Genomic DNA, 113,213 nt, shown 5'->3' with positions numbered 1-113,213 from the left:
TTTTTTTTTATTTTTTATTTTATTAAATGTGTGATATATCGATAATGAGTAGAAGAATTTAATAAGTTTAAGAAGAATAAAATTTTCAAAAAATTTTAAAAAATAAAAAAATGTTGTGTAGTGTATAATAAGTAGGAAGCTCATATACATATACATGTCTACAAGAGTGTCTATATATAATATATTAGTTATGACTTTCACAGCTGTATTATATTCATGATTGATCTCAAGAGTTACAATTACGAGGCTACAAGAAGAATAAAGATTTGAAGTTAGGGTTGTAAAATGATTTTTTTTTTTTTAAGAGAAATGCTTTCTTCGTTGAAGAAAATGAGAAAGCTTTAATTAAAAATTGTATTTACTATATAAAAATGTACATTTTATTTGCAAAATTAGAAAAGAAATCGTTGGTATTTATTAAAATTGAGAAAATCATGTTATCCATACTTTAAAATGCCTAATAATTTTTCTTGAAGTATGAGAAATTAACATGTTTGGCTAATGAGAGTACCTCAAATACTCTCAAACACTCTCATTATTACTATTTATTACTTTTCACATACTTTTTACTACTATTCAATATTTTATTATTACTTTTTCACTACTATTCACAAATATTCGCAAACACTTTCACTATCCAAACATTGCTATTTGGTTGGCACTTTGGGGGACATGTAAAGCTCTCTGGTTTTTGAATTGGTTGAGATATTGTCTATAGTCCTCTATGATGGTTTGGATTGGCTAGTCTACATCTTCAGTATAACCACTGATTGCTTTGTGGACTAGCAGTGAATCACCTTCAAGATAAATAGAATGAATATTGAGTGCCAGAGTCTTTTTAATGGAAAAATATAATTGTAAGCGATTCTGCGCACTAATACATGCACCCATTCAATATGATTAGTCAGAAAGTAGATTTTATTGAAAACTGTGCTAATTTGAATTTAAAATATGAAGTCAACAACATTAGTACGCAGATTGATATGCAAACATGCTTGTACATAGCAAAACTCCTTTTTAATTGCTAGTAACGTTGTTTGTGCTTCTCTATAGAGTGGGGTAGATGCTTGAATTCTTATCACCCATGACTTGAGAGTATCACCTCTAGAGTTACTGATAAACTTGCAATGATGGTGAAGTTTTTCGAAATGGGTAATAAAATTGCAATGATGTCGTAATTTGTTTTCATGGAACCAATGAGAGGGGTTGTCCAGTTGGCCACATGGGAGTTATTGGTTTTTGTTGCAAAGTTAGGGAATGTTCTTTGAAAAGGTGATTGACCCAGCTTTGAAATTGCTATGGAGGAGGGGATGGTTTGCCCATGGTTGGCTTTATTTCGAAACATCCATATTTGATTCATAGCTACTGATGCAAAAATTTGGAATGGATGTATTGAATCAAGTGAGAGGTTTAGAGTGGGGTTGGGGGAGATTATAATGTTGATCCAGTTTTGGATGGCTTGAACGGAGAAGGTTTCAATATTGAGTTGCTAAGGGGATTGGTGCCGAATAATATGAGATGGATGGCATCCAAGGAAGGTATGTTCTAATGTTTCAGGGGATGATTGGCAAAGATGGCATGAAATATCCGTTGTGGATGGAAGGTGGACTTGGGAGGAATTATGCTTTTTGTTAGGAGAGAGTTACCGGGTGATTTTCCAGAGTAAGAGTTTGAGGCGAGTTTGGAGTTTGAGTTTACAAAGTTTTTTCCATTGGGTTGTGAGGTGGTCTGAGTTTTGAGAGGGAGAGGAATGTTTGGAGATGAGGTTGTATCCAAATTTGATGGAGAACTTGCCAGAGGGGGATGGGGCCCAGATGAGTTCGTCATTATTGTCATGTTGAGGAAGGTGGATGTTGAGGATTGAGTTGGCAATGTTGGGTTCAAAGGATGAGTAAATTTTATGTCTATCCCACTGTTTTGGGTTGGTGTTAGGGATAATTGAGGGGTGGTGGGGGATCCAATTATTAGTTAAAGCTTTGATGGATTGCCCATTCTTAACAATGAAAAAAGCTCATTGAGAGATGATAGATTTTGTTTTGCATAGTCCTTTCCAAAACCTAGAATCCCAAGGTTTCACTTTAGAGTTTGGAAATGGGGCATTTCTGATGTATTTGGATTTAATGTTGGTGGCCCAGAGTTTGTTGGAAACTACAGAAAGTTGTCAACTGAGTTTGGAGAGGAGAGTAAGGTTCAAGTCGTGCATCTTTTGGATGCCAAGACCTCCAAAAGGCTTTGATTAGCATATTGAGTCCCTGCTTTTCAAGAAGAGGTGCTTCTCATTATCCAGTTTGAATCTCCACCAAAAAATTTCATGAGCATGGTGTCCAAAGTATTACAAAAGCTTTTCGAGAGAAGAAAAAAGGACATACTGTAGGAAGGAATAGTTGAAGCCACTGAAGTGATGAGTGTGGTTTTGGGGGCTTTGGAGAGAAGTTTTGCTTGCCAACTTTCTAGTTTTGTGGTAATTCGGTTTTTATGGCTTTAAAGGCTTCAATTTTATTTTTTGGAATGATGAGGGGTAGTCCGAGGTGTTTAGTTTTGGTGGGTAATCTTTCTAGGTGCAAGGTGTTAAGAAGCGATAAGGTTGTCTAAGGGGGCGTATTCTTGAGGATGAAGGCAATGGATTTACTATGGTTGATGTTTTGTCTTGACCTTGCCATGTAAGTAGTGAGTGTGGATTGGATTGTGTGTGCTTTTTGTAGGTCAGCTTTTATAAAGAGGATGAGGTTGTCAGCAAAGAGGAGATGAGTGATTGGAGGGCAATAGGGTGTTATTTTGATTCTATGTAGGAGGTTTGAGTTTTCAGCTTTGTTGAGCGAACGAGACTTCGGTTCCCAAGATAAAAAGTAAGGGAGATAACGAGTCTCCTTACTGAAGACCTCACGTGGGGGAGAAGAAACCAAAAATGGGAACCATTGAGGAGAATTGAGTATTTCAGAGTGGTGATGCATTCTTTGACCAGTTGTATCCATTTTTGAGTAAAACCAAGGCAATTTTTGACATAGAGAATGAGATCCCATTACATTCTATCGAAAGCTGTCTCCATGTCCACTTTCATAGCCATGCTGCCATTTTTTCCTTGTTTTTGGCGAATCTTGTGAAAGAATTCGTGAGAAATAATGAAGTTTTCGTGAATAATTCTCCTTGGAACAAAGGTAGCTTGCAGAGGAGAAATTATTTTGTGAAGCACTGTTTTGAGTCTACCAACAAGGATTTTTTAAACAATTTTGTTAGTGATGTTGCATAAGCTAATGGGTCTGTAGTTACAATGATTGGAGCTTCATTCTTGGAGATGTATTGTAACGCTCCAATGGAAGGCCCAAACCACATGACCATACTCCAAAAGAACTAGTCAATAATGCAATAGGAATCCCATTGAAACCTTATAAAGAGTAAGAACTTCTCTTTCCCAAGCAATGTGGGATCTCATACACCACTTACCCTTATCCATATAAGTATCCTGTTGTGGGAAACTGCCACAAGATGCAATACCAACTACAAGACTCCGAGAATCATGGACTTCCATATGAGTTTCTTCACTGAGAGGAGATGGAACAGGAACCCTAGGATGCTTCTGTGTTGGGCCAGACACAAATTTCTCAGACAAAGGTGGATCCTTATAATGAGACACCAATATTCTACCAGAACAGCCACTCACTCTACCAGTAATTGTTTGCTGAAATTCAATCTTCTCTATAGAGGAGTTAACTACAACATTATCAGCCAACTGATCACTAGACACTGCAAATTGGTTCTCTTCGAAGCCCTTCAAAATGGTTGAAGTTCCAGCCACCACAGAGGGACCTTGACTGGAAGCCCTTATCCATACCCATACTGATTCTTGGAACCAACACTATGTAAAATAGTTGTAGTGGTAATCTTACAACTACAACACTTTCTTGCATGATAAATAAGTCCATAGTGAAAGTAGATTTGTGGTTGCTATTCATATTGAAAGGGAATCCATACGGAATTTCCTTGTATGGTCACAATTCTGCCTTGAGATAAAGGTTGGGTTACAATTAAAAGAACTTTAACACGTAGATACTTACCCCAGCCAGTACTACTTTCATCGACATCAACCTGTTGAACAATCCCAACCATAGAACCAATTTGTTTCCCAACAGTTTGATTAATACAACCCGAGGTGAATTGTGAAGTTGAATCCAAAAAGAAACCAAGTTAAAGTCAACATCTTTCAGAGAAGAAAGACCTTTAAAAGCGTGAATACTGAATAAAATTCTGTCAAACGGCCATGGACAACCTAGTAAAACCTTATCATGGTCAGTAACCTTAGAAAATTCAATAAGGAAGAGATTGGATCCAACAAGAGTAAAAGATATATCATCTGAGAGTCGCAACTCTTTGCACATAGTGGTCTGGATGATATTCTTATGCATAATTTTATCAGTGAATTATTTACCAAGCAGACAGTAGTGACTTTTATACAAAGTATCTGCAATCGCCTCTTCATGAATAACTAGGCAATTTCGTTCCTCCTTCGTCAAAGACAAATTGCCACACAAGTAGGATAAATCATCAGCCATTACAAGAATAATTTTAGTTTACCCAAACATAATCCAGAAAAATACTTGCCCAAAAGCGTAAAATAACCCTCACAACAGCAAGAAAGAGAGATCCAAAAGAGACGGTTTCCAAGAGAATTGCTGAAGCAAAGAAAGTTGTAGTGAACAAGACATATTATATCAATATCTCAATCAGCTTATGCTAAGTTTAAGCAAAAAGAAGTTTTTTTGTTTTGTTTTAAATTTAGATCTTCTAAAGTTTTGATTATGACGTAGAAATGAGAGAGATGGATACATAAAGTGGATTTAACAATATTTATTGAGTAGTTAATATTGTCTGAGAATTTCACTAAGACAACCATAATGCTCTCATTTTAGATCCTATAGTTCTAGTAGAAATTTTAAGCAATCTAAATTCGTTTTAGACGGAATAATTGTGAGAATGAATATGCATATCAAAGCCCCAAATCAATAGTTGGGGGTGAAGAATCAAGGATTAAATAATAAAAATATTACTATTAAGATCCATGAGATTTGATTCTTTTCAAACAAAAAAAAAAACTATGTCCAATCATAGAAACATGAATAATAATTTTTCAATCCCGTAGGCCAAACAACAACAAACATTCAATCCAGAAATTTCGACCACCACAACACGACAACAGATCAACACAAGAAAGCGCAGCCATGCAGCCTCTAAACCAACGTAGCTACACAACCCTTGTATATATAGACGAGATTATATACAACACAAAACAAATGTATAAATATGAACTATGTGTGATTGAAATATAAGGCCTCCTTTTATACTACTCGACAACACTTTTACAAACATCTGACGCAAGTTGTGATCATCTGCATCAAGATGAGGCCCTCATTGATTCAAGCTTTCCCAAAACATCTGACCCAAGTTCTGGTCGGTTTTTTTGGTTCCTATCACAACACGACAATGCCAATTCAGCCAAGCTTTGTGCAACCACAATTGGCCAATCCCCAGCAGATGGATCCAAGACAGCTTGCAAACTCACGGTACCTAAGGCATATTTCACTTCATTTGCTATGGAGATGGCGGAACGATTAGTCAACAATTGTAGTAATATGATTCCAAACGAATAAACATCTGACTTCATAGTAAGCTTTCCTGTTTCAAGGAACTCAGGATCTACATAACCTAGGGTGCCCTTTGGGACTGTTATACGACATAGTGTTGTGTTGTTGTTTGAACATTGATTATGGCATAACACACGGCAAATCCCAAAGTCGCTAAGTTTTGAAACAAAGCTGGCATCAAGGAGGATATTGGAGGGCTTTAGATCACCATGTACGATGCTGTGAGGTTTACTGGAATGGAGATACACAAGGACAGAGCACAACTCTGCAGCAATACAAATACGTGTTTTCCATAACAATGGAGGACTCTTGTCCCTACATTTGAGTCGATCTTCAAGGCTTCCATTGGGCAGATACTCATATATGAGTGCAAATTCTTCTGGGCAAGATCCAATAAGTCTCACAAGATTCGGATGACTTAGCCGACTCAATACACGAACCTAATCGTACACAAAGAAGTGATAAGATCAATAGAATGCAAAACTTTGACTCTTTCTAATAACTTAACACCACTATTGTTTTCTAATAACTTATGCAAACTTTCTAATGCGCTAATCTAGAAAAGCAACCAATCTTTCCCTACCATTGGCATTTTATTCAAATGCTTTTAAAAGAATTACATACCTCCATTTGGAACTCTGAGGGGCCTTGCCCGCGATTAGAATGTAAGTTCTGAGAATGTAGCCTCTTTATAGCAACCTCGATTTGGTGCAAATACCCTTTGTATATGTTTCCATATCCTCCTCCTCCAATTTTCAGGGATTCATGAAAGTTTTGAGTTGCTTTCTTAATCTCTGAGAGTGAGAACTCAGCGAAGTACTGAGCATTATTCCAACTTGAGCATTCTCCTTGTTTATGTCTCAGCTCTTCAGCTTCTTTCACTGCGTTATCCCGTTCCACCTGCAATTCTACAATTTGATTCTTTAATGATGTTTCACGTTCTTGGAAAATCTGGAACTTTTCCATGAGTTGGTCTATCTGATTTTTCATCGTTTCAATTTCTCTCTCTTTTGCTTTCCCTTCCTCAATTTCTCTTCTGAGTATCAACTCTTCTTGGGCCTGTGATGGATTTTAGGCAATTTGCAGCTGATTTTAGAACTTTAGAAGTTATATAGATATATAGAAGTTTTAAGAATTATTGTGACGATCAAGATGTGATAAATAACCAATTAAAGCTTTACCTACCTTGCTCATAGCCTCACCAAGCTCTCTTGCTACTTTTTGCTGCAAGAGTGTCAATTTTTCCGCATATACCATCACTTGTTGTAGTTTCTCATAATGTGGATTATCTAAACTCTTGTCCTGCTAGGATCAATTCAGATGAATATTAACATGGTTTGTAGAAAAACTCATTTGATCTTTTATAAAGTTATAAAGACTTATAACTCTTTTAGTTTTTAATATTTTAAAATTTTAACTAATTTTAATGTTTAAAAAGTTACCTTATATTATTATTTTCGAATAGGATAGCTATTGGAATTTAACTATGCCGTGTGTCAATATGACAATCGACCTCCTTTTAAAAAGTTGTAAACTTGATTTTTTTTTAAATAGTATAAATTCTGCACGAGACTTGCATATATACCCCACCCTATATCTGTAAAAATCATTCTACTATATATAACCACATTATAAATGATTTTTATTATGTTTTTGCACATACCGCAACACTTCGAGCTTCGTTAGAAGATGCAACGTCCACAACAGGAGAGCTGCCTGGTGAGAATGGAGTACTCATGAACTCGAACCCCTCCCACATTGGAGTACTTGGTTTCAGTACTAATGGACCTAGAGTTAAATCAAGAACTCCTTTAGGAGAGTATGTTGAAGGACTTGAACCTGAAGGACTCCTTAATGATAACACATCCGATTCATGATCAGAAGTAGTACTATTGTGTTCTACCTCAGACCTGCTCTTCGGGGATATTGAAGGCTCTTTGGTGCCTCTTTGGAACATAGCATTGAAGACACTCTTTACAATATTTCTATACTCCCTTATATGATTTTGTGCAACAGATTGTGATCTGAACATGTTTGAGATTCCAGTTTGAGCCACATTCATATTGTTCCCAGAAGGAACTGATCGTGATCTTAACATCATGAGGCTTGATTCTCCATTTTCTGTGTCTGTACGTGGTTTCCTGTATCGAATATAGTACTTGAATTAAACAATATTTAATTTCAAGCATTTCAAGCAATGTTAGTGTCCATAAATACATTTAGGAGAACTTATATTGTTTTTGGAGTTTTGTAGGAAAAATCAAGCACTCTTGATCATCTACTCTCAAATTTTATGGGAAAAATATACTTTCCACCCCCTTTAACTAATAAACGTTTCACATTTTACACCCTAAACACGGCTAATTTAATACTAAATGAGCCTTTGAGCCACATGTTTTTTTGGCATTGCAATTTGTGGATAGATAAATATTAATTGTATCCACTTTAATTAGCTGTGTTATCATTAATATTATTACGATATCATTGTATTAATACTTGCCTCTAAGTAGAAAGGTAATTTCTTTTTCTTTTTTAAAATGACATTTCACTTTCCTCTCTCCCATCTTTAAATTTTGTGATTTGGGTCTTTTTCTTTTTTATTTTTTCAATTTTTTTAAAAAAATTAAAGACAAAAAATATATTTTAAAAGCCTTATTTAAATGACAAATAACATTTTCATTCAAATCTTTGCAATAATGATGGATAGAATAAGTAAAAATAATTATCTAATACAATCTTGACTAATATTAAATCTCTTTAAATTTTGGATATTAAAATGTTTTGAAAGTTAATTTTTAAGTGTATTACTTACACTACCCTTATCATGAAAGGAAAATATTCTAGCTATAAAGAAATTATATAAAAGTAAATTTATAAATTCATATAGTTTAATTTGATATAGTTCGTTAGATGGTAAAGTTATTTTTATTGTAAAGTTGATCGAATCTGACAGATCATATATATGAAGTCACATCAATTTGTGAGATTATTTTTTGTATAACCATTTTGTGACTGTAGTAAAATTGGAGTGTCAAGTGTTTGCTAATTGGAGGGTCAAGTGTAAAACTGTTCCCAAAAAGCAATCAGTGAAGGAGTTAATCAAGCTAATTAACCTGGCATGGATAAGATGCCCTTTGCAGATAAACTGTATGAAACAGTACACAGGTGCTCGTTCGCACACATATTTTGCTTTTCTAGACTTGAGGTCCATCATGTTTCTGCAATGTCAACCATTACAAAATCAATTATTTCAAAGGTGATTGACTTTAACTAATTAATTTTAACTAATTCCATTCCATTTAAAAATTAATAATATTAATCCAAAGCCAGAAAAAACATCATGTGAAATTGGCAGCTTGTAGTCAAATAATTAATTAGCCACTCTCTCTCTCTCTCTCTCTCTAAAGGAGTTGACAATAAAGGTGAATGATTTCTTACCAAAAAGGGTCCATCTATTTGTAATTTAGTTCTAGATTAGTGTTTAAACTATGTAGAAGACACAGTGCAAGAATACCATATTCTTAGCTAGTCCTTTTACAGTACTGTTTTACTTGAGAAAATCATGTTTTCTCTACTTGATGATGTGTGTCTCACGCAAGTCTAGCGAACTCAAAGTCTCAAGTTTCACCTAACTAATGTATAGCGAACTTGTTCAAAGTTTGGCTATATTGTGAGGGTCTCACAGCTTCTATCTCCGGAGTATCTAGCAAAATGAGGGTCTAGTAGTGAATTTACAAGTTTTGTTTCATCATGTCTTGAAGTCGTACTAGAGTACTGATGATCTAGTACCCAACTTTATAACAAGTCAATTGGATAATGTTTTGAGATTGAATATGCATGCCAACATAATATTTTTTAATTTAACAATTTATGTATTTACTTATTTGTTAGTTTTTTTAGAAAAATTACTACCGAAGTTGTGAAAACGTACGAGAAAAAAGACATGTAAATGAATCACAATTAATTGTGGGCATCATCATACACCATCACCATCAGATCATATCTATCCACAGTGCATATAATATATATATATATATATATATATATATGTATGTATCTACACGTGACATACACCGCCAAGAAAATGAACATGAGGCCGGATGATATTGAAAAATTTATTATGCAAGTTGTACGTACCTATTGTAGTGCCTTTTGGCAGCTGCTCCCATGACAAGCCTCCTGACTCCATGCTGAGTGATGAGTTTCACAATCCCCTCTTCAATAGTACTTTCCGTTTCAGTTTGTAGTCTTTCAGCCCGTACCTACATTTAAAAACCGCAATGCCAATTGTATTTGAAAAACTAATTAGCCAATTTTTCCGAATACAAGATCTCAAAATGAATTCTTTGGATTAATTAGTTGGCAAAAACATTCAAATTTGAGTTTTCATGACTTCAAACAGCTTGTTAATTCCTCACTTCTTCATGTCGATCGACTCTATCTAGTGAGCGTGTGGTATGCGTAAAAAGTGAAGATCTTGCTTTGCAGTTGTGAGTTTCATTCCACGTACAGTTGGAATGTGAAAAGAATGTACGTAGTGAATTAAAGAGATAGATTGAAGAAGGATTTGTACGTACACCCATTTTGCCACAAAAATGATCATATTTATGGAGGATCTCTTGCATATTTACTCTCTCTTTGTCCTGGGATTCTCTTACCAATGCTTCATTCACATACTCTGCTGGAGTTTTCGCAGGACCCACTGCAAAGGCAATACAAAAAATATCACAACACACACACATATTTCACCCCCCCCCCCCCCTCCCCCCAAAAAAAAGAAAAAAAAAAGGAGTTTACTCAAGTGCCGACAATATATTTTCTCAAATTTCCAAGTTTCTTTTCAGTGGGATCATCAACAGCGAATGATCTATATATGGAAATCAAAGTGCAATCCGTATATATATAGTAACCATAATTAAAACACAGAATAATTAATAATCAACACTCCATACATTCATCACGAAGACATGCATATATGGGAGTTGGGATTGTTTCATATCATCATTTTTTGCAAGTACGTACGCCTATCATGTATGTGCGTACATATTATATATAGATGCACATTAATTCATTCGTGAATAGTTGGCTTACGAGGATGTCGGATCAGATTTGGAGGGTGATGAACGTGAAGGATACAAATCTTCCTTCCTCCAGAGTTATGGAAAGCCCACAAAAGAATCGATTTGCCCTCCTCCACATCTTTTCCCACTGCTGCGCATATCGTATTCTCACTGATCAATACGTGTGCCGGCACCGAATCCTCCAAAGCCTTCTCAGGTCTGCTGCTTCCCATGCTTCCGGCCCGGAAACCTAGAAAGTAGTAGTACTAGAAGCTAGCTAGAAGCCAAGACAGGAAGAGGTACGTATGGGAAAAGTCTGTCCTAACGAAAGCAAAAGGGAAAAACCCTATTCCGAGGCATTACTAGTAGAATTGCTCCGGCCCCTTGTGTACGTTGTAGAAACTGTTTGATCTGAACTTCCGATGATCCACAACCTCTCGTTGTTGATCATCTTTCTTAATCTACATGTACTTATTCGCCAATTAGTAAACAATATCATCTGATCTCACTTTCTGAGAGGAACAGAATATCTCTAAGAATCTTTGAAAAAATGGAGAAGTTCTTGGTAAGAATGGTTCTGGGAAGTTTCTGATTTCTTTTTTGTTTGATTATGTGAATTAAAGGGATTGCTTGGCATTGACCAGCTGGCAGACCATGGGTTCCTTGTATATAGCTGATAAAGTTGAAAATTAATTTGATATATGTTTAGGAAATGATGGTACTGTACATTAATTACATATCTTTTTTTACATTTTTTTAATGTTCTTTTAAATAGAGTGTAGTTTTATATAAATTTAAAATCAAATAATAAAAAGAATGAACCGTTTTAAACCATGCAAAATAATTAATTTATAACCACAGATCTTTAATTCCGTCGATACATGAAAAATCCATAAAAAATTTATCATACAACTGAATATTAATTAATTTGGAAGCCTTCCATACACAAACATAAGCCAATATAAAATCCACTCTATTTAACCACACGTGTAGTATTCTTAACCACACGTACAATGCAGATTTTGTCGTTGATCGAGAGCTGGATCAACTTGTATAAAATACTCATAAAATAATTATATAAAATAATTTTATTTATTTCGTTAAATTTATTCTAAAATAAAAATAATTTTATAATCTAACAAATTATATCAAATTACATTAATTTATAAAATTATTTTTATAAAATTATTTTATAATATATCTTATAAATTTGTGAAAAAGTTGATTTATAGAGTTTACTAACTTCTACCATTGACGTGACACCTCCAATAAAAATATTTGGAATGTACGTAGTATTCTCTGTTTTTCCCTTTTGGAACTCTCCCACGCTCCAAATACTTAAATTAATTTTCTTGTCACGATCACACATGGGTACAATATCATCATGTGTAGATCTAGTAAGTATTCTACATATTTTAAATGAAAGAACATCCATTGAATGAGGTCCTATGAGTACCATACAAATTAATAAGGTTAATTATAAATAAAATAATAATCATTTCACAACCATGAGGTCTCTACTCGTACGTACAAGGCCTGCAGAATTTTTCAGTTGAAAAATTTTGGAGATCAGGAGAAGCCACCGCCACAAGTTCATAACGTAATTAGGGGATTAAATTAACCGTTCAATTCCAAAGATTAATTAACAAAAACAGACCGAATATATTCCTACGACCACGTGGTACGTAATAATCATTAATATATTCATCAATATCGATGCATGACCGACTTTTTAAGCGTACTGTAAGATTTGAATCCTCTGTTTTATATATCACAAGAAGTTTTCGTATCGGGATTTGTTGGCAATTGCCATTAATGGAAATTTATCTGCATGTTGCCACTCGATAAATAAAAGTCTAGCTCAATATTACAGTTGTTGTTGATGTGGTATTTTGCACCTCGAGTACTACCATAATCAAGCTCCACGCCACTTGCAACTAAGAGAATGAAGAGGCTCCAATAACGTCTGAGATCATTCCAATATCAAACTAAATAAGTAATTTTCTAGTGATGAGAAAGCTTAGAAGCTTAAGGAAATTAGTAAATGATTTTTAAGAGAGGCCTCCCGTGAAATGAATGACTGCTATTTATATCTGATACAGGCTCCACTATCAAGGGAGATCGTGGCATGTCAGGTCATACCTGAGTTAGTCTTGCAAGCACTCACTTTGTACTTATGCGGCTGAGAGAGATCGTGACGTGTCAGATCGTGCTAGGTCAAACCTACTGCAACCTTTGTGCCAGGGTTGAGTGCAGGTCATGGCCGAGCCATCCTGCATGCTCTGGGGCCACATCGTTGCATGTTGGGACTTCTGACATGTACATTGAATGCGACTTGCCTTGAGTCTAACGAGACCACGATCGGGCACGTCCAGTCGTCTGCTTTCAGTAAGGTGTCCAGCTTGGTGCCATACGGTAGGGCTCGATAGGTTGTCGAGTCCCGAGACGTTCTCTTGGCATGTTCGAGCTTTGTGTAGAAAGGCCTTCACAGGTTGGTTTGCGCTTGATACCTGGTCCTCTGGCCTGGGCTCTCAGCCCACGACTAGCTTCCCTCTTTGGGCCTGGGGTTCCATAGCTTAACCTCCTTGGGCCCGGGCCCTTCTGGGATGGACCCTCCCTCAACAATACCCCGCGAATTCCTATCACGGGTACGTGGTGGGAATTCATAACACTCATAATCATGGAGTAGCCCATTCAGCTTCTGTCACTTCAAGTTCGGTTTCTACTGATTCTCCACGCTTTGGGATCTCATTGGTCTGTGCCGCCCACTCTTCTGACTCAATAGTTGCCATGCGTGCCGTCGTTTCGATTTCTGGTGCCACGTGGCATTTGCTGACGTCATTTCCATCAGTACCGCTTCGTTTCCCACGTTTCCTCCTGCCTTCCTCTCCTATATAAGGTGCTCCCCTCCTTTTTCTTCCTCCATTTCTTCCTTCAACAGTTCTTCGTGCCTCAGTCGTTCCAATCTGTTTCTCCTCCAGCCACCTTGTTTCTTCTCTAGCCATCGTGTTCCTACCATTTCTCCCGTACTCGCTCTAGCCGTTGTGCTTCTCTCTCCTTTGTTTTTCCAACCATCGTGTTCCAAGTCGTCGTGCTTATCTTCTCCTTTTCTTATTGCACCCTTTTTACTGTCATGGCACCCAAGGCTGACCTCATTCCTCTGTTTTTCTGCTGGAAATGCTGGGTTTCCTCTGTCTCTGGTGGTGACCTCAGGGCATTCCGCTCCAAGCACAGCATTCCTCCTTCTGTTGTTTTGGAGATTCCTTGGGGGGTGGGGGGGTGGGGAGGGGGGGAGCATGAGGTGAGTTTTGATGGTACCGCGACGAGGGTGGCTCTCTTCCAGTTAATAATCGCCAATGGTCTCTGCCTCACGTTCTGCCGTCCGATTCATGAGTTTCTAAATTATCTTGGGCTAGTCCGGGTGCAGCTCCATTCCAATGCGTGGCAGCTCCTGATATCCAGCTGTATCATCTTTTGGATGGTACTTAGAAAAAATCCTGAAGAATATCCCGATCTGATGGCTCGGGAGTTCTTATACATATATCGCCTCAACTACCGGTTGGGAAGCATCAGCAGTTTCCAAGCTTGGTCTCTTGGTCGGAGGATCGCCTCGCTCGAGTAGCGCCACTCAAGTATAAATGAGTGGTCTCGAAAATTTTTCTTTGTGTTGGGCTCGGACTGGGAGTTCCCTGAGGGGGAGGCCACCCACAAGGAGTATCCCATCCAGGCGTGTTGGGGATTCCCCCCTTCCGTGAAAAGCTTAGAACTTACCCTTAATCGGAGGGAAGAGGCTAGCTTGGAGTTGGTGGTAGCTTGAGTGTGTGCCCACCCTAACGAGTCGTAGACCGATCTGGTCCTCTTGGATGAGAATATCCACAATTACCTGTCCGCGCCCAATCGCTCGTATGCTATCGGGAGAAATTTCTTGGGTAGTATCCCCTCTTCCGGGGCCCGAAAGCACCCTTCGAGTTCTTCCACTCGTCGGGCAAAACGACCAAAAGTACGTCATGACTCGCCTTAGCAAAGTGGTGGGGCTGGGGGTTCTTCGCTTCTCCGCGGTCGCGCCAGGGAACCGAGAAGCCATTCCCAAGTGCCTCGCGATCATGAGTTTGCATGTGTGGACATTCCAGTTCCTTCAATGTGGGGGAACAACACATCATTTCATAACGGTTTAAACTCTGCTACCGAACCCTCTACCTCGATGAGCCCTCGGCCAGCTCATGCTGAACCTTTTCCAGACCCATTGCTTCCTTCCGCGAAAGAATTGGATGCCTACGACCTTCAAATGACCTTTTCTGACTCTCTAGCGCACCCCCTAGATGGCCTGCGAGGTCCCACGGGCAGGCTCGGCATCCGGGCCCTGGGACACAGAGCAAACCCCTTCCCGAGACATAAGCCATGGAGACACTGAGGGTGATGAAGACGAGACGACCCCGAGGCCTGGGCCATGGGAGGCAGAGCCAAACCCTTGCCGATCCATAAGCCAAGAAGGGATGGGGGCATAATTTGTCTTCCAAGATGAGGGAGAAGAAGATGGAGAAGAAAGAGATGGAAAAGGTGGAGAAGAAGGGCTGAGACTTGAAGCTCCTCCTGTTGCAGCTTGGAACTCGGAGGAGGCCTGCAGCCCTGCCTCTCCAGTCATGGGGGTTGTTCCCCCGTTTGTCTACCGGGCCAAGCGAGACTGACGACGACCCAGATTCTCAAGACCCTCCCATCGTCATAGATCTAAGTGACGATGATGAATCTAAAGCTTTATCTCTTGTGGCGCTCGGGCCATGCGACGAGACCTGGGGGTCCCTTCCGGATTTTTCTTGGCAGCTAACGGTTGCTGACCCCTCATCTTCCTCTGGGGCAGAGCGGATGTAGGCCCCAACCTCGACCCTGGATAAGGCTCGTGTTGATGCCACCGAGCGTGTGGGCCAGATGTTGTGACCCCTTTTTTCCTAGGTATGCTCTTCCTTTGTTTGGTGTATTCTGCCAAGCCCCTTACCAGTCCCTCGCCTCTTACTTGTATTATTATTTTTGCAAGCTGCAGACCAGTTAGCCATGACGATCGGGGAGTAGTTGTGAGAGTTGGAGGAGACTCGAAGAATAAAGGACCTCAAGACCGAGCAAAAGGAGCTGATCAACGAGGTGGTGTATGTAAAGGAACAAAACCAGCACTTGGAGATGGTCGCCGCGAGGCGTAAAGAGAATAAGAAGGCTCTCAAGGGTCTATTGTGATGCCGACTTGGATGTCCTTTGGTTGACGTTGGCGAAGAAGCGACTCGAAGAGGCTCGCATTGATTCTGAACTGAGTTTGGTCACTCGGAAAGAGGAGTTGGAGGCCGCTCGGGAGTAGTTGTAGTCGATTCAGACGGAACTGTGGGAGTCTAGGGAGGAGACAGAGTCTGCCTAAAGGGAGCTGGAGGAATCCCGATGGGGTCGGGCTCTAGCTGTCGGATAGAGTTTGCGGTTGTTGTTCGGGTATTTTAAGCACTTTCAGGAGGCCCAATACTTAAGAGAACAACTGCGGCAGGCGATGGTGCGCATTGGTGAGCTTTTGTAGTCGAGAATCCAAAAGAACATTGACCTCCTATCCCGCAACATGGAGATTGCCAACCTAAGGTCTCGTCTGGATGACATTGCCAAATATTCCGAGGAGATCTGATCTCGAATTGTGAATGCCAATGCTGTTCGAGATGCGGCCTAGTCTTACAGCTATCGAGATGGCCTCAAGCAGATGCACCAACACTTGTTGCAGAACCCCGACCTTGTCCTCCCTTCCTCCGAATTCCGTGGCACAAGCGTTTGTTAAAAACTTCAGGAAGCCAGGGTATCCTCCGTTCCCCCTGGGTGCTCCTTTGCCTCCTTCATCCCAGTGATGGGTTCCCCCCCCACCCCTTTTTTGTGGTGCTTTGTATAGCACTCCTTGGGTTTTTCTTGTAACCATGTATGTTTTGATGAATCAAACGAAGACTTATTTCTCGTAATTGTTTTGTTCTTTTGTTTTCCTTTTGCTCTCCTTCATCTCTCTCTCTCTCTCTCTCTCTCTCTCTCTCTCTCTCTCTCGGTTCTGACAAGGGCTTAGCTTATTTGGGCGGGGGACCCATCTTTTTGCGAGTGTGAGGACTCGGCTTATTGAGTCAAGCGACCCGTCTTCTTGACAGTGTGAGGACTCGACTTATCGAACCAAAAGACCTGTCTTTTTGTGGGTGTAAGGACTCGGCTTAGTTGGATCGGGGGTCGGTGCCATGTTCGGGGACTTGGGACCTTACCCCGCATCTAGTCAATAGACCCATCTTCTTGCGAGTGCGAGAACTCGGCTTATCGAGTCAAATGACACGTCTTCTTGCGAGTATAAGTACTCGGCTTTGTTGAACGGGGTGTTGAGACCAAATCTTGAGACTTGGGGCCTTATCCTGTAGCGAGTCAAAAGACCCTTCTTCTTACGAGTGTAAGAACTCAACTTCATTAGACGACAGTACTAGTAGAATTGCTCACCCTTGTGTTGTAGAAACTGTTTGATCTGAACTTCCAATCCACAACCTCTCGTTGTTGATCATCTTTCTTAATCTACATGTACTTATTCGCCAATTAGTAAACAATATCATCTGATCTCACACTCTGAGAGGATCAGAATATCTCTAAGAATCTTTGAAAAAATGGAGAAGTTCTTGGTAAGAATGGTTCTGGGAAGTTTCTGATTTCTTTTTTGTTTGATTCTGTGAATTAAAGGGATTGCTTGGCATTGACCAGCTGGCAGGTACCATGGGTTCCTTGTGTATAGCTGATAAAGTTGAAAATTAATTTGATATATGTTTAGGAAAAGATGGTGCACATTAATTATATATATTTTTTTACATTTTTTTAATGTTCTTTTAAATAGAGTGTAGTTATATATAAATTTAAAATCAAATAATAAAAAGAATAAACTGTTTTAAACCATGCAAAATAATTAATTTATAACCACAGATCTTTAATTCCGTCGACACATGAAAAATCCATAAAACATTTATCATACAGCTGCATAACGTTGTGATTTGGCTTTGAATTTGAGGAAAGCAAATTCATCAAGTTAATTAATTTGGAAGCCTTCCATACACCAACATAAGCCAATATAAAATGCACTCTATTTAATTCCCAACAGTGAACACCAACTGTATATTAATCCGGCGGGCAGCTTCCTGTTCCTTTCTTGGCAGATTATTATAATAGATACGGGTCTACCTTTCCAAGATAGTTATCTAGCTTCTCATGTGTAGTATTCTTAGCCACACGTACAATGCAGATTCCGTCGAGAGCTTGATCAACTTGTATATATAGTACTACTGCTAGCTGCTTATAAATTTGTGAAGAAGCTGATTGATTTATGGAGTATTCTAACTTCTAGCACTGACGTGACACTACAAGAAAAATATTTGGAATGTAGTATTCTCTGATTTTCTCATTTGGACCCCTCCCAACATCCAACTACTTGTATTAATTTTCTTGTCTCTGTGATTAATTTTCTTGTCTCAGGTACAGTATTATCATGTGTAGAGTAAGTATTCTACATATTTTAAACGAAAGAACATCCATTGAACGAGGTCCCATGAGTATCATACAAATTATAACTTTTTCATAAGTATAGGGATATTTTTTATAAAGTCATGTGTGAATGTTTTTTATAAGGTGAGGTTTGAAGTGGTGAATAGTAAATTAGTAATTGATAAAAAGAATCTTTCATAAATAAAATAATAAGCATTTCACAGCCATGAGGTCTCTACTCGTACGTACTACTGCTGTTTATAAATTTGTGAAGAAGTTGATTTATGGAGTAAACTTCTAGCATTGACGTGACACTCCTATGGGAGAAGCTACAGGCAGGTCGGGTGCCTATCCCATTTTTACACCTGCCAATGACACGCTGCCATGTAAGAGGTGCAGGAAACTCCATTTTACACCTGCATGCATGAGAAAAAAAATTCAAAACATCTTCCCCTCTTTATCGCCCTCCCTCTCCCCACCTTGACGCCTACTCTCCCCCCCCTCTTTCTTGTTGTTGGAAGGTGACACTATTGATCGGATATGTGGTTGTCATGTCCTCAACAACAGATCTAATAGATGTTCGAAGCCCATTGACGGTTTTACAATTTCAAGCTTGAGATCGCAAACTGGAGGAAACAAGATTTCTCTCAATTTTTCGTGAATAATAATATTCTTTCTACAGCGGACAACCAATTTCAATTCATTGGAGTGCTTGTGCTTTTTAAGAAATTGTCTCAATCTATCAAACCATAAAGGATAGCTACGAATTACCCATCTCTATCAATAGATTTTGAACCCATTTAGGCAAATTTCAAAATTTGTTATGGGTTGTCGTTTTAGCTCCCATGCCCATGTGCTTTTTTTTTCTATTCACAAGTGGAAGACATCATGATAAAACCAAAGAGAATCAAGCCCATGTTTTAATATTTTCTGGCTATCATATATCATGGGAGCTAAAACGCTCTATCCTTTTTGCCTAGGCTACAAATCGATAGTCTAATTTTTTGAAATGAATTCCTTGGACAAAAGGTGAAGCAAGACCTTTGAAAAAGAGTGAGAGAGATGATCAACTGGTCGAAACTACAATAAAAATTCATTTTTAGAATGATTTTTGTTTGAGACGAAATAAAAATCGTCCAAAAAAATGAGATGTAGGAACGTAAAAAATTATGGAAGGTGTTTATCGTTCGAACAATACATGTAATTTCGTCCCTAATAAAATAACAGTTTGAACATCAACAAAAAACGTTGGAACAAAATAAAATAAACATTTGAACGGATATTATATATGGTCGTACGAGAATTTAAAGTGTTCAGTAACAAAATTTAGCGGGACATTGACTTACCGTTTGAAAAACATATAACAACGTTTGAACGTCAACGTTTGGACGTTAAAGTTAATCAATGTTCGAACATTTATTATATATGATCGAATGAGAAATTGACAAGTTAAGTTAATAAATTTAGCAGGACATTAACTTACCAATCAAATAGATCATGATACCATTCCAACGAATACGTTAATTAATAATGTTCGAACGAAAATTTATTGTAGAAATCTCTAAAGGGAATGGAGAAACGTTCGAACATGATATATTCGGTTTGAATGGTTATAGAATTTTTACAATTATTGATGGCAATAAAATAACCTATTTAATTATGGATAAATATTTAATTTATATAAAAATTAGTAATGAAATAATAGGAATAATAGAAATCAATAATTGATTTAGAAAAGATAAAAAAAAGTAATTCAAAATTAAATTAAATTTACAAAACAACAAATATTGTCCATACCAAAAACAAAAAAAATATATATATATAAATAAAAGATAAAAACTACTAAGATCCCAACTCTCTGCACACCTCATTGACTGTAGCTAGGCGTGTCTCTAGCTGTGTCAGTCGAGGACTGATCGTGAGCTGAGTCATAGACATGGCATCAATCTTTGTACGTAAGTCAGAGATGTTATCATTAATCTCTATACGTAAGTCAGACATGGCAGTACGGATCTCTGTACGCACTACATCGATCACCGCTGATATCTACATGCACTATATCTGCCATCTCCTCAAGAGTAGCTGTGCGCGATGCCTCGGCTTGTGTGAATGTCTCACCAATCGATACTCCACGATCTCTCGGGTGTGCATCTCTTTGAGTATCGATCGGGTCTGGAATAGGATCACGAAGATGAAGTCTCGAGTGTCCCATGCTTTGTGATAGAGTGGAGGAGTTGATCGGCTCCATCGTCTCCTGGATACGCTCAGCAATATCTGGCAGGACCCCGACATGTAGCAGAAATCATGTGATTAGATCCAGAATGGAAATATATCCGTCATAATGTATCGGGCCTCTAATAGAATGTTATTGAATATATAACCCACTAGCTCGATAGGAATGCCACAAGTGACGCATATCATAAACTTCGCCTGATCCATGCCAACATCTATCTTGTGCTACCGAGGATCAATGTTGTTGGCGATGATCAAGTTCATGATCTTGAAGAAGCCAGATAGATCTGCCTGTTTGATACTTTTCGTCCCATCATAGTGAGGAGCATTTGGACCTACAACCAACTGCCTCACCTCATGATCAAAGAAGCCATCAAGTTCATCTGCATAAGATCCCTTGTCCTCAGTCGTCTCCCCATCACCTGAAATTGGAGACTCTCTGGGCAACACGTTTGGATATGCAGTGCGCAATCGAGGAATACCAATAAAATTAGCAAATATGTCCGCTAAAAATATAACTAAAGCTCCTCGGATAGAGATCGTGTATGCCCCAATGTCATCTGGGCTGGCACCACCGAGCTCTTTATAGAACTTAGAGACGATGTCAATATAAGAAAAGAGGTCCCATACTTCATCTTTCTAGTTGAGGATTGATGTCCAACCACGATCAATGAATACTTATGTCAAGGAATGACCCAACCAGATAAGAGTTAGAAAGTCAAAAATATTCACCTGACACTTAATAAAATAGTTGTCTCTCGAACAGTTTCGATGGAAGGTTGCCCTGGTATACCACGCTTACGTTTGCTATAAGACATTATCAACCTGAAATTTAAAAAATAAAATATATATGCAACATTAATTATAAAATATAATACATGAATATTCACAAAATTGTATACTAATTAAAATAATGAGAAACTATTTTCTATTATATCGTTCAATCGAATCCCTAACTGTTCGAACGTTATAATTTTTACATCTTCATTCGAATGTGAAACATGTATGTTCGAATGCTAAAATTAAATTCAGTTTGAACGTATGGTGAATCGATCAACCGTTCGACGTTTGAGTTCCTACAGTAACGTTCTAACGCGGTCATGGTTGAGTCAACTCAGGGGCCATGAAAATGAAAGGAATTCACTGATTCCTTTCATTCTTCCACAAATAACAAGTACACAACAGTTGGTAAATAGCCTATGGTGGATTCATGGCCATCGATGAAAAAACCAAGTTTTCCTATTTTTTACAAATAATCTAACCAAACCTATATAAATCAACCATTATTTGAATGTAAGGATTGTACATCTTGAAAGAAATGAGTCTTTGAAGGTGGCGGTGACAACAATAGTGATGACGGTGTTCAATTGAGTTGGGTTACGTTTGAAATTTTGAATGGTTGTTATGAGGGCGGCGATGGCATTCAAAAGCCACCCCCGATACCTTATATGTAGAGATCCATTCGAACGATATGTTATATGTTCAAATAGTTCTGAGACTATCTTACCGTTCGAACAATAGTATATACCCTTCGAACTTTGTTTATTTAAATTTAGTAGATTAATTAATTTTTTATATTTAATATATTATAGAATATATGATATTATATGTATTATATATCATATAGTGATTTCATATATAAATACTATAATGTATAGTATTAGTATTAGTATATGCTAATTTTAATATCAAATAGTACTATATTATCATATAGTATATACTAATCATATATAAAAATATCATATAATATATGAGTATATGCTATATGATAATATACTATATTATATAGTATTATAATATCATATATCATATAATATCATATAATATATACCTTATTATAATATATCATATATCACTATCATATAGTTTTTGCATAAAAATATATCTTCAAGTGCACATAATCATAACAAGTAGTAAAATGTTTTAAAGAAAACGATTTTCGAACCCACATGGAATAATTTCGCTATTGAGTATTGAAATTGACTAAATTAATTACTATTTGGAAACCCAAAATTTAAAAAATAGTTTATCTAAATTAAACTGAAGAAAATAACATTAAAATGAAGATTTTAAAAATAATAATAATAGATCTAGACCATTTGATTTCACCTAACAAATCCCACACAATTTATTCTTCATTGTTATAGAATTCCAGTTATCCCAAGTTGATGATAGGAGTTCAATAGCACTGTCCCTTCGATTTTTTTTTTCGCTGTTGTGCTGAAACTCTCTCTCAAAACCCAGCATCTTTCAGACCGGCTAGAGGGGGGGGGAGCTTCGGCTCCTTCCCCCTTCACTCCTTCCCTCTCCCTTTCTGGTTTTCCTTTGTATTTTTGTTTTGTTTTTTTTCAATTTTTTTTTTCAGGCCAAATAAAGGGAGAATCGCCGTTCGTGATCTTCGGAGTCCCTATAGCAAACACGCGCCCCACCGGGAGGTTGCCCAGCCGCCGATCTACAGGTCCACTGAACACGGCTCCAACCGGAGTGGAGCGTAGCCTGCATGCGCGGGACGAAAATTTCGGAGCTCGTCTGCGCGTGGCCCTCCTGAACTGGCGACTCTGGATCTTCCAAGACCGACCGTCGGTTTTCCCTTCTGAGGCGTTTGTGCACTATTTTTCTCTTTTTACAGTGTTTTTAATGTAATTTATTTTTGCATTATCTTTATTTTCAAGAAAACAAAAAACCCAAAAATATTTGTCCCTTCGGACTTAGGTCCAAAGGGTGTTGTCCCCCCTCCGCTTAGTCGGTGATGTTTGGGGTTTGGTTTCTCCATACCTCGTCCAGTTGGGTATGGAGTTTTGTGTTTGGTTACTGCAAACTCTGTCAGAAACAGAGTTGTGCTATCTCTTAGACTTCGATTTTTAGAGATAAGTCGTCTGGACTAGACCATGTCAGTCACAATGGTGTACTGGGATTCTACTAACGTTTGTAATTGACTTGTTGTTTAAAGTCAAATTTGTATGTCCTCTTTAAATGAATGGAATGAGATCCGTTTTATCAAAAAAAAAAATTTGATGATAAAAATTCCTTAACTATTCAATATTTTCTCTCAAACAATATCAAAAATATATCCAACTAATAACTCCATATCTTTATGTGAATATAAAAAATTGGAGACTGATTAAGTGCTTTAGATTTTTCTTGAAAATCACACTAATCATGGAAAAGTATCTATATTTTCGTTCAACTAATGGTGTTTAATCCTAGAGCTTTAATCACAAATCACCTCTCAGTCTCATTACAACCCAAAAGATCGAACAGTAGTTAGCTAGAAAATTGTAAGCATTAAGAATAAGGAATAAACACTCAATCATGAAAATATTGAAAATAAAATAACTTGGAATATAAAATGTGTGTTCAATGCTAGGTTACGTCAAAACTCTAGAAAATAGAATTAGTTAATAATGAAACTGGAAAGAAAAATAATAAAATTAGTATTCTTCGTTGGAGTCAGTTGATGAAACATACAGCTCATGCTTCTGCTTCCCCAGATCTGCCTCATCAAAATAAAATTAAAGAAATAATCTATGGAATAATATTCAACTCTAAAACTCTGCCTTCCCTCTCTGACTCAGCCTCCACTCTCTTTATAGAAGAAATTCTTTTGCGTCCTTGTTGGCCCCTTTCTTTCTTATATTTGTTTTTCTCTTTTCTAGCCGAAAACACGGTTCCAGATTCCTGCTAAGTGATTCCACCAGGCAACTTTTTTTCCCCTTCAATTCTTTCTTTTCTTATTTTCTTGCATGCCTTTTTCATCCAACTTCTCTAAAATGGAAGATTCAGTGACATGCGGCTTGATTTACAGAGTTCGGGATTTGGTGGTCTACAGTAGATTGATCCCAGTTGTGAGGAATTATCCCATCGGGTAGATGCCATGTGCGCTGAATAAAACTGGTCTTCTCGCCTACCGAGTAAACAGACTCCCGATCGGGATTATAGAACCCTCTCGCCGACCTACCGAGCGGTAAAACTGCTCGCCTTTTGTCTCATTGTTGCCCATGATGTCGTTTAGATTGGTCGGTTAGACTAGTCTCCCAATCTAAACGCTTAGAGCCTTGTCACCAAGTCTTCCCGCCTTCTGGTCGCGAGTTTCCTCCCATACAGAGAAGTATGTCTTCTCGCCTTTGGGTGAGAGAAATCTCTTTGCTGCCCACGGGACAAGGCTCCTTACCCAAATCTCATCGGCTCTCTTTAGATCTCGCTGCTTTCATCAGTCTGGATCCGTTGTTTATTATTTTGTACCAAAATACTCTCATTTCGCACTAAATCTTCTCATTCCTTTAAATCCAAGAACATAAAAGAAAATTATCTAGAAATAAAATAAAATAACATAATTGAAGGAAAACTGACACTTTCATAATTAAAAGAGTAATAAAATCACATAAAAATCAAACTTATCAAATAGCCCCAAACTTAAGTTTTGCTTGCCCTCGAGCAAAGAAGAAAATAAAAGACAATTAAAACAAGCATTGGTTTGATTCATAAAATTTATTGCCTCAAAGATTGTCTAAAGTCTATAATTCAAGATCAATCAAGTCCAAAAGTGAATTCAAAACTCAATTCCACTGCATTATCCATCCCCACATTCATGCATACCCATCATTCTCATTTCATCATTAGCTCCCCAGATAGTTTTATGCAAACAAGTAAATAAATAATGGATCTCTAAAAACTGCATAGACTTGCTTTTCAAATCAATCTCCCCTAATGTAGAACAAAAACTATTACCAGGGATCAATATGTCTTTATTAAACTTGTAATATAAGGCTAAGATGAGGGCTACAAAGAAAATGTAGGATTCAAACAAAGCAAGAGAACTTAAGTTTGAACATAAATAGAGCATTCTCACTTCTAACACAAACATCTCTTCTCAAATTTTGTAAATCTCTCAACATACCTCTCTTTATTGCACTTTAAAGTATCTATCTATTTACCCCTCTATTCAGCAGATCAGATTTATTTTTGAAATATTCCATTCCTTTTCGATTGCCTATGTGGATGACTCTCATCAGCCTTTTCTTGTTAGCCACACAGTAGACGAGTTGACTTTTTACACCCCCAAACTTATGATGTTGATAATATTACTAGAATTATTTTACTTGTACACCTTCTACCTCTCTTGCCTTTCATGCTCTTATAAGTCTGTAACTTCGTGTAAACTTAGTTCTCTTGAAAGGTAAGGATATCAGTGCTTAAGCTCAAATAGGGTAGGGAATATGAGGTTTACAAGAAAGAAAAATATAAGGTCAAAATATATTTCAATAAAACTCAAAGGGGTGACTAGAGATAAAGAGAATAAACATGTAAGCTTGAAAGGCTCAATCGGTCCAAAGAATGCTTGGATCATTTTTCCAGTAATATTTTGTCTAGGATTTCGTCTCGAGTGTATTCAAACAAGTTCTAGAGTAAGTTGAGACCATAAAAATTCACAAAATTCACAAAAAATTTCTCTAGGTACTCGAAACAATTAATGATCTTAAGAGACATTTATTAAATATAGGAAATATCAAATCAATTAAGATCAAGTAAATAATAATTAACTAGACCCAATCAATGAGAATTTTTCCTAAACATTATAATCAATTTCAATCATATTGTTAACATAGGCCTTTTTTTTATTCATCAAACCATATTATTTTTATCATCATTTTTTTTAAAGAAATAATATCATTTCTCCCCAAAATTAAATATCACATTGTCCTCAATGAGAAAAAGGAAGAAAAATTAAAGCAAAGAATGGGAGAATGTAAGAGATGCTCCCTTGATTTTTTTTTCTTTGGTCTTCTAATTGATTATTTTACAGGAATGTGCAGCCGTGTAATCCTTGGAGATCTCCCAGGCCTCTTCGTTCCTTAAATTTGATGGAAGCAGTTTGAGTTCAAGTTTGAGTGGTTCCTTATATGGTGGCTTTGAGAATTTAGCTCCAAAAGTCTCGTCGGCCATTACCACGTCTCGGTCATTTATTTGAAAATAAGAATGTACCTCGGAAGGGAATTCCAAATATTTAAATACGTCATAAGTGACCTGCTCATCGCCGACCCTTAAAATGAGTTTTCCTTTCTGGACATCAATTAAGGTTTTCCCTGTCGCAAGGAAAGGTCGGCCTAGTATCAAAGGGATCTCCTCATACTCCTCCATATCGAGTACAATGAAGTCGATCGGGAAGATGAACTTATCAACTTTCACCAGTATGTCCTCAATGAGTCCTCTTGGGTATTTAATGGATCTGTCCGCCAACTGTAGAAAGATGATGGTCGACTTTGCTTCTCCAAGACCTAGTTCCTTAGGCGGCAACTTCTTTTGTATAATTGCACTACTCTCCTTGGCTGCCAACTATAGAGAGAACTGATTATTAATCTTGTTTTTTCTTAATCTCTGCGGAAAATGAATTGGTGGATCATAAATTGAAAGATAATAAACTCCCTTGATTTCTTGGGTTTTGTAGCCCCTTTATTCTCCTTAGTCTTCTTAGCTTGCTGGTCGGTTGCATTGTGATCGGTTTTCACCTCGTCCATGGTTTCCTTCTTCTCAGACTCCACATTTTTGGTAGCTTGTTCATCTCGCTCGATATTTACCGACTAGTCATATGTCCACCCACTTCTCAATGTTATGGCTTTGACATGTTCCTTTGGATTGGTCACAGTGTTGCTCGGTAAAGTCCATGCTGTCCTCTCAGTAAGCATGTTTAAGAGCTGACCGATTTGTGCCTCAAGATTGCGAATTGAAGTCAAGTTGTTTTGATTCACCATATCTGTCTTTTGCATGTACTTCATGATCATATCTTCAAGTGTCGGCTTCTTCTCTTGCTGTGGAAACTATTGAGGTGGTCTAGCTGACACTTGATTATTATTCCATGAAACATTAGGGTGATTTCTCCATCTAGGATTGACCGTATTTGAATAAGCATTATTTTGACGTTGGAAATTTGACACGTAATGGGCTTGTTCATAACTCGGTTGGGCAAAATGATTCCCACTTGTCAATCTACACTTGAATAATTTCCTGCGCAATGATCACAAACAACAATAGTTTGAATAGCATTAAAGTTCAGCTTACCTATTTGCTATGATAGATTTGCCACCTGAGCCGTCAATGTGGTAATAGCATAATTTTTGAATGCTTTGTACTCCTTGTCAACCATTTTAAATTTAGATGCGATGATCTATTTATTTTTCTCTTTATTGATTCGACGTAAGGTTCTTTCAATCATGGCGACCTCTTTCTTCTTCTCTTTATTGTATGCATTGTTCTCTCTTTTTTTTTTTAAATAAAATAAAATAAAATCCAAAGTCGTAAAAATGTAGCTGGTTTGCATAAAAATATATTTGCAATTGCACATAATCGTAACAAGTAGTAAAGTGTTTTAAACGGTTATCGAACCCACAGGGAATAATTATGCTATTAAGTATCGAAATTGACTAAATTAATTACTATTTGGAAAACCAAAATTTGAAAAATGGTTTATCTAAATTAAATTGAAGAAAATAACATTAAAATGAAGATTTTAAAAATAATAAGAATAGATCTAGACCATTTGACTTAACCTAGCAAATCCCATACAATTTATTTTTCTTTGTTATAGAATCCCAATTATCCCAAGTTGATGATAAAAATCCATTAACTATTCAATATTTTCTCTCGAATAATACCAAAAATATATCCAACTAATAACTCCATATCTCTATGAGAATTTAACTAATTGGAGACACATTTAGTTCTTTGAATTTTTCTTGAAAATCATACTAGTCGCGAATATCTCTACTTTCGCTCAACTAATAGTGTTTAATCCTAGAGCTTTAATCACAAATCACCTCTCGATTTCATTGCAATCCAAAAGATCGTACAATAGTTAGTTAGAAAATTGTAAGCATTAAGAACAAGGAATAAATACTTAATCATGAAAATATTGAAAATAAAATAACTTGGAATATAAAATGTGTGTTCAATACTAAGCTACATCAAAGTTCTAGAAAATAGAATTAGTTCATAATGAAACTGAAAAGAGAAAGGATAAAACTAGTATTTTTTATTGGAGTCAGTTGATGATGCATGCAGCTCACACCTCTGCTTCCCCAGATCTACCTTCTTGAAAGAACTTAAAAGAAATAATCTTTGGAGTAATATTCGACTCTAAAACTCTACCTTCTCTCTTCACTCAGACTCCAATCTCTTCATAAAAGAAATTCTTCTGCGTCTTCGCTGGCCCCTAGCTTTCTTATATTTGTTTTTCTCTTTTCCAGTCGAAAACATAGTTCCGGATTCCCGCGTGAGTGATTCCACCAGCCGACTTTTTGTCCCATTCAATTCTTTCTTTTCCTATTTTCCTGCATGTCTTTTTCGTCCAGCTTCTCTAAAATGGAAGATTTTGTGATATTCGGCTTGATTTACAGAGTTTGGGATTTGGTGATCATCAACATATTGATCCCGGTTGGGAGGAATTGTCACATCGGGTAGATTCCGTGTGTGCTGAATAAAACTGGTCTTCTCGCCTACCCAGTAAACAGACTTCTGATCAGGATTAGAGAACCCTCTCGCAACCTACTAAGTAGTAAAGCTGCTCGCCTTTTGTCTCGTTGTTGCCCATGATGTCGTTTAGGTTCGTTTTTTAAGTTGGTCGGTTAAACTAGTCGCCCAATCTAACCGCCTAGAGTCTTGTCGCCAAGTCTTCCTGCCTTCTAGTTGTGAGTTTCCTCGCCTACAGAGAAATAAGTCTTTTTGTCTTTGGGCAAGAGAAATCTCTTTGCTGCCCACAGAACAAGACTCTTTGTCCAAATCTCGTCGGCTCTCTTCAGACCCTCTGTCTCTCATTGGTCTGGATCTGTAGTCTCTTATTTTGTACCGAAATGCTCTCATTTCGCACTAAATCTTCTTATTCCTTTAAATCCAAGAAAATAAAGAAAATAATATAGAAATAAAATAAAATCAATAGAATTGAAGGAAAACTGACACTTTTCATAATTAAAAGAGTAATAAAAGTCACACTTATCGTATAAAATTATATATATATTATATTATAGTACTATAGAGTATGTGTTATATTCTCTATATTATATAGTCATATAGCAAGTTATATACAAGTTATATCACTAGATCACTTGTTATATACTAAAGAGATATAACACGTGATGTATGTTATGTTATATCACCATATCACTATACTATAGTATCATTGATATATTAACAAGTTATACTATACCTTAACTAATATACCATACTAAACTATAATACCCTATACTATACTAAATAATACTATCATATAATAATATACTTTTATTTTTTATTTATTATAATAACAGACCAAATTTCATTCATTAAAAGAGGACATACAAAGTTGACTTAAAAACAAACCAGTTACAAACCTTAATAGCTTCCCAACACACTTTTGTAGTTGACATGTTCTAGTCCAGACGACAGATCTCTAAAGGCCTAAGTCTAAAGATAGCATAACTCTGTCCACGACAGAGTTAACAACAACTGGGTGACAAAACCGCATACCCCGACTAAGCCGAGTAGGGTGCACCAACCCCACCATAAGAACCACCTAAGCGGATGGGGGGACCACTCCATTTGGACTACGGTCCGAAGGCACTATTTTTTTAGATTTTTATTTTTCAAAAAAGTAAAGACAGGAAGCGAAATAAAATACAATGGGAAAATACTGCGAAAACTGGAAAAATAGTGCTCCAAGAGGCTGCTGTGGTGCGTGCAGTACAAGCGCCACTTTGGGAGGAAAACCGACGGTCAATCTTGGAAGTCTCAAACTCACAAACCTAGAAGCACCGTGCGTGGCATCGACAAAGGGCTTCCCGGTGGTGCTTGAGAGCCACGCTCCGAACGTCTTCGAGAACTTCAACTAGCGCGTGCGGGCTACTCACCGCTCTGTTTGGAGCCGCATTTGGTGGTCCTGAAGATTGATAACTAGGCAACACCATGAAGGGGCGCGTGTTGGTCTGTGATTCTCCCTTATTTGGCCTGAAAAAGTACAAAAACACAAAACATAGCAGTACACAAAGGGGGAGAGAGGGGGGAGAGAGGGAGGGAGGGGGAAGGGAGCCGAAGTTCCCACCTCCTCTAGCCGGATTTGTAGTGAAAGTTTAGAGAGAAGGGAGAGTGTTTTGGTCTAGAGAGAATAGAGGCTCTGGAAAGCCATATAATAATATACTAAACTATACTATACTACTATAACTTCTTAATACTATAACTTATAATACTATAACTTGTTAATATACTATACTGTAAATTATAATTCTATACTATAACCTGTTAATACTATAACTTATAATACTACAACTTGTTAATATTCTATACCTTAATTAATATACTATACTATATTATATTATACTAAACTCTTTAATACTATCATATAATAATATACTAAACTATATTAAACTAATACTTTTTTTTTATGACAAATATGCTAAACTAATACTAATACTATACTATACTAGACTACACTATAGTATAGTACACTACACTATACTAGAAACTATACTATACTATACTATACTAATAATAATACTATATACTATAATACTATAGATAAATAAGTTAATAACCATAAAAATTACTATAACTATATAATATTTTTAGAATATATAAACTAATACTAATACTCTTCTAATACTGTACTATATAGTATGATAGTATATATCATAGTTTAGTATATCATAGTATATATATTATAAAATATATATGATAGTATAGTATATATATTATAATATATATATATATGATAGTATATATACTATAATATATACTATCATATATATTATAGTATTATACTATACTATTATTAATATAGTATTTATAATATATACTTATAAAATCTATCATGAGTATATAATATATATGTTATGATGTACCATAGCTCGAATGGTAGTACCTTACGTCCGAACATGATAGGAACATTTGAACGGGTTTTCTAGTGCCGAGTCACGTTCGAACGGTGGCTAGGGTTTTTGGTGGCTACTGAAATGAGGAATTTCTTCCGCCAATCCTTGAGCATCAGATTAAAGTCGAACGGTTCTTTATTACCGTTTGAACAATGTCACAAAAATCTTGTCAGCGAAAAGAATTGCACGCTGAAATTTATTTTTATGTTCGAACGTATATGTAAGGTGTATGAATGTTATAGATTTAAAAAAGGTGCAAAGGTGACAAATTTTTTCGCTATAATAAATGTTATTTTAATTGGAACGATGTCGTTTCAATTCAATGAACTTGTTACAAAGACATTTTGTCATCGTCATAAGCTAAAAAATAATAGGTCTGGGTTAAATACCACATATCACTTCAAGCACCACACACTTTTCATTTCAGATTTCTTCTTCGAATTCCATATAGTGTTGAGGTATTTGAGTGGCTTTTGTCTTCAAAAACTTAGAGAGAGAGAGAGAGAGAGAGGTGCTCACACTTGGATTTAGAGAGAGAGAAAGAGAGAGAGATAGGGATAGAGATAGGGAGAGTTTTAAGAAAGGGTTGCACATGAATTTTTCTAAGAGTTCAGCTTTGGTAAATATCTATACACCTTAACTCATGTTCTTCATTGTAAATGTTAGATGTTTACTAATTTTATTGTATCCCCTAAATGTTGTAAGGATAAAGCGCTTACCACTAGGCCAAAAGCAATTACTATTAGCAGAGGTGCAACTTTATTTTCTTATATATTTTGGCAGTGTAGAGCCTCACATCTATACGTGATGTGGGCGAGCATGAGGAGCTTCGTAGTGCACACAAGGTGCACCTGCGAGTTGGGCTGTCAAGCACTGATAGACTCCCCTAAGTCCAGCGAGTCCCTAAGGGAGATTGCTGAATCCCATAATCCAACAATCTCCCCCCCAGTGACACCCTGGACCTCACTCTGATATCACTTGTTAGAATCAAACGCTTACCATTAGACCAAAAGCAATTGTTGTTAGCAGACGTACAATTTTATTTCCTTATACACTTTGACAGCGCAGAGCCCCACATCTATACGTGCTGCGGGTGAGCATGAGGGGCTTTGCAGTGCGCACAAGGTGCATCGGCAGATTAGGCTGTCAAGTACCGATAGACTCCCCTAAGTCTAACGAGTCCCTAAGGCTCATCGCTGAATCCCATAATCCGACATTGGTGGAGGTCTTTTGTGTTTATTGGATTGTTTGGAGTTGCATTGAAGGTAAAATCTTTGATTTCTACTTATTATAATATATATCTATATTTTTCCATGATACATGATTTGTGTTTGTGAGTAATCACTAGGTTGATTTGTGTTTGGTCGTCTATATATATTTGTTGATGTTATTTTTCTTTCGAGTCTAAAAATTGGGTTGAAACTGTTCGAACAGTATCTGTTACCATTCGAACAGTATCTGTTACAGCAAAACAGTATCTGTTACATGCAAACAATATATGTTTCATTCAAACAATCATTCTTGAATTTCCATTATAGATTGCATAGAACTATAATTAAGTTACTAATTAAACTCCAAAAATTTATTTTAAATTATCACACAATAGATCTTCATAATAATAAACATAATGAGAGTATAATTAATACTTGAAAATAATAGACAATAGGAGCTTAAATAACAAAACAGAACAAAATGGGAGGATAAATAACACAATAGAACACAATAACACAAGGATCAATTGCAGAAACATATATTGATGATGAGTGACGTACATTCTGTTCCAAATACTTCCACGGAATTGACACATGGTTTGATCGACTGGAAAGAAACTTTGATGTTGACCATGTAAGACAACAAAATGGGCTTTATGTGTTTTCCCAACAAGTACGTCCACTTGGTGTAGCGCGTGGTTATGATTTGTGTAGAAGAGAGTTCGAGAAAGTTTAGTGGTACATGCTGAACAATTGCCCTGACATAGAGAGCCACTTAAAGTAAGTTTTCATTATTTATTATAATATTGTGATTTACTTAAAAAATTATAAGCATATAAATTATTTGGTAATCTTCAATTTAAGTAATTATATTAACGTGCTCAAAGAACCGAGAGTAAATGATATAAACTAGAAACATGAAGATGAGTTCCCGAAATAGTTTGAACAATAGGTAATGACATTACATATGTGAGTTTGAATTACCAAAAAAATATATTGATTGTTTTTTTTATGAATGTTTATGTTTTATTCAATATGTAAGTTTTACAAATGCATGCGAGTAATCCAAAAAATATATCGGACGAACTGTATACATTGGGGTGGCCCTTTAAGATGCGCTGCTCGATATTCTACATGTATTTCTCGATAAAGTAGGTATCAAATAATGGATTGAGAATTCTATAGGAAAATATAAAATAGTAGTGTCTTAGTTGAAAGAAGTCATGACGGATAAAACATTTATTTCTATGGAGTTATTGTCGATATAATTGGAATGAGATATTTGAGGGAGCTTGTGGTGTATCTGTTTAAGTGTGATTAGTGGGATTTAAGCAATCCTATAGGGGGAGTCTGCGATGATGAAATTTTTTTGAGTATTAATACATAAAAAAAAATGGTATGAAGACGATGCTTTTATTTTGACTTCCCAAGCATCTCAAGTATTCTACTTAGATGATCTCGAGTTAGGAAATCAATGGCGAGTAGTACAAAAGTTTTCTACAAGAAATATATATGATGTTATCTCTGAGGCGGAACGACAAGATGAAGAAGAAGAGAGTCAACCTATCTTTAACTTGTTTGTGGATTTGAGCCAGTATGAGATGATTCCATTACATAGGGAAGATATTGAGATTGAAATTGTTGATGCGACAGTGGAACAAAATGTTGAGTCATCTAAAGTATCTATAGATCATGAGGGTGAATAGTCAAATGAAACTAATGCAGATGATTGACCAATTTTGTATTCACATTACATTTTATGAAAAATCTTTTATGTAATGAATATATTAGTATTTCAAAATTATGCCACCAAAGGGAAGGAAATTTTTATCCCATCTCCACCTGTTCGTAGCTCTCCGTTTGACTCACCACTAGAGATTGACTCTACAAAACGAGGTAAAATTCTAATAATCATTTTGTTTTAATTAAGGTCATAAAATAGACATATTACATGTTTCTAACCATAATTTACTTCATTTCTATAACGAATATTATATTTAATAAAGTTACCAGTACTATCCCGTCCAGGTCGAGATACTACTAGAGGCATGATATTGGAAAATATCATAAAGTGTATAAGATTAATGTTAACATTACGAACATACCAGAGGCGAATGACAACCATCAGCTTGACTTGCATTGCATGTGGGTGCTCTTATACGAACTTATACACTTTTGGCTAAGAGTTCATGGCAGAAAATCCCCCAAGATGTGGAAGAGCTTACCAAGAAGCATTATTTGGTAATGTTTAAATGATTGATTTTATTAATATTATTTAATATGTATGCAAAATCTACAATATTCTGGGTGATAATATCTTTGTGTATATATTTTTTTAAGGACGAGTTTAAACTAAATTTTAGTCTAAGTGAGGAGCGGAAGACTGTCAATGAGCTTATATGTAATGCATTATGCAAGTATAAGGTAAGGTGTCATGAACATTATAATAAGTTAGAAAACAGGGCATACGCCAACATCCTTTTCAGGATGTCCGACCTTCCGATTGGAAAACATTTTGTGACATATTTGAGGATCTATCATATAAGGTAAATCAAATAAATCTTTATGTGTCCTATTTGTAATTTTCATTTCTTAATATAGATCTAGTTACCAATTGTGATCTGATAAAATTATATGCTGCATCACATACTGATCTTAATGGAAAGTGGACTCATCTCGATGCTTGTGAAAATTATGTAAATATTATAATCCATTTTAATTAAATATATTGGAATATTTGTGATGATATTAATTCTTTCTCTTGTGTGTAGGATAAAATGGCTGCCCTAAGTGCTGAATTTGCGTCAAATCAAAATTCATCAACAAGTGATGTTGAAATTTTTACACAAGTTCTGGGTCAATGTTCAGGATATTTGAGGGGTTTGGGTTGCTGTGTAAAGCCTTTTAGGTCTTCCTCATTGTCCGAGTTTGCCTCTAACACCTTTAAACTGTTAGAGAAAGCCAAATTTCAAGATCAAAGAATTGACTATAAGAGCACTGGCATTGGACTCATCAAATGAGTCCAATGTCCATAATTTGAAGAATTTCACTCAAAATACCCGGCATTGGATTCACCTTTTTCTTAAATATCAAGCTTTTAGCTACAGTGAACTCTCCTTTATCGCCAAACTTGGCGACCTACTATTCAACATCTATCCGGTTATTTTATTACGAAAAAATTATTTCGCACGCAAAGTCGTTCTCTCTTCCCTCTCTATTATGCTTTCTTCCTCTACCCCGAAATCCCCAAATCCCCAATCCCTTTCGATTCCTCTCCTTTCTTTCTTCCTCTCCTCTCCTTTTCTTTCTTCCCGAATTGACACATCTCCAGTTCTTTCTTCCCCCTCTTCTCTTCCTTCTTCCTCTACCCCAGAATCCCGAAATCCTCAAATCCATTTCCGATTCTTCCTCTCCCTTTCTTTCTTCCTCTCCTCTCCCTTTCTTTCTTCCCGAATCTGGCAAACCATTCGGTCTTCCCTCTCTTCTCTGTTTTCTTCTCCACCCCGAAACCCCCAAATCTTGACTTCCCGTTTCGATTCTTCCTCTCCCTTTCTTTCTTCCGCTCCCTTTCTTCCTCTCCGTTTCTTCCTTCCGTTTCCTCCTGTTTTTCCCAAAGCTTGTATCATAAACTTTGCCGAGAAAGTGACCCGTTCATCTTCGTGAAGCAGATGTTGAAGTTCGTACGAGGTGTTTCAGGTGAAACAGGACCTCCATCACCTCCATAGGCACACCGTTGCCGATCCTTTCTCCCTTTGCTCCGAACGTTCTCCCTCTCCGTGAGTTCACTCTCTCATATATATATATATATATTAATCATATATGCATGTATGAAAAATTTTGCATGATCATTTATATGATTTTATATGACCTTTTTCTTGGGGATGAATTGATTTTGTATGAATTTATATGATCTTTATGTCGTCAAAGATGGTGGAGGAGGGGATTCGGCCCCATTTCTAGGGGGCTGTCAATGTTCTCTTCTTGCCCAGTTTTACTGATAAAAGGGCTGGTGATGAACCTGCCGTCCATGCCTAATATTCAAGATATATGCTGGATATAGAGCTCTCTGTATTTTACGTTTTGGTACTAGTACTGCCGAAGGTTATGAACAAACAAGTTTGCAACTTTAATGATTTTTTGGATAAACCTCAAGTTTTATTAGTCTTTAGGAAATCAAATTGCATGAAGTTTTGATTGTGTATATTAAGCCTAGACTGATTGTGTTGGATAAAATTAGGGGCTGTAACTTTGGCTGATTGTGCTGGATAAAATGTAAATATGAACAAGAATTTGGGCAGCCTGTCATGTGACTTTATTTTACAAGGAGTTTGTGATGCCCTGGATTGTGAAGGTGTTGTGTTAAATCCTTATATTGGGTGGGGCTGAATTGTAGAACTTTTGTATGAATGTTGATATGACTAGAACTTTTGTAGTATAGTGTAGATATGACTAGTCCTTTCTAAATTGTGACAGCTGTAGGAATTGTTTTATACATATTGTATTTTGGCAATGGAAGGTGGAAGATCATACCCATAATAAGTTGATGTTATGAACTAGAGTATTCTATATTGGTGACTCCATTGGGTTGTGGCTGTTATGAGATTTTTTTTTTTTTTTTGGTTGGTTTGGTAGAGTTGTATAATTGAAACCACTTTTTATGAAGGAATGGTATCATAAAATTTCCTATGGTTAGGGGTACCATTGTAACAAACCAATAAATACTTTCATACAAATAAAGTGCATCTTGTAATGTGAGGTCCGTGTGCCTATACTCGTGGAGTTGTGTATTTGAGTTGTATTTAGTGGCTGGGCAGCCACTATCTCTAATTCTGAACTTGCTGTTGTGTATTTGAGTTGTGTATTTGAGTTGTATTTAGTGGCTGGGCAGCCACTATCTCTAATTTTGAACTTGCATTCCAGTATTTGAGTTGTATTTAGTGGCTGGGTAGCAGTCAAGCATTTATGTTTGTTAAGAATTGTGACTAGGCAGCAGTCAAGAATTGTGACTCTTTTGTTGAGCTGTGTATTTGATGTATTCATTCAAGCATAAACTCATTCTCTCTTCATGATCTGGGCAGCCTATATGAACTTGCTGTGTATGAACTGCTAATTGTAATGATGTGTATGAACTTAACAGTTTAATCAAAATTAAACTTGGAAAACCAACATGCAACATGGTTTGATATTTTTTTAAAATGTGCTTCCACTGCTCTATTTTCTTGTGCTGCCTAGTATCTATTTTATTGTACTGCCTTGTATCTAATTTTTTGTGCTTATTGTGCTGCCTTGTATCTATTGTTTGATTCTTAAAGGATGGGCAGTCCATCTGAGGAGGATCCCTTCTTCACCACTCTCTTACAAAATGGAGGAGAAGGTTGCACTCCAACATATGAGCAATATTCTAATGTTATGATCCAAACAACTCCTCTTCATGGTGAAAAGAGGCCTCCTCCAAAAAAATTTCAGAGAGGTGCATCTTTCACTGTTGAGGAGGATAACTTACTTGTCTCCGGTTGGCTCAACATTAGCATTGATGCCATACGGGGTACCGATAAAAAATCCACTCAAATGTGGGACAGAATTTCTGAGTTTTATCACGAGTATAAAAAACCAAATATTGCAAATCGTTCGATAGGGTCATTGATCAATCGTTGGTCCATGATCCAAAAATGCACAAACAAGTTTTGTGCATTTCTAGCGCAAGTAGAATCATTGCACCCAAGTGGTGCAACCGAGCAAGACAAGGTATGTACCATTTTCCGTTAAATAATGTATTTTTTTTATCTATTATTTATTTTTTTGACAATATTCCTTCAATTTTTCAGATTGAAAAAGCTAAAATAATGTACAAAGAGATAGAGAAGGGGAATTTCACAGTGGAGTATTGTTGGTGTCAATTGAGACACGAACCCAAATGGCAGCAACACATGAACAATCTGAATACAAGGAGAAAACCACCCGATAAACGTCCAGCCAATGAGCAGTCTCTTGAAGTTCCCGATGACGTTCTGGAGGAGAATGTTGAGAGGCCTCCAGGCAAAAAACTTGAGAAAGATAACTTGGGGAAGCGGAAGGCCCAGGAATCATGTGATGCTAACTTCAACGGTGCGTTAGAAAAAATGACCGCTGATAGGCGACTGTTCATGGGAGAGAGGAGAGCATGGGTGACGAAGGCTGATGAAGTGAGAGGTGCACAACTAGAACTTGATAAGAGGAAGTTCGAGGCGGAGATCATGAGTAAGGATCTTTCTAATATGACCGTCATGCAAAAGCCTATTTCCTGAATATTCAGAAGAAAATTTATGAGGACTCTTTGAATAATTCCGAAGGTACATTCGACACATCTCCATCCATACCTCATGGAGGTGTGTAACTGTTGGTTCATTTACAACCCAAAATTCCAGTATTTAGTGGCTGGGCAGCCACATGTATATCCAAAACATGTGGTTGGGCAGCCACTAGTACTACTGAATGTTAGTTTTGTTTTAAATAGATGACTGGGCTTAGTTAATGATTAGAGACTTTATTTTGCCAGCCACTTGTTGGCTCATGTTAGTTGATGTTGTGGATTTTAGAGACTTTATTTTGTTGAGGCTGGATAGCCAGCAGTCTCTTGGCTCATGTTAGTTTATTTTGTTGATTTTAGAGACTTTATTTTGTTGATATGGACAGCCAGCAGTCTCTTGAATGTTGTTAGTTTATTTTGTTGATTTTAAAGACTTTATTTTGTTGATATGGACAGCCAGCAAACTCTTGAATGTTAGTTGATGTTGTTGATTTTAGAGACTTTATTTTGTTGATATGGATAGCCAGCAGTCTCTTGAATGTTAGTTGATGTTGTGGATTTTAGAGACTTTATTTTGTTAAGGCTGGACAGCCAGCAGTCTCTTGGCTCATGTTAGTTTATTTTGTTGTGGACTTCGTTCTCTTCTTCCCTCAGTTTGTTGCTAATCTGAATACTTAGAAACCTGGTACATTTTGTCACATTTTGACTATTCAATGATAAAAGTATATAGGACAAAACAGGATAGGATAAAATAAACCGAAGGAATGTGCATTCATATGTATCATACTTTGGCATATTAGCCAAATGAATGTGCATTGTCTTTTATATATTTTCTTAAAATGATAAAATAAACAATGCAACAATGATAAAATTAAAAATAAACAATGCAACCACAGAATGTGCATTGTCTGTTATATATTTTTTTTAAGCATCAATATGAATTTGCAATATTTCAAATGACATTCATATTCCAAAAAGCTTTAAAACAATATTCCAATAAAAAGCTTTAAAACAATAAACAACGACACATCATAACTAATAAACTTATTTAATAGTCATAAACAACAACAGTGAACTCCATGCATATTCCACGGGTACTCGACAATAAACAACGGCAATAAACTTCATAACTCGTAAATTATGAGCGGCCATGAAAATTCCATAAATGCTCGATAAGGTCAGCTTGGAGTTGAGAATGAGTGCCTCTATCTCTAATTCGATGATGTTGCGCAATGAACTCCATGAATTCAGGTATATTATCGCGTGAAATTGGCTCATGTGGAGTATCATCATTGGATTCGTAAATAAACTGGTCAGTCCCCGAGATATTGATGACGCTCATCTTCAACGATCATATTGTGCAAGATAATGCATGTGTACATAATGTCTTTTAGAACTCGGGGCTGAAAATACCTAGCAGGTCCACGCACAATTGCAAATCTAGCTTGGAGTACTCCGAAGGCTCGCTCCACATCTTTCCTTGCAGACTCCTGACAAGCAGCAAAATGTTTTTTCTTTTTTCCATGTGGAGCAGGAATTGTCTTCACTAATGTTGTCCATGAAGGATATATACCATCAGCAAGATAATATCCCATTGTGTATTCGTGACCATTGATTGTGTAGTTGCACGGAGGAGCATGACCTTCGGCCAACGTAGCAAAAACAGAAGATCGATCGAGTACATTGATGTCATTATGAGACCCAGGCAAACCAAAAAAAGCATGCCATATCCAAAGATCATAAGATGCAACAGCCTCCAAAATAATAGTTGGTTCATTTACGTGACCAGAGTACATACCTTTCCAAGCACTAAGACAGTTCTTCCATTTTCAGTGCATGCAATCAATGCTACCCAACATTCCTGGAAACCCACGGTTTTGTCCGACTTCTAGTAACCTCGCTATATCACTATTGGTTGGAGACCTCAAGTACTCACCCCCAAAAATTGACACGATCGCCTTTACAAATTTCTTCATACTCAACCGTGCGGTGCTTTCTCTAATTCTTACATACTCGTCTGTAAGATCTGCCGTAACCCCATATGCAAGCATCCTAATTACTGCAGTTATCTTTTGAAGGGAGGACAATCCAAGTCTCCCACTGGCGTCTCTTTTTTGGACAAAATAATCATCGTGAGCTTCAACTGCAGAATGTATGCGTAAAAAAAGATTACGATGCATTCGAAACCTCCTCCTAAATACGTTTGGCGGATATATTGACGGCTCAGCAAAGTAATCATTCCAAAGGCGCTCATGACCTTCCAATGGATTATGTCGGATGAACATGCGAGGTTGAGAATTACGACGACGTGAAGCAGATGCTCCCTCGGCTACATGTTGCTGTCTATGTAGGGCCATTGCTTGTATCATATACTCCTCGTGATCAAAATAATCTTCATCTTCCATATGATCAATACTCTTAAAGGGATCCATAGGGCATTGGGAGAATTGTGTATTTGATGGAATGAAAGAAGAAAGATTGGTTTTTGATGAGTGGGAAGTAATGAGAGGATGGATCTATTTATAGAGCTTAATCCGAGACTATTAGTTGTAACTAAAAAAATTGGTAAAAGAAGAATGGTTGGCACCATCTACTTGTTGGTTTCAAGAATTATAGATATGAATGCTTGATATTGTGCATGGTGGAATGAATGTGCTTGTTAGCTTTTAGAATTGTAGATGTGAGGTAGAGAAGAAGGGTTTGTGGAAGTGTTTGTTGATTTCAAAAATTTTAGATATGACAATTGGGTAGAAGAAATATTGGTAATATGTTTGTTGGATGAAAGAATTGTAAATGTGTTGATAAATTCTATATATGATTGTTGGGTAGAAGAATGGTTGTCAAAATGTGTTTGTTGGATAATTAGGTTGAGAAAAAAATTAATTCAAAAATAATAATTTAAGTATCAAATTAAATTATTAATTAACATATATTAGTGTAATTGTAAAATATATTATAAAAAATAAAAAATAATATTATTAAAAAAATAATATTATATTATTATTTTGATGAATCCAATGGCTAATCCAATGTGGAGTTATGGATAAGGAGGTTTTAGATATATGGAAAACATGTACTTTTCATCAAATTTTGAAGATGAATTTGATGAATCCAATACCAGTGCTCTAAGGCAGCATGAGTTAAAGACTCAATCGGCGAAATAAGAAGACATGGAGATACACATGAAATAACACGAACAACAACAAGATGAGTCCAGGAGAGAGGTGCAACACAAAATACAGATGCTTATGCAATAGTTCAAGCCTCCAACCAACTGATTTACATTATACCCACAGTTTTTGGGATCTATTTTTATATGAAGATGCTAGTACTACTATTTTATTTATTTAATTCACACTTATTAGACTACTTTTATGGGTATTGAACAAATTGTAATGTACTTTTTTAAAATACTATGTATGTCTATTTGGTTTTTCATTATTGGGTAAAATAAAATAGTTACTGTTCGAACGACCAAAAACCGTTCGAACAAAATAAATAAATCCATTTGAATATTGATACAAAACATTCGAATGTAATCGGTTTTACAATTTGTTTGTTCGAACAAACCTTTTCGAACAATGGTTTTAAGTATTGTTTGAACGTTCAAAGTGTACTTAAAACCATTCAAACAAAATCATCGAACATGAAATAAACGTTCGAACTTCATCTAATAACAAATCGTTCGATCCTATTATGGTCCGATCAAACGTCTTACTCAATATATTTAAACATATTTTATTGTTCGACCATCAAATTGTTTGTTCGAACGTTTCCTCATGCCTATTTGGTCGAATGGATTGGTATCGTTTGACCACTTACGAAAAATGCATTCGAACATATTTGGTGTTCGAACATCAAGTTTGTTTGTACCATTTGAACGTAATTCTAGGATGAAATTCTATCGTTACAAAAAAAATATTCTATTCGAACGTGATCTAACGGCTTTGGTCAAGTTCGTCCTAAAAGATGTTTTTTGGTAAAATATCTTTTGGGACACCGTTATTGGAACGACCTTGGGACTATTTTTTTTCGTCCCAAGAGATATTTTGGGATGAAATCACAGTTTTTTTTTTTATGAATTTTTTCTTCCTAAAAAACCACTTCTATTATAGTGCGAGCGCGTGTCGAGTAAACTTTTTGTCTGGAGTTTGCTCGATTCATTGTTATGCGTATGCCAAGCTTGTTATTCATCCATTGTTTTTTTTTTTTTTTTCGAGTTTTCTTAAACCAATCATCACTCAACAAGTTACCACACAATTTAACTGAGTATGTCACTTGAATACGCCAATACACTCATTTTACATTAACAATCTCCCCCTTTGACATTTTTGTGACAAAAACCTCTAACCTATATATGTAATGGACCTAATCCTATCAAACCCTCAACACAAAATACCGAAGTACAGGTGCAGTCTCTGAACAAGCTTCATGTGTTAAGGAACATTTCTGCAATCACTTAAAAAACAGGTAAACACACCAAATGCATAGAGATAAAACAAATATTCATACTTGTTCAACCAATGCCAGGTAACAAATCAGGAATCAAAGACTTCAAGCATAAACATAACATGCACATTTTGCATCAAAGATCATCATCATTAAAAAATAGTAAACACATCAGAGATTGTGTTTAATCAAGAAATAGAAAAAAATTTGTTTTCTAAAAGAAATTGTATTCTTCCTATTTATAACCAGCTTCCCTTAAGTATATCCTACTCCCCTACATATATACCACTCCCCCTACGAATATGCTACTCCCCCTTTTTGTCATGGAAGGAAAAAATCAATCAATGCCAAGATCATCATCAGCTGCTCCAATTGCTGGATGTGGGGACTAAATACTTTGATGGAGTTCATCTAGACATTGTGTCACCATCTTTTCAAGGCTATTGACACGAGTATCCAGGCAATCAAAGTGAGCATCTAGGAGGATCAAGGACCATCTCCAGGGTTGGCTAAGTGGAAGCTGGCACAGTTGAGGTGGATGGTGCATAAGTGGATGGTTAACTGTATGGTGCAGTAAGAGGTTCATTGTCCAAAACCGGACCAAACCAGACCTGTTACACCCTTAATATGCTATTGTTTGATTTCCATGATTGAAATTCGTGAGCTGGGTTTTGGAGATGAATCAGAGCTTCAAGGCTCAGGAATCACAAATGCCATCTGCGATGAGGCAGAGGCAGCAGCAGTTGGCTCTGAGGGCTTCAATGATGAGGAAGAACTTGCTCTTAATTTAGAAAAAAATTAAAAAAACAAAGTTATTAAACTAATAGATGGATAATCCAATGTGGAAATAAGTTTTAAGTGGAATAGCCAAATATAAAATGATGTGATATTATGCAAATCTTACATTTGTATTTTCATAATCCAATGATGATGCTCTTAGTACTTGTGTAAGAAGGATGAGTGTGCAACAAGGCAAGACCAGGCCTTTCTTACAAAGGTCTTATAGATTTTTTTAACTCCATACCCTACTCTTTGCAACCTTGTAACTCTCTTACCAGCCCTCTCCTTGGTTTGAAATCTAAACCCCAAAACTTGACTCATACACACATGCCCATTCCCATCGGTTTTGCCCCTCCATTCACACTTGAGTTGACCCATTTTTCAAGCAACGAAGACATGCTCTTTGTACCACCTCTTACACATACCCTGCCCTTCCACTTATACCGTTGTACTAGTCAGCATAGTCCCACCCTCAATTGCACTCACTTCACCTGCTCAACACATCACACACATAATTGGTTGCATGTTTCACATATACACAAATCTAAACTTGCAAGCAACCTATCCAAGACCCAAACCCCCTCATGCTACACATTGGCCTGCACAAAAGGAACTGCTCTCCCTCTCTTTTCAGTCCCCTCATGTCCCAGACACTTGCTTAAGTCAATCCTAACACACAAAGATAAACCAACAACTTTTGGTGAGGAACTGAGTGAAGGCAAGGGTGCAATGAAGTTTTTCTCTCCCTAGCCCTTTCCCACACCCACATACCCTCCCATTTCTTTTCGTTTTTCCTCTCTCTCTCTCTCTCTCTCTCTCTCTCTCACATACACACACACACACTTACTTTAGCACTTGTTCACACAAGAGGAAAAGAGCGTAATTCATTTTTGAGTCACAAACTGAGATGGTACAAGTGTGTGTTGAAATTGAGAGTTCTCTACCTTAGCCGAAAGCTTCATCTTTTGGTAAGCCTCATTTCCTTTTCTTTATCCTCTTCTATTTTGTGTAACTCTAACTTGAGAACATGTTAGCATGGAAGATAGAATGTTCTTCGTAAGTTTAATGATTGGTTCTTGGCAAAGATAGAATATGTTAAATTCGACTAGTGCAACAGAATTGATAAACAACACATGCTAGTTTCGAGATGTGGAGTTCGATGTTGTGGTTGTGTTAGTTAATTCATATGATAAAAATATGGCCATGAGGAATGTGAATATAGTGACTTAACATGATACTAAGCTCGGGATTAAGATGTGATTAAGTTCTAAACTTGGTTAAGTGTCCATTGGTTTGGAAATGGGCCTAAAATCACACTTAGTGAAACTTGGAGATTTTGAGTGTTTCGGCCATAGAGGGTGTCATGTAGTGGATACATGATTTCTTGATTTATAAGTCCAAAAATAGAATTATAATAGGAAATACATGAGGTTTGTAAAGTTTGGTTAAGTTTGGGGCCAAATTGCAATTATTGAAACTTTAGGGGCTTGTTTGCAAATTCTGAATAGTTAAGGGACAAATTTGCAAATAAGTGCTCTTAGAGTGTAGATTCTGATATTTTCCATATTAATGAGATTTCCTAGCTTTAGTATTTCTCTTGTTTCAGCCTGTGTCACTTTATTAAAGCACGAACTTTGTAACTTAGCTTCAAACTTACTTTGGATATATGCTAGTATGCTAGATAATATATGGCATGCAATGTGATACATTTTCTTTTTTATTTACATTCTCCTTAATATTTGATATATATATATATATATATATATATGCTATACCATGTTTTCATATATCATAAGCATGAATATCTATCATGAAGCATGCAATTCTGTCAAGAATTTCGAGTCGAGTATTAAAATTAAAACGATAAGATGGAGGATTATCCTAGTAGAACTTCCATGTCCAATCTAGAGTGAATAAAATGGAGTGAAATCTCTTGGGTTGACAATGAACCGCCAATAGGTTTTGAATAGGATTGAAAAGTTTCAGAGAGAAATTAAAAGACATCTAATGCTGGTGGGTATCGCTAATGACTCATGGTAACGGTAAATCCAAACTACCATGAGGTAAGACTCTATACTCACAGCTGGTGGACGAACCTATTATATCATTCAGTAACCAGCATGAACACACAGTTTATGGGGAACCATGGAGCATCCACCCTATGTAATAACAAGAATATGAATGAACAAAATTATTTTTGTGAAACAAGCATGTTATGAAGTACAAAAACTCTGATGTCGTTGAAGTTATGTTTTGCAAAAGCAAGCCCATGTCAATCATGCATACACGTCATGCTTTATAAATTGATGGTAGCTTAGTTGTATAACTTGTTGATATTAAAAATTCTCCCTGTGACAGTCCTAACTACCATTTCCACTCGAAATAGTAGAAGCTATGTTAGGTCAACATGGAGTAGAACATCCCTGCCTGGATGAGGTTGAATAGAGAGGGTTTAGACTTGGAGGAGCTCATGGAGATCAGACTCCAGTTTTTGAATGTCATCTTGGCACTGATCGTTGAGTTGGGCAAGCGACTTGATGTGTAGTTAAGAAACTACATAGGAGTCTATAATTAAGGAGTTCATACTACAGTACTATGTCTAAGTAAAGTCATGTTTGTATAGATGATAAACTTATCTACATGTTAATGTTATGAGTGATATTTTGGGATTTAGTCTATTCTGGTGCAACTTATATTTGAATAAAAACAATTTCATTGTAATTATTGCATATTGCTAGAAGTATGCTAGGTGCATTGCATGTTATTTATAATGAATGAAGGTATGTAATCTTCTGTTACATCTCTCGACGCTTTAATCTTCGTAAAATCCCAAGCAAATGTTGGAGAAGTCACAAAAAACCTTATGGACTATATTAATATCCAACCATTTCAAAATATATAAACATGATACCATCCGAAGTTGTAGGCAGCTTGGTTTACTTCAACACCCCACCCCAAAACATATATGGGGCAACTATTCTACGCTTAATTAGATGATTGATTTACTAAGCAGTCCAAGGAGCCTCACAAAACTTTATTAGGCCAACAATGCAGCCTTGTGTTAACATAAAAAATAGAATAGATACTCATTTGATAATATCTTCTATAAATTAAAGCTCCAAAGCGGAACCACGAAGTAGGGCGGACTTTCAATATGTGACCACCCAACGTCTAGAAAAAGTTTCTTCAAGTTCTTGTCTCAACTTAAGAATTTGAAGCGAGAAAAAAATAGACATGTGAAGTAATCTCTATGATATTTATTGAGTATTTAATCGTGTCACAAAAATCGATGCTGGGGTAATGCTATGGATCGAGCCCACATTTTATACCGATAATCGACCGATTGCACACGTGACAATTTAAAATAATAATAAAAAAAAGAGAAAATAATTAGAAATATAAAACGAGGGAAAATCATTTTAGGTCTAATAGCGCTCTATTCCCATCCTCCCTTTATTGATACCAATCCCTCCCTCTTCCTCCCTCCATCTTGTACAAAATCAATGAGTTGGCATCAGGAAAAACCCATTTCAGATCTGAATGCCTCCATTCCCATCCCTCCCTTATCCTCTCTCCATCTTGTACGGAATCAGTGAGTTCGGTTGACGCCATTAGAACTTTACTTTCTTGATAGTTCTTCTCAACGAACAAATAAGTGGCCATGAAAGAAAAAAAATTAGAAGAAAAAAAATCCAGACAGACATGGATATCTATTTTCCTAAGTAAAGCGAGTTGTATATTTAAAAAAATCCATGTCTAGCATCTATACGAAAAAATTATAGCATTTTCCTTTATTGTTTTTAGAGAATCTGCTATAATGGAAAATGCTAGACATGGATTTCTATTTTCCTAAGTAAAGCAAGTCGGCTTTATTTCCACATACCCACAAACAAAACAACTGGCCACGGATTTACCCAGGTTCAAGGGATTAAATAGAAATCCATACAGATTTACTGCAGTTTCAGCCGAACCGATGGCATCGGTTGAATTTTCGGTTTCAACTATCAGGTCGTCTAGCATTTTCCTAATAATAATCAATATTTCTTGTTCTTGTTTGAAAGCTGATCTTGGTGCTGGGAATTGCCTCAACAACAACAAAAATTTTCTAATTATTTAAAAGGACAATAATAATGCTACTTCTATTTTAGATGAGGATGATATTAATGTCTAATTTAATTAGCACCCCATTATGATCTAAAGAGGTAAAAATAGTGTGGTTTTCAAGGCAGTTCCACAATTTAATAGTTTAATAAACAACACAAAATAATGTATAGATCTAACCCATGTGTAATTGAATAAATGTCAATGTGAAAGAAAATATTCGATCTTGTTTGTTTCTCTGCATTTGGGCATTATCATGAAGTCCTAAAGCCAACAATCTACAATTACTCTTCTCTTATAGAATGCATAGATCAAACATTCAACTGAGTTCTTAACCCAATGGGAAATACAAGTTTGTTTGATGCACGTTGACACTTACACAACAATTCATTTGAGAAAGCACTTGGATCGTCAAAGAAAGAGTATAGATGGATTGAATAGAAAATAGCAAAAAAAAAGTGGAGGGTGTTGAATGGTGGTCACAGGTATCTGTGATGTTCAGGAAACAAGCAAAATGAAGTATAAACTACAGAGATGGTTGGTACCATCAACCTTTAGGACCCATCTGGGTTGAGGATGAGGCTACGGATGATGCCATGATTGATTCAAGTACCTCCCAGACATCTGATCCAAGTTCTGGTCGGTTCTTTCGGTTCCTGTCACAACATGGCAATGCCAATTCAGCCAAGGTCTGAGCAACCACAATTGGCCAATCTCCAGCTGAAGGATCCAAGAGAGCTTTCAAATTTCCATCACCTAAGGCAGACTTCACGTCATTTGCTATGGAGATGGCAGGTCGATTAGTCAACAATTGTAGCAATATGATTCCAAACGAGTAAACATCAGCCTTCATAGTAAGCACTCCTGTTTCAACGAAATCAGGATCTACATAAGCCAGGGTGCCCTTTGGGATAGTTATACGACATAGTGTTGTGTTGTTGTTTGAACATTGATCATGGCATAACACTCGACAAATTCCAAAGTCGCTAAGTTTCGAAACAAAGTTGGCATCAAGGAGGATATTGGAGGGTTTTAGATCACCATGTACGATACTATGAGGTTTACTGGAATGGAGATATACAAGGACAGAACACAACTCCGTAGCAATACAGATTCGAGTTTGCCAGGACAATGGAGGAGTCTTGTCCCTACATCTGAGTCGATCTTCAAGGCTTCCATTAGATAGATACTCGTATATAAGTGCAAATTCTTCTGGGCAAGATCCAACAAGCCTCACAAGATTCGGATGCCTCAACTGACTTAATACACGAACCTAATCATCATACACAAAACAAATTAGAGTAGAATGTAAAACTTCTAGTGCAAATTTGTGTTGTTGAATTTTTATTTTTCAATAGTTTGGTCTTCAATTTGAATTGTGTCATTTTTAATGCGTTCCAACACACAAACAACCGTACATTGGTACTCTATATCTATGAAAAAATTAATTATATGATATTGCAAAGAAAGAAGTCACAAAAAATGCAGCATATTCATGTAAGCAAGTCACAATGCTAAAACTGTATTGGTCCATATAGATGAATGATTACATTGTCTTACAATGAAGAACACACATGCATCTATGGGACTCTAAAGGCCGATTGGAGCAACAATCTTTCTATTTTTCAAGTTTGTGTGGAGGACACACCCTCCTCGGTGCAGATATACATTATAGGGGTTGATCTGCAAGAGAATTTAATTAAAAGTTTATTTGCAAGTCAAAGCTTAATGTTATGCCAAAGGTATGGAAAGCTGATCACGTTTCCTACAAACTTCCAAATATTAACTTTTCTTGCAACGATAGCCCATTATAGTCTCCTTACAACTTATGATGCAAACTTTGTAATGCATAATGAAATTTACATAACCATTTTAATCGATTTAATTAATGCTTTTAAAAGAATAACACACCTCCATTTGAAACTCTGAGGGGCCTTGCCCGCAACTTGAATGTAAGCTCTGAGGATTTAGCCTCTTTATAGCAACCTCGATTTGACGTAGATAGCCTTTGTATATGTTGCCATATCCTCCTTCTCCAATTTTCAGGGATTCATTGAAGTTTTGAGTTGCTTCCTTAATCTCCAACAATGAGAACTCAGAGAACCAAGGCATATTCCAACTTGAGCATTCTCCTTGTTTATATCTCAACTCTTCAGCTTCTTTCACTGCGTTATCCCGTTCCATCTGCAACTCTAGAATTTGATTCTTTAATGATGTTTCACGTTCTTGGAAAATCTGGAACTTTTCCATGAGTTGGTCTATCTGATTTTTCATCGTTTCAATTTCTCTCTCTTTTGCTTTCCCTTCCTCAATTTCTCTTCTGAGTATCAACTCTTCTTGGGCCTGTGATGGATTTTAGGCAATTTGCAGCTGATTTTAGAACTTTAGAAGTTATATAGATAGAATTTTAAGAATTATTGTAACGATAGCTAGTCATGTAGAAATTTTACATTTTATACTAACAAGAAAAAAAAATCTTTCAAACCCTTTTGATCTACTATGTTTATGTTAGTTATCTACCATGCATCTGATCAGAAGAATTCTAGATCCTAGGATAGATGGAAAAATCGGTAGAAGTTGTTAACACGATATAATTTGGATGGTTAGATCACAAAGGAGGTTGTACATTGTAAATTTCTGATAGTTTGAGAATACGCCATTTCAATTTTTATGGTTTGTGGTGTAAAATGTAAAATACTATTAGTTGGAGGATATGGAAATTGCATTTCCCTTAAATTTTAAGAAGAAAAGGTTAATCAAATTTTGTAGAACGAGCTTGAAAATGTAAAAGAAGATCTCCAGAAAATGAAAACATTCAAGATGTAAGAAATGCTATTTATCATCTATTTTCTCATCATCTTCTCATCATCCTATGATATAATATTAGATGACTATAGATTATTTATTATGTTTTATTTGTATATAAACCTATCATTTAATGTCACATCATGAAATGACGAAAAGATGATGAGTAAAATTTTTCAATACAAAAAACTTTACCTTGCCCATAGCCTCACCGAGCTCTCTTGCTACTTTTTGCTGCAAGCGTGTCAATTTTTCCGCATTTGCCATCACTTGTTGAAGTCTCTCATAATGAGGATTATCTAAATTAGTCTTGTCCTGCTAGGATCAATTCAGATTAATGTCCACATGGTTTGTAGAAAAAATTCATTCTTTTTATGAAGTTATAAATATTCTCTTTTATTTTTTTAATATTTTGGAAAATTTAATTAATGTTTAATTTTTGAAAAGTTACGTACCTTATATTATTATTTTTTTAATAGGATATAACTATGCCATGTGTCAGTACTAGGGCAATTCTCCCATTAAAAAGTTGTAAAGTACTTATAGAAGTTTTTGCGAAATAGTATAAAATTCATTTTATAATTGCCCCATGTATATAAGAGTAATTTTAAATACATGTTTATATCATTTAAGAAAACAGAACCCACCATAAAAAATAATGTTTTTTTTTTCAAAATTAAGGTTTGTGCAAGACCTGCATATTCTAAATCTGTATATATAACCACATAAATCATTTTTATTATTTTTTTGCACATACCGCAACACTTCGAGCTTCGTTAGAAGATGCAACGTCCACAACAGAAGAGCTGCCTGGTGAGAATGGAGTACTAATGAACTCGAACCCCTCCAATGTTGGAGTACTTGGTTTCCGTACTAATGGACTTAGAGTTAAATCAAGAACTCCTTTAGGAGAGTATGTTGAACGACTTGAACCTGAAGGACTCCTTAATGATAACAAGTCCGATTCATGATCAGAAGTAGTACTATTGTGTTCTGCCTCAGACCTGCTCTTCGGGGATATTGAAGGCTCTTTGGTGCCTCCGCGGAACATTGCATTGAAGACACTCTTTACAATATTTCTATCCTCCCTTATATGATTTTGTGCAACAGATTGTGATCTCAACAAGTTTGAGCATCCAGTTTCAGCCTCATTGCTATTGTTCCCAGAATGAACTGATCGTGATCTTAAGACCGTGAGGCTCGATTCTCCATTTTGATCTATGTGATCTATACGTGGTTTTCTGTATATATGTAGATGGTACTTGAATTAATTAGTAAGTGGACACTGAACATTTATATATATATATATATATATATATATATATATTTATAGAAGAATTTTGTGTAGATTTTCATGATGTAGAAGTCACTTCAGTGAAAAAGTATTCCAACTACTTTCAAGCATATATATTTTTTTTTCTGTCCCTGAATAAAAAAAAATGCATCGGTTGAAGGAAACTCAATAGAGTGAAAGTGTTCAAGTGTATTCTTCCCAAAACGCAATCAGAAAATTAGCAATCAAGCTAACCTGGTACGTATGAGGCAGCCCTTACAAATAAATTGTATGAAACAATCCACAGGTGCTCGTTCGCACACGTATTTTGACTTTTCAGACTTGAGTTCGATCATTTTTCTGCCATGCATGTCAAGCAATACTAGATAAGCAATCATTTCAATTATAAACTACCTAACTGAATCTAATAGCTGATTTCTTTCCATTTGAAAAGAGCTGTATGTCAAAGACAGAACATGAAATTAAACAGTATTGTCAAATGGTATGCGCAGTTGTCAATTTATGATTTATTAATTTTCTGTATCGAATTATTAGTTTAAATAGTTACCTTTTTAGGCAATTGACTAGGTTGTTCATCTCTCTCTCTCTCACTCTCTCTCTCTCTCGATTTTGCCATATATATTTTTTATAGGCAGCCTTTAGTGCACCGAGAGAAGTTCCAACATTTGAAGATCATGAGCTTCCTAAAGGAGTTGGCAACATGTGGGAGTGAGTTCTTACCAAAGATGGTCTATTTACTATAGGAATTTAGGTCTAGATTAGTTGTTAAACCATGCCTAACACACATTGCGAAAGAACACACATTACATGAGAAAATCACATTTTTTTATCCCTAGATATAGCATGTTTCATATGCATGTACTGCAAGAAAATTATTCATTTGTGACCAGTTATTTCTTACGAAAATGATTATTTCTCGATAAAATGAGTCTGTTTTCATCGTAAATAATTATTATAGTAGCAAATAATCAATCTCAACTGCTTGTTTTTTTTGTAGTGACGTAATAGCCTAGCAAACTCAGAATCACAATTTTCACCAAACGGAATTTTAGCAAATTACTTGCTAAAATTTTTGGCTAGATTGGGTAAGTAGACTCTAGCGTCTATCTCACAGTATCTAGCGAGATTTCAAATGTTCAACCAATGTATGAAATTCTAGTAAAAACAAAAATCAAATTAAATAAATAATAGACGTTGTTGACCACATGATCTGGCTAGCCGGCCAACTCTGCCGTCACCATTAGATATCTACAGTGCATTATACATATATACACGTACATGCATGCATAGAACAAGAAAGTGAACATGACTAGGGGCGCCTGGGTCGAGGGATGATGATATTAATATATATAGAAAAAGTTGTACGTAGTACCTGCTATAGTGCTTTTCTGCTGCTGCTCCCATAACAAGCCACTTGATCCCATACTGAGTGATGAGTGTCACAATCCCTTCTTCAATATTTTCCATTTCAGTTTGTCGTATCTCTGCTTGTACCTACATTTTAAAAAAAAACCGCAATGCCAAAAAATATACTTAAAAACTCTTTTAATTTCCGGCCAATCCATTAGTTCCAAAAGGAATACTTTGGATAAATTTGCATATATGTGAAGCCTAACTTTTGAGAAATTATATATAATATAACTAAATATGAGGCTAGCTAGCTTCTAATTATTAATTTTTATATCCTATTATCTTGAAAATATATATTATATTATTTAAAGGTAACAAGGAAATTAACCACCATTCACTCGCAAGATATATCTTGAAAATTTGCATGAAGCTTAATTAATTAATTCATCTTTCTGTCTTTGCTTTCTCTTAGATTACATAGTCATCAAATCTTTTTTTTTTTTAATAAGATGTCATATATATATATATATGCATTGTGATGTAATTCCTCTTTTTCATTTCAACATATATATGAGCAAAATAAAATATTATAACTTGTGTGGTCATACCAAATATTATTCTAATTTTCATTTCTACTTCAGAAAATTGAAAGCAAAATCTTTTCAAGGAAATTAACCAAACGAAAATAAAATCTGAAAAACAGAGATATATAGAAGAACAAAGATCTGTTACCCCCATTTTTCCACATATTTGGTCATATCTATGGAGGATCTCGTACATATTTTGCCTATCTCTTTCCTCGTGTTCGGTTACAAACATTTCATTCACATATTTTGCTGGAGTTTTTGCAGGACCCACTGCGAAAGCAAGAAGGAAAAACAAAAAACTGTAAAGGCCATTGTTTTTAGCAGTTTTCCATCCTATTACCCAGATAATGAGTTCAGAACCCCAGAAGAAATTTACAAACAAATTTGACTGATGAGGTTTTCCCTCCCCAATATTTCTAACTAAATTATATGATCAATTTCAATTTTCCAAGCTTCTTTTCATACATACATGCATGTGTATACATATTCGTGAATATAGAGCTAGCTAGCTTACAAGGATGGCGGATGAGCTTTGGAGGCGGATGAACGTGAAGAATACAAATTCTCCTTCCTCCAGAGTTATGAAAAGCCCATAAGAGAATAGATTTGCCCTCTTCCTCATCTTTTCCCACTGCTACGCATATCGTATCCTCACTCACCTTTTCCATCAAATCCTCATCTAAAGTACCCAAGACCTTCATCCCCCTGCTGCTGCTACTGCTGCGCGCGCTGCTGCTGCTGCTGCGCGCGCTGCTGCTGCTGCTTGCCATATTTTAATATGAATTAGACGTTGATCCCTTGCGAGGTTGCAGAAGATAATCAATTTCATCAGAGCTTTGCACAATCTTCCTCGTTGTAATTTATATGCATCTTTCTTTATTCAAAAGGTTGTACGCCAATTAACAGCAGTCATCAGCTCTCTCTTCACTTTCTGAGAGGAAGGAGAATATATATTTATATATATATATATATATATTTGATAATCTTTGAAAAAACAAAGTGGAGAAAGTCTTGGTAATTAACTGTTCTAGAGCGCGTTTCATGGTTCTGCCAAGTTTCTGATCATCGGTTTTGGAATATGGTTCTCAACTAATCATGTGAAAGGAATTGCAGCTTATTGGCGTTGACCCGAGGGTTCCGCGTACGTACAAGTAGACAAGACTTAATTAAAAAAATATGATATATTTATTATACGTGCTAGCTGTAGAATAAAAGACAATCAATACAAGGTCGATCGAGCATGATCATGATATACATATATAATCTCTTATATATATATATATAGTTATTTTTTTATAACTCTATTTTAAATAAATAAATTTATATATATAAAATTTAGAACTTCAATAATAGTAATAATAACTTTAATTAATTTGACAAGTGAAGTGACACTATCATATATAAATTTGTGTAAAGAAATGTGAAAATGGATGTATGTGTGTATTAAATTCGGTAGTTATTTGCATAACGTACATGACTGTGATTTGAGTTGAATTTGAGGAATTAATTAAAGAAACTAATTCGTCGAGCAAGTACTGGGCCCACAAAAAAAAATTGGAAATTTTCCATGCATAGATATATATATATTTGACGGCCTGCAGCTTCCTCGTCCTTCCTAATTCGCAGACATATATGGGTGCACGGGCACCTTTACCAGATATAGCAGATCATCAGTACTTCTGGGTAGTATTCAGCTTAGCCGCACATACAATGGTTGAAAATTTCTACGGCAGCCGCGCGCCCAATAATAATAGATGATCGATGGTTCTGATTATTTCTTGTTCAGTAGACCAAGAGGAAAAATAAATTGCTTTGTAAATTGGAAGCAAGCTGGATTAATTATTTCTTGTTCAGTAGACCAATTCTTGATATTTTTGGTCTAACACTTTCATATATATATCAATTCCAAGAATCTCAAAAGTCTTTAAATAACACTGATAACATTTATATTATTCAAACCTAAGTGATATCATGCTTGACTAATCAACCACAAGTCATAAAACACAACTTAGAATAATCAGTTTGCATGTGAACGTAGAAACCGAACATATATGCATGCTTTTGGACTTGAAACAAAATGACTAGATCCTTGACTTTTATGCAATAAATCTTACAATAACACAACCATATATCTCACATTCAAGTTCTAATTAACTTGATCTAAGCATCAAATCTAGCATGTCATAACAAAAATCTCATCAAACTTGAGAGCCTCTATATCATGCTTAAATTAAACTCTTGCATTTCATCATCATTCTAACAAAAATTTAAGTCATAAATCTTCAAAACCTCATTCTTAATCCATATATCTAAGCTTTAAAAATAAAATTTACAATAATTTTAACCATTGAATCAAGATCCTAAAGCTAAAACCACATCCTAAACCAAGCAAACTCCTTTTGAATCAATCTGTTTCTATCACTTCAAAGATGATGCAAAACCATTTTATAAAATCCTAACATGCTTCAAATCTGACTATAAACTTGCATATAATCATGTTAACACTTCATCAAATTGAGATCTACCCAACATTTCATCAAAATTTCACAAAACTCCCAAGGTTCATCAATAATCATAAAAAATGAACCTTCATCACACTTACACCAACAATCAACCTCAAAACTTCCAATAAAAATAGCCAATACTCTCCCACACATTTAAGACCCATAATTTAACAAAAAGCAAGTGATTTGAGCTAAGGAAAATACTTAAAAAAGCTGGAACCAAGCATAATGCATGTTTTTTCCCTCTTCTAGTTCTCTCTCTCGGTTTCTTTCCTGAATGGATGAAAAATGCTAAGTGTGTGGAGGAAAGTGAGGTGCATTGGGTATATGAAGGGGGATTACTTTGTGTTTGAATGAGTGAAAAGTGAGGTGAGGTTTGCTTGTGAAAAAAGAGAAAGAAAAGCTGTTGGGAGTGGAGGATTGACGGGCTACCGAGTGGGTGAGATGGAGGGCTTCATGTTGCTTGTTTGACTTGACAAAAAATGCACTATTTATGGTAGCAAATGGGGTGTCATGGCAGCCAAGAGATGGCCTTATAAGTGGGTGGAAACTTGTAGAAGAAGCTTGGTGCAACAAGCTAGTTTCGGTGGGACTAAGGAGGTGTAATCAAATGTACTTCCATTTGGGGTTCCAAGGGGTTTTCAGTTAGGGTTTGGTTCAATCCTAATGTCTTTTGGTCAAAAGTAATTGTCAACTTGTAATAGAGTAGATGAGAGTGTAAGAGAGTGTACTTTAATGGTTAGTTGCTTGTGGAAGTGGCTTAACCAAGTGGGAAAACATTTAGGGTTTCGGCTTCCACAAAGGGTTTGAGATTTTGGTTTGCCTCAAACTTTTTGGGTTTCATTATGGTTGAAACCTTATTTTGGTTAGCCAAATAATGTTTGGTTGGATGGAACAGTGAACAGTATAAGAGAGCATGACAATGAGTTTGATTCACACTCCATCACTTACACACTTATGTTCTTCTTGACAAGTGTCCTAGGATTTCCAAGTAGATGACTAGGATTGTGCCATGTGTCTAAATAAAAAGTTTGCTAGTGATCTTATGTGTATTTGGACATCATGCCGATTTGAAAACTCTTTGAACCAGATGCTACGTGGCGCTCTCCTGAAGGGTTACTATTCACATGAAAAAATTGTAAGTTTTTATTACACTATAAAATCCTAAATATTCATACGAGTCTAATGGTGCAATTCATTTCATAAAATTTATACTCATAAGTGCCTCGATTCGTGAAGTCCTTTTGGGATTTCACAAAGTTTCTAAAGTCAAAAGAAGTTCATCTATTAAATGATAAATTTGTTTATTTTCCAAGACGACAAGAGACACAATTAAAAGACTTGAAACCAACAGACCCTAAATGACCTTGAGGAGCTAAAATTTGAACATGTGCTAAGGAGGCATGACTTAACCAGGAGTGCCATGAGCTAGAGGAAGTAGTGGAAGCAGCAAGAGAATTCTGTGTGTGAGCTGGGATTTGTTGACGTTAGCTCGAAAATGCATCCAACTTTACAGCATGTACCAAGAGGCTAACTCGTCTGATAATCTTGCACAATAATACCATCAATGTTAAAAATTAGTCCCAAGCCTAATTCACAAAACTGATCGACATAAAGAATATTTAAGAATAGTTTTGGAACTAAGTATGCATCATCAATAGATAAACAAGAGGATGATATAGATCTGATGTGGGTGACAAAGATGTGAGAACCATTAGCAACACAAATAACATGATTTGGAGAAAAGGGTAGTTTTGTGGGAACACAGGTTAGGGTTAGAAGTCATATGGTTACAACATGCAGAGTTGATGAACCCCGAAGACTTACCTAAGGTGACAAACAACGCAATAGAGGATCGAAACAAAACCTGGTGAATTAGTGCCTCAACATCAGCTACAGTGAAAGCATGAGGGTGAGATGGAGTCTCAGGAGTAGACTTAGAGGCAGATGGAGCAAATGGGTCGGCCTGTTGAGTGGAAGCCTATTTTTTTTTTTGGTATTGAGCTTGCAACATTCATTGATGTAGTGGCCAGTCTTTTTGCAATACTTGCAGAAAACTGACTTGGAGGGCAACTGTACATATTAGTGGCTAGATGAAGGGTTGGGAGCACTTGGAGGAGCATTTGCCACAACTGTATCCAGAGATTGCGTTTTCATGATGGAACGGCATTTTTCTTTAGAGATGAGCTAAAAATACAGGAGCCTCTAGAGTTGGGAGAGGTGTTCGATGCAAAAAGGAAGCCCAAGTTGGCTCAAAATCCTCATTCATTGATGGATAAAGCCTGAGTTGGCCATCATGAAATGCATAAATGTTTTACGATCACCATATGCCGCAAATAATTCTATATCTTGAGGACACTTCAGTTGAGGGTGTGCAGTAGAGAATTGTTCCCAAATATTATTTATTTGAGAATAAAAATAAAAAATAGGCTGGCCTAATTCTTGGTGCATTTGATAAAATTTAGTCTTAAGTTGGAACTCCAAGAAAGCACCATGACTATAGTTGTATCACGGTGCTAGAAAATCTCAAGCAACTTTTGCATTCCCAAGTTTTGAAAGCAGATTATGAATAAAAGGAACTGAGGTATTGATAAAGATGTTTAAAGTCGCCTCTTTTTTCCATACTTTTTTTATTTTTTATTGATTCAAAGCTTGAGGTATCATTTTTAAGTTATGAAGATCGGGATTTGTTGTTGCATGTAATGTTTGCAGCAGGCGGAAGTTCTTGGCCTCGCGGCCAGACAACAACCTATATATGGTCCAACCTCTTTAAAAATAGATGGGGAGGAGATCATGCTGTGTGTTATATATATGCCCCTATCGGTTCAAAACAATGGAAAGATGTGTACGAGGTTCAAGATCGTTGTCATGTTCTATGCATCAAGACCTCGTTCGGCTTAAGATCAGAGAGAGAGGAAAAAGAGAGAGCGCAAACGGTCAAGAGGGGATTGTATTGGATTACTGATAAGATGAGGCCGGTTTTATTATAATCTCCTTCAATGGTGACGTGTCATCTGGCAATTGAGGATGTAAACTCCATGTTGACATCACAACAGTTTGGAGTTGTTCTCATATTTCATTTCATTGTTCTAGAGTCTTGCTAGGTAGTAGGTACAAGCGGTTTGACGTACCAAACGGCTTATTGATGCTAACATGATTTTTTATATTTTAAAAAAATAATAGAAGGAAACTTTTGCGGGAAGAAGAAAATAATCTGTTTCACGAAAATTATTTTCGTCTCAATTCGCACCGTTTTCTTAAACATATATAATAAAACGGATGCCTTACATGTAACTATCGGTGCGCAGATGCCTTACATGTCAGTATTGATGTGCTGTTTAGTACAAGAACTCGCTTGCAAAAAGACTTTTTTAAAAATTATTTTTTCATATAAATCTTATATTTGCTCAATCATTTTAAAAAGAATCATGTACGATGCTTAGATACGCAAATATTCATTTCTCTTTGTATTAATTTATTCTTTCATTTAATTAAAAAAATTTGAGATTTCCCATTTATAATATTGGTCCGTCCAACTGCATGCCACGCAGTTTATATATTATAGAGCTTGAGAATATTCGGAAGATATTCCGAGGATCCCTACACAAGTTTTATCAATGACAATTAAAAAATCAATAGATGATCTTATCAATGACATTTAAAATAATTGGAACGTCGCGCGTCTTAATTAGCATGATTTAAATGTCAAAATTATTCCAATTTTTTATTTTTTGTGTGATCTTTATTTATTGCAAATTGGTCGGTCATGAGACTCTGTAATAATATTGTTGGATATAAAGGTAAAAGGGTTAATTTGTTGCTAGCTCACCCAATTAAATTCGATTATCTAAATTGAAAAAAAAGGATATAATATCATTTACAAGAGTTAAAAAAAGAGGATATAGACGCGGCTGCGTCTCCCCTTTTTATTTGGGTGAAAAAAGTAAAAAATTAGTACTATCAATGTAATTTGTTATTCTTTTTAAATTAATGAAAGATAAATAAATTATGATTATTATTAAAACATTCATGAAGAGCTAGCTAGGTAACAGATCAGATCATTGCATTTTGCGTAAAGAAATGAAATAAGAAGAAAAATTCAAAGATGAGTATTCAAGCTGACTTTGTGCCATGTGGAAATGCCACGTAGGCACGTACAAAACTGCGCGTCTTTGTCCCATATTCCTAGCTAGCTATATGCACCATTCTTTTATTTTCTTTTTTCCAGGATGCATGGCTTTGAAATTCTTAGACCATTTTCCACGTCTGTTTGTAGGGTAAAACTAATTTTAACCACTAAACTCTAATCTTATACTTTTTACTTCCTAAAACTAAATATTTTAACTTTGATTAATTCAATCATTATGTTAATATACTATTAAAAATATGTTAGAATGCCGTGTAAGCACCAACAAATTGCTACTAAATGTCGTAAAAAAAATTAAAAATCATTTAAAATACTAGAAATCATGTAAAAGAAAAGAAAAAAAAAATGCTTGGGATATCCCAATGCACCATCTAGGACATAGGTAGTAGTTCCTAAAGGTGAACATTCAAGTCGATCGCTTTGCTTGGATCACGCAAACTAATTAGTAGCAATGCCTATGATCTAGACCATGCAATTTAGGAGTGGCAATATGTGACACGATTTATAAATTCAATACGAATACGATACAAAATTAGTGAGTTTTTGTTTGATGTTAATGGGTTTAGATCAAAACGGATGGACCCGTTAAGACAATTTATAAACAGGTCAATTTAGATGAATATCTACACCACATTAGTTATCCATTAAACTATAATAAAATACACATGAGGAGTATATTCTTAAAATTAATACTAAAAAAACTGCTTATCACCAAAGGTTAACATGTGCCACATGGGTACTTGGCCTAGATCAAGCCACATTGATATATAAGATGATGCTAACTTGTTTTCTTTTTGTTTAACTTTGAATTCATTGTAGAAAAATTCATTGTTTTTTATAAAGTTATAAATATTTACCCTTTTACTTTTTTAATTCTTGAAATTTTTTAAAGTTACCTTATATTATTATTTTTTAAAAGGATAGCTATAGGGATGTAACTATGACATGGTTCAATATGACAACTCTCCCAATAAAAAGTTGTAAAAATCATTCTCCTATATATAACAACATAAATGATTTTTTTTTATTATGTTTTTGCACATATGCAGCGTTCATAACAGAAGAGCTGCCTGGCCGTGAGAATGCACTCATGAACTCGAACCCCTCCCACATTGGAGTACTTGGTTTCAGTGTATAGCTGTAGCTAGGAGTCAAAGTGAAATTAAAAGTATTCCGAGCACTTTCAAGCATTTCTAGGTAAAAGGTACGTTTAATGCCTCATACTTGCTAGTTTGGGTACAGATTATAAAATCCTTTCTTGTTTGAAGATGAAAAATGTATATTTCCATAGATGATTCGTAATCTGTGAACAAGCAGTACTTGTTTTAATAAATTGGGACACATGTGATCAACTTTTTAAATTAGACTTTTAAAAAAATGTGCTTCACAAGCTTAAAAAAATGAGTTGAAGGAAACTCAAAGAGTGGAAGTTTTCAAGTGTATTCTTCCCAAAAAGTAATCGGCAACTTGGCAATATTCAAGCTAGCCTGGTATGCATGAGGCATGTAGCCCTTGAAAATAAATTGTATAAAACAATCCACAGGTGCTCGTACGCGCACACGTATTTTGCCTTTCCAGACTTGAGGTCGATCATTTTTCTGCCATGCATGTCAAGCAATTAATATTAGATAAGCAATTATCACTTCAAAGGTAAGAGATATATTCAATAAACTTCCTAACTGAAGCTAATAGATTTCATTTCATTAGAAAAGAGTATCCCAAAGCCAGAACAAACCAGCATTTTCAATATATGAACTTATAACTAAATGAAAAACGAGTATTTTTTATTGATTATTTGTGATGAAAATTATTATTTACGATGTAATCAGATTTATTTTAATAAAAAATAACTTGACATAAATAAATAATTTTTCTTACAATGAATCTTGAACTATTAGGTTAATAGTTGTACGACTTTTTAGGCAATTGACTAGGTTGGTCATTATTACTAAATAATATCAAATCAAGAATATTATTCTTATCTTTGATGTGATACCATGACGGAAAGTATATAAAAATAAAAATAGAAGTAAAACAGAGAACAAGAGGTGAGTTGAGGAGAGAAACTCTTGAGGGTTATATTTTCATTATTCTTAATTATAATTGAATATAAAGTATAGGTAAGAAATCATGTACATTGAGATGATATAAGATAAATATATTGATCGTTATAAAAATTAAATCACTTGATTTGTTAATTAAGAAAATAAAATTCTTGATTTAAATTAACACTTAGTGATTGTTATATATATATATATATATATATATATGTACATGAGCTATGATACCGTCTTGTTTGATGGTCTAATCATTGTAATTATTTCAGTTTGTCGTATCTGATCTGCTTGTATATATCTACATTTTAAAACAACCGCAACGCCAAAATATAATTGAAACCTCAACATTTTTTTTTTAAGAATAAAGTTACAGAGCAGTCCATTATAGTACATCAGTCGTAGTACATTTGAGTTGGATATTTTTTTTTTCTTTTTTTTTTCTTCTATACAGCACATCAGTCTACTTTAACACATTAGTCTGTCCACACGTCAAGTATGTTGCGACTGCAGTTAACAGTAGAATGATGCGTAGATTTATTCTTCTTTTAATTCCCAATCCAATACCTCCAAGGGAATACTACTTTGGGTAAGCTTGTGAAGCCTAGCTAGCTAACAGCTTGGAAGTTTTGAGCAATTATATATATAACTAAATGTGGTTTCTTATATTCTATTATTTTGTAACCATTATATTATTTAAAGGTAACAAGGAAAACCATCATTCACTGCAATTGTAAAGTCCATTTCATCTCTTTTTCTCTCGCAGTACTTATATATGAGAGATCATCAAGATCAACCTCGAACTGTTAAACTTGTTATGGCAAGAACTTATAAAGACAATCCCGGTTCCGCTAGCTACATGATGAATGAAGCTCATGTTTCTCACCTAGTGCATCTATTTTCTACGTTTTTTTTTTCAATTATATATATATATATATATCGATACATGGGATAGGAGGATCTGATCCTTGGTTCTCTTAACGAGAAATTAAAGTGTTGCCAATTAATCCAAAGGATCTTAATTGATATCTATTTTTGAGGCGTTTCTTGCATGTTTGAGGCATTTAATTTCCTCTTTGTTTCTAATTTGTTTTCATTTTTTTTTTTATAACAACGGATTTCATTCCATTCATTCAAGAAGGACATACAAAGCTGATTTAAAACAACAAGTCAATTACAAACGTCAGTAGTTTCCCAGTACGCTTTCGTGATTGACACAGTCTAGTCCAGACGGCTAATCTCTAAAGACCGAAATCTAAGAAATAGCACAACTCTGTCCACGACAGAGTTTGCAGTAACCAAAAAACAAAACTCCATACCCGACTAGACGGAGTATGGAGAAACCAACCCCAACATCACCGCCTAAGCAGAGGGGACAACACCCTTCAAACTTAAGTCCGAAGGGACAACATTTTTGGATTTTTTTGTTTTCTTGAAAATAAAGACAGGACATAAATAAATTACATTGAGAAAATACTATAAAAAGAGAAAAATAATGCACAAAAAGGCTACAGAAGGGAAAACCGACGGTCGATCTTGGAAGATCCAGAGTCTCTGGTTTGAGAGCAGCTGCGTGTTGCAACGGCAAAGAGCTCCTTGGTGGCGTGTGAGGGACATGAGTTGACGAACTCCAGAGTTTTCGTCCTGCACATGCGAGCTACGCTCCACTCCAGTTGGGGCCGCATTTGGTGGACGTGTAGATCGGGGGCTGGGCAACCTCCTGATGTGGCGCGTGTTGGCTATTGGGTACCGAAAGATCACGATCAGCGATTCTCCCTTTATTTGGCCTTAAAAAAACAAAAAAACAAGAGCTAAAAAGAAAAACAGAGAGAGGGAGGGAAAAAAACAAAAAAACAAGAGCTAAAAAGAATGGATTTGCCCTCTTCCTCATCTTTTCCCACTGCTACGCATCTCGTATCCTCACTCACCTTTTCCATCAAGTCCTGATCTAAAGTAACCAAGACCTTCCCCCTGCTGCTTTCTGCTTGCCATATTTTAGAAGTGATACGATATGGTTTGCTGTTTTATCAATTAGAAGTGATACCTTTGTGTCAGCTTGCAGGAATCTCAAAGAGTTTTGAGGCTTGAAGGAGGATTGTTGCGGGAGCCATTTGTCATTCCATATTTCAAATGAATCACCATCTCCTATTCTCCAGATCAGAACCTTAGTGAGCAATGATCCAGCAGCTTTGCCATAGATAGGATGAGTTCTGACTTGACTTGACTTGGTAGAGATGAAAGAACTGGTGTGAAAATATTTCTCTTTTAGCACTCGAGCAACTAAGGAGTTAGGGTTAGAGACTATCCTCCATCCTTGTTTAGCTAGGAGGGCTAAATTGAAGTTGGCAAAATCCCTTAGTCTGAGACCACCTTGACATTTATCTCTCTTCATTTGGTTCCAATGAACCCAATGAATAGAGACAAGTGTATTTTATGTTCCTGAGGTTTTTGCCCCTACTAGAAACTTCTTACCATCTTATTTAGTTCAAGGACCAGCTATCTTGGAATCTTGAATATCACCATACTATAGGTTGGAATGGCCTGAATGATGGCTTTTATGAGAATTTATTTTCCTAGTTGGATAAGAATTTTTTCTTCCAATTGGTGATCCTTGTCTACACCTTGTCCAGAATGCTTTTGAATGAGGTAGCCTGAGATCTCCCAATCAGAGCTGGTAAGCCTAGATATTTCTCATAGGAGTTGGTACCCTTTATCCCTGCAATGTTGGTGATGATACCTTTGACCTCCCCATTGAGGTTTTTGTTGAAAAATATTGAGATTTTCTCCTTGTTAAGTCTATGGCCTGAGGCAAGTTCATAGGATTCAAGCAAGTAAAAGCTTCTGCTCCATTCAATAGAGTTAGCTTTGCAAAAAAGAAGGCTGTCATCTGCAAAAAACAAGTGGTTAATGGATAGTATATTTCTTCTTATAGGTAATCTAGTGATGATCCCAAACCTCTCCGCCTTATTGAGCATGCAACTTAGGACCTCTGTGCACATAATGAACAGATAAGGGATAGTGGATCCCCTTGCCTGAGCCCTCGTGTGGGTTGGAAGTTAACTTGTGGAACTCCATTTAGAATGAGAGAATAGGAAACTATCTTTACACATCTCATGATCAAGTTCACCCAATTGTAATCAAAGCCAAGTTGTTGCAGAACAGATTTCAAGAAAGGCCATTCGATTCTGTCATAGGCCTTACTCATGTCGAGTTTGAGAGCCATAAAGCCATCTCTGCCCTTTAGTCTAGCCTTCATTGTATGTAAAGACTCAAAGGCCACAATGATGTTGTTTGTTATCAATCTACCAGGGACAAAGGTTGTTTGAGTGGGGGATATTATCTCACTCAGGACACATTTCAATCTGTTGGTCAAAGTCTTGGCAATGATTTTGTAAAAAACGTTGCAAACACTTATGGGCCTGAAGTTAGTCACTTGAGAGGGGGAAGGTTTTTTGGGAATCAGAGCAATATGGGTTTCATTCAGGGCATTTGTCCAACTGCCTCCATTCAGTGCTCCTAGTACTGCTTGAGTCACTCTAACTCCCACTATGGGCTAGTGTTCTTGGTAAAAAACAATAGGGAAGCCATCTAGGCTAGGTGATCCTAGTGGATTCATGCTAAACAATGCCTTTTTAACTTCAGTTTCGTGAAAGGTTGAGAGAGGGTGAGGTTCATTTCTGTTGTGAGCTTTCTAGGCAAGGATGATATGCATTTAGCAATTCCAGTGGGACACGAGGAAGTGAATATGTTTTGAAAATAACTTTGAAAAACCTGACTGATGTCCTTTTCACTTGTAAACTCTTGTGCAAACTCGTTTCTAATCTTAGTGATGGTGTTTTGTTTCCTCCTTTGATTTGCACTTTTATGGAAGAAGGCTGTATTCTTGTTCCCATCCCTTACACATGCTTAGCTCTTTGTTGCCATTTCGTGTTTTCAGCCTCAAGCAATAAGTCCACTTCTTTATGCATAGTTCGAATTTCTTCATACAAATGGCCCTCATTGATGGCTTTTAGAGAGTTGAGCATATCAGATTTAGCTTTCAAGGCTTCCCCATGGCTTCTATTCAAGTCCCTGCTCCAACTTTTCAGGCATTCTTGGTAATTTCTTAGGCCAAGAAGGGTAGTATGTAGAGAATCTAGCTGTCCTATAAGGTTTTCCCAGGACTATTTGACTAGAGCTCTACAATCCTCCTTTCTACTCCAACATGCTTCATACCTAAATACTCTCTTGTGTTTCAGCCTGATAAGCTTTTCCTAAATTTTAAAAAGGAAAGGCCTGTGGTCAGAGGTTGGAGCAGCCAAGTGGTGGACTGAGTAATCCTCAAGCTTTGCAAGTCAAGTAGAGTTTCCTAGACATCTGTCTATCCTTTCTTTTGTGGAAAGCTCACCTTCTCTGTGATTGGCCCAGGTAAATTTGTCTCCTTCATAACCAAGATCATTGAGGTCATAGTGGTCTAGAGTCTCTCTAAAGTCTAGTATCTGTCTATAAGGTCTACTGGCAACTCCCAATTTTTCATCTAAGCTCGTAATGTCATTAAAGTCCCCAAAGCACAGCCAAGAAACATTCATTACAGGGGTTAAAGCTTTAACAAGATCCCAAGTAGCAATTCTCTTTGCAATATTTGGATGGCCATGAAACCCTGTTAAAAACCAGGTAGTCTCTTCACTGGATAATTTGACAAAGCCTGAGATATGACAACTAGTATAGTTAAAAATTTCAAAGTCCATTGTGGAGTTCCAAAGGAGAGCCAGTCCACCATTTCTGCCCTTGCCATTGACACTAAAACAGTAGTCAAAACCCAGTTTTATTCAAATTCTCTCCATCTTATCATTGTTGCACTTGGTTTCTATAAGAAAAACCAAGTGTGGTGCCTTTGATTTCACCAACAGGTGAAGTTCATGTATTTTTCGGGGGTTCCCAAGCCCTCAAAAATTCTAGCTTAAGATGTTCATTAGGAAAGGTGGGGCTGCTGAGCAACCTCCACCACATGTGCCTGAGTTAGTCTCCTTTCAGGTGTGAGAATAGTTTTCAGTTTCTTTTGGCCAAGGGTACTATATCGAGTGTCAATCTTAGAAGGTGGTCTTTTTGCATTTAGGAGCTGAGGAGGGGCATTTGGGAGATTGGTAATGTCCAATAGGATAGGGGTTGTCCCCTTACCTTTCTTTTCCAGCATAGTGGGAGTTGTCTTCTTTGGTGAAAGAGACTTTTCAATAATGATGTTGGTTGCTAGTGGACACTTTTTTTCAATAAAAGTAGGCAATTTGTGACTTTTGTTACTGACCTCTTGCGTTGTATCCTCAGGCAAAGTTGGAATTGCCTCAGTTGATTTAGTAGGGATCTCGAAATTTTGGTGGTCCTTAGACAAGCTCATGTGACTACTGACCCTCTCAAAAGATTAATTGCTTTCCTGATTTTGGTGCATGATTGGTTCCTGGAAAACAATCGTTGTATCCTCCACTAATCTTGACTTTTCACCAACATAATTCTGATCACCTACCTCATCTGGTTGATCCTGGGAAAGAGGTCCTTGACTCCGGTGAACCTCCATACTTTCTCAAAATAAAAGAGTAAAGAGGGGCAGATGGTGCTCCCAGCCATTGTCCATATTGCTCTTGAGATTGAGAAACGAGGTTGAAGTTCGGACACTTTCCATTTGTATGTTTCAATAAACCACACTTAAAGTAGAGATTTGGGAATCTTTCATATTTGAAATGAGTCCAGCACTACTTGCCTCCCAGATTGATCATTTTGCCTCTTAACAAAGGCTTTATGATGTTCACTTCCACTCTAATTCTTAGAAAGCTCCCCCAACCGTAGCCCTGGTAATCTACTTCCACTATGAGCACAGTTCCTATGCATGCACCTGTCCTTCTCCCCATCTACTCATTCATGGCTGCGAAAGGTACATTGTGTATTTGAACCCAGAATGGGTCTGAGGAGAATTGCACCTCGTTTGAACATAGCTCCCCATTGAAATCCATTAGGAAAATCAAGTGATGATCAAAAGACCAAGGACTCCCCTATAAGACCTTTTCCTTGTCAGACGGTAATTGAAACTCTAGCAGGAATTTGTTGGTGTTTTGATCTTTGAAGGTTAGCTAGCTTGTTGTGTTCCACACCTTAGCCATGGTGCTTTTGAAAGCTTCATGGTTTGGATTCCTGTCGTTTAGAATGAGAGCAAGAAGATAGTGGCTGCCCCTGAGTTGGGAAGAAAGAACCTCTTCCTCGGATAGTAGTAGTTCCTGTTGTTCTTCCTCTATAAGCTACAAAGTCTCCCAACGTGCTATAAGATCATCCTCCATTGTAAAAAGTAGAACTTTATGAGCTTATGCCCAGGAGACAGTAGTTTTTATCAAAAGACAAAGCGATACACCTCACCCTTCAAGAGGAGGACCGACCAATCCATTTCTTACATGAGCAATTGTGAATGCTCTTAATAGCAACCCAATATGATCTAAAGAGAGAGAAAAAAAATGACATTTTCAAGGTGGTTTCACATGACACTTGTAGTATGTTAAGGTATGTGGACACTGTTGTAACTACGCTCCCAACGAGCTCTACCAGACCCTCTTGAGAGGATTTTTCCCCTTTTCTTTCCATCCAAAAAAATTTGTTACCGATTTTTCTCCTTTTCACCGACCTCCCTACCATGGGCCCTCACCCTCCCGATTTGAATAATTTGTTCTCACTCATAGAGGCACTATCTTGGAATGACTTGAACCTTGGTCCTGCAACTCAAGCTGCCATCCACACCTCAAATCATACTTTAGTAGGCCAACTCGTTTCTTCCTGTCCTCTGAATAGGTACACCTTCAATTCCTCCATCAAAACTATTTAGAGTTTTGCTGCTGGTTTTGCCATTGAGTACCTTTAAAACAATACATTTCTCTTCAATTTCCCTTTGGCCAACGATAAATATCGCATTCTTTCACAGAGCTCATGAAACTTTCTTGGTTCGAAAATGCTTCAAAAATTGGTCTGGTCTTAGGTACAATGGTTGAATAGATTATACTACCTATTGACTACTTCTTTTGCCTAGGTGCATCCCCCAAAAACATTCTTCGGGTAAAACTCAAACTTAGGGTTTCAACTCCCTTACAAGAAGGCTTTTATGTCTCTAGGCCGAACCAACCCTTTGCAAAAATATCCTTCAAATACAAACATCTCTCAGAGTTCTTTTGCTCATGTAGTCACCTTGGACACACCCACCACTAGTGTACCCTCTCAAAAGGACCATCCAAAACTTTCACTTTTGGTCCATAGATGAGGACAGAATCTCGAAACTTGCAAAGACTAGAAAATCCCAACCAAAAAGCTACACAATACCAAGAAACTCCCTCCGCCTTCTGTCAACCACAATCTTAGGGGCAAGTAATGCATAGTTACCTTCCTCTCCACCTTGTGGTTGAGGAGGTGGTATCAGAATCTCTGAAGATTGGAGCTCCATCTCGCAAGGGTAAAGAAAAAATTGATCAAATACCTGGTCTATCATCCATTTCCTCCAACCCGAGCTACACTCGCTTAAACACTGTAGCTATCATCCCTAATAACCCATGTATGCATGAGATTTCCTCTGCAAATATTTGGAAGCCTTGTGGCAAGACAATAATGTTATATACAGTCATAGAGTGCGCAAGCGTCGTGTAGTCATTTTAAAAAAAAGTGGGGTCTACTATTAAAAAATTTATTTATTTTCATGTGGGTCCTGTATTTATTCACTTTTTTCAAAGTGATTGCGCAACGCTTGTACACTCACGACTGCAACTATCATTTCGTAGGGCAAGATGAAGACAGGGTCATCAGAAGAGTTAGAAATATTTATGACTCACCAGCCTGCAACCACAAATCTCCATTTTCCTTACCCCTTGAACCCACCTTGGCACACACAAAAAGATATTTTGTCCCCTATCCCACCATCCCACCCAAATCCAACCATACATATGGACCTTCAAAGTCCATAACCCCCAAATCTCAAATCTGACCCCCCCCCTTCCCCTCCCCCTCTTATGTATCACTAACTCTAACCCTCCATACCCAACCCAACTACAGACTGGGCCCTCCCTCTTTAAACCTATTATCACCCAACGACAGACTGGGCCTTCCCATAACCACAAGATTTCCCTTCTTGTGAGCCCATCTAGAAAAGCCATTTTGTCTCTAAGCCCATTAGACACAGGCCTAACCCAATCTTCTATCATCCCTCTCCCCTTCCTAATAACCAAATATCTTCTACTTTCCCATCTGAATCCTCAACCACCATCCTCCCCAATCCTCCATCTTCCACCCCTTTAGATCCCCATAACTTGCAACTATCCCAATCGCACCCAAACATCACTCCACGCAAAAGGAATTTTGTCAGCTCAGTAGGTGATAGACCCATCCATTGCAATTCACTCTCTAAACTCATCAACCTAGTGGCTCAAGGCAAGGTACAACTTCAATTGAAGAAAACATCCATTGCAATTCATCTCCTCCTAGGAGAACAAGCTCAGCAACAAAGCCCGCTCCTCATAAACAAAAAGAGCTAGGTATAATCCATATCCGAAGCTTGACTCTTCTTCATCTGACTGTAAACTCCCTTCCCCACATTCCAATTTTTTCCTACTAGTCCTAAGGTCAATGTGGTAGTTCATCAGCTACCAGGCTCAAGCTATGAAGCTCCTCTCTTGGAATTATAGGGGAATTGCTCGTACCCTTGCAATGAGAAGCCTAAGGGCAACATCAGGACTCAGAGACACTTTTGAAGCATGTAAATACTTAAGATGTTGTAAATAGATTAAGATTTTCCTTTTATGTTCATATTCCCCCTCCTAGAAAATTGGAAGCTTTGTTGTTTATGTGGGAACTAGGTTTGGATGTAGAAGTTGTAAATATTTCTAGAAATATCATAGTTCTTTTGGTGTACCCGGATCCAGTGCATATGTGATACCCTGTATTTACGTGTATTTTTTTCATTAAGTAACTATTACATTTCTTATGATTATGGACTTGTTTTAAATTTTAGATGATTTACGTGATATTATTTTGTGACTTTTAACTGTGAAATTTAAATTCAATGTGTTTTATTGTTATTAATTATTGTTCATTATATAAAATGATCTTCATTTTAAATTAATTTATTGTTGGATTTTATTATTATTTTATGTAAGCTATTCACTGCGTTTAAATTATTTTATTTAACTTGCTGTTTTGAAATAATTTTCGTTGGATCATTTGTGTGAACCAAGATGTGAGGATTGGACCTCATTTCTTTCCCTCCATTTTTCTTTTCCTCTTTTTCTTTTCTTCTCCTTTTCTTTTTCCCCCATTTCTTTTTTTCTCCTCTCTCTCTCTCTCTCCTCTCTCCTCGTGCGAGCACGACGCCTCCCCTCTCTCCCCCTGCATTTTCCTTCCTTTCCCAGCCCGCCGTCGTCGCGCCACCACCAGCCACCATTTCTTCACCACTTCATCCTGGACCTCCTAGCAACCCAATGCACCCAACCCCAGCTCTGATCCGCCACCGGGGAAGCACATTTATCAACATTTTCGTTTTGGGTTTTGTGGTCATCGACCGCCCTCTACGCCGCCACCCACGACCGACCACCACCACCACTAGCTTCACCGACATCCCCAATCCCTTTCCTAGCAATCTCGGGTCTTCGTTTGTACCCGTTCAAAAGTGAATTTTTGAGACCCACGGCCTAGTGAATTTTGCACTATTCCGTTGTTATGTCGCCACCTCTTGCACCTCCGTGATCCTTCGAAAAGTATGTTATAGCGCTGTAAGTATTTTTCCAAAGAACTTTTGAGATTTAAATGTATCTTTACACTAACTCATATTTATTGTGAACTGGTTGGTTATGCCGGACTGAGTCCGAGGAGTAAGGGCGTCGGTTGGATTGGATTATGGAGTTGTTTATGTGATTGGTTTATGATGTGAGATTTGCTGGTTGTTTTGGGTTTAAATATTGGTGTTTTGAGTTTGACGTTAGTTATGGTGGATATTGATGATTTTAGAAAGTGATGATATATTTTGGGATTATGAAGGTTTTAAGTTTTGAGGAATTAAAATAATTTATTTTAGAAGTTTATGTTTAAATATCAAAATACGTGATTGATTAAAAAATTACAGAATTACGTGATTATTTTTTTATAGGTGACGATTTATAGTCGACTCAACATTTTTTTGAGAAAAATTTTGAAAAGCTAAGTCGTCCAGGTAAGCAAGGTTCCTATGCTAGATTTGCATAAAACGAAATGAACTGAGGTTGCTTTGTAAAGAAAAAATGTGCATGTTATTTTTAAAAGAAAATGTGAAAAACAATTTCAGTATATGTTTTGCATTCACTCATGAGATATGTATAAAAGATAAAAGAAATATTTTTTACATGAATAATGTAGACATGAGCAATATTTGACATGTTTCTGAAATATGCAAAAGAGCGAATATGATATCATTGAGATTTTTATACATGTGATATGAAATGATTGGGATCTGTTTTTGATCAAATGGAAATAATATGAATATATTTCGCACTTGTTTTGATATGATATGGATATGATAAAACTTTGGCATACTTATCTGTTATGAATCTGATTCTGAATATGGTTATGATATGATGATACAAAATCACTTGATATGGTTGGTGCCAACATGATGATATGATATGAGTGCACCCACTTTGGAAACAAAGTGGTCTTTTTACGTGTTCTTTCCTGTATGCACACTCGGAGCTCCAAGATTGAAAAATGGAAAGTTTACCATATGACACTGCCTGGTTTGGCCACCGGGGATAGCACAACCCTACCAAGGGGGTTAAACATGGTATATGATATGATACAATATGAAATGATAAAATGAAAATGTTCAGTTATATTATGTCAAAGCGTTTTTGAATATGAAACGAATCTTTAAATATGTATAGTTGATTTTGAGTATGAAAAAATTGAAAAGTCGCTCTGATTTTATGATAACACGTTTTTCTAAGATCTGCATATAAAAATAAAATGTTTTGTTTTTGTATACTGAACTTTCTGAAAAGGCTCATGTTTACATACTAGTATATATTCTCTGCTTACTGAATTATTGATAACTCACCCCTTATCTCGACAATATTTTTTAGATGATTTGAATGTTCCAGTTGAGGATCATGGATATGGAACATGGGTGAGAAAAGTTAAGAATGATGGTTTAAGCATAGAAAGTTTATATGGGTATTGAGGATTTTCATTCAGTAAGCTTGTTATGCTTTGATGATGTGATTTGTTGGGAGGTTGATGTTTATATTAAGACTTTGTATTGTCTTAGAATAATTATTCTGAAGTAATTGATGTAAATAAATAAGTATTTTGTGCGATAGAGAAAAATTAGAGTATGTACTATGTGGATGGAAAATGATTTTTAAGTGACATGAGTTAACTCTCCGGACCCTCGGGGACGGGGCGTTACAGCATACCCCTTGGTCAATTACTTTTGTATACTATCGTGCCCAACATAGGTACAAGCATGCCTTATGGGACCATTTATCAACAATCATTAACTCCTTTCTATGCCCATGGATAGGCATATGAGATTTTAACTGCATTGTTAATCAATCTGAGAAGAGAGGTGGGTGCCGTTTAGCTTTTTGCACTAACCCCACTGGCCTACATTCGCTTATGGAACAAAATGGCTTTATTGAACTAGGCGCTTCTGGACCTCATTTCACTTGGTCTAATAGAAGAAATGGTTTAGAAAACATTCGAGAAAAATTAGATAAGGGCATTGTCAATACTTAATGGAGAACTTTATTCACTGGTGCCCATCTCTCAAATCTCTCAATGGCTTCCTCAGATCAGTCCCAAATCCTCTTAACCACATTGATCAACTCATACCTAAAAAACCTTTAAAGTTTGAGAAATTTTGGACAAACGCTTTAGTATTGATGTTGTCATAAGTGCTTGGTCTCAACACAACTCAGATACCCCAGCCTATATCTACTACGAAAAGTTAAAAGCCAAAAAACATGCTCTCAAATCCTGAAACAAAGTTTCTTTTGGACATCCAATTTGGCATCAATTCTCTCAATGAAGCTATACTCAAACTACAAAAATCCTCCTAAACTTCTTTTGGTAGAAGCCTTGAAGACCACCTTTAAGAAAATATCAATGAATTGTTGAAAAGAGATGAACAACTCTGGAGACGGAAGTCTCACCTCACATGGCTTTCAATTGCTGATCTCAATACCAAATTCTTCCATTTGTCAACAAATATAAAGAGGAGGAGCAATGCCATCGACAATCTGAAGATAGGCCAAGGTATGTGGTCTTCCGACCCCAATATCATTCAGAATTCCTTCATTGATCATTTTAAAAAAGATATTCACAACTTCCAATCCAAACTTTCTAGACAATTTGGATGACCTTTTCCCCTCCAAAATCACCCAATTAGAGAATGTCTTTTTGACCTCAATCCAAGATGATAATGGAAAAAAAGATGCTATCTAGAATACTCCTTCAAAAGCCCCAGGCCCACATGGCTTCACTTTTCTACAAATTCTATTGGAGAGTAGTGCAAAAAGACATGACAAATTCAATCAAAAAATTTTTTCAACATGTCATTTCCTGAAGGAAATGAATCACACCCACATAGCCTTGATTACTAAGACTCATTCTCTGAGCTCTGTTAACTAGTTTAGGCCTATTAGTTTGGCTAATGTTTGCTACAAAATTAGATCAAAATTTTTGGCCAACCGCTTTAAGTCATTCTCCCTTCCATCATCTGTCCCTTCCAAACTGCTTTTGTCCCAGGTCGTGTTATCCAAGAAAACACCATAATAGCTGGCGAAATCTTCTCCTTCATGAAAAGAAAAAAAGGAAAACTGGACTCAAGGATATTAAAATTGACATAGAAAAGGCTTTTGATTCGATGGAGTGGCCTTTTCTCTTTGTTGTCCTTAAATGTCTCAGGTTTAATCAAATATGAATCAACTGGATTTTACAATGTCTCTCAATAGTTTCTTACTCTATCTTCATCAATGGTTTCCCCCATGGGTTTATCAAACCTTCAAGAGGTCTAAGACAAAGGGATCCACTATCATTTTTTCTCTTTACCCTAGGCAGTGAGGTCCTATCCAGATTGATTACTAGGGATATAAATGCAAACCTCTTTGAAGGGATCAAACAGTGATGACCCCACAATATCCCACGTATTGTTTGTTGATGACTTGATAATTTTCCGCAAAACCAATCCCAATTAGCAATCACCATTCTCAGTTGTCTTCATACATACTCCAACTGGTCTGGTCAAAAAGTTCATAGCTATAAACCCATCATCCACCTTAGTGCCAACATAAACCCTCATTTAGTTTCACCGTTACCTCTATTCTTCCCTTCAAATCAACCAACTCCCTGATCAAGCATCTTGGTCTACCCCCTTAATATTGCAAGGTCCAAAAGAACAATGTTTGCTGACATCATTGAAAAAATCTAAATTTAATTAAGTGGCTAGAGTTCAAAGCTCTTATCTCAAGCAGGGTGCACTACTTTAATCAAATCAATGGCTAGCTCAATTCTATCTTACACCATCATGTCTTATTTGAATCTCCCCAAATCTGTTTGTAAGAAAATTATCTAAGAATTTTTGGTGGGGATTCAATCCAAACAAAAAATCAAATTTCACTCCAAAAGTATGGCACTCCATCCGTCAACCCAAAACAAAAGGTGGTCAGGGAATTAGGCTCTCCTCAAACTTTAACTCAACCCTCATCTCTAAGATTGGCTGGAACCTCACTACAAAAACCAAGCCTTTGCCATCAATTTCTCTCCTCGAAATATCTGCAAACATCCTCTTTTCTAGAAGTTACACCAAAGAGTTTTGTCTCTTGGTTTTGGAAATGTGTGCTAAAAACTAAACCTCTCATTCATGCAAATTTTTGTTACCAAGCAGTGAATTTCTTTAACACAAAAGTCTAGAAAGATCCATGGACACCCTTTTTGCAAACATTTAGGCTATCTCCTAATGATAATTCCATCTCGCTGGATCATGAGCTAACAATTTCAACATTAATGCTAGAACAACCTTGTAAATGGAATGTTATCCTCCTTATAGCTCCTTTCAACTTTGCAACTCTGCACACAGCACAACCCCTCCACCTCTGGATAAAAAAGATCTTAGACCCTTTAAAACATCTCAACCTTGACAAAGAGATGTCTCATAATTTCCAGCCTTTTGCAGTCATTGTAATGGATTCCATTTGGTTTCTTAGAAATCAAGTCATTCACCATCACCCTTGTCAACCCCTCATCACCTTCTTACAATCTGTGACCAAGATTCTCAAGGAATACCAATTTACATGGAACACAAAGACCCCAAATGGAAACAAGCATCCTTGAATGGATCCATCCCCTTGTAAGTCAATTTTCATTATCTTATGATGTTGTTGTTAGAAATAATGGGTCTACTGCAGCTGCCATATGTGGATGAAATATAGGAGAAGTCATCTGTGCTGCTATCAAACCTATAGACTCAGTCAATCCAAACTTTGGAGAAGCCATGGCATCAAAATTGGCAATTGAATAAGCATCTCACTGATAGTTAACCAACATCATTATTGAAGGTTACAACAAGTGGTTACATTTCCTATAACAAATCCTTTAACATCCCCTGAATGGTCAATCTTCAACATCCTCACTGATATCTCAAGCCTACTGAAATCATTCCAAACATGGTCAATCTAGAAAATACACCAGAATCAAAATCGATGTGCGCATCTCTTGGCACAATGGGCCTCTGCAAACAACTTGGTTGCATACCCCTTATTAAATTACCTCAATGTTTATTAAACTATTACAGTGGAAAAGAGCCACCTAGCTCTAGTTTAGCCTCTTGGTTACTAGATTGTATAAAGTACTATTGTATGCTAAGGGGTCGGGTTGTTTTGATAACCTAATATTTTTTTTTTGTCACCTAACTTGTAGTTAATAGTGATTATTTGTGACTTGATCATCATGGTTTTATTTTTATTTTTTTTACATGAGGAAATAAGATATAAAACTAGACTTCTAGAACGCCAAGTAAACTCAAAAACTCAAATTACACAATATTAGTTGTGTTGCAATACACAACTTCGACTTCATCAAATACTAGCAATATATCGTTGATTACAGAGCCAATCAAAGAAGAAAACTAATCGCATCATACCAGCACTTCCATGTATAGGAAAAGCATCACAAACGAAAGTCTTTAGAAAATGATACAACCAATTAGTGTAGCTAGGATGAGGAAGAGCCTACAAATTTACAAGCACTCAATGATTCAAGCACCTTCCACACATCTGACTCAAGTTTTGGTCGATTCTTTCGGTTCTTGTCGCAACACTTCAATGCCAATTCTGCCAAGTCTTTAGCAACTAAAAGTGGCCAACCTCCGGCTGATTGATCCAAGAGAGCCTCCAAATTTCCGGTTTCTAAGGCCAATTTCACGTCAAATATTACAAATGATGGGGACCGATTTGTCAACAACTCTAATAATATGATCCCAAATGAGTAAACATCTGCCTTCATAGTAAGCTTTCCTGTTTCAAAAAAATCAGGATCTATGTAATCCGAGGTGCCCTTTGGGCGAGTTATACGACACAGTGTTGTGTCCTTGTTTGAACATTGATCTTGGCATAGCTCCCGACAAATTCCAAAGTCACTAAGTTTAGAAACAAAATTTTCATCAAGGAGGATATTCGATGGCTTTAGATCCCCGTGCACAAAGCTATGAGGTTTACGTGAATGAAGATATGTAAGGACAGAGCACAACTCTTTAATGATGCTTAATCGAGTTTCCCATGGTATTGAGGGAGTGTTATCCCTACATCTGAGTCGGTCGAGAAGGCTTCCATTGGGCAAATACTCGTATACGAGTGCAGATTCTTCCGGGCAACATCCAATGAGTTTTACAAGATTTGGATGGCTTAGTTGACTTAACACACGAACCTGCAGATACACAAAGAACTAATGAGAATAGAATACAAAATCTTTTATCCATTTCTTCCATTCTGCTAGTGAAAGTTTGTATTGGTGAGTCATTGTTTTTTCACTTTATTGTCACTTTTTCAAATAACTATACACTTGTTACTATGTCAAAACATGAGCTCATGATATTACTTCAACGCAATCATCAACCCAATTTCCAAAGTATGCGGTTATATTCAGAAAATGCATCATCTTCATGGTCAGATGCTTTTAGCAATGAAGCACATATCTAGCTAGGTGGATTCCAAATGATTGGCGCAATAGACCATCGTACATAGATGTTGAATAACAAAAATAATGCTTACCAATTGTTAATGTAAAAATGAGTGTGTTGGCATATTCTTGTGAAAACCATTGTAAAATTGTGTTGTAATGAGTGTTGAAGTGTGTCAAAGTGAAAAGGGGGTCAAGTGAGCTCAACACGACTCGAGCATAACACATACAGGAAGTTCGCTCGACATGCGCTCGATTGAGGCTCGAGCGGAACTCAAAACAAAGAGTTCGCTTGACATGCCCTCAACACACCGCTCGAGTGAAGCTCATACAGAGAGTTCTTTTGACTTGCGCTCGGCATGGCACTAGAGCGAAGGTCATCCAGAGAGTTCGCTCGATAGATGCTCAACACACGGCTCAAGCAGAACTCATCCAGAGAGTTCACTCGACATGCACTCAACATGGTGCTTGAGCGAAGGTCATCCAAAGAATTCGCTCAAGCCTCTCTTGACTTGGCGCTCGAGTACCTTTAGAAGTGCAACGTGCGCTCGACCCTCGCTCGGCACCCCGCTTGAGCCAATGTTTATAAAACCTAATTTTTCCTAGGGTTTGAGTGCCTCACTTCTTAGGAGGTATAAATACAACATTTTGTTCTGCACTTTGGTTGAGGTGAGAGAGCCAAAAACTAAAGCGACCTTCCAAGAGCATTTGAGAGTTTTCTCCCCCACATTCAAAGTTGCTTCTCTTGAACTACACCTATTCACCCCCTCTACGTGTTGTGTTGAGTAGAACCACTGTTTTTTTCAATTGGTATCAGAGCAGGGTTCACTCCGCTAGGATTCAGTTCTTAAGTGTGATTGTGCTATAGTGGTTAAAATGGCTAGGTCTCAATCACTCACATCGCCACCATATTTTGATGGTAGCAATTGTGCCTATTTGAAAGTTCGAACGAGAGATTTTCTAAAATCTATAGATGAATGAGTGTGGGTTTCCATGACAAAAGGATGGAAACAACTGGTTACAATCATTCAAGGAGTTGAAATTCCCAAAATGCTGAAAATTACTCAAAAGATGAAGTCAACGAGTGTAATTGGAATAGTAAAGGCCTGAATGCGATTTTCATGGCCGCGTCCCATGAGGAGTTCAAGCGAATCTCCATGTGTAAAATTTGCAAAGTGGCATGGGACATTCTTGAAATTACTCATGAAGGTACCAAGGCTGTGAAAAACTCTAAACTTCAAATGTTGACTACCAACTTTGAAGAACTTAGAATGAGAGATGATGAAACATTTGATGCCTTCTATGCAAAACTGAATGATATTGTCAAATCTTATTTCAATTTAGGGGACAAAATCCCAGAAAACAAAATTGTGAGAAAAGTCCTCAGATCTCTTCCTGAGAGATTCCATCCAAAAGTTATTGTTATTGAGGAAAGTAAGGATTTGGACACTTTGAGGATTGAAGAGTTGGTGGGGTCTCTGCAAACCTATGATTACACTTTTCCTGTGGACAAGAGAAACAAGTCTATAACACGCAATGCTATTGAAGAGGAGTTAGAGGAGTCCTCTAATTAGTTGGCTATGAGCGACAAAGAAATAACATTTTATGCTAAGAAATTCAAGAAAATGTTTGTGGCTAAAAATAACAAGAGCTAGAGACAAGATAAGAAAAAGTTTGAAAGATACAACGGAGGCTCAGTTCAGGGAACAAGGAGATGAGCTCTAAGAAATACACTAGAGCGAATAAAGACAAGGACCAATCAAATGTTCAATGTCATGAATGTCATGGATTTGGACACATTCACTTAGAATGTGTTAATTACAAAAAGACCAAAGAAAGAGTTAAGATTGCATCCCTGAGTGAGAGTGAATTAGAGTCAAGTGACTCATCAGAGAAATTTTCTCCAAAGAGAAAACTCAACTACATGGCGTTCACTGCTTCTTTTGGTGACAAAAGTCAATGTAGTGAACCAGTGCCTGATGATGGAAGTATATTTGGGAATGAGTCCGAGTATGAAGATAAGTTACAAGAAATCTATGAGAAGTTGTACCAGGAGTGTGTTAAATTGAGAAAACTCAACAAAACACACATTGAAAAGATAGATTTCTACAAACAAGAAAATGAAGGGCTTCAAGACAAATTAAATGAGGCCATCAATCTAACATACTAGCTATCGAGGAGGAATGTGTCTCTCGAAGAAAAACTGAAAATTCAGGAAAGTGAGGTGTGTTTGTCAAACACCAAATTGCAGAATTTTACCAATGGGACACAAAAGGTTAACCAACTCCTAAGTTCAGAAAAGTCCTCTGGTGATAAAAGTGGTCTAGGCTATGTTGAAGATGTACCTTCAACTTCAAAATCCTCCTCCGAGAATGTAAGAAAAACTATGTTTGTACATGCATTGACTGAAAATGGTAAAGCTCACACATCTGAAAGGGGTAAGAAACCTTTACATGAACAAAAGTCAGTTCCTCCCCCAAGAGACAAAGAGCTCACAACATGAGCTCTATATGTCATCATTGTGGGAAGAGTGGTCATGTTAAACCAGATTGTTGTGTTAAACTAAAAAATCAGTCTGGGGTTGCTCATTCTCCTTTTAGAAGTAGGACTGCTTATCCTCCAAAAAGGGTTAAGAATTTCGTGAATGCTCCTAAGTATATCTCACCCTTCATGAGACAAAGAACTCATAGAGCAAACCGCTTCTGCCATAATTGGTCACATTCGACCAAACTGTTATGAGCTTGGGAGGCATATCATGAGAGATGAAAAGAATCATTCAAGAAGAGGACATTTGAATCTGTGGAGTCAAGTCATGACCCTAACTAGACAAAATGACATACTCAATGTCAAGTTAGACCAATTGACCACCAGCCAAAAGGCTAGGAAGGCCAACTCTCCAAAAGTCATAAAGTGTGGGTCAAAAAGGTAGAAGAAACACGTGTCATGTTGCACACATTGCTCTGAAGACTAGGGACATCTCCTTGTGGTACCTTGATAGTGGGTATTCTCGTCATATGTCTGGTGATAGAACCCTATTTAAAACTGTTGAAGAGTACAAATGTGGAATTGTAACATTTGGAGATGAAGGAAAAGCTGAGATAATCAGAAAAGGTGAAATTAAAATACTTGGACTACCTGTCTTGAAGGAAGTCTTGTTTGTTGACAGGTTAAGATCAAATCTTCTTAGTATAAGTCAAATATGTGATAACAGTGCTGAAGTTCATTTTTCAAAAGAAATGTGCATTGTTTCAGATAAGGATGGAAGTTGTGTGATGTAAGGAATTAGGACATCTGATAACTGCTATGGCGTTGCTCCTAGCTCACAGTACAGCTGCAATAGCGCTAAGAGTGAGGCTACTGATTTTTTGCATCAAAGACTTGGACATGTGAATCACAAAAATATGTCTAAGATTGCCAAGAAAGAGATGGTGGTAGGATTGCCTGAACTGGGCAAAGTGGAGACTCCTGTTTGTGGGTCATGTCAATTGGGAAAACAAATTAGAACAACCCACAAGAATAATACTGCCATTCTAACCAAATGACCATTAGAGTTGTTGCATGTTGATCTTATGGGACCCTTTATAACTGAGAGCCTAGGGGGAAATAAGTGCATACTGGTGATGGTAGATGATTTCACCAGATACTCTTGGGTAGAGTTTTTGAGAGAAAAGGGTGATGCTCCTGACATGATTAGAACACTATGCAAGAAACTTCAAAATGATCAAGGGAAATCAATAGTCAGAATTAGGAGCGATCATGGAAGAGAGTTTGAAAAGTCTAGTCTTGAGAGATTTTGCGATGAAGAGAGTATAAGTTAAGAATTTTCTACTGCTATCACTCCACAACAGAATGGAGTGGTCGAAAGAAAGAACACAGCCATTCAAGGCTCAAGTCATGATGCACAGTAAAAGTGTTCCCACTCATTTCTGGGGAGAAGTTGTGAACACATTCTATCATATTATGAACAGAGTCAACTCAAAACCAAGCACTTCTGAAACACCATATGAATTTTGGAAAGGAAATAAACCAAATGTAAAGTACTTCAGGGTGTTTGGAAGCAAATGCTACATTTTGAGAGATAGGGAAAACTTGGGTAAGTTTGACCCTAAGAGTGATGTGGGAATTTTTCTGGGTTACTCTAGAAATAGTCGTGCATATAGGATCGACAATCTACGCACCCAAGCTGTCATGGAATCCTCAAATATGGTAGTAGATGATGCTCCTAAAGATGCACTGAGCAAGAAAGAGAAAGAAAATGCTCCATGTGAGACTAGAGAAGAATATTCTAATGAGCTTGATGAAAGTTTTGAGAAATCCTCCAGTCAAAAACCCAAAACCTTCTAAAAAGCCCTATTCAAGAGTGAAATCAAATCATCCTCAAGACAATATTATCGGCAACATAGATGAAGGAATGAGGCTAAGGAGGAAAGTGATAAATCAATTAACTCACTCGAGTTACATTTCACATATTGAATCAAAAAGGGTAGGAGAAGCTCTGAATGATGAAAGCTGGATATATGTCATGCATGAAGAAATAATTAAATTTGTGGGGAATGATGTTTGGTACCTAGTTCCTAGACCTGAGGATCATAATGTGGTTGGTACCAAGTAGATTTTTAAGAATAAAGCAAGATTAGTTGCTCAAGTATATGCTCAGATGGGGGGAATAGATTTTAATGAGACATTTGCACCTGCTGCAAGACTTGAGTCAATCAAAATAGAGTTGAGTATTTCCTACCACGTGTTTCAAGCTCTATCAAATGGATGTGAAGAGTGCTTTCTTGAATGGGAAACTTCAAGAAGAAGTATATGTTGAGCAACCAAAGGGTTTTGAGGATCCAAAGTATCCAAATCATGTTTATAGGTTGAAAAAAGCCCTATATGGTATTAAGCAAGCTCCCAAAGCTTGGTATGAGAGGCTGACTACATACCTATTAGAACACAGATTTTTTAGATGAGGTGTTAACAGGACACTATTCATCAAGAAAGTGGGAGATGATATAACAGTTGCTCAGATCTATGTGGATGATAGTGTGTTTGGATCATCTATTAATGCAATTGCTTTTGAATTTGTAGAAGAAATGAAAATTGAATTTGAAATGAGTATGGTAGGTGAACTGACATTTTTCTTAGGTGTTCAAGTGAAAAAAAAATGGATAACGGGATGTTTATATCCCAATCCAAATATGCAAAGGATCAAAAAAATTGGGTTAGATGGGAAAAGCCATGCCAGAACCCTTATGAGCACAAGTGTCAAGCTTAGTACTGATCTGATTAGGAAGAGTGTTGAAAAACCACTGTATAGAAGCATGATTGGGAGTCTACTGTATGTCACTGCTAGTAGACTAGACATTGCATTCAGTGTTGGGGTTTGTGCTAGATTACAAGCCAATCCCAAAGAATCCCATCTTACAACTGTCAAACGCATACTTCGCTATGTAAGTTGGACAGTTGATTATGGACTCTGGTATTCTAGGGACTCAAATGCTGAGATTGCGGGATATTCTGATGCAGATTGGGTAGGTGATGTAGATGATAGGAAGAGTACCTCTGGTGGATGCTTCTATGTAGGTACAAATCTTATGGCTTGGATGAGCAAGAAGCAAAACTTCATATCCTTGTTCACAGCTGAGGCTAAATACATTACTATAGGAAGTTGTTGCACACAATTGCTTTGGATGAAGCAAATGTTGTGTGACTATGGTTTTATTCAAGGTGTCATGAGCGTGTATTGTGACAACACAAGTGCTATCGACATCTCAAAAAATCATGTCCAACACTCCAGGATCAAGTAAATTGACATTAGACATCATCTCATTCGAGAATTCATGGAAACAAATGTTATGACTCTTGAATACATTCTCACTGAACATCAATTGGCTAATCTGTTTACAAAACCTTTGGATGGACTTAGATTTGAACGGCTTAGAAAGGCTGTTGGTATTTGTGCATTAACCTGAGAGTGGAAACATACATTACATGCACTACATTCACTACATGCATATTTTGTTTACGTCTGTTTTGCATATTTGTTTTTCTTTTCTTATTCTTGCTATTGTCTTTCTTAAAACTCTACTCTTGCAAGCACTTAGAGGTGATAAAGGATGTTAGTGTTGGAAATTCTAAAAATTTAGGTACACAGGTCATTTGAAAATTATATCATATACCTATATAAGTTACAAAGGTTCACATTACACTTCGAGCTTAATCAATTGACGTTTTGTTGCCTGTGAGATTTTCGGAAGGCAATCAAAGGTGTAAGGGAGCTCTAATTGTATAGAGAATTGATCACGGGCTAGGTGACCTCATTATTTCTCTTCCTGTGCAAAATTCTTATATATATATAAAAAAAAAGGGGTCATATAGTGTCAAATAGACCAATACTGATATAAGAATTCAAACAGAAGCATCCAAGTCCTAGCAACATTAGGTTTGACTTTTTGTATCTTGGAAGGGCTTCTCAAGCATTTATGGTTTCTTGTTCAGCCCAACCCCACACACGTATTTTGGTTGAAATTTCTTGATTAAGCAAGGACCCTCTAAACACGCATGTTCATATTACTTGTGATACTCTGTTTTTGCCCATGCGTGATTTATGAGAATATGATGCACTTTTTCATTTGATGTGTATTTTGGATTTCAAAATAGACTTCATTAATGTTTGAATCACATAGTGCGAAAACTAAATTAATTTTGCCCCTTCGCTCGATGCACCGCTCGATGCTGTGTTTCTCACTTGAGTGACAACCATCTCAGAGGCCACTCGAGGGTTTTAAAGTTTGCTCAAGCGAATGTCATTTAAAAAACCCTGTGCCGCTTGGGCAGTCCATTTCTTTGATTTTTCCCCAAACCTTCCCTTCTCCGTGCGATTATTCTCTTTTCATCTGCTCTCCATGCGATTTCCTCCATTCTTCTTTCTTCTTCGTGTGGTGTCCATCAAATCTCAACGTTTGCACTTCATTCACTCACAGTAAGCCATTTACTCTTCATTTTATTTTCATTTTAAGTTTCATGGTCATTTCATTGGGGCTACGGTTTGTGTATTGGAGATATGCATTTTCATTTCATATCATGGTGGCTACGGTTTTTGAATTAGGGATATGCATTTTCATTTCATTTCATGGGGGCTACAATTTCTACAAAGCAAAATAGTTTTTAGGCTTGTGAAATGGGGATTATCTGTTGGATATTATCTTGGTTTGTGAAATGGGAGTAGAGAGTGTTGTTTCTCACCATTGTATTTATGAATTTTGGGAGTTATGCATGCACTCCACCCTTGTTTAACAACACACGCACACCAAGTGTTTGATAAAATGCTTGATTGATTCCCTATGTTGCATTTTGATGGAGAAAATGTTGAGTTTGTTGGGTATGGTTGATGTGGTTGTAAACACCCATGGGTGAAATTTGTAGTGTGTGGAAAGATCACTCCACACCATTGAGAGATGGTTCATACCTAGGAGGTTGATGGAACACTCATGTGGTCATAAACTGAAGCTTGGCATGGCATGGTTTTTCATCGTGCATTAGTTTTGGCCTTGATCATCCACTAGTTTAAGTCCCTATTGTGTGTTGTGAATTATGAGGAGAGTCATAGCATGTGCATTAGGCTTGTTATCTATTGGACATACATTGCTTTTAGCATTGGGGGTGTTGATCATACATTTTATTGGGCATTCTAGAAGACACTTTAGGCCTATGTTGAAAGTGTTTGTCATGCATTTTAGGTGCATTTTAGGAAGGTTACATTGGCATGCACATGCATTGGGCATTTTAGACATAGATACATCGGGTCATTCACATTATTTTTAGCCTTATCTAATGGTCATTATTCTGTCTACGGCCCAAAATCATGTCTCTACGTGTGCATCCTTGCCATAATCCTCTTGCCCCAGTCCAAGCACACTTCCATAGTGCTAGGGCACTGGAACTTTATACTCATAATTTTATTAACCGCACTCTTATGGTTAAGCGTGAGGTCTCCCTAAGTGAGCTCATTGAGACCATTATGCCTCGTATTTTTCAATCCTACCAGTGGCTTGTCTTGACCACTGGTCTTCCCACTCCTTATGTGGAGTTGGTGAGGGAGTTTTACTCCAACATCCATGCCATTTCTGAAGATGGCTCCTTTAAGGTGAGTCTCCGGAACATCCACTTTCGGGTGACTCTGGGCATGTTAGCTGACTTGCTACAAGCCCTTCATGTGCCCAACCCTGTTTATCAGTATATCACCACCCCTCCTCCTCCCAAGCCAGAAATCACTGAATGCTTGACTGGGCGTTACATTGCCTGGGATGGTAGGATGCCTTTACCAACAATTGAATTTCCTCCAGACTACCTCCTTCTTAGTCGGGTTGTCCTAACTAACCTCTCCCCTTTGGGTCATCATAGTGATCTTGGATATGATCGGGCCATTCTTCTTTATGCCCTGATCAATGACGTCTCCATTGATCTGGGGAGTCATTTGTGTCGGGTCATACTCGAGGCCTTCCAGTCCAACAAAGCCAAGACTAGATTACCACTTGCCTGCCTCATCACCCAGACAGCTTTGGCTCAGTCTATCTCCTTTCTTTCCCATGAGCCTAGGATTACACTTAAGGCTCCCATTGGTCATCAGACCATTCAGCTCAGTCGTGCTCACATTCACCCTCCTCCTTTGATCGTTGAGCATCCTCCAGCTCCCGCATTTCATCTGTCGAACTCTCAGCCCTCTAGCTCCACACCCTCGAGCTTCGCACCATCCACCTTGACACCTCCTTGCACAACACCATCGACCGAGCCCAACCTACAGATGGTTTTGAATGACTTGGTCCATCTTGATGCTCGTCTTGATGGCCTCCAGGATCGTCTTGATGGTCTCCAAGTTCGTCTTGATAGTTGTATTGATGGCCTCCAACAGTTCGTCACCCAACGCTTCAATGACATGGAGGAGCTCATCAATAATGAAGATGGTGGCAGTCTTTCAGATGATGGTGATTAGGCCCCATGGATTTTGTGACAAAAGGGGGAGTGATATATGTTGGGGGAGAGATGTATTAGAGGAGCACACAGTGAAAGAAAGTTTTTTGTGAAACACAATTTTTGAGCTACTATTGTATTGTATTTTTCATTGAAACTCAATGTTTGATATTTTCTTAATGAAGAATGTTTGATGAAGATTGTGCCTGTCATGTGTGTACTTGAATTATTGCTTTTAAATTGGATAGAAGATATTGATTACACATGTGTGAATATTTCTTGCACTTTTATTTTGGTACGCTTACCTATTTGTCAAGTGTGAAGAAATATCCCAACTTGTTCGTGATTGTACCTGTATTTGAGAATCCTGTGTGGGGTGTGTCAGGATTAGGTCCAATGTATAAGTTAGAGATTTTGTCACAGAAGTGCCAAAGGGGGAGATTATCAATATAAAAATGAGTGTGTTCGCATATTCTTGTGAAAACCTTTATAAAATTGTATTGTAACGAGTGTTGAAGTGTGTCAAAGTGAAAAGGGGGTCAAGGGAGCTCAACACAGCTTGAGCAGAACACATACAGGAAGTTCGCTTGACATGCGCTCGACTGGAACTCTATATAGAGAATTCGCTCGACATGTGCTTGACACACTGCTCGAGCAAAACTCATACAGAGAGTTTGCTCGACAGACGCTTGACACACGGCTCGAGTATAACTCATCCAGAGAGTTTGCTCGACATGGTGCTCAAGCAAAGGTCATCCAAAGAGTTTGCTCAAGCCTTGCTCGACTTCAGAAGTACAACGTGCACTCGACCTTCAGAAAACCTACTTTTTCCTAATTTTGAGCGCCTCACTTCCCCTCATTTTGAGTGCCAATGTTCAAAAAACCTAATTTTTTCTAGGGTTTGAGCACCTCACTTCTTGGGAGGTATAAATACAACATTTTGTTTTGCCCTTTGGTTGAGGTGAGAAAGCCAAAAATTGAAGCCCTCTTCTAAGAGCATTTGAGAGTTTTCTTCCCCACATTCAAAGTTGCTTCTCTTAGAAAATATACATCCATCATATCACACTCAAGTTCAAAAAACCTAATTTTTCCTAGGGTTTGAGCGCCTCACTTCTTGGGAGGTATAAATACAACATTTTGTTTTGCCCTTTGGTTGAGGTGAGAGAGCCAAAAATTGAAGCCATCTTCTAAGAGCATTTGAGAGTTTTCTTCCCCACATTCAAAGTTGCTTCTCTTAGAAAATATACATCCATCATATCACACTCAAGATCAAACACATTTGAGTCCATTGGAGTGGATGTGTTCATTGGCAGGAAGGTTTTCAAAGCTGCTGTTGCTGCAGAGATTGAAAGATTCTCGTGGGATACTATAGAAAGGTCGGAGTTCCGACACTACATGCGTGTAGAGATTGAGTGGGTCACTCGTGGAGTTGCAAGCCAAATTTATCTACTGCAAAGGTTTTGTGAGTGTTTTTAAATTGGTTGTAACGAATTAAAGTTTCTATACTGGATTTGTGGTGGTGACCTACACTCGAAGTAATTTTAGATTTTAAAGACGTTCTTCAAATGAGTTTCCACTTTGTGAACAAATTTCTATGTTGATTGTTTGTGTGATTTATGTCTTTGATTACTTGTTTACTTGTCAATATTTTTTATTAGACCATAAAAATTTGAACTACACCTAATCACCCCCTCTATGTGTTGTCTTGAATAGAACTACTGCTTTTTCACCAATATACATCAACGGGAATAGTACGAGTGCAGTGGTTGAATGAAATTCATAATTTCTTTCTTAATACCTTACGTGTATTTTCAAATATTGCATGCACCAAATTAACTAGAAAAGCAACCAATCATGACCGACCATTAATTGGTAGCATATCATTAGACCCATATGTAAAATTTATAACTAAATTAAAAGATTCAAGTGACTTCAAAATTAGATTAACAAACCTCCGCTTGAAACTCTGCCATGCCTTGGCCGCAAGTAGACTGTAGCCTCTTTATAGCAACATCAGTTTGAAGGATAAGACCTCTATAAACGTTCCCAAATCCACCACCTCCAATTTTCAGGGATTCATCAAAGTTTTTAGTGGCTTCTTTAATCACAGAGGGTGAGAACTCAGAGAACTGAATTCGCATGTTCCCACTTGAGTACTCTCCTTGTGTATTTCTTAGCTCTTCAGCTTTTTTTATTGCATTATCACGATCCACCTGCAACTTTGCAATCTGTTTCTCTAATGATGTTTGATTTTCTTGGAAAGTCTGGATATGTTCCATCACTTGGTATAACTGATTCTTCATCTTTTCAAGTTCTTCTCCTTTTACTTTCGCTTCCTCAATCTCTCTTGATCTGCATATCAACTCTTCTTGGGCCTGTTGATTGGATTAATATAGGCAATTTACACATGATTTTGGAACTTTACAAGTTACATATATATATATATATATATATATAGGTAGAGGCCGTTATAAGCATCATTTTGCAAACATGGTTAATGATTTCACCTTTAAGCATGCATTCTGAATTAAGTAATTAAAGCTTTAATTACCTGGCCCATAGCTTCCCTAAACTGACTTGCTACTTTCTGCTGAAAGAGTGTCAATTTCTCTGCCTCTAGCATTACTTGTTGAAGTTTCCCATAATTAGAGTTATCAAAACTTCTGTCCTGCTAATATCATGAATTCAAATGAATATTCATGACATGGTTGCAATACATGAAAAGGTCAATTGAACTTTTGCACATTATATCCCTAAGTTTCACTAATCTAAAAGACTTTTATTTTTAAATAGTGTTATTTTTTAAAATAATTTTCATTTCTAAAAAACTAGTTTATATTTGTTATTGGATGCAGGCTAACGTGGCATATAGATTGCCACATGTCAACTTCTAATTGATTGACACGTGTACTCTCTACGCCGCCACATGCAAGGCAACCCTTTTGGTTATATAAAGACTACGTACCAATGTTTTAAAACTGATCTCAAGTATGTAATATACAAAAATTGAAACCCTAAAAATGAATGTTATTTCTGCACATACCGCAACACAGCTCTGAGCTCCATTAATATTAGAATTAGATGCAAACTTCGTAGGATCAGACGTGCTGGTTGAACAACCCAAATTTGGAGATAATGCATGACTAAACCCAAACACCTGATGATCCAATATTAATGTTGGAGCTGTTTGCTGAGGTAATTGATGACCAAGTGTGAAATCATGAACTCCTCTTGGAGAGTATATTGAGGAAGCACTCCTTGATAATGCATCTAATTCAATACTTGTACAACTGCCTCCTGCGTCAGACCTACGTATAGTACTCTTGGGAGATGAAAGCTCTTGATCAGTACCACCTTGAAAAGCATTAATACTGTTCAAGGCACTAGTACTAGTACTTCCAATATTATTAATGCCGTCCCAATTGTAATCCTGTGCAACAGACCTTGATCTCATGCAGTCTGATCCTCCAATTTCAAGGTCATTTGATCTATTCATGTTTCCCAAAGGAACAGATCTTGATCTCGTAATCAAGAGGCTTGACTCATGTGATCCACTTTCCATGTTGTCTGCGACTGATTTTCTATATTTCGATATTGCAGGTACTTGAATTAGTAAGTACTGAATAATTAACGTGTATTGAAGAGTTTGAGTTTATCTACATCCATGAAGTAGAGGTCATTGTCATCAAGATCATTGTCGACGGAAGCTGGTAATATTTTTAAAAATTTTTATAATTACAATGTGTACCATGCAAGTCTTGACATTTTGAGTGGAAAGTGTATGTAACTAATCCTAGTTAGATGTTGAAGATGTATTTTGTCCTAAAATTTTTCAAGGATGATATATATATATATAATATGTTATATATATGTGTGCGTCTGTATCTATATATATATGGCTGTGCATGTATGTATGTATTGGAAAAATATGTGAACTTGTTACACGTGCAATACAGTACCTAATGCGAAATTTTAAACTTTAATAGACATTTTACATCCAAAACTACGAATCATATAATGCTCATAATGTGGCACAATCGATCGATCTTAATCATCATATTTAAATAGAATGTATATATAATTTCCAATTTTCAGGAGTTTGCGAGTGCAATATATATAGTCAGTACGTATTGGTAGTTTAATTAAAAGGTTTATGTACTAATTATAAGATCAGGATGAAATGTATTTCTTCAAAAATGTAATATTTAGCTAAACATTAATCAAGTTTATAATTAATTAATTACCTGGTGTGGATGAGGCGTCCCTTGCAGATAAATTGTATTAAACAAGACATAGGTGCATGTTCGCGCACGTATTTGGCCTTTTTAGACCTGAGGTCCGTCATATTTCTGCTATGTCAAGCAATAGTAAATTAGCAATAGTAATAAAAATTTTTGGAAAAGGATATACCAAAGTCATAAAAAATAGCAAGTCAAATTAATTAATAGTTGTGGTCAGTTCATCATGATTTATTTATTAATTAACTTCTAATAATTAGCTTAAATATTTGTATAATATATAGTCAATTTACTAGCTAGGTTGTTCATTCTGACTAATTATTCATGTATATGTACATAGTAGATATATATAAATCATAGTACTTGTGGGCATCATATAACTCCTGTGTTATTTCCGGAAGTGATCATAAATTCATAATGATCGGGATATGTCCTCGCTAGACCCTCGTGATATAGACGAAAGAACCTACCAGGCTAGTCTAGTCTAGTGGCGCGAAATCAACAAGAGTCTAGCGAGGCTCATATGAATTTTGTAACTTTTATAATTTGTATTGCCAGTTTCAAACTAAAGTACTCAAACTCTACCAAACTTTATAAAAATTCATGATTTTGACTAAGTTATGACAAAATATATATATGCAGCATAATATTTTTTACATTAGCAGTCTCCTATATATTTTAATTAACAATTTGGCTTGATAAAACTACAAATTAATATAAGTAATTAAAAATAATTTAAATAAACTACCAAAAATATAGGACTATCTCAACAACAAGTAGAGACCTCTTGATCTTTAGTGGTCTCATCGATGTAATTCATAAAGAACTAAAATGTTGACCTTATATAAGCAACAGCCTCAAGGCTTTATTGACAAAAAACCTCCAAATTATGTGTATAAGCTTCATAAGACCATTTATGGTCTGAAGCAGGCACCGAGGGCTTGGTTTGCACAACTCAACACCTGGTTAATTAGCTATGGTTTCTCTACCTCTCAATCTGACCCATCTTTATTCATATTGAATAATGGTTATTTGCAAATTTTTTGCTGATATATGTTGATGATATTGTCCTGACATCATCAAAATCAAGTGCCATTGACAGTTTTATGCATGATTTGGGCCTCTTTTTTCCTGTTAAGGATCATGGCCACCTATCATATTTTCTTGGCCTTGAGATTGATTATTTTAGTTCTGGATTATTTTTGTCCCAATGCAAGTATATTAATTAAGATTTACTTGCCAGAAGCAATATGCTGCATGCTAAACCAATGACCTCTCCCATGGCTGCTTCTATCAAGCTCTCCCAGTTTCATACTCCATCCTTTGATGACAGTACTTTATTTAGAAGTATTGTAGGTGGTCTACAATACTTGTCTTTAACTAGACCTAATATATCATTCTCAATCAATAAAGTATGTCAGTTTATGCACTCGCCAAAGCTATAACAATGGTCTGCAATTAAAATGATACTTAGGTATCTTAAAGCCACGATTAACTATGGCTTGATGTTCAAATTTTCATCTTCCTTTACTCTTCAAGCCTATTTAGATGCAAACTGGGCAGGGTGCCCGGATGATAGACGCTCTACATATGGTTTTGTGTATACTTGGGAAATCATCTCATTTCTTGGAGCTCCAAGAAACAAAAAATAGTTGCAAGATCAACTACGAAAGCAAAATATAAAGCTCTTGCCTCCACAGCTGCAGAATTAATCTGGTTGCAAAAAATGCTTTGTGAACTTGGCCTCTTTCTCCCAATATCCCCAATTTTATGGTGTGACAACATTGGAGCAATGTACCTGTCCGCTAATCCTGTATATCATTCCAAGACCAAGCACATGGATATTGACTACCACTTCGTTCGTGATCGAGTCTTTGCCAAGACCTTTACAATTTCCTTTTGCAGTGCTAAAGACCAATTGGCTGATGTGTTCACCAAACCTTTAGTTTCATATAAGTTTTCAAACCTCAGAATGAGTCTCACTGTTGTTGAAACCCCATTGGACTCGAGGGGACGTATTAGCCTAGATAAGTTTGTTATGAATGATTCTCTAGCACCACCTTAGTATATTCCAGAATATGTATTATTTACTTGTTATTTTCCTATTGGATATCATGTAATAGAAATATTCTCTGTAAAGTATATAAAAGGGAACACTCCCTTAATAGAAAGACGAGATTCAGATTTCATAAAAGTGCTTATCTGACACGACCCTAGTGATATAGACGAAGGAACCTACCAGGCGGCCAGTCTAGTCGAAATCAACAAGAGTCTAGCAAGGCTCATATGAATTTGTAACTTTTATGATTTTCATTGCCAATTTCAAACTAAAGTACTTAAACTCTACCAAACTTTATAAAAATTCATGATTTTAACTAAGTTTTGACAAAATATATGCAGCATAATATTTTACATTAGCAGTCTCCTATTTTAATTAACAATTTGGGTTGATAAAACTAGAAATTAATATAAGTAATTGAAAATAATTTAAATAAACTACCAAAAATATAGGACTATCTCAATAACAAATAGAGACCTCTTGATCTTTAGTGGTCTCAATGATGCAATTCATGAAGAACTAAAATGTTGATCTTACGCAAGTTGTACCTGTTATAGTGCTTTTGTGCCGCTGCTCCCATAACAAGCCTTTTGATCCCATTCTCAGTGATGAGTTTTACAATCCCTTCTTCAATAACTTCCATTTCATTTTTGAGTATCATTGCTAGTACCTATATTTAAACAAGCGCAATGCCACAATATATCTACAAACTCATCAATCTTTTCTCATTAAGCCTAAATTTGAGTTCTTATACTCTAGCTATTATCTTGACACCATTATATTAGCTGCTAACAAAGGAAGATTAATTAAACTGCCATTTAAACTTGGGATAGAATGTGAATTTGTGCTTATTTTAGGAAAACTTTAAACTTGCTAGCTAGCTATCAACTTCTTCGTGTCAACTTTAGTGGCCGATGTGAGATCTAATTAAAGAAGTTTGTGTTTGAGATTTTGAGGTCTACGTTATAGCTCTTAAAACTTGAATAGAAACTTTATGGGGATATTGTTAGAGATAAAGAGAAAATCAAATCAAACTCAAATTAAGATTGATTTTATTATTATTCAAATCAAAATATTTGAATTCTTTAATTATCTATAGATTATTTTATTGTATGTCCATGTAATTTCTTTATAAACAGCAGTGTGTGAACCTCTTTTTGAGCTCCGTAATTTTCGGGTTTCCTATTTTGGTTTTACGTTTCACGTTTCTGCTTGGGTCTGGCCATGGCAGCACCCTTTAACCCTCTAGCGGCGCTACTATTGGCAGGGTTAGGGGACAAAGGTGGCTCGAGTTCGACATCTTATGCTCAGGCGTTGGCCTGGCCAGCAGAATCTTCATCTTTTAAGTTACCCATGAGATTTTCGGTTGACATTAACGGGGAACTAGGTTTCATTTTTACAGAAGCAGAGACAACAAAAGTTATGGAAGATTTTTGGTTCGCTTTGGTCCTCAAGTTCATGAGATCACGACCCTCTATCGATAATATTCGACTTGCGGTTATTAAGACCTGGGGTTTACTAGAGATACCAACGATCAATTTCAAGGATGAAACTCAAGTCCTGATACAGATGAAGAATGAACATGATTTTGTGAATGGTTGGGCACGTGAGAGACATACGATGGAGGGATATACGTTTCAAATTTTTAGATGGACTAAGGATTTCGATCTGCACAAAGAATAGCCTCTAGCTCTTCAATGGATCTATCTTCTAGGTCTATTGATGCACATGTATAGAAAGGACTATCTACAAACCCTTGCAACAAGATTTGGGCATTATCTTGGGACTGACAATGCAACTATAAACCACACGAGGGCTTCAGGGGCACAGATTTGCATTGAAGTTGATCTGACAAAAGAGCCAGTGTCGGTTTTCCCTATTATTTTATCATCGACAAATCGAATCTAGCAGGAGCCGAGATACGAGAGGCTTGGTTTTTATTGCCCGAAGTGTCAACGTCAGGGGCATACTTCAGTGGTGTATAGGGTAGGGGAGAAGTATCAGGAAGAAAAAAAGATTACTCAGAAAAAAATATGGTAGGCCAAGGCAAAGAATATTATGGGAGAGACGGATCAGGTTGATGATGATAATGTGAAGGTGGTGCAACCCCTCGAGGGTATGGAGATAGCACATGGGGTGGATGTGCCGAAGAAAATCCAAAGGGAAGACTCTATGGGGGTTACGAATTCTAAGAAACCTCATTGGAAGGAGCAGGAAGTTGGTGATGGTAACAATCGTCTTATGTTGGCTACGTCCAATGTGGATGGTGCCGTAGAAGCTGGTGTAGGGATGGGAAATATGTCAAATGAGGAGGATTGTGAAGAGATTTTGTGTGATGCGGTTCCTTTCAAGAAAACCAATGTTGATGGGCTTGTTAGAGAAAATCAGGGAGAGGAAGACATGGGCATTTTTTCTGCTAAACCTACGAATGACATTTCGTTAGAAGAAGTTACAATAGATTCAGTCGGGGGACAAAGAGATATTGTAAATGAAATTCTGGCAATGGAAAGCGTCATTGCTCAATGTAACCTACATGAGACACCAGAGAATCATGCAACTCCATATGACTATTCCTCAGATAGAGATGAGGATGGAAGGACTTTGGTGTTGGCAAAAGAAAAGGCTTACAATTCTGATAGGGATATACAAGGTACGTCAAGCTACAATGTGAATGACTCTGTGAGAAAGTCCTTACGGGTGTCCACCTATCCATAAAAAATTAATTTATGACAGACACTTTTTTAGTGTGGGATGTGAGGGGGTTAGGTAGGTTTAAGAGAAGGTTAAAGAGTTTAGTGAGAAAAAAAATGTTGCAATGGTTGCCATTTTCGAACCTTTTGCTGTGAGGGGGTTTTACTAACTTATGTTGCAATGAGGCTGAAGGTGGAAAACTTTGGTTGTTTTGGAGGGATTCACATGCCTTTGAGGAGGTATGTAGCTCGGCTCAAATGATCTCTAGATGGGTAATGCTGGAGAATAGAAAAATGTTGTTGACTTTCATGTACGCTAAATGCACGCAAGTTGAAGAACGGGATCTTTTGAAGGATTTGAAGGACGTGAAGGTAGTGGATTGTCCATGGCTCATGGTGGGGGATTTTAATGCTATTCGAAGGGATGAGGCGCAGATTGGTGGGAATCCAAGACCCTTGGCCTCTATGGAAGAGTTTAACAGTTGCTTAGATCGGTGCGGAATTGTTGAGCTCTATAGTGGTGGACAACACATGCCTTGGTGTAATGGACAGGAGGGGCAGGCAAGAAGTTGGGCGAGGTTGGATAAGGCACTAATTAATCTTGGTTTTTCTTCCCAGTTTCCATCTGCTTATCTTGAGTATTTGGTGAGGAAAACATCAGATCATTGTCCAATGGTGGTTCACTTTGATAGAGCGGCAGCGTCGTATGGGCCTCATCCATTTCGTTTCCAAAACATGTGGTGCTCTCACGAAGCATTCTTGTCCTATGTCAAGGAGGTTTGGATGAATCCAGTTTTGTCAAATGGTCTTTGGAAGCTTGCCAAAAAATTAAAGAAGACTAAACTGGTGTTGAGTGCATGGAATAAATCTGTTTTTGGAAGGGTTGATAGTAATATAAAGGCACTTGAAGAACGTGTGCAGACCCTCGAGCAACAACTACAGGTTGGTTACTCCCAAGAGGTGGAAGTCGAGTATCTTTTGTCCAAAATTGAGCTGGAAGTCTGGGAAGGTAGAAAGGAAACCAGGTTGGCCCAAATTGCTAAGAAGAAATGGCTGCTTGAAGGTGATCAAGATACTAAGTTTTATCATGCTATTGTTACTCAAAGGCGGTTGAAAAGTATCATTTCTCAAATGAAGCTTGCTGATGGGCATGTCTTGTGAAATTAGGAAGAGGTGCACCTTGGTGCTACACTTTATTTCTGGAATTTTTTTAGGAAAAGACAAGACTTGGAACATGCAGATCTTGCAAATTTGTTGGAACATAGTGTTTCGGCGAAGGAGAATAACTTGCTCTGTATGGCGCCATTTGAGAAGGAGGTTGAAGAAGCACTCGTGTCCATTCCTAAGCAAAGTAGTCCTGGACCTGATGGGTTCGGTTCTACCTTCTTTATTTCTTGTTGGGATATTTTAAAGATGACATGGTTGAGGCGGCGAAAGATTTCTTCCGTCATACTCCTTTAACCAAGTGCTATTCCTCTTCCTATTTGGCTTTAATTTCGAAGGTGCATGAGTCAACAAAGTTCAGTTCGATTAGCCTTTGTTCGGTTTCTTACAAGATTTTTTCGAAGATCTTAGGCAAAAGATTGACACGGATTCTTCCTAAATTGATTTTTATGGAATAAGGAGCGTTTGTGCCAAGGTGTAGTATTTTTTAGAATATTACGCTTGCTCAAGAAATGGTTCATTCGTTACATAAGAAGACATGTGGGGATAATGTTATGGTGAAAATTGATATGGAAGAAGTGTATGATCGAGAGGATTGGGCTTTTCTCTTGAAGGTTTTAGATGGTTTTGGTTTCTTGGGAAATTTTTGTAGATTGGTGCGGGAATGTATTCAATGCCCTTGGTTTTCAGTGATGATGAATGAGACTTATAAATGTTTTTTCTGACCTTCTAGTGGATTGCAGCAAGGAGACCCTTTGTCTCTATATTTATTTATTTTAATGGAGGAGCTTTTGACAAGGTTCTTGAGAAAAGTTTTTGAAAAGGGTCGGATTGGAAGTTTTAATCACCCTGTGGGAGCTCCTCTGATTTCTTATCTATTATATGTAGATGACCTTTTGATTTTTGTTAATGGAGGAAAATGATCGGTGAAAAGGCTTATAGAGAATTTGGGGATATATGAGAAATGGTCCGGACAATTGATTAGCAAAGATAAATCAGCCTTTTTTCCTTCAAAGCTGATTAATGTTTCTAGGGTGCGTAGTTTGATGAGAAAAACGAGTTTTAAGGTTGGACATTTTCCAGCTACTTATTTGGGTATGCCTTTGGTCTCAGGGAGAGTAACGGCTAGAGTTCTTGAGCCACTTGTGGAGAAAATCCAAAAAAAAGTGGTTGGGTGGAAATTGAAGTTACTTTCACAAGGGTGACGACTTATTCTATTGACGCATGTTTTATCTAGTATGGCGATACATCTACTTGCGCTTATTAATGTCCCCATGGTTACCATCCAAAAAATTATTTCGATCTTATCGAATGTTTTTTGGGGAAACTTTGAAGGTCCACCAAGGATGAAATGGAGAGCTTGGTATAAGATCTGCAAACCCACTTGCAGGGGGGTTGGGAATAAGAGATTTAAAGAAGGTCCAACGTGCTCTACATATGAAATTGGCATGGCATCTCTTGTCGGTGGATAACTTGTGGACATTTTGTTTTCATGCTAAGTATCTCAAACAAAAACATTTGACAGCTGCAACACAGAAGGGGTCAAAATTTTGGAGATCTATCATTTCACTTTTACCATAAGTCCGTGATAATGCTAGAGTTTTGGTGTAAGGAGGCAATGCCTCATTTTGGTATGAGTGCTGGTTAGCTTCGGGGCCTCTCTCGAAACTGGTGGATGTTATCCAAAATCCTTCACTTAAGATTCGGGATTGTTGGTTGGAAAATAGTTGGGATTTTGATATGTTGGTGGAACTATTTGGGGAGAACATGACTGAGTCTATTGCTTTCAATATTGCGGCAGGGAAGGGGGGGAAGATGCGTTTATATGGAAACCTGCTACAGATGGTGTGTTCACCTCTTCCAGTGCATGGGAGGTCATTAGAGTTAAAGGCAAGCGCCGATTTCGTGGATGGATTGGATATGGAATAAATTTCTTCATTGTGCTCCGCTCAGGTGACTTGGCCAAACAAGTTTGGGATTTAGCAGGTGCAGCTTTCGACGTCTCTTGCATGCAAACGTCTACATGGTGGGCCCGAGTTTCTTCTTGGTTTGCTTGTGCCAAGAAGTCGTCTCTGAAGGGATCTTTGGTTGGGATGGTGCCATGTCTGATTACTTAGAAGCTTTGGCATAGAAGGTGTAAAGCAAGGATGGAGGGGAACCTTCACAACACACAAAGTGTTTAGTTTTCGGTGAAATTTTGGCTAAGTCTTCTGGCAGGAGAAATCACTAAAATAGGGAGATTATCATTTTCTGTTGAGCAAATTCTTACTTCTTTGGATATTAGTGTTCCTCCGCAATCTGGTAGAAGACATTGACTGCTTGCTTAGCGGAAACCACCTGCGGGGTGGATAAAATTGAACTGTGATGGCAGTTGACGAGGCAACCAGGGGAGTAGTGGTGGAGGTGGAGTGATTCGGGATGAGTCTGGGAGTGTGCAGAGGGCTTTCTCGGCTTATTTTGGTCATGTGACCAATAATGAAGCTGAATTAAGGGTTGTTAGGGAGGGAATTGCTTTATGCAAAATGCTAAACTTTGTGAATATTATAATAGAGAGTGATTCAAAGTTGGTCATTGATTTGCTCCGCGGGGGAAGTCATGCATTGTTTGGTATTTATGGGAATTTTGGGAGGAGGTTCTCAAAGAGCTTGAGGGCCTTAATTTTGTGGTTTTACACCAATTTCGTGAGGAAAATCAAGTTGCATATTTTCTAGCTCGGCAATGTGAGAATGGGCGTAACTGTTGTTACGAGGGTAGTCAAGATTTGCCATGGCTTTTGAAAGGTATTATTCAGCTTGACAAATTGGGGTTACCACACCTACGTTCTTAGTTATTTTGTTTGTCGGGCTTTGGTTTTTTATATTGTTGTGATTGTTTGGTATTTTTTTGAGTCATGTATTGGTTGGTTTTCCTCCGTATTAAGTGACGGCTTTTAATAATATCTAGGGTTGTCGTCCCCTTTTTTAAAAAAAGAAAAAAAAAATTCACTATAAACAGGGATATACGCATTCAGAATAATAGTAGAAGATTCAATCTAATATAACAATATATTACATGAAGATCATATATATTAGGTTTACCTACTACCAAATTATATATATAACTCATATTCTACTATAGAAAGCAAACTCTTTTCACTGGTCAAAAAAGGAGAACAAAAAGGAAAGAAAGCAAACTAGATCTTTTCATGGAAAAACACAGAAAAGTAAAAAAAAAAAAAAAAAAAATGTGAAAGAATGTATTTTGTACCCCCATTTTGCGACATAATAGCTTGTATTTATGGAGGATCTCATCCATATTCAGCTTCTCTCTGTTCCTGCATTCGCTTACCAATTCATCATTCACATATTTTGCTGGAATTTTTGAAGGACCCACTGAGAAATCAAGAAAAAAAAAAAATCATCCGATCAAATAATTCCCACATTAATTAATACTTACTACATATGCTAGATAATGATTATAATTAGTTGTAACGTCGGCATATGGTTCAGTCATTTTCTTTTCTATAATCACTGGAGTTGAATAACAAACTGAGAAATCCTTGGTCTATATAAACGTAAATTTTACCTGAAGATCAAGTTTATACACTAACGTAACTTAATTAAATCCATCAGATTGTATAGTTATTTTATTGTAAAATAGTTTTACGTATTATATTAAGAGTAATGGTACGTACAAGTTTCAAATAGACAAATCTCATGCAAGCTCTCTACAAAAAAGTAGGTCACACTAAAAAAAAAATAAGTATTTTTACATGACCTTTTGAGATGGGGTCCTTTTTGTACAAAGAGATTGCATATATGAGACTTGTCTATTTAGCCGGAGTTTGCACAAATCATTTTTCTTATATTAAATCATTTCAGTACCTAAATTTTTTTATATAAAATTTCTATGTAAACCAATTAAACATGATTTCTCTTAAAAGTTTACAAATAAATCTGATTGAGATTTCTTCCGCCAAAGAATTGTGAACCTATACGAGTTTAATTCCACTGATAAACTCATGTGTACAAATCTTCATGAATTCTCCAAGTTTCTTTAATTTCAACCTGTACCACAAGTCCATTAATTTGGAATCTATTTTCCTCCTGATCAGAACCATGAGAACTACTCCCGGTACTTAAAGTTCCAAACAGCAAAAAATAATCTAGATGATGTGTCAAAAATGCAATTTTAAGAAACAATAAAACACATGAATATTGATCAACATGATTCATACCTTCATGAGCGAGATCTATCACATGCATACATACATGCACACATATTATATATAGGCACACACTTGAGCACGAGCGCACTCGAACACACACACACACACACACATATATATATATATATATATATATATATATATATATAATGGAAACTTACTTGGATGAGGGATCCGGTTTGGAGGCTGATGAACGTAAAGGATACAAATCCTCATTCCTCCAGAGTTATGAATAGACCATGAAAGAAGAGATAGTCCCTCTTTCTCATGTTTTCCCACTGCTACGAATATCGTATCCTCACTCATGATCACCTCTTCCATCCAATCCTCTTATAAAGCCTTCTCCCTATAATTTCCCAAAACCTCAACAAAAACCCTATTCCGAAACGCTATATATTAATATTAGACGCTCCCTTTCTGCGGAGAACATATATACAAGCACACAAACATAGATACATACATATATATATATATATATATAAGAATATTCTCTCAAAAAGCATAAAAAAAGGAGAATATAATATGCATACATGCATGTAAAATAATCTTTCTGGGAAGTTTCTGATCGGTTTTGTATAGTTGTGTGAGAAGAGCATGCTTGGCATTGACCCAGGGATTCCGCGTAGCTGACAAAACTGAATTTTTTATGCCAAACTAATTACTTAAAGATGCATGCATGCATGGGTAAACAACGTCGCTTTCGGTAATTAAAACTAGTATTTGTAATCAATTTCCATCAATTAATTATGTGTAAGTTTTGTGTACGTGCAATGAATTAATTAGTTGCGCGCGGAAGGGAATTAAGTAAATCCAGCCAGCCCAGATATACATGCAATTAATTAATTAATGGTGCTTCACACACTGTGCTAATTATACATATCATTACAATTAATAATAATTAGGGGAGAAATTACAAAATTAATGAAATTCTTTTTTTTTTTTTCTTTACAATTAACATACAACTCCTATACAACTATCTAATTATGATAACTTTATTGGAAATGACTTGTACTTTTAAAAAATTAAAATTCATTTTTCCTGAAGTCATTATCATATGCTTGGATTAGTTAATTGTAAAATGAGTTATAATATGGTACTCGTTAAAAAAAAAAAAAAAAAAAAAAAATTATATCTAATCTCTCTCTCTCTATATAGATTGACAGACAGACAGACAGACAGACAGGTATGTCATTGTTATGTATATAGTAAAATATCTGCATTTCACTCTCATGATGAGGTCCAATGGCTATAAAATGGACGTTATGACAAGCTCTGCAAAAAAACAGTTGAGCGTTCGTGACAATGGACGTGTAATTTTAATTGACCAGGTACATGCGTTTGATTCAATAAATAAATATATATATATATATATATCTTCTTATATATTAAAAGCATCTATCCGCATATGAACAGTAATAAAATATTTTTGTTTGAAACTTTCTATTTCGCTTATAATCATGTGTAACTAATTATTATTACGTACAATTGTATATTTTAAGTCTTCAATTTTATAAAAAAGTATAAAAATAGCTTACTATAATTATAAAGATTGCCATTAGAAACCCTCTACCGGATAGTATCTTCTAAAAGTTTTGAACTCTTTTAGGCTGTGTTTAGATGCTGAACTGAGTTGAATTGAGTTAAGTTGATAAAATATTATTAGAATATTATTTTTTAATATTATTATTATTCTGAGATTTGAAAATTTTGAATTTTTTATTATATTTTGTATTGAAATTTGAAAAAATTGTAATGATAAGTTGAGATGAGTTTAGTAACCAAACGAAGCCCAGCATATTGACAAAAATTACCCTAACTTTTTTAGATAGATTGGTGTGCGTGCAGTATGACATAGTCACATAAACTCATACGTATATATATATATATACTAGGCAGGCACAACTGATTTTGGAAAATGTTAGCCTTCCTGCTAGCTCCCGCTGGAAATTTTTTTTTATATTTATTTTTATTTGGTAATTAAAGAAATATTTATGTAAAAACTTGTGTTTATAAACTTGTGATTTTAAATATGCAACTCTCATGAGCTTGTCAATTGAATGGTGATTTTATAATTTGACCTATTTATATAAATAATGGTGTTTTTAATTAGGTGTCGTTCAAAATCTACTTAAAGAGCTTTTATTTAATTAATGAATTGTTACTATTGTAAGCTTTTGTAAAGAAATTTTATTTTTGTATATATTTTTTTTTCCTCCAACCGGACGGTACGTACAAGGGACATACGTGCCTCCTTACTAGTATATATAAACGCGTGCATATCCTATTTGTAAGGAATTAAGGGGAGTTGTTTAAATTAAAATAATTTTTCATGGAATATTGAGCAACTGAAAATTATTATCAAGGCCTTTCGGATAGGAAGTTGCAAATTAGATAAATCTGTAAAGATATTATTTCTTGTCACAAAACAGCTTGTTATAAATTGTCTGAAAATTAATATTGTTAATTAGTTAAAAGCTTCAATATTATTGATTATTTTTTGTCCAATACTTATAAAGCACATTGGACGAATGCCATCATCATGTTCAGGCGGCGTAAACTGACCAATTAGTAATAATTAATAATAATAATTATTATTTATTATTCCTTTTAGTTAACGTAAATGAAGAGAGTTTCATTCGGTCCTTTTCAGACCTTCCCGTCTTCCACGCAGATAACATAAATTAAGAGAGTTCCATTCGCCACCGTCTGCAGCTGACATTTGACCTCGAGACCGCCGCGCCGCCTATCCCCAATAAGCTTCTCTCTCTCTCGGTGTGGAGGCCACCCCTATCCTTTCTGCACAACTCCTATGCCTCTCATGATGTACCAGCTTTGGAAAAGATCGGAGCACCGATATGCATCCAAAAAATCCTCTTCATGCACGAAGGTAAGTGGTACTCAGTATTGGGCTCCAGAATGTTGCTGTTGGGATGGCGAAATTTGTTGCGTTGTTGGAATATCACACTTTTTACATGTTTCAGAGTTGTTGATGATTGAATTATCTGTTGCATATATTGTGACATTATTGTTCATGGACTTCATGTTTAGGTGTTATGATTGTGTTTTGCAGATGGAGACTGATTGCATTTTTGTTCACTGCAATGGTGATGAACCTGTGTGGTAAGTGATTCTATATTGGATAGACCTTGAAAATGATTGTTGATGGAATTGCATAATTGTGTTCAGTGTCCTATATATGCGAAGTGATGGAATTATTATTCAGTTTGTGATATGGTTGGGTGCGGTGTGAAGTGATAGGAATACATGGTGCCCTCTATGAGGGGAGAAATTCCTAGAGGCCGACCCAGGATAGGCTAGGATGGCCTAGAAGGCCCGAGGGGGGAGAACACAGGGCTAGAGTCCTAACAAGAGGACTGGAGACTGTGCAACCTGACACCACTAACTAAGATGCAGCCAATCCTAGCACGACAGGGTGGCCTGACGTCTGGACTGGCCGATCGACAGGAACATCCAGATTCTGACGTTACTGTCCAAATGGTGCAGAAGGACAAGGGAGCCAGTCGAGCTCCTCTAGTCACTTGGAAGAGTGTGAAACTGAGTGACATCTCTTGAGTTGTCATTGGGCAACAACAGGCTCAAGCGAGACTGTAATTGTCTCGGGTCAACATCGTTACCTCTCTGCTGGTGGAGGCTTGTGGATGCTTGGCCACGAATACACCAAGTGCAAAACTATGCATCGCTTGTTATGAAGTCACATGCACGGTCGTTTCTAGTGTGTGGCAAAGGGAGCCAAAGTGTGTGGATGGTCCATAGAGGGAAGATCATCATGCGCACATTAATAAAATGAATGTTTGGATTTTATGTGGGGTGTGTAAGTATCATGACCCAAAGTCGAGATGAGGCATTATCTCGTTAGAGCTCTTTTGGTCACTGGGAGCTTGTAAACTGAGTGACATCCCCTATGTTGTCGCCGAGCAACAAAAGTCTTAGGTGAGACGATAATGCTCTCAAGTCGACGTCATTGCCTCTCTATAATGCAGGCTAGAGGATGCTTGGTCACAAATGCACCGGCGTGCGACTGGGCATCACTCTTTACAAAATCCAGCCACCACCATCCACACCAGTGCCGAAGGTAAGTCTCTTTGTAAATCCGACCACCATCGTCTGCATCGATATTGCCGTAGGTAAGTCTCATTGATGTCATTGTTCTCTTTCTCTTCCACAAAATCCTTGTTTCGGCCACCACCATCCACATCAGCATCGTAGAGAGTTCTCTCTCTAAATAGGTTTTCGTTGAGCTCCAATCCCACTCCTCTTTCTCTCTCTCATGGTCCAACTTGGAGTTGTTGGAGTCACGAGAATAAACTCAGCCCCATGCCACCAAGTCCCCAACCAAACTCCACAACATATCCATCTTCTATACGAAAGGAAAAAAATAATTGCTTTACACGCACAAGGGTCCAAAAAAATTTCTTGCCATTTCCTAGAAAAGAATCATATTTACACTCACAATCACATAATCCCAACCCAACAAAATCATGAATTTACCCTATCGAACTAGATTCAAGCAGTGCTTGTCTCTAACACATACCCTCTCTAGTGTTTTTTCCCTTTGATTTTAGAGAATTTATTTAGCATAATTTTTATAAGGACAATGGAGATGTTTAGTGTGAGCTCTATTGAGCGCACCATGTGGTCATACTCTGTCATGGAAGCTTTGGCAACGAAGATTGTTTTTTCTGTTGGGAAGTCTTTCGTGCAGCCTTATGGTATAACTTGTGTTAGCTTTTTTTCTTTTTCACCATGGCTTGCTTCTACAAATTGTTTTTTTTTCCCTAATATATTGCTCTATTTTTGCTCCTTTCTTCTTAACAAATCAATATTGTATACAACTTAAGCTTTCAACCTTTTGGTCATTTTCTACCAACTAGGCTTTTTAGTATAGTTTCGAGCATGATCGGGACCAACTGCTTGAAACTTAGGCCATTTCTAGCATGTTGATGGGGAGGTGGTGAAATGTTAGTTATTAAATAATTTGCATCATTCCTATAGTCGGGGATACTCTTGCCAAGGATCTCATATCCATTGGATCTTAAACTTTGAAGTCAAAATATTTGTTTGCTTTTGGCGTCCAATGCATGAAACCTATTTAGTGGCCGAACAAATAGCTGTAAGGAGACTTTTTCTTTGAAAACAAGCAATAAAAAGTATCATACCAATTAGTTTAAAACACTTGTGGCACATTGCCATCCCATTAAAACTTAGAAGCTCCAATGTGCTCAATAGTATCATGCAAAGATAAATACATATGGGTAATTTATTCGGGTCTAGTTGATGGTATAAAAATAGTTCTAAGATTTTATTAAGATGGTGCTTTTTCAAGTTTCATAAGCTATTGGCTTCTCATGCTCTATTCTGAGAGAATTTGTCGACATTCTCTCCTCTATTAACATTCTCTTCTTATTATGTGGATTGTAATCCAGTCATTTAAATTCTACAGAATGTAGAAATATGCTCTTATCTTTACAAACTAGTGCATGCACTTGCTTTCCAAGGATAACGAGCATGAATAACGGATAATTAGAGTTGGTGGCATTGACCATAAACAACAAATACCAAATCCTATTCATGCAACTCAAGTAATTTCAGAAGCAACTTTGATCATACAGTCTGTCTGAGCATCACTACGCATCAAAACTATAATCTAAGTAATTTCTAAAACATATACACTAGATCAAGAAGCCCTAGTACAACATCCAACTTTATTGCCTGAAATCATAGCTATCTCATATCAGTTAACACTATATACAAAACCTATGATTATGTTTCAGCTATGTAGCTTAGCAGTAGATATGTTGATGGCCCAGGCAAGCTCATGGCTTTTAAAGTTCTCTTCTTTTTTCCCTTTCATATTTTCGTATGATTTTGTGGGTAAAAGAAGTTGTTCTAGCTTTCTTTCCGAGGTGAGTATGTAATATGCTTCTATCTTTAGTTTTGATTAATTTGTTCTGGCTATAATGGGACTGCTTGAATTATTTATAACATGAAATCTGAACTTACTTAAGAGGGTGCTGGAGAATGGAGGTTTTGTGAATCTTTACATTCGTTTTTGGATTATTTCCTAAACATTGGATGTATTTAATGTGTTAGCTATATAGTTTTCTTTTTTTCTATAATTCTATAATACAATTCTGCATTTATATAATTCTAACCATATTGAACCATTCTAATTTCATAATGTGTGGTGACGGTTAAAAACTTTTTCTGTTATTGCTTAATAGGCCACAGATTTTTATTTTTAGTTGGGTTAAGCATGGACAACCTTAGTTCCCCAACGCTAAATCCACAAATTATGGCCCACGAAAGTCACCGATCACCACCACAAGCCAACGGTGACCTCCACGCCCAACTCTCTTCCCCTTCCAATGCATCACTATGCAGCTCCACTCCCGATGTCGTACGCCACAAGTTGCTCTCCCGACATTGCCAAATGAAACAAATGTTGCACTACACCTCATCATCCACTACATGTCAGTAAATTTTATTTTTGCATGTATATATATTTCAAAAATTTTTAGGGAATATTTATTTATTAATTGTCGTGAACCTTTGATAGTTAATTATTGCATAACCTAGTAAAAAAACAACCCAACCATTTCTTTTAATATCACATATAGTTAGATGTGAAGTGTTTTTTTAATATAAATATTTATTATTTTATTAATGTAGTAAAATGGAGTCTGGTGTCTCATATGCAGACAATGAGGGTGATGCTATGGAAAGTGATAGTAGAACTAATGGTATGAAATCGTGGACAAACCGAAAATTGGAATGTGTTTTGATTCATAAGAAGAAGTGAGATCATACGATATGAAATATGCAAAACAGGTAGGGTTTGGGATGGTGAAGAGAAGTTCTAGGACTGGGAATGATAGAAAATTAAAATACTTCACTCTTGTATCTGTGCGGGAAGGGATATCAAGAAGCACATCTTTGAATATTATTAAACCTAGGCCAATGGAGAAATTTGGGTGCAAGGCTAGGATTAATGCGGCTCTATATGCTAATGGACAGTTTACTTTGTCATGCGTTGTGCTTGAACACACTCATTCTTTAAGTCCCAGTAAAGCAAAGTTTTTTCAATGCCACAAGAAGTTAGATTCTCACACAAAGAGGAAACTTGAAGCAAATTACATGGCCGGAATACGCGTGTGCAAATACTTTAAATCTCTTCGTTGTTGATGTAGTGGGTTATGAGAACCTATCTTTCAAAGAAAGAGATTGTCATAATTACTTTCGTGAGGCAAGGCTACTTCGGCTTGGAGAGGGAGATGTGGAAGCATTCCATAACTAATTTCTCAAAATGCAAAAAAAAGAATGAGGGGTTTTATTATATGATGGATGATAATGAAAACTGGTTAAGAAATGTATTTTGGGCGGATGCTAGAAGTAGGGCTGCTTATGAATGTTTTGGAGACGTAATAACATTCGATACCACATATTTGACTAATGCATAGAAGATGCCATTTGCTCTTTTTGTGGGAGTAAATCATCCCGGCCGGTCTATTTTACTCAGATGTGGGCTGATATCAAGTGAGGATACAGAGACTTTTGAATGGTTGTTTGAAGCGTGGTTAGATTGTATGAGTGGCCGATCTCCAAATGCAATAACCACTAACCAAGATAAGGTAATGCAAAATGCAATTGCAAGGGTCTTTCCGACATCCAAACACAGATTCTGTTTGTGACATATTAGGAAAAAATTGCCGAAAAAACTTGGGGCATGCTTGAGTATGAAGCTATTAAGATTTGTTTACAAAAGTGTGTATATGACTCTTTAACTTGTGATGAATTTGAGGAGCAGTGGCAGGCACTACTCACAGCTTATGACCTCCATGATAATGCATGGTTGACTTGACTATATTCTAAGAGGCATCTTTGGGTACCAGCCTATGTTAAAACCACTTTTTGGGCCGGTATGTCTACATCGCAGCGAAGTGAAAGTATGAATGTCTTTTTTGATGGATATGTAAATTCTAAAACAACTTTAAAACAATTTTTTGAGCAATATGATAATGCCTTGAAAAGAAAGGCTAAGAATGAGGCGGTTGTTGATTTTAGTTCCTTCAACACTCAGTTTCCATGTATTAGCCATTATTCTATTGAGAGGCATATGCAAGAAGTGTACACCAACACAAAATTCAAAGATGTTCAAGATGAGTTTCGAGGATGTTTATACTATTGTGCTGATTTGATTAGCTTAGAAGATGGATTATATACCTATCAGGTGGCCGATGAGGTGAAGATCAGATATGGATTCATAAAATGGGTGAATTTTTGGGTTACATTTAATGAGGATGAGTTTGAATTAAAATGTACTTGTCTATCGTTTGAATTCAAAGGATAGTATGTAGACATGATTTGCGTGTCTTGACTTACTTAAAGAAGGACAAATTGCCCTCAAAATATATCCTTGATCGTTGGAGGAAAGATTTGCAGTGAAGATATACACTTGTGAAGACCAATTACGATGAACATTGTGAAAATTCTGAGGCACAACGATTTCATAAATTGGTTCACAAATTTTATGAAATAACCTCAGCCGCATCTTGTAGCGAGAAGGGATATAATAAGTTGATGTGTCATTTAGAACATATAAGTGGAGAATATATACAGATGGCCACAATTTGTGATGGCAAGACAACTTCAAATTATCCTCCTAGTGCTTCCACAAGGGGCAACAGTTATAAGGTGTTAAGGCCAATCAAGGTGAGAAGTAAAGGGAGACCACCATCAAAGATAAAACAGTCTACGTTGGAAAAATCAAGAAAAAGACTAAAAACCTGAAAGAGTGAACAAAATAAGGTTACTCACGTGCTTTGGTGTGTTGGTTAAACCATCTGTATACCATTGTTTTTACATTTGTCTCTAAAATATTTTCATCATGGATTATTAGAAATCTGCTCAATTATCTAAACATGGGACCGTAACTCATCTCTCACTAGATGATTTTAGTGCTCCATTGACTGCATTATCAAGGATGACGGTATTATTTATTTTTTTTACAATATATTTTAGTGTTTCTATTTTAATATGTGCGTATATCATTGTTTTTACATTTGCTTCTAACATTTATTCATCATGGGTTATCAAACGTCTATTCAATTATCTGAACATGAGACCCAAACTCATCTCCTACCTGATTTTAGTACTCCATTGACTGCATAATCAACGATGATGGCATTATTTATTTTTTTCAACATATATTTTAGTGTTTCTATTTTAACATATTCTTTTTGTTTTGTGTTTTTATAGATACAACCTCACACAGTTTCACTGGTGAATGAGGGTACTCCTTATTTTCCTATCAGCCAAGGTGTAGATATAGACACTCGTGAACATTTTTAAATATATTTTTTACATTTATTTTTTAGCCAAATAAAAATGAAGTTAGCGTGATGTTGATATCTAATTACATTTAATTCAGATTTGGGACTTTAATGATATTGTTGTCCTCACTACTGATTGAAGTAGAAGAATTTGTATTTTGTGGTCATTTTGAGACTTTGTTGTGATTTAACAATGTGGGACTTTCAATATATTAATTGAATTGTACATGGCTGTGATGGAGGGGTGGAGCTTGTATTTTGTGCAAGTTGTAAATATTGTGGAGTTGGTGTACCATGTTGGGAAAATATGTATTTTGTACAAGTTGTATTTTGTATTTTGTACATGTATTTTCTGGTTTTCACTTGTAATGTTATTGAACGGTTGTAACTAGGTTGTAACCATGTTTAATGATTTTGGTGTTAATGATCAGTCAAGTTCTTTTTTACATGTTTTTGGCTCTACTGGTTTTTACAACTCATTATTAAAAGTATTGAAGGGTTGTAAGCAACTTTAATGGTATTAAGCATCTTTCTAGTATGTAAATAGAGTACTAGTGAGAAATGGATGTTGTCATAGCCAAACACAATTCCTAACATGTGAAAATGGACAGTTGTTTCTTGTAGGGATAGATATTTGTTGCGAGGTTGATCATGGTCTACACACGAAGATGCATTTTCAAAATGTTGGATGCAGCTATATACAGACAAAAAAAAAAGAGCATTTTAACACAATTATGTCATAGTTTAACACCTGGTTCAATTTCAACAACATAATTCAGAAGTTAAAATCAAAATACTTTATAAAAAAATGTTGTTGGGACTTTATTCAACGCAATTCAAGTAACTTACAATCAAAATACTTCTTACACTCACAACAACACAATTCAAATTGTGAACACAGCTCAAAATATAACCTACCTAATTTATAGCACACAATTAGATAAGGAAAAAAATCCATGGCATACAAAGTGCTACTCTATATCCATTGCTTTTGGTCCTTTCTCTTTTAATTCTACTTCACATCGGATTGGTTCAATTTCTATTGCCTACTTTTGCTATTTTGCTTGCTGCTGTTGCAGCTGCTAAGGCTTCATGGAGGAGCTTCTGCAAGTCATTTTCTATTTGCAATCAGCTTCTCTAGCACCTCAATGCACTTTGCGAGTTGAATTTTACCTGGTAAAAGAATAAGAAAAAAATAGTTTAGAACTAAAATGTAGGACACAATACACTTTAGAAGCCACTAGATATCAAGTTTTATTCGTAAAATTGAAACAAACTTCATTTTTATAAATTAAACTAAAAAAAATAAGAGGAAGAAAGAAAATAAATTACTATGAAGATAACAATCAAGAGTCTCAATAAAAATCACTTAAAAAGAATAACAACAAGCTCAACAGATAAAACAAAATGCAGTAGAAGATTCAGCTAAAAACAAAATCATGATAAATTTGTAGCG

The 113,213-nt window shown here is 36.6% G+C and overlaps 7 protein-coding genes across 8 annotated transcripts; 1 reads left to right on the top strand and 6 right to left on the bottom strand.

The window, feature by feature from the left end:
- Nucleotides 1-5,192: 5,192 nt before the first annotated feature.
- On the bottom strand, nucleotides 5,193-11,307 carry LOC108982744 (U-box domain-containing protein 33-like). Of its 2 annotated transcripts, XM_018954200.2 has the most exons (8): nucleotides 10,728-11,307; nucleotides 10,214-10,338; nucleotides 9,774-9,898; nucleotides 8,750-8,854; nucleotides 7,300-7,777; nucleotides 6,822-6,938; nucleotides 6,261-6,695; nucleotides 5,193-6,076 (listed from the first exon to the last, which is right to left on the bottom strand). In XM_018954200.2, exons 1-8 carry the CDS (start codon nucleotides 10,927-10,929, stop codon nucleotides 5,387-5,389), a joined length of 2,277 nt encoding a protein of 758 aa, XP_018809745.2. In that variant the 5' UTR covers nucleotides 10,930-11,307; the 3' UTR covers nucleotides 5,193-5,386. The 2 variants fall into 2 exon arrangements, with proteins under 2 accessions (XP_018809745.2, XP_035547826.1); XM_035691933.1 differs by lacking the exon at nucleotides 8,750-8,854.
- Nucleotides 11,308-37,853: 26,546 nt separating this feature from the next.
- On the top strand, nucleotides 37,854-38,824 carry LOC118348867 (glutathione S-transferase T3-like). The gene is made up of 2 exons (XM_035691395.1): nucleotides 37,854-38,285; nucleotides 38,366-38,824. The coding sequence occupies exons 1-2, from the start codon at nucleotides 37,854-37,856 to the stop codon at nucleotides 38,822-38,824; spliced, it is 891 nt and encodes a 296-aa protein (XP_035547288.1).
- A 1,315-nt stretch (nucleotides 38,825-40,139) lies between these two features.
- LOC118348866 lies at nucleotides 40,140-40,622 on the bottom strand. Its single transcript, XM_035691394.1, has one exon. The coding sequence runs from the start codon at nucleotides 40,620-40,622 to the stop codon at nucleotides 40,140-40,142; it is 483 nt and encodes a 160-aa protein (XP_035547287.1).
- Nucleotides 40,151-41,223, bottom strand: LOC108983845. The gene has a single exon (XM_035692583.1). The coding sequence runs from the start codon at nucleotides 41,193-41,195 to the stop codon at nucleotides 40,656-40,658; it is 540 nt and encodes a 179-aa protein (XP_035548476.1). The 5' UTR covers nucleotides 41,196-41,223; the 3' UTR covers nucleotides 40,151-40,655.
- Nucleotides 41,224-48,573: 7,350 nt separating this feature from the next.
- LOC118349046 (U-box domain-containing protein 33-like) lies at nucleotides 48,574-51,897 on the bottom strand. The gene is made up of 4 exons (XM_035692502.1): nucleotides 51,719-51,897; nucleotides 51,157-51,276; nucleotides 50,068-50,499; nucleotides 48,574-49,429 (listed from the first exon to the last, which is right to left on the bottom strand). Exons 2-4 carry the CDS (start codon nucleotides 51,226-51,228, stop codon nucleotides 48,704-48,706), a joined length of 1,230 nt encoding a protein of 409 aa, XP_035548395.1. The 5' UTR covers nucleotides 51,229-51,276; nucleotides 51,719-51,897; the 3' UTR covers nucleotides 48,574-48,703.
- On the bottom strand, nucleotides 51,701-54,893 carry LOC108983843 (U-box domain-containing protein 33-like). Its single transcript, XM_035691393.1, has 5 exons — nucleotides 54,707-54,893; nucleotides 54,338-54,462; nucleotides 53,628-53,749; nucleotides 52,490-52,594; nucleotides 51,701-52,202 (listed from the first exon to the last, which is right to left on the bottom strand). Exons 1-5 carry the CDS (start codon nucleotides 54,891-54,893, stop codon nucleotides 51,701-51,703), a joined length of 1,041 nt encoding a protein of 346 aa, XP_035547286.1.
- A 23,235-nt stretch (nucleotides 54,894-78,128) lies between these two features.
- LOC108983847 (U-box domain-containing protein 33-like) lies at nucleotides 78,129-91,611 on the bottom strand. The gene is made up of 4 exons (XM_018955622.1): nucleotides 91,093-91,611; nucleotides 90,601-90,717; nucleotides 90,002-90,424; nucleotides 78,129-78,839 (listed from the first exon to the last, which is right to left on the bottom strand). Exons 1-4 carry the CDS (start codon nucleotides 91,609-91,611, stop codon nucleotides 78,129-78,131), a joined length of 1,770 nt encoding a protein of 589 aa, XP_018811167.1.
- Between the last annotated feature and the right edge of the window lie 21,602 nt (nucleotides 91,612-113,213).

Source organism: Juglans regia, chromosome 7, assembly GCF_001411555.2.
Source record: "Juglans regia cultivar Chandler chromosome 7, Walnut 2.0, whole genome shotgun sequence".
Classification (NCBI taxonomy): Eukaryota; Viridiplantae; Streptophyta; class Magnoliopsida; order Fagales; family Juglandaceae; genus Juglans; species Juglans regia.
Note: the sequence above shows the minus strand (reverse complement) of the source record. Positions and strands in the feature narration are given on the sequence as shown.

Bases quoted from the DNA above. Each gene is read 5' to 3' on its own strand.
- LOC108982744 (XM_018954200.2), bottom strand. From the start codon at position 10,929: ATGGGAAGCAGCAGACCTGAGAAGGCTTTGGAGGATTCGGTGCCGGCA. The intron at 9,899-10,213 runs GTACGTACAAAT...TTTTAAATGTAG, and splicing joins ATTTTTGTGGCAAAATGGGT to GTACGGGCTGAAAGACTACA. The intron at 6,077-6,260 runs GTATGTAATTCT...GTGTACGATTAG, and splicing joins CCTCAGAGTTCCAAATGGAG to GTTCGTGTATTGAGTCGGCT.
- LOC118348867 (XM_035691395.1), top strand. From the start codon at position 37,854: ATGGGCAGTCCATCTGAGGAGGATCCCTTCTTCACCACTCTCTTACAA. The intron at 38,286-38,365 runs GTATGTACCATT...TCAATTTTTCAG, and splicing joins GTGCAACCGAGCAAGACAAG to ATTGAAAAAGCTAAAATAAT.
- LOC118348866 (XM_035691394.1), bottom strand. From the start codon at position 40,622: ATGTACTCTGGTCACGTAAATGAACCAACTATTATTTTGGAGGCTGTT.
- LOC108983845 (XM_035692583.1), bottom strand. From the start codon at position 41,195: ATGATACAAGCAATGGCCCTACATAGACAGCAACATGTAGCCGAGGGA.
- LOC118349046 (XM_035692502.1), bottom strand. From the start codon at position 51,228: ATGGCAAATGCGGAAAAATTGACACGCTTGCAGCAAAAAGTAGCAAGA. The intron at 50,500-51,156 runs GTAAAGTTTTTT...AATCCATCACAG, and splicing joins TCGGTGAGGCTATGGGCAAG to GCCCAAGAAGAGTTGATACT. The intron at 49,430-50,067 runs GTGTGTTATTCT...TATGATGATTAG, and splicing joins CCTCAGAGTTTCAAATGGAG to GTTCGTGTATTAAGTCAGTT.
- LOC108983843 (XM_035691393.1), bottom strand. From the start codon at position 54,893: ATGAAGGTCTTGGGTACTTTAGATGAGGATTTGATGGAAAAGGTGAGT. The intron at 54,463-54,706 runs GTAAGCTAGCTA...TTGCTTTCGCAG, and splicing joins AAAGCTCATCCGCCATCCTT to TGGGTCCTGCAAAAACTCCA. The intron at 52,595-53,627 runs GTACTACGTACA...CATGCATGGCAG, and splicing joins GCAGAAAAGCACTATAGCAG to AAAAATGATCGAACTCAAGT.
- LOC108983847 (XM_018955622.1), bottom strand. From the start codon at position 91,611: ATGGAAAGTGGATCACATGAGTCAAGCCTCTTGATTACGAGATCAAGA. The intron at 90,718-91,092 runs GTATGTGCAGAA...TGATATTAGCAG, and splicing joins GAGCTCAGAGCTGTGTTGCG to GACAGAAGTTTTGATAACTC. The intron at 90,425-90,600 runs GTAATTAAAGCT...TCCAATCAACAG, and splicing joins TTAGGGAAGCTATGGGCCAG to GCCCAAGAAGAGTTGATATG.